The 134,511-nt window shown below is 44.8% G+C and overlaps 5 protein-coding genes across 10 annotated transcripts in view; 4 read left to right on the forward strand and 1 right to left on the reverse strand.

The window, feature by feature from the left end:
- Positions 1 to 11,734, forward strand: part of ttc39a (tetratricopeptide repeat domain 39A) — a 21,508-nt gene extending 9,774 nt beyond the window's left edge. For all 3 annotated transcript variants that reach the window (XM_076152946.1, XM_076152947.1, XM_076152948.1), the window contains 16 exons: positions 3,751 to 3,882; positions 4,532 to 4,575; positions 4,706 to 4,773; positions 4,866 to 4,930; positions 5,033 to 5,132; positions 5,319 to 5,384; positions 5,634 to 5,742; positions 5,899 to 5,966; positions 6,074 to 6,133; positions 6,266 to 6,427; positions 6,620 to 6,711; positions 6,956 to 7,076; positions 8,660 to 8,771; positions 8,991 to 9,105; positions 9,371 to 9,487; positions 9,763 to 11,734. In XM_076152946.1, coding sequence (XP_076009061.1) covers positions 3,751 to 3,882; positions 4,532 to 4,575; positions 4,706 to 4,773; positions 4,866 to 4,930; positions 5,033 to 5,132; positions 5,319 to 5,384; positions 5,634 to 5,742; positions 5,899 to 5,966; positions 6,074 to 6,133; positions 6,266 to 6,427; positions 6,620 to 6,711; positions 6,956 to 7,076; positions 8,660 to 8,771; positions 8,991 to 9,105; positions 9,371 to 9,487; positions 9,763 to 9,877 — 1,546 coding nt within the window. In that variant the 3' untranslated portion in view covers positions 9,878 to 11,734. The remainder of the gene's footprint in view (positions 1 to 3,750; positions 3,883 to 4,531; positions 4,576 to 4,705; positions 4,774 to 4,865; positions 4,931 to 5,032; positions 5,133 to 5,318; positions 5,385 to 5,633; positions 5,743 to 5,898; positions 5,967 to 6,073; positions 6,134 to 6,265; positions 6,428 to 6,619; positions 6,712 to 6,955; positions 7,077 to 8,659; positions 8,772 to 8,990; positions 9,106 to 9,370; positions 9,488 to 9,762) is intronic.
- A 501-nt stretch (positions 11,735 to 12,235) lies between these two features.
- On the forward strand, positions 12,236 to 21,754 carry rnf11b (ring finger protein 11b). 3 transcript variants are annotated; one of them, XR_012963813.1, is made up of 4 exons: positions 12,236 to 12,793; positions 18,655 to 18,824; positions 19,047 to 19,451; positions 19,515 to 21,754. XR_012963813.1 is itself a non-coding variant. In XM_076152949.1 (3 exons), the coding sequence occupies exons 1-3, from the start codon at positions 12,671 to 12,673 to the stop codon at positions 19,216 to 19,218; spliced, it is 465 nt and encodes a 154-aa protein (XP_076009064.1). In that variant the 5' UTR covers positions 12,236 to 12,670; the 3' UTR covers positions 19,219 to 21,754. The 3 variants fall into 3 exon arrangements, 1 of the variants encoding a protein (XP_076009064.1); XR_012963814.1 differs by having other exon boundaries at positions 19,527 to 21,754; XM_076152949.1 differs by having other exon boundaries at positions 19,047 to 21,754.
- Positions 21,755 to 26,536: 4,782 nt separating this feature from the next.
- On the reverse strand, positions 26,537 to 30,781 carry cdkn2c (cyclin-dependent kinase inhibitor 2C (p18, inhibits CDK4)). The gene is made up of 3 exons (XM_076153216.1): positions 30,441 to 30,781; positions 29,028 to 29,160; positions 26,537 to 27,574 (listed from the first exon to the last, which is right to left on the reverse strand). Exons 2-3 carry the CDS (start codon positions 29,157 to 29,159, stop codon positions 27,215 to 27,217), a joined length of 492 nt encoding a protein of 163 aa, XP_076009331.1. The 5' UTR covers position 29,160; positions 30,441 to 30,781; the 3' UTR covers positions 26,537 to 27,214.
- Positions 30,782 to 30,829: 48 nt separating this feature from the next.
- Positions 30,830 to 86,483, forward strand: faf1 (Fas (TNFRSF6) associated factor 1). 2 transcript variants are annotated; one of them, XM_076153215.1, is made up of 20 exons: positions 30,830 to 30,845; positions 32,351 to 32,474; positions 35,423 to 35,491; positions 37,799 to 37,845; positions 40,137 to 40,423; positions 40,537 to 40,628; positions 40,926 to 41,017; positions 47,150 to 47,255; positions 54,544 to 54,630; positions 61,021 to 61,116; positions 61,268 to 61,394; positions 61,486 to 61,549; positions 61,656 to 61,737; positions 67,432 to 67,586; positions 71,191 to 71,327; positions 71,566 to 71,654; positions 75,044 to 75,124; positions 75,455 to 75,532; positions 79,111 to 79,326; positions 85,403 to 86,483. In XM_076153215.1, the coding sequence occupies exons 2-20, from the start codon at positions 32,415 to 32,417 to the stop codon at positions 85,484 to 85,486; spliced, it is 2,049 nt and encodes a 682-aa protein (XP_076009330.1). In that variant the 5' UTR covers positions 30,830 to 30,845; positions 32,351 to 32,414; the 3' UTR covers positions 85,487 to 86,483. The 2 variants fall into 2 exon arrangements, with proteins under 2 accessions (XP_076009330.1, XP_076009329.1); XM_076153214.1 differs by lacking the exon at positions 30,830 to 30,845 and adding an exon at positions 32,174 to 32,262.
- An 8,213-nt stretch (positions 86,484 to 94,696) lies between these two features.
- dmrta2 (DMRT-like family A2) lies at positions 94,697 to 97,550 on the forward strand. Its single transcript, XM_076153375.1, has 2 exons — positions 94,697 to 95,503; positions 95,916 to 97,550. Exons 1-2 carry the CDS (start codon positions 95,053 to 95,055, stop codon positions 96,800 to 96,802), a joined length of 1,338 nt encoding a protein of 445 aa, XP_076009490.1. The 5' UTR covers positions 94,697 to 95,052; the 3' UTR covers positions 96,803 to 97,550.
- Positions 97,551 to 134,511: the final 36,961 nt, after the last annotated feature.

The raw sequence follows: 134,511 nt of genomic DNA on the forward strand, positions 1-134,511 counted from the left end.
TCAGGGTATGTGAAGAATGTGGCAGATAACTAAAAACAATTCCTATTTAGCACCGCTGCATGAGAGCAGGACAAAGCCACTGGCTGTTGCTAAGCAATGAGCAAACTTACCGCCTGCATGTCAGCGGTAACAATGTAACAAGCGCCATTCATTCATATTAACACACACAGTTAACTCATGAAGTTGTCGGAACAAATCAGGATTCATAATCCTCAACGGTGCTGCGGTCGGTTGGTTCAACGCCTAATCCAAACTGGATCAGGGCTCAGTGCAGCGCCCCCTGCAGGGACGAAGCTTCTCTGTGGCCAAACCACTTTGCGGTTAAATTTAGGAGATGCTTGTGTTATCGCTTTGGAAACAGTAGAATTAAGAGCGGTTGAGGTTGAATGTGCTCATAATAATCCAGGCTTCGCTGTGTTCCGAGTCGTGCCGGCATGTTTGTTGTATTTCCATGTTCCATGTTTTGCAGGCATCATCGTTTTTGTCCACGTGACCTTTCAACCCGTTCACTCCTCTGATAGCTCCTGTTTCCTTTGAAACAGTCTTCACAGTACACATGACATGAATGAATCATCTTAAAGTTGAAACCCGTCAACGTCGTCACATGGGAATCATGTGCGGCATCAATCAGGCTGGGACGCTCGCCGCTTTCAGAGCGAGAGGGCAAAGGCTGGGGCGTCCAAAAAGAGCAAACGCTGCTTTTTTTTTAAGGATCGATGCCCTCTAGGACATTTTGTTGCATTAAAGCTGCAGAGAAAAAAGGAAACAGTATCTGTGTGTTTCAGCTTTCAGTGGCACAGAAACAAAGATGTGTGTGTTTACAGGAGGGCAGCGGGGGGGTAATGATGCTTATTCTGCTCCGATGGTTTTCTATCCGTCGTTTTTACATGACTGACATGCTGCTTTGAGCTCCGTCCCCTCCCACGTCTCACGCCCTGTGTTAGATTCCAGCAGCAACATGTCATCGGGTTTCCTCATTGTTCGCTGCTTATTCTCTCCCTGACCCTCGTTATCGCCCCATCGTTGCGATCCTGAGCTCTGGATCCAGTCTCTAGGGTCCAGGTGCCACACCTTAGCCCCACTTTCTCACTCAGCCCCCTCTCTCTCTCTCTCTCTTTCCCTCTCTCTCTTTCCCTCTCTCTCTCTCTCTTGCCCTCATGTTCGCCGTATTCCGTCTTCTGAGAAAGTTTTGTTTGTTCCTCAGCTCAGACTCAATTATCCACATTTTATTGGCTGCAGAAGGAATGAAAGGCAGATAAGGAAACTCAGCGGTTGCCAAGTGACTGTGCTGGGTTTGTAAACACAATTAAAGATCAGATTTGTGAAATAGGAAATCAGGAGAAGAATCTGTCTGTGGGTGGATCCTGTTACCTGTCGACCTGTGTGTGTCCTCATTTCTGTCTCGTGGTCCTCTTGTGCACTTTCTCTTCCTCTCTCAGCTTCTGAAGTACTTGAACACAGACCAGCTTAGTTCTATGTGGTTGCTCTTCATGCAGTTAACGAGATGAGACACTGTGTAGCTCTGTCACGTTTCCTCCAACATCTCAGTAATGTTCCGAGGGGAGGATTGTTGAAGGAACACAGTGAAGTTTGAGCGTGTTGGACGTTTGCATGCAGCCCTCTAATGGACGGAGAGGCGGTTCAGCACAGGCACACGCCCCCGGGGTGCTCCAGTCCTCCGATACGTCATATTACGTAATGCATGATGACATCCACTGCACTGCGAGGAAGCGACACTGATGAAGTCATCTATGGGGAGCTGAGCTGAGGAGGCCAAACAGCAGCTCTCTCTCTCTCTCTCTCTCTCTCTCTCTCTCTCTCCAGCTCCCTCCTTCCTCTCTCCTTCCTCTCCCCTTCCTACCGCTGTACTCTGACGCGGTCAGGTGGGGCCGAGGCGTAAGAGGCTCTGCAGCAAAAACACACACACACACACACACACACACATTCTCACCGTCCCGCAAGGTACTGTGAGGTAAACTACGACAAAGCGTTCAGTACGTGAAGGTCAGCACTGAATCAACCGTCTGCCTCCTGGAGCCTATCCCAGCATGCATTGGGAGTGAGGATCACACACATAAACTTATGTAGGAGGACATTTAACAGCCTAAAATTGCGGCCTGGAAATGTTTGTTAAAAATACTATAGTCAGCCAACTTTCCTCTTATATGGATCATATAGATTGTTTATAGAGGCGGTTTAAAGCGGTTTAAACAAGCTCTCTGGGTTGGATTAAAGCTTTTTTTGGGCTGCTTGTCACTCCATCTTCAGCGGCGAGGTCGTGTCATGGTGTTATGATGGTGCTCAGCGCCGCTCGCCAGCTCTCTGTTCAAACACGCCACCGCTGCACGCTCCCGCTCCCACTCCCACGTCACGTCCTTCCCCATTCCTCTCTTGGTGGAAGCCGTCATCGTGCCGCACATGTGGAAATGTCCGCCTGTGGGTGGGTGGGTGTGTGTGTGTGTGTGTATGTACAGAGCAATGCGGCATCTCAGGGAGCGGCTCTGTTCTTTTATTGTGTTTACTTTAGCTGATTTTCTGCATTTGGAACTTAAGTCCCTCATGTTTGAGTCCTAATGTTCCAACTCCAACTCTTCCCTCTCATCATGGAATCATGGGCCTTCACATGATCCTGAAACTCTATGAAAGCTGTGAGATCCTTCAAATCCTCCTCCTCCTTCTATAAGCGGCTTCAGTTTACCTCAGAGGCTTTCTCTCTCTCTCTCTCTCACACACACACACACACACACTTGGCCCGCTGCTTATGTAACCCTGACACAATGGAAATGGTAGGCAGGCAAATCTTTCTGTTCCTCCGCATTCTCTGACTGGCTGTAGTTGCTTCCTGGTTGTTACTAAGTTAGTTTAGCTCGTTGTTGTTTTTAAGGCCGTTGCGTCATTAGATTTTATGACACTCATTTGTTTAGCAAGTATCAGCAAATCTATAACAAAAATAATTTCCCCCAGTCTCCTCTGGTGGCTTCAGGTCGCATGGATGACATCATTTCTTGTCCTATTCCCATCATACGATACTGTGCCTCATTCCCTCTTTACAGCCTCCCTGTAAGCTTTCAAAAGGAAGAAAACTAAAGAGAAATAAGTTTAAGATTTGCTGAAAATCTGTTTATGCAAAATCTGTCCGTCTGTGTGTGTGTGTATGTGTGTTTGTGTGTGGCCCTTGAGGACGACTCTGTACATCATGTGACTTGTCAGTAATGCAGACTCACAGGATTCCTCTCTGAGCGCTCTGCCACGTCATTACAGAGTGTGTCCTGTGTGTGTGTGTGTCCGTCGCTCTTGTCCCTTTATATCAACAAAGTGAGCAAAGATCAGTGAGAAGGTTTCACACAATGCCAAAAGAAGGTGATTTCCTTTACAGCAATAACGTTACTTTATACCTGGAATAACAGTTATTGCTGCAAACTGCAAACATTGGGACTCTTGTTTCCTGACCTGAGGACCTGTAGGAGCAACATTTTTCTACATCACAGGGTGTGACGTGACACGCTGGCAGTCATAAATAGAGGCGTTTGTTTGTGTAGGGGTGTGGCTCTGGTCCTCCCGTCTCATCCACTCACACTCAGCTGTCATCAGCATAGTATCAGACTGCAGCTCTCCTCTGTATCTCTACACTGCATCGCCTCTTTCTCTTTCCTCTCTTCTCTTACCACATGCAGCTCATTATTCAGCCCACATCTACCTTCCTTCCTCCTTCAGTCTCCTCACGTGGCCTGGTGTCTCTTCTCTTTGCAGGATCAAAGACAGCATGTATCACGCTCTGACATATGCCACCATCCTGGAGATGCAGGCCATGATGACCTTTGACCCACACCACATCCTGGCTGCGGGGAACACTATGAAGGACGCTCAGGCCATCTGTCAGAGGTCAGGCTCTCCTACACAGTGACAGCGCGCCCTGGTGGCCTGACAGTGATGATACAACGTGACACTTCTTATTTACTACACTGGGGTCTGCAGTTTACCTCTAATAATGCTCATTTGCATACAGTATGTCCTTGTTAAGCATACTGCACAGACACACCCACACATCCCATCTGTAACATCATATGGAATCTCAGAGACACACTCACACACTCATTGCTTTAAGGAATTTCACAACTGCCTGTCTGTGTTTGTCCTGCAGCCACAGTGAGAATCTCAGACATGGATAACAGCAGATTTCATTATCTAAGCCCCAGTACACACACACACACACACACACACACACACACACACACACACACACACACACACACACACTGGTATATTTGTGGCACTCTAACCAGCCACGCAGTGACCGAGCTGATGTCAGAGCTCAAGTTTCCCTTTTGGGATGTTTTGATAGTTGAGGGTAAAGTGATTCCTCCCTCAGCACCTTGTGGTAACTTCACCCTGCTGCAGCTCAGCATCCAGGCCTTGCAGCCAGCTCATTTGCATGGAAACCTACATAAACAAGGACACGGCAGGATGGTGCACCACTGTTGTGAAAGCCAACAAACCCACTGATGGAGAATGTTTGTGCTCTTTCCATCAGGTATCGTAAGAAGTCGAGCTTTTCCAACAAAAACTTCACAGAAGGTCAGTGTGGGCCTGTGTGTGTGTGTGTGTGTGTGTGTGTGCGTGCGTGCGTGCGTGCGTGCGTGCGTGGCTGCGTGCGTGCGTGCGTGAAGCAAAATTATAACTATGATGTAATGTTTTCTTACTTCAGAGGAGCTCCACGCTGAAGTGTGCTATGCCGAATGTCTCCTGCAGAGGGCAGCACTCACCTTCCTCCAGGTCAGGAACAGGACTTGAGTGAATCCTCCTCTTTAGCCTTGAGCTGCCATTGAACTTGACCATGTCTGTGTTGCTCCTCTTCCTCTCTGTAGGATGAAAACATGATCAGTTTCATCAAAGGGGGGATCAAAGTGAGGAATAGTTACCAGACATACAAGTGAGGATATAAACTTTTATGCATCGTTCCTTTAAAATTCTCCTTCTCCCAGTTTCCTTGGCAACCTCATCCTCATCCTCTGCCTGTACCTTTGCCTCACAGAGAGCTTCACACGGTCCTCCAGTCCACTGGATACACTCATGGGGACAACCACGGCCATTTTGAGGGCGGTGTTAAGCTGGGAGTGGGAGCCTTCAACCTGGTATGGAGTCTGGAGTACTTTGTGTTTGTGACTGAGATGACTAGCAATCAGGGGAATGTAAAAGTCAGAGGAAAATGAATAGACATTTCCAAAGGTTCTGCATGATTGATCACTGTTGGTCGGAACAAACCGTAGAAACATCCCAGTATTTATACAGTATCTTCTCTTCTTCTTTCCTTCTTCCAGATGATTTCCATGTTGCCCACACGGACACTCAAGCTGCTGGAGTTTGTGGGTTTCTCTGGTAACAAGGTGAGTCCCCCTGACAAGTGAGAGCGAGTTCAGTCTGACAGGAGACAGACTGTGGGTGTGACGGCTGGAGTTGGAGATGTTGCGCAGCAGATGGATGATGGTTGTGACGGCTGTGCAAGGGGCTGGGTGGGGCTGAGACTCAGACACTCAGCCGCCACTCCTGTCTCACTCTGAAAGCTGTTTCAGAATGGAGATTTTACTCATGAATTGCGTTTATGTGTTTGTTTGTGTGTGTGTGTGTGCATGCAGGAGTTTGGGCTCCAGCAGCTTCAGGAGGGTTCTGCAGAGAGCACCTTCAGATCCTTCCTATGTAACATGCTGCTGCTCTGTTATCACACCTTCATGAGCTTCATACTGGGTAAGGACGCACACACACACACACACACACACATACACACACACACACACACACACACACACACACACACACACATACACGCGCACACACACACACACACACACACACACGCACACATGCACACACACAGAGCTGTGACTCTTTATGTCTCTGCAGGCACTGGTGAGGGAGACGTTGCAGATGCAGAGAAACTTCTGCAGCCATATCTCAAAAAATATCCTAAGGTTTTGACCTCATTAAACAGCACATTTCTGTTAATCCAGCCGCACAATGTGGTGGGTGTGTATGTATGCTGATCCTAAACATGCTGTGGGTTGTGTGTCTCTCCCAGGGGTCCATCTTCTTGTTCTTCGCTGGTCGAATAGAGGTGATAAAAGGCAACCTGGATGCTGTGAGTGAATACACCGCTGTATAAAGATGATGGCGGATATGTTTCCATAAATCAACTGTCCTGCTGCAAACACCAGCATTCATGCAGGATACAGAAGGTCAGAGAGACTCACACCTTTCCGTTGTTTGTCAGGCTATCAAGCGTTTTGAGGAGTGCTGTGAGGCCCAGCAGCAGTGGAAGCAGTTTCACCACATGTGCTACTGGGAGCTCATGTGGTGCTTCACATACAAACAGCACTGGAAGATGGCCTACTTCTACGCCGACCTGCTCAGCAAGGAGAACTCCTGGTCTAAGGTGATTTCTAACAGGGAGTGCGAGGGAATGAAGAAAACGTCTATATTAAGTGTGTGTTTATCGGTGCAGTATGAATCTGTGTGTTGTAGTTAAAGTAAAGTAGAAAAACATAACTCGTCCATTGTCGGAGTCTCTGTCTCTGTCTCATAAGAACAGGAAAGGCAGTAGTTCATTTTTTGTCTCTTCCCTCAGGCGACCTATGCGTACATGAAAGCAGCCTACCTCAGCATGCTGACTAAGGATGAATGCTTAACCTTCGGGGAAACAGCGCTGGCTCTGTTCAGGTACAAGCTGCCAATGGAACAGCTGAGCAACCCGTCACAGAGAAACAGATGATTCACTGCCACAGCAATTACGCAATATCCTGGCCTTCAGCTGTGCCTGGAACACATCGGCTCACACTAGAACTCACTTTAATGACTATTTAAGACAGAATTTACAGTAAATACAAGAAACTTCCACAGTGTCTTATATTTCCCCCCATATTATTGGCATGCCCATGTATGAATGTCATCATATATGTTCCAGGCAAGTCCCAGGGCTGAAGCAGAAAATAGCTGGCAAGTCTTTGCCAACAGAGAAGTTTGCCATCAGGAAAGCTCGTCGCTACCTTGCAGAAAGCCCCATCCCTCTACCTGCTCCTCCACTGGTCAGTATAGAAGTCTGCTCTTCTTACTGCTGATGTATCATTCACACATCACACTATCCATCCATCTGTCCATCCATCAATCATCCAATCTCTATATCCACTTATTCTATAGAATCTTGGTCCCTAAGACAATAATGTTCCAGTAGTTATTGCAGTGTTAGCTACCAGCTTGTTGGCTTAGTTTGATCCAACTAGTTAGTCCGGTAAAGCTTACAGTGAAATTGATCTGCACAGGCCAATATCACATGAAACCTCTGAGGAACTAAAACTTGTGTAAGAGGAAAAAAAGGAAGAAGGTTGTAATGGCAGTAAAAGGAAATGGACAAGGAAAGATGATAAAGAGGTAACAATAGAAGAAGATACATAATACATCAAATGAGCCATGATCCAACAAGGGCATCTGAAGTCCACCATGTTGGAGTAAATCCAAAACCCTGACCGTCAGTGAGATGAAGGAGAAGGAGTCTGGTGATAGGCCGTGTTTCATTTCAGGGACGGGCACTTGGAAAGTCGCACACTTTGAAAAAAAACTATGTAGGCTGCGCCCTGTAGAGGGCAGAAGACTCAATCTAACTGCAGCAGACGTGACACCCTGCAAAGAGAGTCCAGCACCATCCCTGATCTCATGGGATCACACAGGACCTCACGCGAGACAACAAAAGAGGCGGGAAATCAAAATCAAATCTCAACTGAAAGATTTGTAACTCTGCTCTGTGTCCACACTCTTGTAGTTCCTGTCAGGCTCTGATTGCATATGAAAATTACACACAACAGTATTTAATGATTGTGATTTAGCTGTAACTCAGAACACACATCCATTAGCCTAAATAGGGTAATCACACAAATGTTGATGACGCTTAACATTTGATTTTTATTCACGTGATTATGTGCTGGCATCATCTTTTTGTGTATGAACTAAAATCAAAGCGGTGCAACAACAATCCACTGCAGATTACTCTTTTGATTTGGTCACAATTGTTGTTAGGGAAACACAATAGTTTGCATTTTGTCCAATAGATGGGCACGTGTCTCTGGAGCATTTCAAGGGTCCACGTAAATGGGACGCCCTTGTCTATGATGTCACACGGCCTTGGAATGCGTTCTACTCTGAAATGAGACACAGCCCAATCCCTAGAGGGGTCCAGGTCTTTCATTTCCTGGCATAGTGGAGCAGTGTATGAAGGCTGACACGAGCGAGAGAAGAAGCCAGCTGGGCTCGGAGCAGACGGGCCAGGACACTGACAAGGCAGGAAGCCATGTGGCACACTAGCGGTCTGGGCCTCTGGGTACAATCAGCGTCAAGGACCCCAAAGAGATGACAACACAATCTCTCATGATGACAAGTGACTCCTGCGGGTTTCACTACAATTTATTACTTTTGCTATCGTCATTACCTTAAAGTCACTTAAACTCTCTCACAATGCAGCATATTATTATTAGCTATTATTATTATTATTACTTGATTATATTATATTATTTTTTCAGTGAAATTTGCTGATTTGTAATATTTGCGATATTGTTGTATGTATCTGTGTTGTGTTCACATATGTGCTCCTGTGTGTGTATGGTTGTGTGTTGTCTAGGAGATGATGTACATCTGGAACGGCTACACAGTTATCGGCAAGCAGAAAGAATTGACAGAAGGCATGCTGAAAACACTGGAGGAGGCTCAGGCTTTACTTGACAGCAGCCCAAGTACACAAAATCAATTATTATATCCAAGAAACCTATTCACAAGTGATCATATACCCATTCAGTACTTTTGATATGAGTCTTTTTCATTCACAATGTTTAATTCAGTGTAATAAGATGAAGATTTTGTATTTAAATGTGGATATCCCTTCTGGTTTATGTGTATGTTTGTCTGTGTGAACTGCTTTATTATGTCCCAACGGTCCTGCTTTGTGTTTGTAGGGACTGAGTTCTCCATAGACGACCACTGTCTCCTGAGCCTGCTGAAGGGATTGTGTCTCAAACACCTGGGGCACGGCGAGGAGGCGGAACACTACTTTACTCTTGTCCTCTGCAAGTAAGTCACTTACTTAACAGCACTTCCCTATGCTGCAGTATCACTGCACCATCAGCATCTACTGTGGAGCCATCATACTACTTTTACAATGCAGTTTTAAGTGCACATTTTAATGGCACACACAGAAAAACACCATATACATGTCATGATCAATTAGCCTGATCAGATTCCCTGTGCATCCTGTTTTTATGAAAATCAAGATGAATATTTCTGTGCTGACTTCACCTCCACATATAACCATTGTTATGATTGACATTATCTGCAGTGAGACCCAGATTAAATATGACCACTACCTGGTTCCTAATGCGCTGCTGGAACACGGACTGCTGTGCCTGGAGCAAGGCAGAACCGATGAAGCTATCAAACTCCTAGAGGCAGCAAAGTGAGTGTTCCAACCAGCAGATCTCAGTTATGGAGGCACTCTTGCTTGTTATTGCAGTGTTTATTCTCTGTGGTCTTAAATCGCCTCCTGCTATTTAAATAAACACCCCTTGATGCACATACTGTTTAAGTACAAGTCGCTAATCTTTATACATTAGTTAAGTGAGTGCGGGAGTGAAAGTCTATGCTTTTCCTACAGGGCCTGTAAATCCAATCGGAATTTCACCTCTGTTTTGTGTGTCTTTGTGTGTTATGTCTCTCCTTGCTCTGTTTTAGGCAAAATTACAAAAACTACTCCATGGAATCACGGACTCACTTCCGTATCCAGGCTGCTCTGCACAAGGCCAAGGGCACAAAGGAAAATGGGATCCACGTTCCCTCTACCCCATAACAGCCAAAGGAGGGCACCCTAGAGCAGAGACAGATTCTGGGCCCTGCAGTCCCTCAACATACCACTCAGCCCAGCCCTGTCGGGTGCACAATATTTATTCCCTAGGAGAGTAGAGGATCTGCTGTTTTGTGCTGCACATATGGTCAATTGTGGCTCTGTGGGGCTCTGTGGATGTCTAAGGATTTGTTGTAATGTATTCCACTTGGTAGTGTGATTTGAAAATTAGACACGATGAGAAATGAATCTATATTCATGAGCAACTGCCTCAAGCAGACTTTCTCATCCAGCTCTGTAGCCACCCACAAGGTGCACACTGGAGTGGAAAACAAAGTCACCATTGTTTAGTATAATTCTATGGGTGACTTCTACTACTGTCCTAGGAAAAAACATTTTGCACCTAGTGCAGGATAGCGGGGCTGGACGTGCAAGAGCCAGTGTATCTACCATCCCTACTACTGAGTTACTAATACTAAATCCATTCAGCCAGCAGCACCATTCAACCACATCGCTATAAAGCTTAGATGCCAGATGACATGAAATACACGGTGACATAACATGACACCAATATAATGCAACTTAACACAGCCCAGTCTGTTTTGTATTCTGAGTCACAGGTTTGCTGGCTTCAGTTTGGAGATTTTGAGCAAAAGCTCTTTTTAGATATTGGATTCACCTGTTTTTCCCCACACTATGTAATCTTTGGTTCAGTGTATTTCTCCCAATGATTGACTGTTTGAATATTTTGAAAATTTCTCTCTTTCTTTGAATAATGTCGATACATGCAGAAGACGCAAATATAACAATGTGTAATTGTGTCATATTTTCTTTTACAGTCTCCCTGTGAAAAAGTCTACAATCATTTTGTATTTACACACATGCACTGGCTTCTGCATAGAGCTATGTAAATCAGCCAGCCTTGCAGCTCTCCAAAGTCATACAATTGTTTGACTCACTGTTTGACTTGACGTGAGAGGTATTCTATACATTTATATAGTGTAAATGGCACCTTTTACAAAATTGTCCTGTTGTAAGAGGACAGATGAACGTGTCTTTTAGAAAGGCAGACGCCCTCCTTTTTCCCTCTTGGTGTGTGGGATAAACTCCAACAGTACTTGAGTTTGAACAAAAAGGCCATTCACACCAAGCAGCGAAGGCCTGCGTGCTTGTCCGCTGTTGCATCTTTAGTGGGTGAAGAAGCTCTGAATGACAACCACCACAGTCTTCCTGCTTTGTGATAATCTTCTGCTGCTCCTGTATAAGCTATGCTTGACTTCTGCCACCTAAAGAAGGACGTGTACATCATAGTTTCCAGTGTTTAAAAACAAATCACATGTATATGAACAGTAATTGACATTGCACAACAGAATGGGGTCACCCCTCTTCCAGCTGGTGGTTCGGTTATTTGAAATTCTGCATCCCAGCAACAGAGTATCCAAATCCTTGGAACCCAGATGGTGTCTCAAGTGTTGGAATTAGAGCGCTGCTGATTTATTCATGTAGAGTAAGGTTTGGGATTCCAAAAATTGACCAGGAGTCAGTTTTAGTTTTTTCATGGTGGAGGAAATGTAAACTTAATATTGTTTTGTCAGCAGTCTCGCTCTGGAATATTCCAATAACAGTAGTCTATCCTAAAATTATATTTAAAATAGCTTTTGTCTTCATGTTTCCTTAGTTTTAATAATGTAGTCTAAAGAAAATTCTAACCAAATTGAGTGGCACTGTGATGTTTACAATCAGCAGATTTTACTGGGCACGGCTTCCTCTGAGCAGAATGACATTCCTGTACATACTGAATGTTTCTATATTGTAATTTAAGAAGAAATGATCAAATAAGTAACTAAAAGCTGTTTCACTTTATGTTGTGTTGTCTTTGTTATTAACATCATAATCAGGAGCACAAAAATACAATGTCTACAGTAGAACGTGGTATTTACAGAACAATGTGATCTTTGCACTTGGATCTCTTATATGTGTGTATTCTTATTTCAGATAAGGCTACAGTAATGTCATCTTGTTGTCAGGCAAACCATGGCAGACACGGATAAGAAAACAATGGGATTACGGGATATTTGAACGAAATTCACAAAAATGGCCTGATTTACTCAACGATAAAGTCCTAAAAGAATGGACACGTGTGATAGTTCGAGGCCCTTATCAAAAACATCAAACTGGCCTGAAATCGCACTTACAAAGACACATTTATCGGGTTTAGCTCCCTGTGTTTATGTTTTTAGAGAATGGCAACGTGATCGGGAATTTGATTGGCTGCGACTATCAGTTCCCTGAGAGCAGAAGGCTGCTCATTGGTCAGCTGGTTGACAGGGCGGGGCCTCGCGTTACTACATCACAACCTTTTGTCGTTCGGTAGCAGCAAAGTGGAAAGTCCCTGACTGTCAGGAAGGCTTCAGTCAAATGAGCCGCTGTTAGCTTTGTCATTTTTAATGGCAGATAGCAACATTTTCTCTGCTTCACTCTCTTAGTGGTGACATATTTCCGCGGGCTGGTTTCAGCCGTCGTTTTAACTAACGACTAGATGTTCCCCTGCGCGCGCTAGCTGATGTTAGCAGGCTAGCTCTTTGTGTGGCTAGCTGCTAGCTGGTGATGTTTTGTTGTTGTTGAGCCGCACAGCCTTCCTGCCGTCTGGGGGAGATTCAGCAGCTGTGCATGGACAGAGAGGACCGGCTGCCTTCACGCCGCACAGATTCACTGAACTATCGGTGAAAGTGGCCTCTGAAATTTACTGAGTGAATCGACACCGAGAGAGCGGAGAGTTTTTCCCCGAAAAGGAAAGAGATGGGAAACTGTCTGAAATCTCCGACCTCGGATGACATTTCTCTGCTACACGAGTCTCAGTCGGACCGGGCCAGCTATGGGGACGGCGCCGACCCGGACCAGGAGCCACCGCCTCCCTATCAGGTAACTTTGACCCACAACAGACCCGATTCACTTATTGATTATTGCTTAAGTGTAATCGGTGAACACCTGAAGTTGAGCCGCGTCGTCCATCTGGGCTCCGGCCCGGTTTAGCGCTCTAGAAAAGGAGTGGACACCAGAACAAGTGTGTCAAAGCACCAAAACGGGACCCGGCCTGTAGTCTACAGATCCCACACCACCCTCGGCCCGCAGCACAATCCCCTCACGGATTTGATACTAATCCGCTTTGTTCTATCCGAAGGTCCAGTTTGTGCTATTCTCCCAATGATAATCTCATTTATTCTGCACTGATGTGGTGTCAGCATGATGTCATTGTTCATACTAACACACAATGGAGATGAGATATGAATACACAGACATATGCAACTACATGGGAACAAAAACAAGGAAACAAAGTGAGAATGTAGTAGGAATAACTCTGCTGAGCTTCTGTATTTGATGTTGACTCCCACATTAATGACTTAGCTATGTTGTTATGTCTTTGTGAGGCCAACTTGGCATGAAGTTTGCCAGTTGCTGGGTCAAGCTCTTATCTGTAAATTTACGATTTAAGTGTTTTTAAATGATGGGAAAGCAAAGTCATTATCAGGTCATTACCACCGAACCACGTAACCAAAACTCTGACTCATTTCATTAAGTTATTCCCCTTCTTTCCTCTCAGACGGCCCTTTGGCTCTATTTTCAAACACTTTGCTACCCGACAAGATCAGAGTTGGTTGAATAAATAAGTATCAAGTAAATATGCACATCTAAGTGAAGTATAAATGTATGCAGGAGGAGATGTTAAAATGTCAAAACATGGATTAGTGGCGTACATTATGGCAAAAACACCAGAATCCCTTCAACCAGACATTACGCAGTATCTCATACATGTTCAGGCTCATTGTCCAGTTCAATTTAATATCTGACCTTTGACCAAGACTCCCTGTTAATGCGTTGATGTCCAGCCTGTTAAGAATTTGTCACGTCTCGCATAACAACAGAGTAATTAGGGCCGAGACAGACAGACCGATCAGCTGCTGTAGAGGAGAGCTGGAGTCATAAATCATGACTTAATCATCCTTAGTGCATGTTTCTTTGGAAGACCTCTGTGGGAGCTTAACGTTGTATTGACACAGTCGGGGCGGGGCGGTCCACAGAAAGCTTCTCGGGAGGCTTATCTAAGAGACAACACACAACATAACAGGCAGATCCAACAAGACTGCAGCCTGGAATGGAATGAAAGCTCATTCCAATAGTCTGGCCAACATGTCCACTCAGTAGGTAAGATCTGAGTAGACGGACAGTGTGTATGAAACACTTTAAGGGCACGACTCTTCACTTCACCCTGAGGCTTCTAACCGTCTGCTTCCCCCCGGGCTTTCCCGTCACGCCGACTCCAATCAGACTGTGTTTCCTGGGAATCCAGTCAGTGGCCGTATGAGAGGAGGTGGAGTGCCTGCATCTGGAGCTGAGGTCTGGCTCTGTATCATTTCCTGTTTGAGGAGCTGAGGTGGACAGACAGAAGTCAGAGTGGCGGACGGGTCATATGAGGACACCGCCTCTAAAAGCTCCACACAGAGGCCTCACAAGCGGTTGACTGCAATAATCTGAATATTTAGAAAGGAACCTGATTCATTCCTAATTCCATGTGGATCTTATGGATGATAGCTTGAAGAATGATTGACCTGAAGATGACCTCTGTATATTACAGCTCTATATCAGTTCTCTCCTCTACTCTATGTTCAAAATCTGCCCAGAGACCCGTGAGCGTGTGTGGGGGTGTGTGTGTGTGTCCTTCATTTGAACAGCTTTCATGACAGGAAATATAAAAATGATGCCTTCAAATTTTTTTTGTTTTTCTGATACAGCCTATGTTTTTGTGTGTATTCATTCAAATTTTGCTAATTGGAATAATGTTCTACTGATTGATTCTGGCGGTGGTTCAGCTGTACTTTGTTGTTGAGTGTGTGTGTGTGTGTGTGTGTTCATAAGCTTCATATCAGAGGACTGCAGAGCATAGAAACATCGTCACGCTTGGGTGGATGTTGACACACTCTGTGGATGAGCTCAGTGCTCTCAGCCAACCACTCAGACTAGGGGACCGGTTACTGTCTCAGAATGTGTGTGTGTGTGTCTGTGCGAGAGAGAGAGTGCAAACATGCTTCTTTATCATTTTTGGGCCACAAACTGCTGGAAGTGCAGTTTTATTTGTGTTTGAAATGTTGTGAAGGCTGTAGGTGTGAGTGTGAACATGTGCTTGTGTGTCCAGGCGCGCGTGTGTGTGTGTGTGTGTGTGTTGAGTGCGGTGGTTTAGAAAGCAGCTGGTGAGAAGAGCGCTGACTCATTGCTTTGGAGCAGGAGAGATAAGGCACCCCTGTGTGTTTGCATTTGAGAGGGTGAAGGAGAGAGAGAGTGTGTGTCTGTGTGTGTGTGTGTGTGTGTGCGTGCCTGGTATGACTAGTAATGTCCTGTATCCCTGGACTGGCTCAGAGAGACAGGAGTAGTGACAGGAGGGTTTTATTGATTTCATTCAGTCTGGTCACAAAGGCCTTTATGCTGCTGTCAGCTTGCTTTATGGCCTCAGGTCACAGGCCTGAACACCTTTAAAACATTCACTGTGTTCGGTGTGTGTGTGTGTGTGTGTGTGTGTTTATTTTCAACTGCACTTGTATCTCAGGTTAGGGGGACCTGAGGAGTAGAGGATTGTAAATGTGGCACAGCTGCTACTGTGCTGGAAGACCTGAGCTCTCCTCAGAGGGCTGAGCTCTCCTGAGAGTACACACACATTGACTGTACTACACACACACACATTGTGCAGCAGAGAGTATGCCAGTCAGTTTGCCATACTGTGCTGAAGATGAGAGAGCTCCCAGTCAGCAGTTTGAGCTCAGCCTCGGTCAGAAGAACTAAGGAAATAAAAGTTTACTCTCTAGGCGATTGCTAATTTACTGTCATGATGACTGTGATGGCAAGAGAAGGAAAGGAGGAAGGAAAGGAGGTACATTGTAAGAAGCCTATGAGTCATTTTCTGTGGGTTTGGGAGTGCAGCTTTGTTGTCTTAGCTGGCTGGTGAGTCTGTTGCTAAACATCTTAATAAGCCGTTTGTAATGTAACCATGAGCCAAACTACAGGCAGACAGCTCGCTCTTTGTACATGTATGTGCTGCTTTGTCCATTCCGAGCTGCAGCTGTAGTTGCTGGAAGACCGGAAAAGAGAGATAACTTCCTCATTTTGTCTAGATAAGCATTATCATATATGACCGAAGTTACTGCTGTCAGATTATGTCCATGTAAGGCAGCAGAGAGCCCCTGGTGACGGATTACCTGCTGTTCTGTGGGGACATGGTAACAGATCTGGTGGGGGGAGCTGAGCTGAGGCGCAAGACTGCTGTATGATTTGTATCAGTTAATGTAATCCTCTCTGCACCCGTCATGTGTTATGTGGAAACACTCGGACTCCTCACCAACACGCATGCAAGTTCCTGCTGCGACCGGTTAGATGAAGTAATGATAAACACAAACCGTAACCCTCTCTCTCTTATCACATCAGCAAGCACATCCTGCGACGCTCGTTTCCATCCTGCTCCTCCCGCCTTTGTTGCAGGCTTGCTCTTACAGCGTGCAGGTGTCTGTAGGTCAAGGGGTCGTCACCCATCAGCCCTCAGACGGAGGGCTACCATTTCAGAGTGTGCGAGGGCTTCAGGTTCCTGATGTTGCTGCTCTGTAGGTGCACAGTGAATCTGCAGGGATGTCATGCAGAATTCTGTAACATTTATTTGTAAACTGTCATCATAGCGCTGTGCTCAGTCACCACATTCCCCAGCTATGGCCTCTTTCCCGCAGGCTCTGTAACCCTTTAGATCTCTGTCTCTCTCTCTCTCTCTCTCTCTCTCTCTCTCTCTCACTCTCTCTCTCTCTCTCCCTCCCTCTGTCTGTCTCTCTCTCTCTGTCTCTGTTGTCGGTGTGGGGCCTGGCAGACTCGTACTCTGTGCTGCTATGTGCCTTGCTCAGCAGCCCACAGCATGCTTGACAGCCAGTGCTTTGGCTGAGCCGGGCCACTGTCACACTCGCCCACACTGGCCTGTTTCTCTCTCAGCCTGAGGTCGCGTAACCAACAGCTGTCATTGTCCAGCTGACATGCCATGTAGAAGAGGAGTTAGAGGCATATGGCAACAATTACCCTGCTGACCACACTAACGCACACACACACACACACACACACACACACACACACACACACACACACACACACACACACACACACACACACACACACACACACACACACACACACACACCCCACCCCCCCGGCCTGGGCAGAGGGCGTAGCTGTTAGCAGAGCAGCGGGAGCTCGGAGGCTCGGCCCGTCTAGGACAAAGCCTCAGCTGCTGAGGTTGTGCTGACTCATGGCTTTAAATGCTTGAGTGCTGAGAGGCTGTATGCTAGCTAGCTCGCACGGTCATCATTGTGCTTGAGCTTCAGGCCAGCAGGGACATCACAGACAGCTTTAGAACGACAGCTTTGCAAGAATCACAAGCCAAAATTGTGTGTAGACCTGTGTATAACCTGTTAAACCTCACCTCTCTGGGAACACAGTGTATGTCACTGTGGTTTCTGATAAAGAGTTGGTTCTCATCTCATTGCATCCCCCTCTCTCTCTCTCTCTCTCTCTCTCTCTCTCTCTCTCTCTCTCTCTTTCTTTTTCTTTCTCTTTCTCTTTCTCTTTCTCTCTCTCTCTCTCTCTCTCTCTCTCTCTCTCTCATGCCCTTGAGCAAGATGCATGCTTGATGAACTCAACAATGGAGTTATTTATCAGCCAACAATAGGAGGCTGGAGTTGCTTCAGGCCTGATGAAAGTGTGTGTGTGTGTGTCTTGCAGCACATTAAGAATTGGAGCAGTGACTAACTTTGTGTGTGTGTAGTGAAGGTTTATCAGTTTGGGTTAACTGAATGTGAGACGAGACACTACAACTACCCATATTTGAAACTACATGTAATGATTTGTCAGCGGACGTTCGCTCGTCTGTGTTAGTTTCGGCTTCCTGGACACAAAGGTGACAAACTGGTTACACTTAAAAACAGCTTTTCCTTGAGGGACTAAGCTTTGATGTCTGATTTTGAAATTTCCTCATAGTCAACTGAGTACTTTCATAATGAATCCACAGTGAAACCTGCCTTTCTTCAATCGCTGTATTGACGCACGTATTGAAAGAAAGACACTTCTAAGAGTGTCTCCGTTCACACACACTCGTCTGTGTCCGGATGAATTCAAAGTTTTGCCTCGTGTTACTATCGGGACTGCTGGTGTCGGCTGGAGTGTCGATCAAATAGGACTTCCGCCGAAAACGGCATCTTCCTCTTTTCTCACAGTCGTCATAAAGTTTGAAGAGAGGTTGAATATACAGAGCAGACATTTTGGAGTGGAACTCTAAACAATGATTCAAAGTCCTTTCTGCAGCTTTACAAACACACGGCTTTACACAATTCCAAACACAGTTGGTGTATAAGTTTGAGACTGTAAAGATATTGTGAAATAAATTACAGCGGTTTCAGATCATTCATGTTATTGTGTAAGTCCTACATGGACCACCTGTGTGTGTGTGTGTGTGTGTGTGTGTGTGTGTGTGTGTGTGTGTGTGTGTGTGTGTGTGTGTGTGTGTGTGTGTGTGTGTGTGTGTGTGTGTGTGTGTGTGTGTGTGTGTGTGTGTGTGTGTGTGTGTGTGTGTGTGTGTGTGTGTGTGTGTGTGTGTGTGTGTGTGTGTGTGCTATCACCATTTTCATGTGACAGAGCTTCCGGGCTACAGTCTGACTTGTACGTCTCCTCCTCCTCCTCCTCCTCCTCCTCCTTCTCACATTCTACAGGAGCAGATCTACGTTCCCGTCTACCACCCGACGCCCAGCCAGGCCCGGCTCGCCACCCAGCTGACGGAGGAGGAGCAGGTCCGCATCGCCCAGAGGATCGGCCTCATCCAGCACCTCCCCAGGGGCGTGTACGACCCGGGACGGGACGGCTCCGAGAAGAAGATCAGAGAGTGAGTACGGGCACTGCAGCGGTCACACTCGCGTGATGTTATTTTTATGCAGCATGTCACAACTGTGAGAAGCCAACGTCCATGTGTTGCAAATGTTGAAGCAATGGTGTTTGAGTTCTTCTTCTTTGGATTGAGAGTATTTACAGTTAGGGCCAAACTGTGATGATACTTTGCATCTACAGCACTGTGAGTGACTGAGATGATGCGTGTTCCCCTACACAGGTGTGTGATCTGTATGATGGACTTTGTTTACGGCGACCCCATCCGGTTCCTTCCCTGCATGCACATCTATCACATGGACTGTATAGACGACTGGCTGATGAGATCCTTCACCTGCCCCTCCTGCATGGAGCCTGTGGACGCCGCACTGCTGTCCTCCTACGAGACCAACTGACCTGCACATGGACACAACCACAGCTCTGGATACACACATGGGCACACACACACACACACACACACACACACACACACACACACACACACACACACACACACACACACACACACACACACACACACACAGGCACACAGGCACACAGGCACACAGGCACACCCTTCAGCTTACTAACCCGTATCCTAATGATGATGATGTAAAAGAAGTGTGATTAAGTGTGTGTGTGTGTGTGCGTGCACAAGCTCCCTGCTGGACAGGATAGCATCGGGGACAGATGTGGAGACGTGGACGGACAGAAGAGGAGGGAGGGAGCTGGAAGTGGGGGGATGTGAGCACAGACGTGTAAAGGGCATAAGGGGACAGGAATAGATTGACCGTTATGTTTCTGAAGAAGAGAAACATTTCCAACATCCGCTTTTCTGTGCACACCAGCACACTGGGCTCACACACACTTCCTTTATTGACTCCCTGACATTGAGATGACGTCAGGACATCCATTTGCCGTCGTCGTGGCCGTGGTGGACTGCTGAAGCCTGATTACTCGAGCTCGTCCCGCAAGAGCGCACAGGACAGACGGGCAGAGAAGGACAGAAGGAATTCCCTGGCAGAGGAATGCAGGAGCTGCCTGATGAGTTCATATCTGCTGCACACACTGCTGGACATGCAGGTGTTTGATTTGAAAGACGGATAAAGAGACAGACAGGTTTGTTGTACAGATGAACTGTTAGGCTCCATTCCTCATCCACACGCACACATGCACGCACACGCACACACACACACACACACACACACACAGAGGCCTCGAGCCGTCTGTCTGTACAGATTTCTCATGAGAACATTAAGAGTGATTTGTGGATGGGTTGTTCAGTGGCTTTTTTAAATCTGTCCAGTGTTTGTTGTGTTAGTCAGCATAAGGGCTCTGTTGAAACAATATTCACCAACAACACACACCTGACACAATGAAACGTGTGCTTCAGTCACTAATGGGAGGTTTAACCAGCAGAATATTGCTATCAAGTCATTCATTCTTCATAATCCAATCAGTTGCACTTTTTGTTGCCCATGTAAAGGAATGATGCCCATGCAGCAGAGTTCCTACAAATCAGAGATGTTTGCACTTCCTGTTCAGGTTGAGGGCCGGAGATAGGCATATGCATTTATGTGGAAGCGAAGTCGGTGTAGCGTCGCCATCATCAGCACGGCTTTCCTTACTGGTGACACAAGCAGAACTACTGACTTAATCCAGAGTTTGCTGAACTGTTTTCTCTTTCTGTTTCTAATCCTGTGACTCTGAGGAGGAAGTTGCATTTTCCATCACTGAATGAATTTTGAAACCAGACCTCAAGCTGACAGCGACAGGAGAAATGGCCAAGTCCACCGTGAGGATGATGTGCTGTGTGTGTGTGTGTGTGTGTGTGTGTGTGTGTGTGTGTGTGTGTGTGTGTGTGTGTGTGTGTGTGTGTGTGTGTGTGTGTGTGTGTGTGTGTGTGTGTGTGTGTGTGTGTGTGTGTGTGTGTGTGTGTGTGTGCGCGCAGACTACACCCCCTCGCTTAGAAAGGTTGTATTTCTTTCCTTTAATCTTGCTTTGAAAATTGTATTTGTGTGACTTCACACATCGAGCCGAGGCCTCAGTCTAACCTGTCTGTAACACAAGTCAGTTTACTATGAAAGCACAAAGACAGACAAATGTGGTTCTCCTATTGGCTGTGACATGAAGGTGTGTGTGTGTGTGTGTGTGTGTGTGTGTGTGTGTGTGTGTGTGTGTGTGTGTGTGTGTGTGTGTGTGTGTGTGTGTGTGTGTGTGTGTGTGTGTGTGTGTGTGTGTGTGTGTGTGTGTGTGTGTGTGTGTGTGAGAGAGAGAGAGAGAGCGGGGGTGACGGGCAGCACCTTAGTTTTTGCACAGTACTTTAATGGAACTCTTTAATGTTGTATACACTCTTTTCCATCTTGGCCTTAGCTTACCTGCGAGTACAGATTGGTATCAGCTGCTAAAATGTGGAGAAGAATCCATTAAAGAAGGAAGCGGAGGTACGACACACTGACGGTTTACTGGCAACGGCGCTCACAGGCTGGCAGTTTAAGTGTCACTACAATATGATGAAGAGATGTGTCGTGGAATTAATTCAAATATTCAGTCAGTATGCAAATGATCTGACTGTGGTGTTTGAACCACATTTCTGTCACATCCTTTGATGTCTCCCACGTAGTTGGATTGCAGTTCTAACCTGCATTCCAACGGTGTAACCAGTCTGGCATGTGTGGGTACTGAGGGACGGGTTAAGGATGTTTTTTGCAATGTGGGGAAAATCAAGTGAGCCTTTGTTCCCCTTAAACAGATCCTGTTCACCGTCACTCTCCCAAAGCTTCAATCTAGACCCTGAATTCATAGATGTTACAGTGTGTGGAGCCTCTGTTGACAGTTCAGCTCTGGTTGTTTTGATCTCCCAGCAGTTCTGCGTAAGACTCAATGCTGACAATTACCAAGAAAATGACTCATAACTCACTATGTTGGTCAGCCAGACACTGCAACAGGGAAGCAGCTGCACAAAGAGCTACGCAGTTAGATTTAAAAACAAAAAAGAAGTTATTTTAGGGTGGATTTTTGTCAATTACAGGTTTGAATAGCAAAGTTTGCTCATATGTATGTTTGTGTCTGTGTGTGGATGGACTTTACCTTGTTTGTAAGCATAAATATGCATATGCTATGTACTACAGGCAAATAATAAATAGACATCACAACAGAAAATAGTGTGATTTATTTACTACACATTGTGCCTTATTAGCTATGAAGTTGTTGCTGTATTGTTGCTAACCCTGATCAGAAAGCTCATGTTGCATGCAGTGATGACCTGATCTGACCTGACCCAGAGTTCTATCACTTCATCACACAGCTTCAGATAGTTCTGCTCTCAATGGAGTTTCCTATATGTTTGGGAGAGCGACCACCTTAAACCCCAGCCCTCTACCAAGTGCCTGTATGGAACCTCCTCTGTCTCTCACCCTCCTCCTGTCCTCTCCATCCTCCAGCCAACCGGGATCCAGACGTCATTATATAGTGTGTCCTTCTACGTCATCCTATTTCAATAAACTACATTCAGTTGAGATTCTTAAAGTCCCATCATATGTATTTTGTAAAGATCCTCACAAGGCAAAATCCTGCCTCTTTAAATCTGGGATGTAATCACGTTCACCTGACTTTGAGTCCGACTTTTCAGGACTTCACGCTGAGGTATGTTGCCATGGTGATTTACGCTCTGCTCCAAACCTGGTCCGAGTAGGTCAGTCTAGCTCATGCGGGGCTCCGTGTCTGCAGCGAGAGGGCGCCGGAACCCGCCTGCTCTCCCGGATCAGGTCCTCCGTGAACGAAAAGGGACTCGCACACCCACACTTTATAGTTGAGATATTGGAGTATATCTTTGTTCTTCATACGCGGACTTGCTGAAGCCCGTTTCCCGCCGCATGTGTGGACTCTGGAAGAGGAATAGTATTGAAGGTTGGTACCCCATTGAGCGTTTGCTTTTATTTCAACTGCGTTAAACAAAGTTAATGTGTCTTTTGTAGCCCGTTAAAAAACATCCAGAATGCACTTGAGTACAAAAGGGAAAATAAGAAAATGTTAAGGATGATTTAAAAAAAAAAAAATCTCATGTGAATTGACGTCTTTTCAAACGCGCTGCCGATAAACCAAGAACAGTGCTGCCTTCAGGGCCTTCGATTCTTGGTCACAAGGCCCAGAAACGGCTCCGTATTATTGCGTTCTGTGGCAGATAGATGGCACTAGCAAACAACACCAGGACGAAGAACTAAAGTCTGCAGTAGATGTTTACATCTGGGGGAAATGCTTTGAATATAATTTGCCCTTGATTATTGTTCATTTTGAAGTATTTATTTTTGCGTTATTTCAATGTTGTTTTACCACCTACTTTTTTTTAAATGAATAAATATTTCGTAAATAGAGGGAAACACATTTCAAGACTAATTAGACGGTGCGGTGCAGATAATTACAGACAACGCAGAACCAAATAATAGAAAATATCAGCGTTACAATGTTTCACACTGTCCCTTTTATTCCAAAATACATAACGAAGCAGCGAAAATCAAGCGGAGGAGCGGCAAAGGAAAATATAAAACTCACAAGTCAAAAAGAATAAATAAAATTTAGATTAAGTGTGGATTTAACTGTGGATTTTCATTTTCAAAGACAAATCGAGATCACGTAAAGACAACAGAATGCTTACTTCAGGTGTTTCACGTATGTGTGTGTGTGAACGTGCGCGCGCGCGCGCGCGTTCACCGGCCCGTGCCCGTGCCCGCTCCTCACACTCCTCCAGCCAATCCCCGTTCCTTTGTGTCCTCCTTTGCCTTATATAGGTACAACTCCTCGCGTATTGGAGGCCAGGCGATGTTGGACCAGCCCCCCCTTCAGATCCCCCCGCCCAGGAACACGACGCAGCTCCAGCCCACCCTGTCCAAGGCTGGACCACAACACAGGCCCACACGGGGGTCAGACACTGTAGACTGAGGGGTTCACCTGTATTCTCTATATAATCCTATATGTTGTATATTATATTCCTTTATTGTTCCACAGTGTGTTTTCCTCTACAGCTTGCATACAGGAAGATCACTAACATGCTGATTGAAGTGAACCTTTGCAGGTTATTCTGAATAATCCCATGTTCCTACAGATCCACACATGTTGTATTGGTTGCAGCCCGTGTACATCTGCCTCCCATGGTTTGATGATGATTTTTTTTTTTTACTTTTTTTGAACAATTGGCCCATTCATTCAGGACAGACAACAATTCCAGAAGAATGAACCACACACACTCAATTCAGGACCTGTGTGTGCGTGTGTGTGTGTGTGTGTGTGTCTGTCTGTCTGTCTGTCTGTCTGTCTGTCTGTCTGTCTGTGTGTCTGTCTGTCTGTCTGTCTGTCTGTCTGTCTGTCTGTCTGTGTGTGCGTGTGTGTGTGTGTGTGGGTGCTAAATGTTTTTTTTTTTTACACAAACTAAATGCTCATTGCTTGTCAAGTAAAATTTCTCCACGTCAGATAAACTGTTATGTCAAAGAAAAGGGTAAAGAAAAGGGTATCCAGATATAAAAGTAAACAGTATAATACATGTTTGTATGAAAGTATAAAGCCATGTCGAGCATTTAGCTCAGCATTAGCCTGGGTTACTTAGCTAGGCTGTTTTTCTAAAATGGAGGCTGTGGGGCAAGAAGGAGCTCGCAGATCAAATTAACTAACTGACTGACCAGAAATGAACTGAACTGGCGTTTGAATCGGTAGATAGGATCAACAACTGGAAAGAGAAGAGCTCAGCAGGTAGAGTGTTAAAGATCACATGCTTCAGTAGCTCAGCTAAATACAGTATCTCCATAGAATGAATGACATGTTGTCGTCTTTTTACAGGCACCACTTTCCTCCAAACATGATTCATCGATGAAACAGTTGTCACAACAGTGCGGAAGCTAAAGCAGGAAGTAACGTAGCAAAGAAAGGGAAGAGGTAATGTACGTGTTCTTCCTCCTAAGGCTGAGATACAAACACTTCATCACAGGAGCAGCTTCACTAGATCTGAGTGGATCAGTGAAAGCAGCTTTGGCCCACATTTCACTGAGAAACCATTCTGCCTCACATGTCCCATCAAAGACTGTTAATGGTCCATTGAGGATCTATTATAGCAACGCTCTGGATGCTGGGATAAGATTCCAACCCTGGGAAAACACCTAACATTCACCAGATTCCTGACTACGTGAATAAGCTTTCCCTGCGGATCTGAAACCAGAGGTGATGTTCTGAGCTTTACCACAGAAATATTTTCTGTGATGTGGAATTTGAGCCATCCATGTTGTCAGCCAGGCCGAACCCTGAGCTACAGTCTGCCACTGCAGATAAGTAACCAACTGCTTTATCCTGCATCAGTGCTCCATGCACGCTTGAACTTCATGCAAGATTTCTCAGAAAAATCCGGGGGAGTGCTGGCAATGGGAACCCCACCTGACACTGCAAGGAAAACAATGCGGCATTTTTCCCATTTTTCCCCTGGAGGAGCGATGTGCTGAAGAAGCTGGCAAAACCTTAACAGGCAGGAAGAACTGCAAGGATGTGGGGATGAATTTATGCGTACAATCGTCTGACTATATTGACGAGTCAAGTGAGTTTGGCAGGGCCGTGTTGAAGCCTGAAAGTATCAGACTCATCCACAAACAATTCACATATGTTTTGATACTCCCACAGTATGCTATGCCGTTGCTATGTGAAGAGAGGTGTGTGTGTGTGTGTGTGTGTGTGTGTGTGTGTGTGTGTGTGTGTGCCAATACCACTGACTCTTTAAAATTGAAATGTGCTCCCAGTCCCACCTTGTAAAAACCCACAGTCAAATCACTGTTGTTTTGAATTGAGTCACATGTTTTTCAAAAGATGGCTTACTAATCATGAAACTATATCACCTCATCTATCCCTGTAAGGCTTACAGGAGTATATAGTGATATAGCCCTATACATCACAAAGAGGGAGAGGACAGCCAGGACCATGCGGAGAATTAATAGCATTAAGAGAATTGATAGGGACAGACACTAAAATACACTGAAGCAGTCATGTTCTCTTGCTAGAGAATGGCATTAAAGATTAACAGGCGCAGCTGTGCGGCCTTCACGGAACGTCGGACTCCAGTTACGCCTGTAAGTGATTTCACAAGTCTTCTTTCTTCTTTTGAATGTAAACTAATACGCACTCACACATACCATATTCACACACTCACAGCGAATAAAATAAATGTTATTTATATCGAAGTAATATTCTTTGTACTTTTTTTTGTTCGTCTCCTTTTAACGGCAAACGAGATGAGCGTATATGACGAGAAATACACTTTGTCTGTTTTGCGGTCCCCCTTTCTCGCCCACACACTCTCACAACAGATTAGAAAAAAGGACGAAGGAAGGAGACATGTCTTACTTTTGTTCCATCAGAGGACACCACTGCACACACACACCTGCATGTATCTGAGCTCATTGCATTAAAAAAAATATTATTATTAAACTATTCCCAAAAATATTTAGAGAATGTTTAATATATTGAACATATATATGAACAATATTCATTACGAAGACGAATATGATCATGTTCATATATTTGTTTTTAAATCCACAAATTATATGAAGAGAACCAGCGCGTGCACGGCTAGTATGACGTCAATGTTGATATCTTGGGAGTAGATTAATATTTACTGATGTTATATTCCTGTTCGTTCTCCTGAACGATTGGATACAATTGTGTGAGCATTCCTCAAATTGTTTATCAATCAAAGACACGAGGGAATTGTGTTTGTTTATTTTCATTTGTGTAACCCCGCCCCCCATTCGCCACCAGTTAACCGTTTGTTATACAGTAGCTCTGATATGAACGAGTCGAACATTATAAGCTCAAATCAGACCTTCTTGTTTCTGATGTTGAATAGTTATACAACTGTTTGTTTGTTTCGTTTCTAGGCCTGACACACAACAATGTGGGCAATGCTTGGTTATCACAGAGTGGGAGAGAGAGACTAGAGAGCAGGGAGATTAAAAGGCGAATCACAGCAAAGCCAAAATTACATGAAATCAATCCAAATGACAGACGATAGATCGATTAACACATAGAAGCTTAAACATCTTACACCTGAAGCTCTGTTGCTCTGGGTAACCGTGACCTTAGTAGGCTCCTTACCCAGCATTCAGACACAGGGCCTTCAATTTTTGCCAATCTGGTTAGTTGCGCTTTTACAACTTTTGATTGAAACACATAAAAAAAATTACAAAATTACATAAATTTGCCGTCATTCTCAAAGTTTATATGCTCAATTCATTTCGATCATTTTGAGCATTTTGATCAAAATGATCGAAGCTAACAACACCACGCGCACAAACTATTTTATTTCGAAAACAAGTGCACTTAAAATGTTGTCAAGATAGAGCGCGAATAATTCAGTACTGTGTATAAAACCAATCACATCGATTATTGATTCAGATACTCAGTGATGTATGCGGCAGTGTCCAGCTTGTTGTAGGCGAGCGCGAGCTGGCAGGCCGTGTATCCGAGCCCGTTGGCCTTCCTGGGGTCCGCGGTGCTCCCGATCAGCAGTTTCACCGCCTCCAGGTGTCCCTCGCGGGCGGCCAGGTGCAGCGGCAGGTTCCCGCGCGTGTCTACGAGATTCACGTTGGCCCCGTACGCGAGCAGCACGAGCACCATGTCCGCGAAGCCTTCCCGCGCGGCGTCGTGCATCACGGTCAAACCGCAGACGGGGTCCCGCAGGTTGGGCCTTGCCCCAGCTTTGAGCAGGGCCTCGGCCACAGCGGGGGCCCCCAGCTTCACAACCTGCGCGGGGAGGAAGAGGAGGATGGAGGAGAGGAAGGCTACATATTAGGATATTAATATAAGGACGTGAGGCTGCGTGTTCATTCCAAACATGCTGCACCAGAGCAAATTCCTCTTGAGTGTTAACTGGCGAATAAAGCGATTCTGAATATTCTCACTTTATTATCCGAGATGAAAAATCCTCCTGCGTGTTACTCTACCCAAAACCGGAAACACACTCCAACTCCCCTCGCCAGGTAAAAGCTTTAACATGCTTCTCATAAGGTGCTTGACTGTGGTTTCATGGTTTCAGTTTGATGAATGTTGCATCCTGCATGAATATGTCTATTCACCTCTATTTTTTGCGGCTGCATTCATTACATTACATTACGTTACATTACATTACGGTCATTTAGCAGACGCTTTCTTTCACTCATCTTCCTCATTCTGTGTGTGTGTTTGGGGTTCATTTCTCTGACTAACCCTTCCCCCGCACCAGCACCATGCAGTATTACTTTTACTGCTGCTGCTACAACAACAACTTCTACTTCTACTCCTAATGATTATTATCAGGTAAAGAAAAAGAAAAGAAAAAGTATAGATACCTTATGTATAGATGACTTATTATTATTATTATTATTATTATTATTATTACTATTATTATTATTATAGCTGTTGTAAATGTAATGTGTCATGGAACTCACAGAAAAAGTCCAGCCACCATTTTCTCCATTTTGAGAAACTGTCCCATTGCTTCTCTTTTTCACGACTTATACATGCATCCTCCTTTAACACCAGGTTTTATATGCATTTACACACATTATATGTTGAAATATTTACATATAGAAACCACATATTGTCATTATTGCTGGACTGTGAAAGAAAGCTTTCTATGAATTATGAACTATTAATCAAAATAAAGCAATAATAACAAAATAAACTGTAAACTATACAGAGACACAATAAATCAACTTGAAAACACTTTTTTTTGTGTTAGTTTGCTTTCAGATTTATTTTTGTTTCCTGTTTCTTGTGTGAAAATAAGGTTTCAAGCTAATTTATCTGGACACAAGAAATTAGTGCTGTAAAGTTAACATATCATGGTTTTTTCTACTGGCATAATAATTCCCATTAAACTTGAGCTCAATAATACATACTGGTATTATTCTACACAGTTCTGATCAACTTTTTTTGGTAAGTTCAGTAAACTGCTCATTTAACTTATTTTATACCTGACAACAGGCTTCCTACTATTTGACTTCTTCATTATAAGGAAGTATAGTTAACAAAATAATGTAAAAATAAATTCTGATCATGACTTATACTCTCCCAAATACAACAAAAACAAACTAATATTACACAACAAATGAATCTGAGGGATCTTCTTAGCAATAAGATGATTCAGTATGAACAATTACCTTTATACTAATCCACATTGACACAAAGTCATTAGAAAGAGAAAGTTTAGACCAACCTGCAATGCAGTTCTGCCATATTTGTTATATCCATTGATATCCGCTCCATTTTCCAGCAAAAGCAATACTTGGGGTAGATCTCCTCTGGCAGAGGCATTGCAGAGATTGTCAGTTTGTGAGCCCTCAGCCATTCTTATGAACAAAGAAGAAACAATGGTGTGTTTAACAGGAAGAAGGGCATGGTGTTTTCCAGATATAAGGTCTACAAGCACCGCCTTTCCTATACCAGGCGTGACCTAAGAAAAAGGCCTCATCCAAACTTTCATTTATTGTAGGTGTCACATGTTGGCAACATGACGTCGGTTAGCATTTGTATTAGCATTTCTCTGCTAGCAAAAGTAGCATTTCAGATACACCTCAAGGATTTATGAGGAACTAAACTGGCTGATCTCACATAATCCAACTTCCACAGCTCTTTCTCATATGCCACATGGGCCTACCAACAAACCCCAGAAGGGCTGGGATGTGTTCACAACATTTGCTGTGAAGCCAAAAAGGTGGATTTAAGATTATGGAAAATGTTTTTATTTTCCATTTTGACTCTGCTCCACCCAGTGCAACAGAACAGTGCATTTTATAATAAGGAGAGGCCCTCTATTGACTTCATTGCCTGTGCAGCCACAGCGCGTTTTAGTTTGTGCTCATTCTGTGCACAGAGGGAGGAATACTGCTTTTGTAAAACTCTAAAATGAGTTTTAGTGGCAGCTTGTGAAGCAAAACGTCGAAAAGTATGAACACAAAACATCTGCAGGCTGTAAACACACACACATACTGCTGCCTGCATGAGACTGGAGTTTATTTATGATGTTGGTGACACTTGTTACCAGAAACAGCCATATTTAGTATATTTAGTCAGGGCACATTGACTCTGTGGCGCTCTTATTATCCTTACAGCTTACTGGCGATCCTGGAGCAGACGCTTATATTAGTTAAGGCTGCACAGACGCGTCAGAAATGACCTTAAAGGATATTGAAATGATAAGCAGCCAACATAAAGCTCATTTATGATCGCAGGCTATGAAATGAAATGTCATCGGCCGTGTGCGCGTCATTTGCTCCGGTCGACTCGAAGGCTGCGAATAGGCTGCAAATAAATAAACATGTGACAATTGTGCGCATGTGTCATTATCAAGAGATACGATGTCATCCATAGGCATTTCCCGCTCATTTTCACGATATTGCTCGTATGTAAATAGCATTAGACTATTTGTGTGTGTGTGTGTGTGTGTGTGTGTGTGTGTGTGTGTGTGTGTGTGTGTGTGTGTGTGTGTGTTTGAAGTAGAGGTATCTGCAGCGTAAAGCATCAGCGGCAGAAAGCCTCCTTCTTCCTGTTCGTATAAAGCGGATCGAAGCTGCGTATCGATCCCAATGTCAGCGAGGAGGCTTGTTTGTATTAGCATCAATAGTCTTACCGTGTCAACGATGGTCCCCCAGCATCAAACCATGGCTACAGCGATGTCCGATCCACTTTGTTTCAAACTCTAGTCCATATGTCCAAACATAGTTCATCGACTGCCTCCGGGATATCCTCATTAACATCGCAAGAGATGGATCATCTGAAGCTGCAACGTGGAATCTAGGAAGCGGGGTGTTTGTTTCAAAGCCCCGACTGTTTGGCTTTGGCGTATGATTTTGAAATTGTTACCAGAAACTGTGAGATGAGATGATTGGATAACAGAACGATAGGCGGGACTGGACAGCATGAAGGGAACTTTTTGGCAGAGAAGCCATTGGTGCAAAGCCTGATGCTGCTGCTGCGACGCGACGGTGATGCCTGCGTCACGTAGAGGTTTGAATTCAGCGACATTCCACCGTGGGTGAGTTTGTTTTATGATCTGACCGCTATGTCTTTATTTATATTCACAAATCTCAAAGCCCAGAAGAGACGACCGGGCTTCTCTTGTGTAAATCTGTTTCCCTTTACCATACCGCCCCCTAGCGATGGAAGTGCAGACATGCGGCCGTTCAACTGATGGCACTGTACACCGAGAAAAGCGAGTCACACCAAGAATGATGGGCACCTGCTTTCTCTCATAAGCGATATCCAGTCAAAATAAAGATGTTATATACAACATCCAGCCTGAATGAGTGTGAGAATACACATGAGACCAAAATATCTTGTCATCTCTCAGAGTGGGATTGGTTTGCAGCCAAGGGTCACAATGCCTTACATACAAAAATAGAAAATAAAATAATATATATATAATATGATGCAATAAAGCAGTTCAAAACTTCTAGTTCAACAGAAAAGTATTCATATCAAGTGCTATTTATCATTTAAGATAACAAATTCTGATCCGGGCATTAATGTCATGATTCCTAAAGGTGCTGGTAATCAGACATGTTTATTGAATCACACATGTGGGAGACTTTCAATGCAGAGCCAAGTTTGGAAAAGTTGATTTGACTTTGTGAGGTCAAAATACCAAGGAGCATCATATAGGCTGATGTCTCTCTCCTCCAGGCTGTAGGTAGAGATATCGTCACCTCCTGCCAGTGGAGGGAGAGCTGCTGCAAAGTAGAGAACCAATGTACTGTAGTATAGAAGGTCTAACAAATCTACTATGCACTTTAAGATTGTGATCTGCCGAGGTCAAACCAACTTCGCTCTAAGTTAAGACTCACTACATGGTGCGTTTAACGATTTGCGTTTTGTTGATGCAAGGCTGTATTTTAGCTAGATGAATATAGGCGGTGTATAGGATGCATCAATAGATTAACATTTAAATCTCCGATCGTTTGGCAAGAAAAACAACATTAACGATCACCCCACGTCCCCAGCGTGACAGGGCTAGCCGTAGTCATGGTTTCATTTATTAGAGGATTCCACAATATCTAAATGTAAATTCATAGATAACTACAGATTACACACGTCACTATCTATTCCTCACTCCAGTTTCAAAATACATACAAATAGAAGACTAAACGACACAAACTATACAATTAATGTCATATGTCGTGGTGTCCGAGTGTTGTAACTGTATGGAAACAATCCGAATATTAATGTGGGAGACGTAAATCTGATCTGTCGTCTGTTCACACGCGTCAGGCTGTAAGAGAAACCAGATAAAGACAAATGCCAGAAAAAAACACGCATCGCGTCCTCTAGCCGGGGATTCACGGCAGCTACAGTCACTTTACGTTAGCCGTAAAGCAATGGACTAGTAACAATAATGATAAGAGATAACTGAACACTGTAGGATTAGTTCACAGAATTGTAGTTATCTGAGCCCGGTAAAACCCGATAAAGTTCAATTCTTGTTGTTCGCCAACCTTTTACTCGGCGACAACCCTGACCAAAGTCTTTTTTATTTATATTTAGTGTCCCTGTTTGAGGCGTGAGAGCGACGCGAGCCAGTGGAAGAAGCTTTTAGCCAGTCATTGCCATGGCCTCCGACAGCGGTGATAGCAACATGGACAGAGAAATGATTCTGGCGGACTTTCAGGTGGGTTTCTGTTCGTGTCCGCACATTCCGCGAGTTAGACACCGAACCTGTGTGCTGCCTGTCGCATTGTCTCGCTGTCAGCAGCGCACAGAGCCGGGCTGAGCTTCGCTGCCTGTGGTTAGCACGCCGAGCTAACAAACTGGCAACTTGCTAACTGAAACACTGAGCTGTTATTAGCGGCGAGCTCACTAACGGGGACATACCGGCCACGGGATGCCGGTAATCCCGCTAGACAGTGTAGTGGAAGTCAATTATGGCCAGTTTGTACGTTTAGTAACCGGACCGATGAGGTTAATGTAACTGTTATGAGCCCTAGAAGCTTAACTGTCAGCTTGTTTACACATTGGTAGTAGAGAAATGGAGTCACCGAGCAGGGAGATGCACTGAGATTACTGTCCACGTTAAAAAGTACATTATGTATTATTATGTCAGGGGGTTTATGGAAGGGAATGCTTCTCTAGTACAGGTTAGTCAACTGAAATTCACATTCAACACATTTAGGGGTTAATGAATTGTGTATGTGGGCACAAAATGGGGCTCAGTGTCCTCACGTTAGTCTCCTGTTATCTTGGTACCTAGAACAGAATCTCATTTCATTCCATTCTCATTGGTTTGTTTAAATCAATAAGTGCAGTTTCAGATATAAGGCTCTTTGGATGAGTGCATGTGTCACTCTTAACTAAACAAAACATCTGCCAGAGCAAATGTTTGATGTGCAGGTGACTCAACATCTGATACTTGTACCATTAATTTGGGAATATAAGAGGAGTTAACACTTGAGAGTAAAGACGATCCACTGCTGCTATAATACCACAGTAAAACTCATTGTTGGTTGACATTAATGTTGGTGAGTGACCTTTATCTAAGCACAGCTCTAAACTAAAAGGCCACATGTGTGCTGATTCAACAAAAGCATGATTCACATGAACAAAAGCTGAAGTCACCATGGCTCAAATGTGATCTTAGGAAATCAAATGTTTTTTTCCCCCTGTGTCATATGTAGGCCAGAACAATCCCTCCAGGTTTTTGAGTTCAATGGGAATTTAAACAAACACAGCTTTTTTTTTTAGTGCTGCTGCATAATTCTTCATTTTACCACACTTTTACATCAAAATCATTTTACTGTATACATTTCCTTAAAAAAAAAAAAAAGCAAAGATCAAAATCGTGTGTGATGAAGCAGGGAAAAATCTAAGTCAAGTCTAAGTGGTAATGTGTATCAGAAGGTGATTGAAAAATGAATAAAAGATGTTGAAGGCAAAGGAGTGGGAAATGACCAGTTCACCTTTAGTTTCTCTTTATTTCCAGTTAGTATCCTGTACTAGAATGTTTCAATTCAGCTGCCATTCAATGAAGACAATGGTATTTGGGCCTCTTCAGCCTGTAAGGTGAACGTAGCCTCAGTCTCCCTCTTTCATACGGGATAGCAATAAATATCCCACCTCATTTTGTTTGCAGCCATATCAACTGGAATCTTATTTAGGTTACTTATTTAGATCCTTGACAACTCACTCCTATCTCCTACTTGTCACGCCACACATCCATGATCAAACCCAGCTACAAACGTTCACATACTGTAGTTCCTCTCATAGCTGTCCTATCCTCTGAAGAAAATACACCAGTTTGTGCAGTCAAGATCCAACACTGAGCTCCTATTGTTTTAGGGTAGATTTTGGTGGGAATTCATAACAATCAAGTGTAACTATACAGAGCCCAGTGCATCACAGAGAGCCAGAGCGAGGACGCTAATGCTCGAGGAAGGGCATCTCCACTCAAATGCTCCAGAGATCAAATCAAGTCTCACAATCTTATCTTCTTGTATCTTTCTCATATATATTATTTTATACTACTATTGGAGAGAGTGTGTACACGTGTTGATGTTTGTATGTCAATACAGCGAGTTCCATTCCCTTAGCGCCTCCAAACCTGACATTAACATTGTTCAGGGCTCCAGCATTTGTATAAGGTGTCTGATTTAATCTACATTTTTTATTTTTTTTTAAATTTGCATTACCAAAGAAGTGGCGACTTGATTGAAACCACTTTAGCCCCCCCATAATGACATTATGTTACTGAGATCAGGAATGATGTCACTGTTGTCAATGTCATAAATGATGCAGCAGTTGTTAATGACATCATGAATGAAGTCACAGTTGACACTGAAGGTGAACTTGAATGGAGGCATCCTAGCACCCTCCTATCATGACAGCCTGATGTCACAGTTGACGCATGCAGAGACATGATGGTGGAGGGATGTGCTTCCCTTCTGCTCTGTCAGGCTGCAGTTCCCTGTCAGGCTGCCTTCTTTATTTTTGCTTGACACATGTTTCTTTTATAGCTAACACAACCTGCAGATGGTCATTTACAGGCATTCATGAAGGAGGGAACTTGGTTACATGTTAAATCTGCCTCTGTGCTTTATGAATTCCCCTCCTCCTGTGTTTAAACTTCTAGGGGTAACATTTAGAATCTCCTTCTCCTAAAAAGTTATGTCAAAGATCACAGAACAGAGGCAGTGAGCCTTATGATGCATCAGTTGAGTATCAGGCTGGACTGCAGGTATGATAGGGGGAGGGTCGGTTCCTTAACCCAGCATTTAGTCATGGCCAGGTTGTGTTGGTTGTGCTAACTTGTTAGATGTGTTCAGGCTCCTCACAGTAAAAGGTGCTTGTTGAATCCATACTAACCTGTAGACACACTGGTTCAACATAAGACAGTCCCTGGTTTGGTGTTTATTTATTTTGCTTCGTTCCATCAGCGAATGCTCAGCGGCTCTATAGAGCAGTATGCATTGTGACGTGAAAGATTGTTGGTAATTACATGTTGGAGGTATTTCTGAAAGCAGTCACCGATTCCACTATTGTTGTTGTAGGTGTGTGTGTGAACAGCTCACACAAACAATGCCCCATTCTGTCCTCATTTGTTCTTCTCCTTGTTTCCTCTTACAGGCCTGCACCGGGATTGACAACATAGCAGAAGCGATCACTCTGCTGGAGCTTAATAACTGGGATTTAGTGGTAAGTTCATTAGCTCCCCGCTTTGGTCAATGCCCTTTTGACAGACTCAGGCTCAGGCTCAGTCTTCACAGTCCAGGGTGCCGCTAACGTCCAGCCACTCACTCTGCCACATTACCTCCTCATTCACCCTGCATATGTCATTCATCAGACACTGGCTTTGACACCAGCACCCGGGGCGGCTTTGACAGAGGGTGTATCCTGAGGGAGGTGTGTGAGAGTGAGTCAAGTGTTAACACTAAGGTGCACAGAGATCCTGCCAGGTTTTTGTGTTAACTCATGATGAGTCAGAGAAGCAAGGAGCCCTTTAAAGAGAAATGCATATTAGAAGGTGGGGGGGGTCGATCTATATTTAGTGTGGCACTGGCAGAATCTCAAAGCAGAGGCAGGACAGATACTGGAGCCTGGACTCACTGCACCTGGAAAGCTGATGACTTGCACTTCCTCTGCATGAGCTGGTTGTGGTTTTTGTAATATGGAGAGGAAAGTAATAAGAACAGATGAAAGACAGGGGGAAAAATGATTAAACTGAAAGTATTAGGACAAAATAAGTGTGTGTTATGTAACCCTGACACTCCCAGTAAGAAAAGACAGAAAAGCAGGACACATGTCTAGTGTCTCATTATGCGAGCCCATATTTGTTGTTCCTGTTTTAGTGTTTTATCCTCTCTGCAGTTTAAAACCCTTTAATGACCTTTAACCAATGCAGCTTGACGAGACCTTCAGACTTGCTGGCTGTGATGGAGTCGAGTATATTCAGTGATGAGACGTGTTAGTTATTTTTGTCACCAGATTTCTGGAAGGAAGGGAAAACGTCATCTTGCGCTCCAGAGCTACCAAACTCCCTGCTAACCTACCGTATACAATCACCCACCCATGGAATGATGCACCCAAAGTCTTCATTCTTTAATTCAAACCGTAACCTATGTTTTCAAGAGAACACAATAAAGGAAAATGAAATAATTTGAAAATGCTGTTGACCATGAATCAACCGCAGACTAACATAGATGAAATTCAAGACAAAAACTCTATTATACATAAATGATTCGTGATTAGAGACAGAACTAGCTTCAGCTTTCATATTGTGCTCATTCTAGTGCAGCCAGGGTTCAAGAGAGATCCATGCAGCCGCCGGTGATTCAAACAAAAGCTCAGAACATGCTGGTGGTGGTGGAAATCCTCATGCGTTTGTCTTCCCTTTGTTCCCTCCATGAATGATCGCTCCATCCTGAACGTGTGTGAACGTGTCAACCTAAGATCAACTAGACACAAATATTTCATCACACAAACAGCTTTTAGGATTTACAACATTTCAATGGCATTTAACTAGTTAAGTCATGATTGGTTGATGTTTGGCCTGATTGTACTCCATAATTGTGTCTACCTTTCCTTTCAGAAACACTAGGATATGATTCTGTATGTCAAATGCAAACATGAGCATCTGAAATGGAAGATCCCAAACACACTCTAGCTTTTGTTTCCATATCAAATTAAAGCTGTTTAATACATGACAAGAAAATACCTGAAGTGCCCCATGTATCCATGTCGGCATGTTGATAAATTCATCTAAGGACATCCTCATCCTCATCATCCTCATCATCCTCATCATCTTATTCACTGCCACGGTCGACCCGCGGTGCTGCTGCGGCTGCGGGACCTTCAGGGTCCGTCCTGTGGTCTCCTCCACAGCTTGTTTATACTCTCCGTCGTCTCATTTCCAAATGTGCAGACCGTTGAATAACTGGCTTGTCCCGACGCTTACAGTAGGTTTAACATTACCACCACCACTTTTTGATTTGTGAAAGAGTTGTTTGTTCTTTGTTATGATCTTTTGACTGCCGGCCTCAGGACGTTCTGTTCCCTTTTTCCTCAGTAAAGAGCAGGTTCATGTCCTGGGCTCACCATCAGAGCCAGACAATGTGTAACTAGGTAATGCCGTGTCAGCTGTGTTTTATCAGTCAGTCATTGATTTGGATTCATTTTGATTAGGAGTTGATTCATAACAGGTTATGTCTTTAATGTAATTTGAAGATGTACAAACCCGTGGCGGTGTTGCTCTTTGTTCCAGCTCATTTCCTACTGTGCGTCTTCATTCCCAACTTGGCTGGAAAATCTGAGCTGCACTGCTGATGTGTTATGAGGATGATGTCATGCTGTGTTAACTGTGTCAAACATGTTCCACTTTGATGCTTGCTGCTGTACAGTGATGACGTGAAAATGTTTGTTTTTGCAGTAGGTAAGATTTGACTAGTGATAATATAATGTGACCCAAAGGTGTGTGTCTGACATTTACTCTCACTGTCATCACAGGCAGCCATCAATGGAGTGATACCACAGGAGAATGGGATCTTGCAGAGGTAATACCACACACACACACACACACACACACACACACACACACACACACACACACACACACACACACACACACACACACACACACACACACACACACACACACACACACACACACACACACACACACACACACACTGTGAATTACAGACAAAAGTGTAAGATAAACACTCGGCATTAGTGAATGCTGCTTGAAGTAAGCAACAAAAAGCCCAGATCAGCTAGAAACACAGATGAATAAGTCATCTGTGAGTGTTATTTACAAATGCATGAGCACTTGTACATCTTGTTATTATAGCCTATGTTTTGGTGAGCTTGACTTCTGTACTAGGGTGTGATCAGCATTTAGTGAAGAGATAGAGGGTCAAGAGTGTGTCTTTCCTGCTATCGTCCTGACCACAGACACAATCTCACAGTCACGTGCTGTGTGTCTGAATGCTGCATGTTTTATCCGTATACAAACTGCTTGAGTTAAGAGCCACTGTGCTCTGATATGAATACTGTTTTGGTGCTGTTTTGGTGTAATGATCGTGCACAAGGAAAGATGCTGCTCTGCATGACTTTGACTTTAACCTAAGAATGTCCAGGCTGAAGGAGACGCATGCATGAAGGCACATGCATCTTACTGCGCTGACACTGTGGTGACACATGGGTTGTATACTTTTTGATTTGTGCAGAATGGTTAGGAGTCATATGTCCATATGTCCTGGCCTGTCTGTCTGCCTGTACATAACACCAGATCAGACCCACATACACACTACACGTTGGTGTGGAGGTCCTGCTATGTTTCCTATTCAGTTGTGCTGCTGGATGGAGGAATAATAAGATACTGGAACTGCAGGGAACTTCTGTGCCAAGAGTGAAGTTGTACACAGTTTCTAAATTGAAAAGGTTTGTGTAAGAGGCTTTGTGGCTTCACTCTGATTCAACCGTTAGTTGACACTCATGAATGCACAGAGCTGACGTGAACCCACTCGAGCTGGAAGTGTTCCGCGAAACCGTTTTATTTTGTGTACACACTTGTGTACATGTGTGCACATACATGCATGTGCTCGAGCGTGCTGAAGGCCTTTGGGCCATGAGAAGATCGCCGGCCTTTCTTAAGGGCACACATTGCTGTGAATGGAGGCCGGCTGGCAGTGTGACCAGCCACCAATACATTTACTAAGTGGCTGGCACTGGCCTGAGTAAGCTGGCCTTGCCCAGTAAACAGACCCCAGTGACGTGGCCTGAGCTGGAGCCAGATGGGGGCCACGCCAACGTTCAGTCTAAAATGGCCCCCCCCCTGCCCCCCAAAAGTCCTTTTTTTAGTTAGCGAGTTGAGAATCTTAAGAGGCTGGTCTTGTTGATCAGTAACCTGCCTCCTCTCCTCAGGGCATCTTTCTTCCTGGCAGAACTTAATAAACACGTTGAATCCCCTGTGAACCTGCCCTGGTATTGAGTGAAGTGTTTAGTGCTTGGGAACACCTTCTGCACTGCACAGGGCCACAGTGCCATCTAGATGTAGGGCAGCAGGGAACTATGCCCAAACAGTAACAACAGACGATTTAACGGCCTCCAGAGTTACTGTGCCAACTTCGGTGAGAGTTCATTCAGTGTCTGCTCTGCTTACTGAGCGCTCACACCAGACTCAAGGGAAGGTTTGAGGATTGTGTTCTTTTTGGAATAATGTCTTTTGCATTTTTGTGTTGTGCTGAGTACGTTTTTTTTTTTTTTGCCTTGAGTGGGTGATGCATTTCAAAATATCCAACATAGGAAATCAAAGGCAAACATCAAAGGTTACCTGCAGAACAGACAGACATTACTTTGGGTTCATCCCCCATCTTGTTGTCCTAGCCTGCTTGTGGAGACTTGAGGCTGTCGATGGTCAATCAACATTGTAGAGTCTTTGCTTCTCTAATGTGTGGGACAAATGAAATGCAGGCTTTGTGAAAGCCAGTGAGAGTGGAATTCTGCTCTCTCCTCCTCTGTTATGTTTGGTGGAACAAAGACCGGCCATTGTTTGGGGTCAGGGTTCGAAAAATGCTTTTCCTATGGCATGGGGACGCTGCGTCCTACACTTGGCATGGAGCAAAGACAAAGAAACAGAAAGAATAACGGCTGTGTGGTCTAAAGGGAAGAGGGGAAAGCATTCTGTCCTTTGCTTTTCCAGTGATTGAAAAGACATAAACTGGATCTATTGCTGTCTGGATGTTGCTTCTCTTCTCTATGTGTGTGTGTGTGTTACTGTGTGTGTTAGTCCTTTGTGTTCTTCAGTTTCCAGATCATCTCTAACTTTGTCACATCTGTGCAGTTCCTTTTCCAGTGAGGCCAGTCAGGCCAGTCAGGCCAGTCAGGCCAACGTCGTCGGACCTCTCAACCAATCAGAAGCAGCCGACGCGGCAGCGGGAGGCGTAGCTCCTCCTCTGCCCTCCTCTTCATCTTCGTCCTCCTCCCCTCCGTCGTCCTCGACTTCAGCCTTCTGCCCCGTCGTCCCTCCCTCCAGACTCATTGTAGAGCGTCAGCCTCGGATGCTCAACTTCAGGGTGGAGTACAGACAACGCTCTATAGAGCTGGTGTTGGAGGAGGGCAGCACAGTCGGTGAGCCCCCCCTCCCCCTCACAAATACTGACGTGCACAATCTGCCATCTTGTGGTCGAAGCTGTAAAGCCCATTTTTATTTTGTATCCCTTGTTTCTGTTTGCTATTCACAGGAGAAATTAAACAAATCCTGGAGACAGAGCTCGCTGTTCCAGTGTCCAAAATGCAGCTCAAGGGGTGGAAGAGTGGCGACGTATCCGATAGTGTGAGTGAATAGCCTTATTATAAATGTTATGTTATAAATAGAAGCTGATCACAGTGCATCTCCTGGATGATCCTGCGTTAACACCAACATTTAGAGTTCTATGCCATCTGTAAAGTTCATACAAAGGCATCTTACTGTGCTGATATTGTGTGTTTGTATTTGTGTCGCCTTCATGGTAAAATGGGGTTTGCTGGGATCTTAAATCTCTCCATTACCAGTGCATCTATTCGTCTTTGTTTCCACTGACACATCCCTGTGTCTGTGTGTGTGTGTGTGTGTATGTGTGTGCATGATCAGACGGTGCTGAGAAGTTTGCACCTGCCCAAGAACAACAGCCTGTACGTCCTGACCCCCGACATTGCCCCTACTGCCAGTACCAGCAAAAACAGGTATGATCACCTATCATCACCTATAATCCAGCAAGTCTTAAGTCTGTGTCTGAACTCCTGATAAATATTTCCTTTCTCCCTGTCATCTTTTAACACGAATACTAAGATTTACCAGCTCGGGTGTAGTTCTTACCAGTAAACACAAGGTGGCAGTGTATGTTCATTTATGGAGCTGTTGCTTCAAGAATCCGGCCTCCAAATGACATTTTCATTGGTATATTAAGAGACATTTGACCTGCCTGCGCACATTCATCTCCTCACATCCATTGTGACATTTTGAAAGGAAAGCCTCCGGCCTCCTCCGCCCACTGTTGTGTAAATACTCATTTTCTCTCCCTTGTTTGTATCTTTCCTCCGAACATAGTTGCTCGCCAAAGGTTGTTTTATATCATATTCTTCAGAGACTGTGTGTGTGTGTGTGTGTGTGTGTGTGTGTGTGTGTGTGTGTGTGTGTGTGTGTGTGTGTGTGTGTGTGTGTGTGTGTGTGTGTGTGTGTGTGTGTGTGTGTGTGTGTGTGTGTGTGTGTGTGTGTGAAATCCACCCACACTATATATTTATCACGTTGTCCTTCTCCCCTCCCGTGCCGGTCTGTCACATTAGTGATAGAACCCGGTGACGAGGGAGATTGGGTGACAAAGGTCCATTAAGCCTGTTCTCCATCCACAGGTTGGGCTGCTCGTCTTAGTGAAAGCGCGGCGGTATTAGCAACCTTTCCTTCCGAAATGTCAGGCTGCTCAGAGTAAAGGCGTCGCGGTAATACAATCACAGGTGGCAGATGAATGCGGATCTTCATTTCATCATGGCGGGGTAAACATCATCTTGAGGAGGATATCTCCCATAATGGGCTTATTCCTCACCTCATTGCACCTGCATGTACAGATAACAAAGACCGTATTTAGTTTGATTTGGCGATAAAAGCGCCGGACTAGACATTTGTGTGAGAGTGTGTGTGTGCGTGTGTTTGTAACATACTGTGTGTGCAGACATGTTTTTGTATTTTTTTACTTGTTTTATTTTGTATTATGTGTGTAGCTGGAGCGGTTTATGTACAGATATGCTCATCCTGCGTCTGTATGCGTGTATGCCGGGTGTCGGCGTATGTGAGGATTAGAGACGGCGCTCGGCTCGCTGAGGAAGGTAAAGGCATGAACACAGTCTCTCTCCTAAGTATCTACGCACGATTGTTCAGAAACCTGTCCGTCTGATAATTACGCAGCAACGACGGAAACATTTTTCGTAATGTCACAGATGAGCGTTTAATAACAGAGGGAGATTTAAATAAAAATAAAACTCGGGAACCTATTTGGGACCGTTGTTCTTCAAGCAAATCACAACTATAAATGTTCATTAATCCTTTTAATCCTAATCCTAATTATGCAAACTAGAGGCCATCAATAGTAGTTTATCCGTCATGTCACAAATTTCCGCCATCATTTGAATATTTTATTCATATCTACACCTTAATCCTTATCGGTGCAGCATTCTGTGATAGCGTTTGAATTAGTTTAATTCAGTAACATTCCTCTCTGAGTTGTTTATCGTCTCTCTTGTAGCAGCCAGGGTTTGTCCCAGGCCCCGGTTTGTTTTGGGCTGTTGACATTGGATTCAAAATTAAAATGACTTTGCTTTCCCACCGTTTCCTCATGTTAGCAGCCAAGCGAGCGGCCGCATCTCAGCAGAACCCCTCGCAAAAAAGAAGTCATTTGGCAGTTTGCCGCTTTGCCTGCTAGTTAGGCTAAGTTGTAGTGATATTGTGTGGGCAGCTAATGGCCCTCATCTCACTAGACCTCCCTCCCTCGCTCTCTTCTCTCCTTCTCTTCATCTTCTCACTCCCCCGGTAGCTGCTGTGTCTTTTTTAGCAGCGCCGTTGCCATTTCTCCAAGTGTTATCGATATTATTTTGGGTGTCAGGAGCTCATTATCCTGTGTCAGCTATTTTGGTGGCGGACAGGGCTGAATGGCGCGGGGAGGGCTTGTGTGTGTGTGTGTGTGTGTGTGTGTGTGTGTGTGTGTGTGTGTGTGTGTGTGTGTGTGTGTGTGTGTGTGTGTGTGTGTGTGTGTGTGTGTGTGTGTGTGTGTGTGTGTGTGTGTGTGTGTGTGTGTGTGTGTGTGTGTGTGTGTGTGTGTGTGTGTGTGTGTGTGTGTGTGTGTGTTCACGGTGACCCTGCTGTCACGCTGGGAGACGATAGGTGACAGTTCACGGAGTAGGTGGGACCGTGGGAGCCGTCTCCTGTAGTGCGTCCAGACGAGCTGTTGGCCTGCATTAAAGATAAACTGTGGTCACACACTACTTATCCACAGTACACACACCATTTGTGTGCAAATTTGTTGCAGTAGGCAGAGCTCAGTGCAAGGCCTCCAGATCCACTAGGCGTGCAGAGAGGGAAGATTTTCACTACAGCACCAACTGAAGGCACAATGCTTTAAGAGAACTGAGCTCATCTGAACTTTATACTTTTTAATGCATATGTGTGGTTTGGCCTCTAAGTTAACGGATCCAAGGATGTTATTGGTCACTCACTGTCATGTGAACCTAAATGTCGTACCTCTTTGTAGGATTATATCCTGGTATTTGTAACCTGACCCCCCCCCCCCCCCCCCCCCCCACGTAACCATAACCCTAAAGACATATGAACAGGGGGCAAAGAAATTCTGTTCTGTTCACTCGTGTGAGCAGATTGTCTGTCAGAGTGATATTTGAAACGAAATGCGAATACAAATTTAATATAAATTCTACATTTTAATACTAATTCAAAATAGCCATAGAGCTCAATCAACATGACTTGGACAGTGGAAAGTGATGATTTTAGCCTACAAAGGTAAACTAGAAGAGAGCAAGGCTCTTGTATTGGATTGTATGGAATTTAACATTTCTCCCCATATTTCTTGTAAATCATCGTTTCAAAGATGGTCATCTCTCATCTCCAGGTAAATATGATGAGAAATAAACATTTGATTCTTTGGGAAATTCTCCACCGAGCCATGAGTTTCTCCCCCGTTAGTTATTGAGTTGTGAGTGTGATCAGAGCTGAATGCTGCAGTGTTAAAGCTTGACTTAAAGAAGCGTCTTTGTGCTTGTGAATACAGGAGGGTGTTGAGGAGGAGCTAATCTCTTGCATTAGTGATGAAGGCCTAATGAATATTTTACTGTACTCTGTTTTCTTCTTCATTTATGCTGCCCTCCTTCCCTTCAGGAAGCGTGCACGGCCGACCAAAAGCTATTTTGATCTCAACTCTCAAAAAGAAATTTGAAATTGCAAAAAAAAAACGAGGATCCCTTCGGCGCGGTGCGTTCGCCTCGCGGCTTCCCGTCCATCCCCTCTCCGCCACGGTGTGTCAGTTTGCCCGTCGCAGTGAAACAGATGCTTTAGGGAGTTAGCTTGCCGGCTGGTTAAGGCGGCCCTGATGGAAAGTGTCTAATGGTGAAACATGCTGATTAACTTTGGGACAAGATGGCAGAGCAAAACAGAGCAGAGCCCGAACTGTTTCGCATCCTGCTGCTCTGCTGTCGGTGCAAAATGTGGAGGAGGTAAGAAGAACCGGGTGTGCCCTTGGACCTCCTCTGTTTTAGACGCAAGACAGTCTGCATGTATTCTGTGTGTGTGTGAGTGTTTTGAGGTGGTTGAATCTCACACACACAGGTTGTGAGTCATGTGTGAGAGGCTGGGGAGCTTGTGCATGTGGGAGTCTGTGTGTATGGGTATTTGTGTTTTGCAGGCGTATATCACATTGAGTGTGTGTGTGTGTCTGGCAGTGCTAGTTTAATAAGGTCTAGAGTCTGCTCTGTGCCGTGGGGACTCACAGCGGAGGCGATGGGCTTACCTCAGAATGAAACCAATCTGTTTAGCCCGCTCCTCTCCCCTACAAAATGCTCCATTTTCTCTGTCCATAAAGTTAAATGACATTTTCCTCCCCTGCACCCTTATGCCATGTCAAGTGCTTCCAGAGATGTTGCGCGCCGACCTAGATGTCACAGAGCGTGTGTGTTGAGAGAGAGAAAGAGAGCTCTGAAGGCAGAAGCAAACACCGAGACATCCGCACTCCGACGCTTTGAGGGGCCCGCTGCTCTCAGAGAGACAGCTCCTTAGAAAACATGGAGTCGAGACGCAGCAGCGATATTACACCTAAAACAAGGCTGTATCTGCTGTGTTTATATGTGCACTAGCAGACCTCCTCAGACAGATGGTTAGTGACAGGGAGCGCGGCGGTGACTCATTATGACTGGCAGCTTTCTCCCTTTCCAACGCGTTCATTTGCTATATTTATACTTTTTTCCGAGCGCTCCAGTTTTTCAAAGTAAATCTTGAACAGAACTCCCCACCCACACAGCCACCAAATGGCTCGTCGTCCTGCCATGAATGACTGCTAAGACGTTCCTTCTTTGCTTGGAAGGACAGAGTAACACTTCCACTCAGTTTACCCTCTATCTCTGTCTGTTTAGGAGTCGAGTTGCCTGCCAGCAGCAGCCTGGGATTGTGTCCAAACAAAATCATAATGATATTAGCTAGAGCCGTATTTATGAGTCCTGAGTCCTGAGTTCTCTCTCTCTCTCTCTCTCTCTCTCTCTCTCTCTCTCTCTCTTGCTCTCTCTCTCTCTCTTGCTCTCTCATTCACACACACACACTCTCATTCTCTCTCTCTCTCACCCCTTCTGCTCAGCCCTATTACATATGCATCCATCCTTCCCACCCCACACATTTCCAATCTTCCCCAGTTAGCTACAACAAACATTACATTTACATATTGATTTCGTAGTTTTAGTCAATGTAAATATGCTGTCATTACAGTAAATTTGAGCTTCTGTTAACATAAGCTCGTCCAGATCTGCACAGATTAAGGCTGTGATTGCATAATTAATGTGTGTGCTACATATTAATTCCCCCATCCCTCTCTTTCTCTCAACTCTTCCTCCTCTCCTTGGGTTCTGAGCCCTGATTAAGTGCCTGCCTTGGCCCTTAAGCCTCCCATTGATATTCAGTCTCACAGACCCGGCGTTTGCTCAAAACGCTACTTAACCTCACAGCTTATTGTAAATGAAGCTTCCAAAAGTTGATTCCTCCCTCCTCCTCCTCTGTCCTCTCGACGTGCAGGAGACAAAGTGTCTGCTTTTACGTGGCTCATGTCCTCTGTTGTTGCACCAAAGTGAGACGGATACAGAACCGGACCGGACCAGACGTTCTGCTCCGTCAGGGTCACCTGTCTCAGTGATGTCATGCCTGACCTTCACTGTGAGGCTTTGATGGACCAAACCAGTGTGACCTCTTCAGTTGTACCTGCCTTTTCTGTCCCACTCACATTTGATGGTCATCTTGTATTTTCTGATGCAAGTCACAAAAACTTCTCCTTCCTCTTAAACTCTTAAGAGGAATCTAAAAAATTTTGATCGAAATGTGCCGTCGTCAAATGCTGCGAGTGAATTTTCTTTTTTAATTAAAAGTGATTTAGATAGTTAATACCTTCTCAATTTATGGTTGGTATTGAAAAATCCCAATGAATTTGAATGTGTCAATAATAATAATAGTGCCATATTTCAGTAAAGTAGCTAAATATTGCCGTAATCCAGCAGCATCTGCTTAAGAGGTAGCGCCTCACAGTTGCAATTCTTTATATTTTTTTGGCTTGAAGATGAAATTGGTTGCGTGTGCTGCTACCTCACTCACCGCGTCGCACATCACCACATCATCCCCGCAGCGCTGGAGACCTCGGGTGGGGTCGGAGCCGAGGAAGCGCAGCGTTTACCTGTCTTTGTTTAAACCATTACCACCTGGCTTGTTTGCAATAAGAGCAGATTGAAAGGGACCCCGTGCTGTTCCTGTGCAGGTGGCCTCAGCGACCGCCTCCTGCTGTGCTGAGCGGCGCTCCGGCCAGGCTTGTTAAGGCACAGCCGGGGAAGTGGGTGACTGGCCCCCGAGAGGAGGCACAGCAGCGGGCTGCCTCCCTCCGGCTCTGCAGTCTACCACTCGCCGACAAGTTCCTGCTTGCCCTGTGTTTGACTCACGCTGCTCTTGGCAATAGTGTTTGTTTTTCTTTCGCCCCTCTTCTCCTTCTGTGTCGCTTTTTTCCCCCATATGTTACATTACATTACATTTTTTGCTCACCTTTCTCTCATTTATTTCTCTTTTTCTGTGTTTAGTGCTCTCCAGGATTCGCTAAACCAGACCTTCCTGCTTGTAATCAGTCACCGTGAGGCCCAGAAGGACTACAACCTCCATTTCCCTGGCTCAAGAACTATACAGGAGGTCAGACACACACACACACACACACACACACACACACACACACACACACACACACACACACACACACACACACACACACACACACACACACCAAATTACAATCTACTGCATCAAAAAAGGTCCCTGGATATTATAATGATGTAGTGTTGCAGTTGTATTATTATCAAGTGCCACACACACACACTATGTTTACATTACATGCACTCAATATTCTGGTTATTTGTCTGTACTGATTAAAGCACAATTCAGGCCCTACACATTCACTCTGATAGGATCCTGTGAGTCACAGAATATACAGGACACCTTACCTACTCCAAATATAATGTTTACCCTCTGGCAGAATAAATAAATTAGCAGTCATGTGATCAGGCTCTGTAGCTCTGTAAGCGTATTTATTTAACCTATTTATTTATTGCCTTAATTGAAGTTTGTTTGCATTTAATTTAATCCAACTTTATTTATCCCTGAAGTGCAATTGTTTTAGAGCCCAAAGCCTCACACACCATGGAAACATAAACACAAGGGGAAAGAAGAAAAAGACATATATTTTGCATCTATGTTTTTTTCCTTGCGTATTTTCCGTAGACTGGCAGCAGATTGGATATTTGAGTACGAGGACATATCCTTTCCTTACAGTTCAGCAATGAAGTCCAGGGAAACAGGAGTCGAGGGTGGTTTCAGAATGACTTTTTAAAAGCATCACTTGATTAAAATAAGTGGGTTCCAGCTGAAGCCCCATTTTAGCTTTGGTTACATTTTTTGCACAGTAAGAAGCCTGGAATTTGGCTGGGGTTTGTAACAGTGTGGTCACAGAGAAAAGGAACTCCTCACGGCCAGTACTGAATGGAAGAAGGATTATTGCGACTAATATCTCATTCAGTGTGCATATGGACAGTGAGTATTAATTCAGAATAGACTTAAAAAAATCCCAATCTATCCTTTAAGTCTCTAAGTCTCCCACACTGGACTCACATAGGAGGGGCTTATTGTACCTAATTCTGCTCTCCCACAATGCATGCTTTTATGCAGGTTGCCAAACATTGCTAGTCTATCTCAGCCATCGATTCATTATTCATTACAAATGATCACATTTCTGAGCACATAATTACTCTCACAGCTGCGGTCTGATACACCCCTCTCTCTCTCTCTTCTCCTCCCCAATCCCCCAACCCTGCGTCTCTCTCCGTGCGTCTCTCTCTACACTCTCTGCAGTCTAGGAGGAAACCTAAGTGACTGAACATTGTTTGATTTAGGCATGTGGACTGCAAGTCCATTTATTTCCTTCATCTGAAACTAAACAGTGGATTTGGTAGCATATCAAATATTCATAGTTAGTCATAGTGGACCTAGTGTGGCGACAGTCCCCCCTCTCTGTCCATTGTATTACTGTCACAGCTGCATCTAGATTACAAGGTTAAAGAGTATGAATTTGCATGTCACTGTATACACAAACACAAAGAAAGAAGGAGACCTGAGCTCTCGTCATTTATTATTCACAGTGGGTAGCCGGCTGTCACAGGTGAGAGAAACCCAGCATTCTAAACACGGGAATGCAGGAAATGAAGGGACTAGTCTTGGCTTTAGATGTGCCTGACTAGAAGCCTCAGTCTTAAATCTGAACGCTCTCCTGCAAGTCACCTAATGACATGTTGCTATTTTCCAGACCTTGATTTGCACTTTGCCTGTCTGTTTGGTATTTTCATGCCAGCGCAGCATGCACGGTGCAAAGGAGGGAGGAGAAGCACAAACAGATGGGCGTTCCATTCAAATTAGGCAAGCTGTTGGTATTTTTGTGAAAACTGAGCCTCTGATGTTGTGCTCAGAATACACATCTCCTACCTGCTCTCAGCACAGCATCAATCATCTGTTTATTTAGCAATTTAATTGAAAAAGTACAAATAAATACTCTGTGGACAAACACAGCAATTAAAAGGTAATGCAGAATAATGGAAAATCTGAAAGGCAGCAAGATGGCTCTGTGTGTGTGTGTGCGTGTGTGTGCGCTCCATCCTCAGCCTCTTATGTGTGAAGCACAGCATCAGAAGGCTGCTGTCACACACACCATTCTCCATGAAGGCTATCGTGGTTAAAACACGGAGTGCTGCAAAATAACACACACACACATCTATGCCGCTGCACACATTTGCCTGTTCTGCGATTAAAGGGAGAAATGTGATTAAGCTCTGTACATGCATGGAATTAATAGGATTCCGCCGCTCTCTGAGTACACATGATGCGTGTGTAATCGCAGTATGTCGCTAGTCTGCCCATCGAGGAGGCGATTAATCCAATTAAGACGTCTACATGCCTTAATAAATGGATTTACAATCGTATAATCTTGGTCGTTTACTCGGCGTGAGCAGACTTCAGTTTGTGCCTGTTTAAGTCACATTAAAGTGAATATATGCCGTTTATTGCCTTACTGGCAGAAGAATCCACGTTTTAAAGTGCATGTTAACGCACTTAAAGAGTTGCAAAATAAAGCCAAGGCACATTCCTCATGTAGAACACAATATCAGTGCCTCAGCAAAAATTAATCTAAATTTTAAAAGTCTCATTATCTGCGTTTGGCTGCAGATTTGTTGTGCTTTCATTTAGGAGTTGGCACTTCTTAGACAACAATATTATTTCTTGCGTGGAGAAGCTGCCTGCACTCTGCTCTCCATGTGGGGAGGGATTTTCATCATGCGTCACTGTGATCACAAAGGTCAGAGGTTTAGACAGGAAGAATGTGACAGGCTGGACAGATAAGGATAAAGGTTTACACATCATGGGGAGCACTATTAAGCATTATGGCCTCGATGTATGAAGTGAGAGAGGCTGCTGTTTAAGATCTGATGAGGGTGATTTTGTGTTTGAAAGTTTTTTTAAATATTTTTTCTTTACTTGAACACCAACAGTAACCCTTGTGATGTCATAAGAGTCCGTTTCCCCGGCACACCTCCCTTTAATGCCACAAAAGCCTCTATACGGTTGTTTTCACATGCCAGATAATGCTCCACATCACCTGTAAGCTGTATTTGAGGTGTAAGAACAGTGGGGATCTCCCTTCAATCACCACAGCCCTTTATCCTTTACACATACAGTAGCACCATGTGTCTGAATGAACACAAATATCCTGAATACATGGGCGTCATTAAAGCCCAGCCTGTATTGTTCTCTGCGGTGGTTTGATATCATCTTAATTCCCTTATTTTTCACCACGGTCTCTCCTCTCATGGTCCCTCTATGTTACATCTCCACTAATTATTTCCTTTGTCACTTAACAGCATTTTGATTGCTCTCAGTGAAATGGTTTCCAAGTTCTCTGCTCACTGCAGCTGCTGCAGCTTGGGCCGGGACTATTACACACTAATAATAATCAGACTACTAGCAGGGCTTGTAATGGTGCTAATTGAACAGATTAGTAGAACCGACGACAGAGCTGGAGGAGGCAGCCTTCCTCCCTGCTTTTCTCTCTGTGTCTTCACGCTTTCCCTTTCTTCCTCCCTCCCTTTCTCCAGCTCTCCCTCTCTCCTTCTCTCCTCTCAGGCAGATGGTTTTGATGAGCACCCACTGTGAACCTTAAGTGTTTCTGCTGGGATTACAAACACTGGGGAGGAGTCCCTGTGGCGTGGAGGTGGGGGGGACCAGGGACACAGAAAGGAGGCAAAGGACTGTTGGCTTGGTGGGGGGGCTGTAAGAAGCCATAGGGGATGTAGAAGGGACAATGTGGGCTCAAACAGGCCTCCATGTTGCGGTCTTTTCCTTACGCATGCTTGTCTTTAGGCATCCGAAAGCCTCCTGCGGTGAAAATGAGGCCCAGAACTTTAACCTGCTTAGATCTGGACTCTGTTTGCCCCATGTTGACCATACTCTTTATATATTTACTCTTTCGCCAGGGAACGGGGCTTCTTTCCCTTTTTTTTTTAATAATGTAATGTGTTAGGAAATGGTCCATCATTAAACCATGTGTGCACACAATGTTAAGGCCTTTGAAAAGGTCCAAGAAAAGGTATGAAGGCCTACAGGTGCAGATACAAAGAGGAGAGGAGAGGAGAGGAGAGGAGGACACACTGTGTTGAAGTTGAGGGAGATCTCAGGGACGCTGTTTTGCAATAATTTGTTGTGCACATAAAGCAGAGGAGGAGTCGGGGTGTGGAATTTTGAAATTAACACACAAGTCAAAGACAAAAACCCAGTGGGTGTATTTCTTGTATTCTAAGAAGCAACAAAGAAGTAACACCATATTCAGCCGGCCTGACTCCCCTCTTTACTCCTACTGTGTCCACTCACAGACACATATGGACTCCACCACAGAGCATCTTTCTTTCTGCCTCTTTTCTTTTGTCTTAGTTGAAGACAAGCTGATGGTCCCTGCTTGCGCATATCAATAGGGATAGAGTCCCGTCTTCTTGTTTGTCTTTGCCAAAAGCTCTGGCTTTGCCTTGTGGCTCTCAGGAACTGCCCCTGCCCCTCCCTTTCTATTTATTCATTCTCCATCTCTCTCTCCCAGTGTCCCCCTCTACCCGCTTTCTTCTCCATCTCCAGAGCACAGGGCTGTGTAGACTCTGATTGGCATTACCAGACAAGAGTGTGGGGGTTAGTTGCTGGCTAGCATGTGGGCTAAGCTGGAGAGTAAATGTTTGCCAGGGAAGTAGAGGGTAGAATAGGGGTGGCCGCTGGGTCCTCGGTTGTCCGTGACCAGACCAGTTGTCCTGGGGATTTCCCTTCTCCCCTGCAACCTGGGGCTGGGCCCCGTCCCCGTCCCCGCTCCGCAGCTGGGAGACATATAGGGACCAAATTCAGATAAGACGACACAGCTGAAAAAAGGATAGATTGAAAAATAGGTATGAAAGAGAGGCATCTGGTGTCTAAAGAAGCCGAAGAAAGAGAGCGAGTGAGCGAGCGAGCGAGAGCTTGTGACTGTTTAACAGCAACCTTTCCCACTCTTTGATTTGCTTCCAGCCAGGGATTACAGGCACTTGGCATTTACAGTGAATAGATCATTAATTTTGCTGTGAGGCATATTGCCCAGCAGTTCAGCACCACTGCCAGTCTAATGTTGTGTATAAGTGGCTCATCACAGCCGGAGGAGCATCAGACCAGACAGCAGCATTTATTTATTAGGACCTTTTATTTAAATGATCTTATTAAAATGCTTGTCATGTGATTTGCATCCTGCATGTGCACATACATGTATATAGAGCCATTCAAACACTGAGCGTACAAATTAATTTAATAGCATTTTTCAGTTTATAACACTGGCGTCTTTGACTGCTGAGGCCTGCAGTGATGTTCAGAGAGTGCTCCTTTATTATGGCTCAAACTAATGTGACTCTGTAATCGTTTGTTTGGAAATTGCCGTTTTAGTTTTAGTCAACGTCATCAAAGAAATATAATGTATTAATTTATTTAGTTGTGGCCTTCTCTCCTTGTCCAGAGTGCTGTGGTGGCAGACAGGGGGCAGCATTATACAGTATTGCTTCATGCATGAGGCAGCTTTGGCCCGAGCACCAGAGCTACCAGGCTTTGTGTCACCGTTTGTGTCACATTTACACCGAAAACTCGGGCCGCTTGTAAACACACAGGGCAGGGAGATGTGTGATGCTTTTGCCAAGCTGTTGTTTATTCTAAAGCTTCTTATATTTAAATACTGTTGCGTCAGAGGGATAATAGTCTTGTACTGTGCATCGGGTCTGAGAACACATGAGTGTAGATTCGGTGCTGTTTAGCTTCAGGTGGGCCTGCCGGCTGTGTTTTCTTTCTGTGCTGAGGTCAGATTCTCCTTTGCCAGGTGGGCCTCTCACCACTCCTCTCCTCTCCTCCCGGTCCTCCTCCTTCTCCGTCTCCTTCTCCACCTCTCACCTTCTCTCTCCCTCTATTGCACGGCGTTAGTTTGTTGTTTCTCTGATGCTTCTTTAACCTCTGACTGCAGCCTCTTCATTACTCGTGTTTATGCCTCTACTCTCCTCTCTTTCCCCTCTATTCATCGTCTGGCCCGCCGGTCAGTCAAATCCCTGTAGTCCGGCTGGTCAAACACAGATATTACACTCTGTAATAACACTGGCCACCCGCTCTGACCCCCAGCCTGCTATCCTGGCCGTAGCATCTCTTCATAAGGAGAGGCGGCAAGCGACGTGGCGTGGGATTTAGGACAGAAAAGCAAAGAATGGACTGCAGCACTCATTTATTATTGTTCTTTTATTTTATTTTTTCAGCTTGTTTGCACTGTGAATTGCTTCGCTGTGCCAGCACAAATAAAATGCAATTTCTTTTGAGAGAGTGATAACTTTAGAGCATAGTTTCTGTTGGCTTGACAGATGAATAAATACAGATTTTTAATATACTTGTGTGCAAGCGAGGCATGACGACGACTTTACAGACACTTAACTTGCACGCACACACACACACAAAGACACACACACAGATGCTAAATGCAGTAATATCGGCATCTTAAGCAGCAAATCCCCCAAGCAAACTCTGCACCTGTAGCCCTGTAGTTCAGTGTTTCACAGCCACGTTCTGGCTTTACCCGTCGTCGGCCCTGACTTTGTGTTTGTAGCGTTCTTTAATTTTCCACCCCCATGACCCGCGGGCGCTGCTTTTGCTGGAGGATCCCTCTTCACCAGTGTGTGCAGGGATCTTAGCGCCACAATAGAAAGTTTTTGTAGCATCAGTGTCCAGCCCTGTGCGCCTAAAGGTCTGCATTCTATGAAATAAAGGTCCTAGAATCCACAGCGGCCGGCACTCAGACGCCGACGGGGCTTTGATCACCTTCAGTTGCACATCAGGCTGGCGTTGGGGCTTTAAACCGACAACCCGCCGCACCGTACAGCCCGGCGCTCGGCTCACCGCTAACTGTTTAAAAGCTCAGAGTGTTATTAAATGATGCAGATGCGGCGTCTGCGCATGAATGGAAGAAGAGAAATACTGTTCATTTCAGAGTGTGGTGCTGTTGTCGTTGGGCATTAGCTGTGGCATCTGAGGAATGCTGATAACACTGCTGCTCTTTTTCTTTTCTCTCTCTCTCTCTCTCTCTCTCTCTCTCTCCCTCCTTCCTATTTGACTCTTCCTCCATTCTCTTTCCCATCCTAGTTCTCCTTGTTGAAAGCTTTTTCTATTATTTTCTGTTTGTTTCTTCGCTTCAATTTCAGTCGGTCCTGCCTGTGGAAACGTAGTCGGCTTCATTCAATTTCTAATAATTCCTGTTAATAACCATCATTAGATCGTTAATCGCTCCTAATGTACAGATTAATGTCTGTATTTTAAACATTCATTCATGATTTCCCCTCTTTCCTCCGTTCAGGTGAAGAGGAACGTTTCAGACTTGACCAACATCCCAGTGCGACACCAACAGTGGGAGGGCTGGCCGGCGTCGGCGACTGACGACTCGGTAAGATACACACAAATGTTTAATGAATTAGTTTTTAGCCGCATACACGATAACAAGCCGTAGCCCACACAACTGTCTCTAGGATCCAGGACGGATGATTACAATTTCAGCACAGACGAAAGCTAATGGCAGCCTATTGACATTGTTTTAATAACAGTAAAGTGGAGGAGAAACAGTAATCCATGACAGAAACATCAGTCCGCGGCGTGAGAGTGAGACGTCCAAGCTAATTAAGATGTCAAAGATGGCTCCCGTCCCATGTCCTGTGTGTGTGGACATTAAAGCTCACATCATTGAGTCTTGGTGACCTCTTCTGTCCCGGGGTCGCTCCTCTCAGCCATTCTCCCCGATTCACGCCGCACACAGTCAAGCTGATCAGAAGCTGTCCTCATACAGAACCTTGAGGAACCCTTGACCCCCTTTGTCTCAGGCCTTCTTTGACTGCATATGTGTTCCCATGCTAATTGTATGGGACGGTTTGCCGTGCTACATTGTGGAGCTGTTGTGCACACATTCTTGCACTAACCCCGAGCTAACTTTCTCTCTCTGTTCGATCTGTGTGATTGTTGTTTGCTTTGAAGTATTGGTATTCAATGTATTCCTCTTCTTCCCTGCTGTTGGCAGCAGAGCAGCGGCAGCAGCAGCGTGCATCTGTTCTGTGGTCACTAGTGAAACATATATTTGATATACTGTGTTCTGATGGCTACAGTCTGTTCCATTATTAACCTGTCAAAGAGTCGGAGTGAGGGAACAATATCTGCACCTGTTTAACGATTTAAAGTAAAGCTTTTAAGATTTAGCACTGAAAGCAAATACATTGTACCTATTTCTGTGCATGAAAGAGCAAAGGGACAAAAGGTTATGCATCCTTTCATGGCAGCAGATTGTTTGCTTTATTTTGTTCCGTCAGAGCTCTTGACCACCAAACAAACCCGATTGATCATTGTTAGTGTAATCTGTGTGGCTGCCCGGTTAAGTGATCAGCAACAACCTGGATTGCAACAGATATTCAATTCATAGAGAGAGTCTGAAAGCTCTCTGTGGGCGTGCGGTGCAGCGTCTGACCTCAGATTGGAATGAAAGCGCTCTCATATTAAACCACTACATGAGTTTCTTGCCGGCACAGCAGCTCTGACTGATCTGTTTCCTGTTCACACCAATACAGGAAGAGAGCTACCCACACCCGTCTGCTTACAACTATGTATGTGTATTTGTAATGTGATCATTACAGATCATTTAGTTGAGAGTTTTTACAATATAAGTAACATTATTAACATCATTATTATGAGCGTTTTTATGCATAATTCAATCTTTTGTGAAAGATTAAAAGCCCAACAGTATAGCAACAAAGGAAAAGTACACTGGGACACTCGGTGAGTTTTAGACATAAACAAAGTCTGCCACTCTCAGTTCAATAGTGAAAGTAAAAGAATTTATTTTATTTTTTAACCTCTGTACTGATTCTCATTGAGTCTCAGCTCGCCCTCCTCTGCAGCTGTGATGGGTTCTGTTGGGCTCATGAATAGACTACAGCTCATTGTGGCATCATTGCTCTGTCTCGGCCAACACACATCTGCAGTCTGTATGGGGAGATATTAAAAAGCACAGAGACAGAAGCATAATAATGTCCTTTGCTCTTGCCACAGCCCTCTTATTGAAACGGCTGAAGGTATTAACCGAGAAAGCCCAGGGCTTGGCGGGCAGGGAGGCATTTTTAGAGCCTTGCTCATTTGCCCACTCTCATCTCTTGGGGTTTGGGCCAATAAACATGGCAGGCAGAGGCCCCATATTACGCTCAACTCTACACATTAGCCGGCTCACAGTCTGAATAGATTACCGCTTAACTCTGCGTCTCATCCTCAGCTTCCCTGCTTAATCAATGCTTGGATCTGTGTGCATGTTTGCAAATTTCTTTTAACATTTTAGGCCCAAGGTACAGACACATTTTTGAATTCTACTGAACCTAGATTACTTCTGGGTTGCTCTTGTGTTCAGAGGGAGAGATATCTGAATGGTGGCGTTGTCGGCTGGGATTACATCATGTATTGTTGAGGCACAGTAAATTAGTTTGTTGGAAAAGAAAATCTCAGCTTTCAGAGAAACCAGTATTTATGTTTTCCGTCAGCCTTCCTGATACTGTGCCCCCGCTGTGTGTAATTGTTCATTGTGCCCTGGACTGTTAGAGGCCTTATAGCCAGCTGAAATTGGATCGGGTTGGATAATTCTCAAGTAACACCGAACAACACATCAGTTTATTCAGTGCACTGTGTTATTGTATGAGGTGTAAGAGGAAGTGTAGTCCAGTGTGAGGTGATGCTCATTTCTATCAGGCATGGAACAAACATTAAGAATACTGTGATGATTGATCCGTGGTATACCTTCTTTTTATAACAGGCCATGAGCACAGAGGACAACAGGAAGTGAACTCCTTGTGTTGTTAGAAATAGCAGATTGGGCCTCTTCACCCGTCTCCTCCATCTCCTTCTCCATGCTTACACAGTCACGGACACAGCCTGGAGCTTTTCCAGACGGGCCTCTCCTCTCATTGGAGCTGTTATGATTGGCTGTCTTTCATCCACACCTGGTGGAGTGATTGACAGGCAGTGGGCCATCCTTATTACTTCCCCCCAACCCTTCCATCTAGCCAGTAATTGCTGACATTTATGCAGTGTTTCATGGTGTTTGCTAATGTATTAATGCTGCAGAGCCTCAGAGGTGCCTTGCCTTGTAGGCCAGTGCCTCCCTCCATTCCCCAGTTTGCATTAATGGAATCCTCCTCTACCTGATAAGGCCCAATGAAACCAAGGGCTTATTGAGGGGGCCTAGTGGTTTCCATAGCAACAGGAATCAGCAGTAAGCTCAGACGGAGCTTCTCCTCCATGTGTGATTGGCTGCCTCCAGGTGACATTCAGTACCGAGTTTGTCTCATTTGCTTTCTCTTGTGTTCTCTCTGCGGCGCTCTCGTAGTGAGGTGGTGTTTGTGTCTTTATTTGAGTAGGCATGCCCCGTCCACCCCCACCTCACCCCCTCATTAGCTTGATCACCTTTTCGGCCCCTTATTGCCTATAAGCCTAGAGGCACAACGCGTTGCCGGTTAGAAGACGTAGCAACACAACACCAGCTGTTAGGCATCCCACTGATCTCACCGTCATGCCTAACTTAGCCTCTGTGTGAGGGTGTGTATGCAACACGTGTAGGAGCGTAGATGTTAATCAGGAGTGACGTCTCCTCCACCAGGCACAGACGAGCCTGAAACTAGGAAACCAACAGGTGTTAAGGGCGGGGCGCACTCATCTGTTTTCATTTCTTTTATTTCTTTGTCTCCTCAAGTCTTTATTTTCCAATCGGTCAGCTTGTGTCTCACTGTCCCATCTTCTTCCCCCCTCTTTGTCACACTTTCTGCCCTGCTCCCCCCCCTCCCTCTTCCTCCCTCTCCTCCTTCAAAGAGAAAGTGAAGTAAGGTAGTGGTGTGATTGTAGTTGCTGTCAGTGCAGCTGTCATTAGTAATTATCTCACACTCATAGCCAGACACCTAATCCAAACACTGCCTTCACTAGAAAAGAAAAAAATGAAACACGGCAAGAATGAAGGGAGAGAAAGAAGGGGAGAGAAGGGAAGAAAGGGTTGGAGGGGAAAGGGGAAAGAGGAGGGGGGTGAGGTAGAGAGAGAGAAAATTCTTTCCCTGTATCGGCCCCTGAATGCTTAAAGCCTCAATGCAAGTGTTAATTAAAAGAATCCAAAAAAGAGGAGCCTGTTCCTTTGTGTGGAGATGTGGGACAGGGTCACTTGGGGGAGTTAACATCGTCCCCCCCACCCCCCGTGCCCTGCGGTGCTTCGGCCTTGTTTCCACGTTTTACCACTGAGCCGCCAAGTTGCACTTGTATACCTCAACATGAGGAGAAGCCGTCAGGTCAAAGCGAAGAAGAGGATTGAGAGGCACTCCAACTCATTTTTTGTTCCCTTTTCACCTCCCCTCCTTGCGTCCTTGTTAGCCCAAACCCTCCAGGCTGCCATTGACAGGGGAAGTGATCAACTTTATTTATACACTTATTAGGCCCTCAGAGGAAAGCCTCTCATTGTGAGCGGTGGGGTTGAAGGGTTTATGAGGATCCTCTCCAACGGCAGCCGCTGTTGAGATTCTCACGTTTGATTGCCACTTGATTGGAGAATTGGCAGAATAGAGTCCGGGCCATTCCTTTACATGCCTAACATTCAGACCCTTCATGTCTTTGTCTGGCTCAATACCTACAACTCTCTTCAACGCAAGTCAACTACAGGCCCGGCACTCATCAGGTCTCAGACTATCTGTGGTAAAGACAATCAATGTATATCAATATAACAAAAAGCCTTTCAAGCTCTGTTATCTTGCACCGTCAGAGGAATGAATGTTCTGCTTGTTTCAGGTGCATGACTTTGTGAAGTTCTCTGTACAGATATGAATAACACAGTGATCTAGTAGTCGGCGCCCCACGAATAATTAACTTGTGAGAGTTAAGTTACATGATTAAGGGCATAGCAATTCCGTTAAGTGTTCTTCGTAGGTGTTCCAGGGCTGCTCAACTGTCCTTGCTGTGACACTTGCAGACTTCTCATTGTAAAGAGTACCCTTGCTACTAATGCTAATACACAAGAAACACAATCTATTTTCTTTCTGTTATGTGTGCTCCCACGTCAGTCTCTGTGTCGAGGCCCATTAGCTGCTTGGGCTCTTATAGGAATGGTTTTAATTTAGTAAGATGGAAGTGGGGAACAAAAGTCACTGTGTTCATTTTTATTTCAAACACATTTGATCTTGACAGTGAAATCCAAGGAGCTTTCCCATGATGTGTCCCTGTAGCTCTGATGTCATCTCTGCTTTGTGCAGTTCGCATCTCGGGATGTTATTCATTCTTCATCTATCAGGGGAGAGGCTGTGTTTCACAGATCCACTGCTCCATTTACCGATGGTGTGGGAATTTAAAACCCAGCGGTCAATATTATAGTCAATGTCAGTGTGCCCTGCTCCGCTTTTTAGCAGGCTGCATAAATGGTAGAGTTATTATTCCTCTGCTCATGAACAGGGAGGTGTAGTTAAGGAAAAGCTCTACGTAAGCACTTATACTTTAAAATCACAAGTGCATGTATTAACCCCCTTATGTCAGGGACAAAGAACACAGTTGGACTCAGTCATGCGTTCAGCTCTGTTTGCGTTTGTACAAATATTGTGATCTGTGTCGGTTGGTTGGCGCTGATTTGCTGTCTTACACTGCATAGATAAGGCAATGACTGTGAAGAGATGGAACATGATAGACAGTGTGGAACCTGTGGCTCTTATCTGTAGCAGGTACAGAACAAGTACTCACTAGTAAGTCTATGTTGCTGACAAGGTCTAGTGGTTACACTGTTCTCTCCTGCTATAGAAGCTGAGGCCAGCAGGAGAAAGCACTCTATTTTAAGAGTGAGACAGAGAAACTCCCAGAAGTCTGTGTAGCCCTTTTCAGGCTCAATTGGCGTTGCATGTAATCGTCTCTTGATTCAACCATGTCCAGCTGCTCTTTGTATGTGCTCATACGTGACAATGGAGCAGATCACAGGACCCCTGCAGGGGACGCACAGCTTCTCTGCTCCCGATCACGCCCTTGCCTGCACTGCCTCAGTCCTGTTGTTTAGAGATTCACTCTCCCATAAAAGTATTTGCATCTGGGTTTTCTGCGCAGCTCCTCACAATGAACATGGATATACTGTTGCGTTACAAAGTGTCAGAACATTCAGGTTAGAATGAATGTTTAATTGCTTACCAGTCCTGTTTAAATCATCATTATGGACACAAATTCAAAATACACAAAAAGTGTCTATGCCTTCATATTGCATCCTGCAGCAACCCTGTCTGTATCGTTGCCGTCCCTCGGGTCTGAACCTGGAGACACTGGCTGTAATGAGTCCCTGATGAACGCTGACAACTCCAGTCTTAGCTTTGGGTTTGGGAGCTCATTAATCATGTGTTCTCTTACTGCAAACCACCACCACACTCACTGCTACTGCAGGTGGAGAGAAACCTCACAAATCCACTGATTAGAGAGACGGCCGAGCCTTTGTTTGAAAGTCATCTCATAATACAGACTGTGCTTTTGCACGCTCGGGTCCCAGTCCTAAATATACTAAGTGAACAATCTGGTGAGCTACTTTAATGGAAATGATAATGAGTCAGATGTGAGGACAGTTGTGTTCCGATATGAGTAAGAAGCAGTGTGTTATCCTTTACTCCATCTGAATGCAAACTCATCTAACTTCATGTAAAGCTTTTAAAGTGTAATAAGATTGGTTTAGTATGTGTGTGTGGTCCAACTTCACCTCCTGTCCTAACCTGGTTGACCTGACAAACAATCTTCTATTACACCTCTTGTTTTCAAGATGACGCTAGCTGTCTCTGGGATCACCTATCCCTGCCATCACCTCAGTGTGTGTAGAAGGTCCTCACCAGCCAATGCCCAGGAGCCCACAGAAGAGGTACACACACACACACACACATACGCACGCACGCACGCACGCACGCACGCACGCACGCACGCACGCACGCACGCACGCACGCACGCACGCACACACGCACACACACTCTGTTAAAATAATATTGGGATTATGATGTGTTTGTTTTCTCCAGTGTGCAGATGTTCATATGATCAGTGACAGTGAGGGGGATGATTTTGAAGATGCATCAGAGTTTGGCGTGGACGATTCAGAGATGTTTGGAATGGGCTCTTCTTCAACCTGTCGGAAAGCACCTATGAGTATGTGTTCATTTATGAGTTCTGTAGCTCTTTGTATTGTATTGAATGATTGTGTCCTCAGTTTGACCTTGGTGTGTTTATTCCCTTGCAGTGCCAGAGAATAGTGAGAATGAAAGCGACGCCTTACTGCACTTTACTGCCGAATTTTCTTCAAGGTAAGCTGAGCATCAGGCGCTCAAAAGGCCGTCATGCCATTAAAGGTTTGTATGTGATAATGTGTTTCTGATTTCTCACTCTGTTTTGTGTGTGTGTGTCTTGTAGGTATGGTGAAGTCCACCCAATGTTCTTCATTGGGACTTTGGAGGCAGCATCTCAAGAGGCCTTCTATGGCAAAGCCAGAGATGTAAGTTGGCTGACTGTGACTGCTTGGCTTTGGTTTATGGGTTTAATTTACTTTGATACAATCATGGGAAACAAGGTCATGTTTCTATCCGTTTTACTTCTGAAGTACTGTATTTAATTTTGACAATTTGTGAGGCTTCCAGTATCGACACTACAATGGAAATAAATCATACGCAAGTATATAGCATAATGCATCCTGAAATAAAGTCACAGATATACTTTATGCAGTGGTAAATTGCATAAAATATATTGGCATTTAAATTTTAAAATATTAAGATTTGGATTTGTTGTTTGGAAGATTTGTTTTACATTTACAATACAGAACACCAAGATCAAATTCATATGATTGCCATTTCCAACATATTTTAAAGGGTGGAAGTTTATTAACATGCAAACTAATTTGACCCATATTGGTGTGTTTGGTGTGATGACTTTATTACTTCAAATTGTCTTTCAGTTGTCATTCATTAGTTAGGTCCTTGTGTCTTTTACTGTGTGGAGGCGGCGTAACCGACAGCATTTGATAGAATTTCATTTAAAGTTTTCACCCTAGCAGCTGAAGCTTTATCTGAGTCATCCACTGCCCCCCCCCCCCCCCCCCCCCCCCCTTGTTTTGCGGCTTTTGTCCTTTTAGGGATGTTTGTATCAACTGACAGCTTGTGTGGATTACAACCTTATTAGACTGTGAGGACACTGCAAGATGTTAGGGGGGTTCAGTTCACGAGGAGCAGAGACGGATGAGACAGGAGACAGAAAGAGCAGAATACTGAGAATGTGGTCGTAGTGTGAGAAGGAGGGTGTGAAAAAAAAAGGAGAGGAAGAGATGCAGTGAAAAGAACAGGAAAAATAAGAGCAAAGGATAAACAGATGGAAAAACCTAAAGTGAGGCTTGGCTTCTCGCCTGCTTCCCAGCTGATCTCCTCTCCAAAGCCACTACAATATGGCTGATGTCTCCCTGGTGTTCACACACTCTGTACTGTACAACTCTACACAGCAGAGGGGAGGGGGGTAATTGTATTCATTTTCACTGCATTTTGTTTTATTCTGAGCTTGATTCAGCCTGTCTGAGACAAACATTAGATCTTTTAAGTTTTGCTGTGCCATTATATCCTGGCTCACTGGCCAAAACAGCTGCTGTGGTTGCTTTTAATACACAGTTGCACGGGAAGACATACATTCAATTCTTCCATCCCTCCAGCCACCCCATCCACTGCTCATCTGTCCCCTTTGAAAAATAATCTAGTCTTGTGTCCTTATCATAGAAAGAGCCTACTTCATTAAGGGGGTATTGGAATAGGGCAGATTTGACTGAAGGGGTTGTTCTGAGTGGGTTTCTAAACAGAGGAATCAGTCTCACTCTCTCCAAGCTGGAGAGAGGCTAATCACTAAGCAAAACACTACATTTGATGAAGTGTTTCTGAAGGTGTGTGTTGAGGGGCTGTTGAGATAGACTCAATCCATCCTTAATGAAAATGCTTTGGGCTGCAGAGCTGAGCTGAGCTCAGCTGAACCCTCTTGGGGATCAGTGGTTAGTCAGAGCGTACAGAGAGATAGGCCACCCATCACTAGCCACGATCCTCACTAAATCCCCATCAACGCAGCGGTTAATCACTCTAACCCCACTTTCCTCCGCCCTCCACTGCTCTCTTCTGCCTGCCACACACAAAGACACATCAAAATTCATAGCCTTGCTCGAGAGGAGTTCAGGGATTTATCATTGCCAAGTATCTGCTTTAAAACCCGGCGAAAGCCTTGCAGAGTAGAGAGGAAAGAGCATTGGCCAACAGGATGCCATATGGCTTATAGATCTATATCTCCTAAACCTCATGAGCAACACTCCATTTATTGGCTGCACCTGTAAGTTTACCTCAATACACATTCATTGATAATCGAATAAAATTAATAAATCATGTCTTGCAAATTGTTAAGGTAACCTGATCTGAAAGCATGTCCTTTATAGCTGACACGGAATGAAGTTAATCTAATCAAGCATAGGAAGGAAGGAAGGAAGCAAAGAGAGACGGAGGAAAGTTGATCATGTCTGTATTTCTGTTCTAAAGTGATAATGTGTTTTCAGCAGGCGGTTGCAAGCCACATGTGTGGTTGGTCATCGATCTGAATGTGTTTTCCCACTGTATGTGAAAGGTCATGAGATCAGTCATTTGAGCTCTTCATTTTGAAGTGTTTGCTTTTCCAGACTGAGCCTGCCATCTGTTGAACAATCACTTTTTCTCTCTCTCTTTCCTCCATCTGTACCTTTTGCCTTTTTCTGTACCTCTTTCATTGGTGGCCTCTGGTCCTCTTAAACATACCTATGATTAAAAGCCTCTGCTCAATGGGACACAGCATTCACACTGCATTCAGAATAGTGTGATTGTGCCTTTATTTGAACTACAACTGTCTGTAACTCAGTCCCATGTGAACTCTGCTGTCGCTTTAAGTTTCTATTTGTATTTTATGACATTTATCCTCTTTTAAAAACTAAATATTGGAGAGAGAGGCCACGATGTAATGGGATGTTAAATATGGCTTTGGATTGGAAATGGTTCAAATCTGATAGTTTTGATTAAAAAACATTTTTCAGATATTTTTGTTTTCAAAATTTGATATGACAAAAAAGATAAGATGTGAAGTTCCAGAGAGCAGTGAGCTGGAGCCTGGTTGGTTGTCATTGGTTCATGTGACACAGACGAGTCTGACCTGCTTGTCCTAATGACCCACAGTACAGAGAGTCATTAGCTTCAACCAAACACATGATTGTTTTACAGGTGTCATGTTTCTTAAGCAAAACAACCCAGCCATACTGCATCAAAAGCAAACTAAGTGTGTGTGTGGCAGATGGTTATAGGGAAACGCTGTGGCTTATTGTTTGTGATTTTTATTTAAGACCCAAGACCTGCTTGTGACTTGGACATGTGTGTGTGTGAGACTTACTCCCACCTCTGATCTTTTGTCCACACATATTTACAGTACACAGGAGCCATCCATCCATTCATCAACTTCCCTCCTCTTATTCAGGTCTGAGGCACAAAGGCAGCGCGCTAACTTCTCTAATCCTTCTTGTCAGCCACATCCTTCATCTCTTCCTGGAGATCCCAGGCTGTAAAGGATACATGATGTCTCCAAGGCCAAGTTCCTCACATGAATACCACGAGGTGGACCCAGACTAACAGTGAAGAAAACTCAACCTTCAACCTTTCAACCCCCTGTATTCACAATCCCTCTCTTTTGGTCACCGCCAGAAACTGAACTGCAGTTCTGAGCTTACCCATCCAATCCGCTTGGTTGCTCCTTGAGGTTGTATCCCCCCGAAAATGGCACACACGGCCTGTCATAAGTTGCAGCCTGATGTAGAATTTGCTGCTGAGATTACAGATGCAGCTCTGGTCACACAACAACCAGATGGCTCCTAACAATGGCCCCACCATCCCCTATTTCTACAGCAACCCCCCTTCAAGACAACCCTGGGGACTTGGTCATAGGCCTTTTCCAAATGAACAAAAAATGTAAATTTGGCTCGAGCTCTTCCAGCACCTTGGTCTCAGCCTCACCACAGAAGCTGAGCAGTGTGATTCCCTTTAATTGGTGCAAATCTTGTGGTCCTTTTGTTTTAATGAGCAGCACCACCCTTATCTGCCAGTCTATTAGCACTGTCCAGCACTTCCACTAAACATTGAAGGGACATGGCAGATATGACATCATCAGTCATGATGGGGCTTGCTTGTAAATACACTGACTGTAAACCTGCTAACTACCACAGTGACCTCCACCAAAGAGGTCTGCAAGCCTTCCCTTTCATCATCACACTCTAACACTCACACATTATATTCAGAAGTTCCTCAACGTTTCATTTACCACCAACAGGTATCCCCTTATTGAAATCAGCCTGGACAATCCTGGCCTGTCAATATCTCTGCTGTTTCCCTCATTTCCTGGACTTGCAGAGCCTAAGAGGCCTTCTTTCTCAGCTTGATGCCTTCCTTTCCCGCTGATATCATTTCACAGATTTGTGGATTGATGCCAAAACTGGCATCAATGACCTTCTGGTCCTATTTAGAAAGATTCAGAAACTGTGATGACTACTGAAATCCAGAATAAGGCAGTGTTTATACAATCTAAGGCCCAACGCTGATTCAATGCTTACATTGTTCTGCCACACACACACACACACACACACACACACACACACACACACACACACACACACACACACACACACACACACACACACACACACACACACACACACAGAGCAAGCGTATATTTAGGTGAACAGGTGTGAGGAAGGGCTATGGGGTCACTATCTAGCGCAGGTTAGACCTAGTAATTTAGCCGAACTGAGGATTTGCTCCTCCCCGCCAAGACAGGCAGTACAATAGATCAGACTTGAAAGAGGAGAGGGATCAGAGGGGTACAGACAGTTTAACCAAGATGAAGGAGTTGATGTTATTTGAACCTTCAGTTGGCAAAAATGCCCACTTTGATTAGTCTTTACACTTGCTCTAATTGAGCATGCATGTGAGTGTCGGTGCACATGTGGCCAGCGCGCATGAAGGTTTGTGTATCCGTGCATGTGTGTGTTGGTGTGTCAGTGTTTGAGTGTGTGTGTATCGGGGTCTTTTTTTTTCTTCCTCCTCTCTTTTTTTTTGCGCTAAAACACTCCCTCCCCTCTTTCGCTCTCTCATTCCTCTCTCAAGACTGAATTTGCTTGTCTTCTCAGCATGAGTGTTTAATCTTTTCAGGCGGTTGAATCAGTCTAGTGAATGAGTCCCCAGCTCCTTCTCTCTAGGAGCCCAGGAGATTATTCTAAAGCACTAATCGTTGAGCAAACACAGCAGTCCTCTCCCATTCCCATTCTACACAAGCCACAGTATAGCACAACTTCTTTCATTTTCCCTCACTTTTTATGCCCTGCGTGGATTTTTTTTTCTTTTGCTTTTTGGTGTATGTAGCCTTGTTTACTGCTCCTGAGAAACGGACCCTTTGCCCCCCCCCCCCTTCTCCCTTCACAGCCATGGTTAAAAAACAAACTAAGCAGCGACTGAGAGTTTTTCTTATTTGTTTTTTTTTATAGCAAGAGTGGAAAAGTGACATGTAATTTAGAGAGCATTATTTCCTACATCGTCCGCTGGAACCTTTTATGTTTGTGGGTGTGTTTGTTTTTTAATTAGATTGTCAGCAGGGAGAATCTGCCAGGCTTATATGATGGTGTCAATATCCTTGGATTTGGAGCTTCGTCAATATTGTCTGGCCCTGCCGCTACTAACCTGAGCAGGCCGCTGGCATTTGGTGTAAAATAAATAGAGTGATTTGTCTGTTTTGTTTTCTCCATATCTTCTTCGCCTCCAAGAGAAGTTTTATTTACACCGCACTCCATTTGATTTTGCGTGGTATTTGTTTTTTTCTAGTTGTGCCCTCGCTTTGGTCTGCAGAAGTCACGCTGCCTTTGCACCCAGTGGTCTCTTCATGTCATTTTGTGCTTATGTAATGTGGAAATGTCTCTCCAGTCACAAGAACCAAACATGCTTCAGAGATCTCATACTAAAGGGGCATAGTTGGGGACAGACTCAAGCTTATGAGAATTAGAATTTCCCATTAATCTCCTTGTTCCAGGCTTTTGAGTGTTAGATATTCCTTATGACTGGTAATGAAATCTAATCTCCTCATTCTCTTTCTTCTCTGTTCTCTACCACAGAGGAAGCTGCTGGCCATCTACCTCCACAATGATGACAGTGTCCTTAGCAACGTGTTCTGCTCCCAGATGATGTGTGCTGACTCGATTGTTTCCTACCTGAGCCAGAACTTCATAACATGGGCCTGGGACGTCACTAAAGAAGCTAACAAAGCCAGGTACCAGAGTCGGCCTGCAGTGCGTAGAGCTGCAGGATTTATCAGTAAAGCCATGTTATATTGTATTCACTTATCTAGCTGCGTCTCACTGTCTGTGCTGAATATTGCAGTTGTGGCTTGATCGGTACATTTCTTGTGTTATTTATCTGAATTTGCTTTTTATCCAAAACATTTTGGTGCAATATGATGAAATAATAATAACACTTGTTCATGTAGGGGCCTGCAGTGTAGAAAGCTGCAACTGGATTGGCTCAGAGCTTTAGTCAGTTTGCATTTTATTAGGTCCACACACAGGAATGTCTGTACAATATAATGCAACCCAGTACAACAAGTGTATTACTTTGATCCTTTGAGACGCTTGTTCATCCGAATTGCATTTTTGCAGACTCATTTATCTCAAGTATTCACTCACCCGTACACAATAAACACTACTATACATCCCACAGTGCATCCTACACAAGTGATCAGAACAACACCAGGTCACACCAATGATCTAAATTAACGATTTGATGAGACGATGTCTATCCAGTCTGTCTGGCCAGCCAAAAGTACAAGAGGAGAATGTATCTGCCTCTGCCTCTGCGTGGACACAGGCTTATTTGTTGGTCATTCAACTCACTCCATTGCCCGCAGCCTTTATCTCTGTGTTCTGTCCTCAGCTTCAGTCTCTTTTTGAAGCTGGGAGGTGGCATGCTAACAAAAGGCATTATGTTTGCATGGTGAGGCCCCTGATGGGCCGGTCTAGATGAAGATGAGGGGGTGAATAGAGAGTCAGTGAGAGATGAAGTCCAACCATCTCTATCATTCTACTTGCGCTCAAAGTTCTTTTCCAGCTCCAAAAGTGTGTGTTGGTAACTGAGGGGTGTGTATAACTCCTGTTCACACCCCAGGTCCACATATTAACATGGCTGTTTTTCACTGGATGGATTGTTTTATTGTGTGTTGTGGCAGACAGATTTGACTTATTAAGCCCTGAAGTGATGAAGATGAAGGGTCTCATGGTGAGAGCTGGTCGTGTTGGATCATTCCCCTCGTGCTCAGGCTCAGCACTCATCTTATAGCCCTCATTTTAAAAGTACACATTTCCTCCTCCTCCTCAAGCCCTTCCTGTTCTTTCTATCTTTTTTCATTTCTTTCAGTCGGTCCCACTGCCTCCCTCCCTTTTCCCTCCAGAGTTAAGCCTGACCTCTGCTAGGAGCCATTTAAGAAGGAATCACACCCTGACCTCGCCCCTCCATTATTTCTTTTAAGGAAATTCTCTCCTTCCTTCATTCTGATCTCCTTTCTCTTTCCCTCCCGTTCGCCTCCTTTGCTTTTTGCCCCAGCTGAGCCTTTTTATTCCACATTAAAAGGCTGGCAACATCTGGAGCTTTTCATCACACACAGCTAGTCACAGCTTTGCTGCTAACGCATGCATGCACATGTGCACACTCAGTGGCATTGCTTCCCTGCATTCTCACGCTCTCTGGCTGATCCAAAGTGACTGGTGATTGACGTCAATCACACAGACTGTTAAATAGGTGTCCTGATTGTGTGTGTGTGCGTGTAATGAACCTGCTGCTCTTGGTATGTGTCTGTTGCATAGCTCTCTGAATTCTCACAGAGTTCCAGTGAAGTGATTAATTATGCATGAATGTAGTTCTGCTGATTGAATGTTGTACTCTCGTGACACATTGCAAATATTGAAACTATCAGTAGATAAACCAATGGGATTCTTAGCTGAAGTGTCTGGACTCATACGTGGGCGGATCTGTTCCATGCGCTTGGCTTCTCCTTTTGACGCACGCTGAGCTGAAAACATGATTAATGTTTGACAGGAGAAAAAGTCATTTTCAAATCACAACATGTCCGTGTCTGCTCTGAAACAAAGTGTGTCTGACACAGTGAGCCAGTGGAGCATCCGGTTCCCATACAGGTAGCTGGCACAAACATTCCCTGCAGTGCTACTGTACTAGTCTGACTCATCAGCTGCTCAGTGGAGCAACTGTCAGTTCTATGCTGATTTAATGGTGTTCACAAACATGTCTGATGTGAAGACATCCAGTGTGACAGTCCAGAGAAACATTAACTGTTTTAGATGCCATGATAGATGGAGATGAGGTGAGTGACAAATTAGATTCTGACACTCCCATCTCAAATCTATCAAACTAAAGCCTTAAGCTTGTTGTAGTTGAATGTTTGTTCGGTTCAAGCAACATTTAGTTTCCCTGAAGGTTTCTTAAAGGCCACTTCTCTTGTTCAGACTTGGCTACATTCTTCTCTGTGTTATATTCTGGCTGGATAGACCTGTGCTGAACTCTTCCCCTCAGCTCTTTGACTAGCTTAACTTCCTCCTGCTGTCTGTCTGCTGTGCCACACTTGTTCTGAATGTGTGTTTTTATTAAGTTCTTTATCGTCGTCTTCATCATTTATCTCTTCCATCGGGATTGAGGCAACAGGCTGAATTTAGCTCCAACCGTTTGTGTGTGTCTCTAATGACAATTTTCACTCTGGACTGACTCTTTTACATTTGAAATAGAAAGCAAAGCAGGTTGGCTTGCACTTGATGGGAGATTTAAGATTGGGTTACCCTTCAAGTTAGTGCCCATTGTTCCCCAGCCTTTCATTACAGGTTAGAGTTTCCCTGTGAGCTATTGTTATGGACTGGCTGGGTCGGGGTTTGAACAGGGATGGGTGTCGGGGACAGAATGACCTCTGGGATTTTGGGTACCCAACGTCTTCCTGGGAAGACATAGGTCACTCAAAGATCAACATTTGGACACGTTTCATTTAAGTAAGTCCTCAATCATATTACAATCCATGCTGCTTCAGGTCAATTGTTTTTATCCTTCTGGTATCTGTTATCTAAAAAGTCCAACGACGAACTGAAGTGCTTTATTTTCAGTTGTGAAACTCTGCAAGTTCGCTGGGTGTTGGTTTGCTGTTTTAATGAGTTACACCCCCCTCTCAGACCCCGTGCCTGCCATCCATCTTCCTCCTCTGACCTGCCGTACCGCCATCCATTCCATTACTTCTCCATTTTACCAGCCAGTTATTAAAGTAGATCTAGGTCTGAGAAAAAGCTAATCTATATTTGCATTCAGTCTATAGCAATTCATTAATATTATGACATTTACCGCAAGCTCGACAGGGCCCCGGCTGCCTGCTACCCTTTTTCCCTCCCTGAAATGTTAATTTAAAAAGTTCTGTCTTTGTAATGGAATAAGAAATCCTCTCAATGCCCTATCAATTCTGAGCATCTGGTGAGGAATACTAATTCATCTGCAGCTCCGATTGCGATAGCATGTCACTCTGATGGAATACCAAAAAGCAGGAATGGGTTTCAAGTCCCTAACGCCATCAGATGTATGTATTTCTCTTGCATCCTGCTGTGCATCTGAAAGGATGTTGTTTATTCATCCCTGTCCACATTTTTAAACGTGTCAGTCTTTGTGTGTTTGTGCTTTGTGTGTTCACATGCCTCTAAGTATTTTTTTGTTTGTTTTGTTTTTAATTTGTGAAATTCTAGGCTGGGCAAAATGCATTCAGTGACACTAACAATGATTAAGGGAATTAAATAGAAAGGAAAATGAGTTTGAATGGGATTGATTTCTCTGTCTTTCAGACTACTAACCATGTGTACGAGACACTTTGGCAGCGTGGTGGCACAGACTATACGGACGTACAAGACAGATCAGTTCCCTCTGCTCCTTATAGTCATGGGGAAACGAACGTCCAATGAAGTTTTAAATGTTATTCAAGGTAATTATCAATCTAAGTTCTTTTGATCATGATGTCATTTACTGTATAACTATGTGTGTATCTAACACCTCACGCTGCACTGTGTCGTATCTGGAGGCCCCCAGCATGTGTTAGTGTTAAATGCATACATTCAGTTACAAATGCTGGGAGGCTTTAAATAACAAGCTTGCATATAAGTTTGTGCTTTAAAAATGATAAATGTTCGTATTGCTTGTTTTTAATTTTTCTTTTTTGCCAGGCAATTCAACAGTGGATGAGTTGATGATGAGGTTAATGGGCGCAATGGAGATCTTCACAGCACAGCAACAAGAGGACATCAAAGACGAGGTGAGGTTTCTGCTAAACTGTTCCCTTGATTACTATTTGTGTTGCCTTTCAGCAGAGGTATGCTTCTGGACATGCATGATTCAACCTAGGGCTCAAATCAGAGTTACAAACTTAAGTGGACCATGTTATTTGGACCACTTCATCGAAAGATTTGAGGGGAAAGTTGAACTCTTGCCCCGTGTTGATTGTTAACATCCATGTGATGTCCTCCCCCTATTTTTAAGAAAATAAAAATCCATATGAGGTTAGGAAATGGCCTTGTTGTGCCATTAAAGAAAACAACCTTTGGTCAGCTGTGCCCTGGTCTGCCTCAGAGATAAAGAGCAACATGCTGGGACGTATCAGGCTTAGATAAACTGCCGCCTATTTGAAATGACAAGCAGAGAATACTGAACAGTGTGTGCAGAGACGAGGGACAACACAACTCACCCCGGTCCTATTTAGTTCTAGTGTACTGTGCCAACTCCAGCCTTTGGTCTTTGAATAGTTACGGGACGCACACCCGTTTCCCATTTACGTCAGTGTGTAGGCAGCACTGTGCAACTCTGTGTCTGTCGACTACCTCTTTTAATCCAATACAAAGTGGACAAACATCAGTGAGGGGCTACACTCCTCAGAATAAAGCCAGGGAACAATGGTGTCGCTCTTTCATGTCTGAAACGGGAATGTGGAACATGAAAGTGCGATCCCCTCACTGTCAGACAGTCACCTGACCCACTTTGCTGCATCTTTGTCACTGTTGGAGTTTGCTCTTCCTTTAACAATATGTTTACTCAGTGACATCAAACAAGAAATAGAATGACACACTATGTTTTTAACCAGACAGACAGTTCTATAGAACTCTGTAATCTTTCTGCACTCTGGGTCTGTTTCTTAACTTAAGGTCCTTTGGGGAATGACTGTGTTTTAACTTATTTTTGATTATTTTTTTGAGGCAATTGTGTGTTTTCTGTTTTCATTTTAACGGTAGCAACACTCTCAGCCACCTCTGTATATTGTATTAGAAGTTGCATTGTTTTGGAATAGTTGTTTATAGTCAAGCAAGCACAGATTGAATTAGAAAACTCCATAATGCAAAGGTTCATGTCGTTAACCAAGACTTGTGATCGAATGCAGCAGTTCATACTTCACATATTACTCATACTTGCTCATAAAACACTTTGTCCTAACCTCCCTGTTCACACACCTTTCGCTTTTTTGACTACTGTATCTACAGAAAGCCTGTCACACCGCGTTAGGATGTTACCACTCAGTCAGCCGACCAGCAAGTCAAAATCATACGCTGTCTGTGTGAGAGTGATCACGTCTGAGTCATGGGAACTATGCTTAAGGAGTGTTGTCGCACGAAGCCTCGTGCTCAGACTGCAAGGGTTATTATGATTGAGTGACAGCTATTCTCTCTTTTGTCATTGCTAGTCATCCAGATTAACCATGCAGTAACCGTTCTCATCATACTTCAGATATATGAAATTATTAATAACAAAGAGCAAGTATGCAAATGTATCGGCTCAGGTTGCATGAGTCATGATGTGTTGGTTCACCTCCTTCCTCTGCATGCTGCTCTAAAGTCATTTCAGTGATTGCTTGAGAGTTTATAATTTTAAAAAGTGTCCTTCAGGTGCTTTCCTCACCTTCAATGAAACTACACACTGCTGGCTCTCTTCCCCTTTACCATCTTCACCCACGACCCCTAACCCCACCCTCATGATGTATATGAAGTAGCAATAACTTTAGGTAATTATTACCTGATTGATTCATGACGTCATTACCAACTCATGATGTCATTCACAGCTGTGGCAGGGGTGGCTTTCCATTCAACCGCTACTATCATTTGGTAATGTAAATAAAGTAATATAAATGAAATGAAAGCCCCCCTATGCACATACAAGGCCGCTGAGCAATGTTCCAGGCAGGTTTGATGCTTTGGTTACTTGTTTTTGTGTGTTCAGGAAGAAGCAGACACATTGTATTAGTTGTGGTCCAGGTTCATTTGTGGTCTTCAAAATGTTTTCAAAATGTATTCTTCACTGCAGCCATTCTCAGACACACACACACACCTTTTGTCATCTTTCTGCTCTCGTCCTTTTCTGTCTGTTAACCCCCCACCCCACACACACACACACCCAGACATTCCACTCCGACAGTCACCTCTTTCTGTCTGTTTGGAAATGGAGCAGCTGGTCAACCACGTCCTGACTTAAACCAACCGGCCTGGCTGCTTCATCATTCCTATGGCCGTCTGTGTTTTAGTTTAGTGAAGCATAAGTGACTAACTATCTGCGTCTGTCTGTGCCAGGTCATCATACAGGCTTTTAGTGTGAAGAGTCGCCGCAGACATTTTAAAGAAATTAGAATAATTCATAATCAAATACATAAAAATGTAAGTATTTGGCCCCAGCTGTATTTGAAACAGCATTACCCTAACCTGTGACTCCCAAAATGGGATGTTTTGACCCTTTGACCGAGAATCAAATGCTCACCAAGGAAGGTTTTTGTTTTGACAACAAAAATATTTTCAGCAGTTTCTTTTTCCCTTCAGACATAAAGGTTAAAGGCTGTGCACTTCCTCTGCTGTGTGTGAGTGGCGATGTCATGCCATATTATTCTTTGGCTTTGTGTCCGGTGCACAAGGCATTCAAAGCAGTTGTTACGCATTTGAAAACACATGACAATGGCTTAAAATGACTATCAAACATGAATTGCTATGTGAATCTGTTGCGTGTTTGGGTCCAGTGCATTGAAGACGGCCACTTTTGATGCCATTGTGCCACCGGACCATTCTTTTACAGTTTCCTTTCAACGCGCACCATTATGCAGACCAACAGCACAAATGTATCCTTTGCATTTTCAGATTCTATACAACAGCACAAACTATCTCTTTTCTTAGCCTCGGCCTGGCTGCACATTAGCCCTCTGATCATTACAATAAGCTTACTATGCCACATCCGGGCTGGCACACAGCATGGGCCTTCAGAAAATGGAAAACTAATGGCTGTGTGCTGTTAGCACAATGGACACACGTATTTAGTCCCTGTCTTTGTGGCCACAGCAGGTAGGTAGAGAAAGGCCGCCTGTCCCCCTCTCCTCTTCAAACAGGAAAAGAGGGAGAGTGAATAATAGAGAAAGGGACGGTGAAACTGAGATGGAGAAACATAAAAGAAGCTCAGGCTCTGTTAAATGACAGCCAGGTCAGGATGAATTCCTCTTTGGTGCTACTCTTTCATACCTATGTTTGTACATAACCACACTTGACGTGAAGCATTTTCTTTTGCTCTGCTCTATTCTGGGTCCCACGCCCGGCGCTTTGGCCTAGATGTTTTGTCCTTGTATATGTTGTATTATGTCGTCAGCTAATGGGCCCCTCGTTCTTACCCCCTGTTTCTACGCAGGATGAGCGTGAAGCAAGGGAGATGGTGAAGAGAGAACAGGACGAGGCCTACCGTATCTCCCTAGAGGCGGACCGGAAGAAGGTATACCCAAAATATATTTGAATACTCTTCCATTAAAGCAGCGTCAACAAATTCAATGGATAAATGAAGTGGCATCTTTCCTCTACATTGTGAATAAAGCAGAATTTATAGATGATGTGTGTTGTAGCCTTTATCATTGGCTGGGCATTCTAGAGTTAAATCAGGATGCAACACTGGATTAGGTTCACTAATTAAAGTTCAATAAGAAGTGGTCAAAGCAAACTGCCGACCTGTGAGAAACTCAAACACAGAATTCAGCATTGATTTCCACCAGGCTAACGTTGCTTTTACACGGGATGAAGTTTGAGGGTAATTTTCATTCTGTTTCAGAGAGAAGCCCAAGAGAGAGAAGAGGCCGAGCAGGTTCGCCTGCAACAGATGAAGAAGGAACAGGAAGACGAGAAGGAGGTGAGGAGGCCAGACAATGCAAACCACTCAAAACTATTATTCCAACCTTTTCCATGGAAGGCATCACAGTAACTTTTGTCCACACAGCATGTAGTCTACTTTACAGAAACATCAAGACTCCAAGGAATGAATTTCAGGAGTGGTTGGAAAAATGAATTAACTTTTTTTTTGTTGCCTGACTTCTATTATTGTATACTAGTAAAGTAGTGACCTCACACAAACCGTCAGTCTGTTTTAGGCTTACAGTCAATAATGATGTAATTAGATTGTGGTATTGGTAAAGCCTGTGAGTTGCTTGTGTAGGTGAACAAGCATACAGCTGCACAGTAGGCTAAAATATCATAATTACAGTCGGGGCCCATCCCTGTAAATGTCACCTTTCATACACACATTGTTCTATTTAACTGCTGTAAATTGGTACAGCACACAGCCTCGTATTGAAATCCAAGTGAACAATAGAGCAGGGCAATTCATATGCACAGGCGTGTGCACAAACACACACAACCTAAGCAAACACATACATTCACTGAAAAACAATTATAGTATGTGGAGAGGGCCCACAAACACACACAGGCAGACACACTGTCACGCATACAGGAAAACAATAATTGTCTGTGAGGATGGCACCAATGTTGTAAAACAGTCTATAGTAATACAGTGTAGTCGGCGTGGATTGTTGTTTACTCAGCAGCAGTGCGCCTCAGGGCACTGAGAGGTATCAGGTGACCCGGCTCACTCAGGTGATTTGTCACTTAAGTTAAACAGACCGACAGACAAAAGACCCCGGGCCAGGCCGCCTTAATTATATCACTGTAGTTCACTAACCAAACTGTGTATGCACGATTGTGTGTTTTAAATAACAATGGCCCACCGTGACCCCGAGCTACCCAAGTCTATCACTGCTCTCTACCTGAGGTCAGGGTTTCCATGGTTTCTCCTGTGCCTACAGACTAGCGTGGTGCTTGTGCTACAGTTGAGATAATCACACACACACACACACATGTGGGCCAGCAGCAGCTGCTGGACCTGGACAGAGCTGACTGGACAGTAAATGACTGAACTGCTAGTCAGAGAGTCAGACGATCCTGTAACCATGAAACTGAAGTCATTTGGTGTCAAATGTAACCTGATCCTTCTTTATATGGATCAGATATCATAACACTATGAGGGAAGTCGTCTCCATGCTTATCCTCACTAAACATTCTGAGTTTGTTACTTTAAATCCAATCCAAGATTTTCCAATCTTTGAAGCCAAAATTATTGCAATTCCTTACAGTAATACTTTACAGTGAAAATAACGCCATGATCTCAATCAAGCACAGCACGGAGTCCCTTATTGACTAAACATTTCTTAGTGGAAAGATAATTGCTTCTAAAGTCGACCTTTGACCCAGCAGATATTAGTTTTGTTGGTATAATTTAAATATTCTAATTAGTTTCCATTCTTTTTCTTCTTCTGAATCCAAATCATCAGGGCAGTGAGCCATTTCCTCCAAAAATGTTCTGTCTTTTGTTTTCTATTATTTATTAAGTATTTGCAGCCTTATATTAAAGGATGCGTGTGTGCCAGATGCATATCTTCTGCATTTTAATCAGCAAATAACAAAATACCTCAAAATTGACATCTTTCAGGGCTCCAGCTCCGTTTGAGTGCTGAACTAGGAGACGTACTTTCTTCTTTAATCCTCCAGTGTTATAGGACTAAACATATCTTTATTTTATATAATTCTACATAATCTTCACTCAGGTAATCCCCAACATATTATAGTAAAATCACAGTGGCGTTTATAGAATTATATTAAATGATTTATATTATTTATCTCTCATTTTCACCTTGCAGAGAGCTTAAGTGGATAATTCTGCATTGTAACACTCAGCAGCTATTCGATACCAACCCTTTGAGTTGAGACGGTAAAAAAACAAAACAATAACAACACAACAATTGCATCTTTGAGCTCACGTTCGCTTTTTGTTTTCAGTTTTCCACAGTTTTCAGCTGAGCCTTGCAAAGCTGTAACCTAGTATGAGACAGAAACTGCAGACACAAACAAAAACACCGGCAGCCCTCAGAGAACGGACAATGCTAGTGGGAACACTTTCTCTGTGATTTTGTGCCTTTGTGCAAAGAAGAGGCAGATGAAAGGAGGAGAGTGAACCGAGGGAGGGAGCATTGTGCATGTGTGTTTCATGTGCCTTTGTGGGCTGACATTACTATTTACCACCTTCGGGGGGTCTTAGCATACAGTTGTGTGGCTGTCAGGTGCACCTCTCCCTTCCCCCAGTCGTCTGTTTGCTTTCTGTGGTTAGCGAGCGGAGCAGGAGAGGCGGGTAAATGGACGGATAGATGCCTCTGATTATTTGTGCGGAGCAGCCTGGGGCCCCGGGCTCGGCCAGACGTGTGTCCTGTGGTTTCTTTAGGGACGCTGCCTCTCACTTGTGTGGGTGTTTATGCTTGTGTGTGCGGTTGACTGTCTCTCTGTGCCCACCACCACACGCACACTCTGTCTGTTATTTGTGTGTGTGTGTTAGTTTGTCCCCGGGGGCCCTTTTAACTCAGTCAGCATCAGCTCTTATACCTGAGGGAGCTGATAGCGGAGCGGCACGCGCCCTACCCTGCCCACCCAACACCAGAAGCTGCTAATGAGCTACTGTTGTACACTCTTATGAAATATAATTGCATTATGGTGTGTAAATAAAGCCAGGGCATGTTGTCACAGCATATGCTCCCCGGCTGGCCAAACAGGAACAACAAGCCGGGGAGGGAATGAGGTGAGGGGCAGGAGCAGAGAGAAGAGGAGGACTCCAGGGAGAGGCTGGAGCTCTGAACACAGGAAGGGTGATTAGCCCTGCAGGTGAACACGACAGTTGATGGCTGCCTGTTGTACCAACAAATACCGCACTCACTGTGGACAATCGGCCCTAATGTAGTGTGAGAGTAAAGGATATGAGAGGGGTCGATGTCCTCCAGAAGTCCACAGACTCGGCCTCAGATCTGACTGAATGAGTGGAAAGAGGCAGCAGCAGCACACTTGGCTGTTTTTAGCATGCTGACATGCTACTTGGCAACCTTTTGAGCTATGCCAGGCATCAGGGAGCCGGGTGAGAAACAGGGCAGCTAATTTAATAACATTCTCGGGACAACAAGAAGGTCCTTTAATTAATGTGAGGTAACAGTGCTGCAATCACAACGGAGAAACAACTTTCCATCTCGTCTGTCGTAGTGTGTCTGTCTTCATCGTCAGCAGTGTCACTGCTGAATTATGGGTTTTAACTGAGTCTAAACTCAAAGAGGAAGTGTTCAGTTATTAAGGAAACATTTTGCCATTTGAAATCAGTTGCGCCAAATTTACTCACAAGTAAAATTGATCACTTATTTTCTATAATTTGTTTTTGTTATTGTCTAAAATAGCTGAACTTGTCCCACTCCTACTGTAAAACCCTGCCCTGATGCTGTCCTTAATTCCAGTATATTCCATTCTCAGTGGTTACTGAAGGAGTCCCCAACATGTTTGCACAGCTCTGGACACACTTTGTGAGGTCGCTCTGTAGTGATGTCTTTGTGCCAACCTTTCTTCCAGGCGATCCGCTTGTCGTTGGAGCAGGCCCTACCACCAGAGCCCGAAGAGGAGGCGGGGGAACAAATCAGCAAACTGCGCATCCGCACACCGAGCGGCCAGTTTGTGGAGCGGCGTTTCCTTGGCAGCTGTAAGCTTCAGGTCCTCTTTGACTTTGTGGCCTCCAAGGGATTCCCCTTCGACGAGTTCAAGCTCCTAACCACCTTCCCTCGTAGAAATGTGAGTGGCAAACACACACACACACACACACACACACACATGCACGCACAAAACAACTGGCGGCGTTTGCAGATATGATACCTATGATAAGTGCAAGAAGACAAGCGAAGCCATTTTCACCTAAACAGGAGTTGGATCCTCTTGACCCCCCTCTGTCGGCGTGATAAATGTGTTCCTACACAGACAATCAGCAGTAACTCCCCCCCCCCACCCTCTCTCTCTCTCTCTGCGGGAGAGATCCACAGCTGTAATTGGCGTTTCCATCTGGGCCTGAACTCTGCTGTGTGTGACCTCAGGCCACAGCTGTGAGTGTAAGAGGACAGGAGAGGACTGATGATGATGATGATGATGATGTTTGTTTCTCTTATTGTTTTGCTCTTTTAATTTGGTATCTGTTTGGGCGGCGCAGGTGTGTGGGTGCCTTTGTTTACTTGTACCTGTGACGGGGCGAGTTAAGCCAACAGTAAATCCCTGCACCTGCGCACATGTTTAATTCAGTGGTGAATATTAATTAGTATCGGCCCGTAGTGAATCAGTACACTATGGCTGTTAGGATACAGTTGTCAGCACTAACAGTAGTATTCTCTATGGCTCTTGCGCGGAACCTTCTGCAGCACCCAGCCAGCTCCAATCCGTCATTAGAGGGCTCGGCGGCTGCGTCCTGTGGTAGCTAGCTAATGAGCACTGTTTTAACCACCGGCTTAATTAGCCATGCTGCTGGAAACAAAACGGGATTTCCATTAATCAAGAGAGGAGTGCATGCAGAGGGGTGGGCGGTAGTGGTTACATGGAGGTGTGTGTCGTATGTGTGTGTGTGCGCGGGTAGGCTTGCCCAGGCAGTGTGCCGCCGTAGTCTGTAGAGACCGCTGGGGCGCAAACACCTCAAACTAACACACACATTAACGCGTTGCTCACACTCCTCATTCGTCACAATCACACATCAACACATGCACAAATATTTTCAAGCAAACACATGCCCCACTCACAACTTTGTCACTTAAAGGATTCACAGTTGTCTCTTTATAATCAAGAGTAAACATGTGTTTGAGACAGAGATAAAGATGTGTCTGCATCGCAGATGAAATTCCGGCAGAAACAGGATGGGAGGATTAGGGGGCTAGAGAAGAGAGGAGAGGATGGTGACTGCAGAACGGCAAGGAGGGGAACAGAGAAGACAAAAGCTTAAACAAAGAAGATTTAATCAGAGAAACAGTCTGAGAGAGGAGGATAGAGACGACAAGTGATGGGAGATATTAAAAAAAAGAAGATGGGAGATAATTCCAAAAAACAAAAAGGCAGGAGATTTGGGGCGAGCGAGGCGGGAAGCAGAGGAGTGGCGGTGCCAGTATGAGGCTGTGAACACAGGCCCCTGTCTAATCCTGCAGCTCTGTGTTGTAATTAAATGAGAGGGAGCATAGAGAGGCTCCATCCCGTCCAGACGCTCTCGCTGTTGCTCTGCCAGGATCAGAGGATAGAGGATAGACCACTATTGCATTTGTAATACAGCACAACTGTTGAAACCTTCTTTCCCTTTTTTTACTGGTTTTCCCGCGGCTTAATGTGGTGTCACTCTTTCTCTTGTTCTCTCCCTCGCCGTCGCCTCACTTCTCTCCGGGCGCCGTCGCCTCACCGGGAACCGCGAGGTAACGAGTTCGCAGAGGAGCGCCGGTCAGGGACGATCGGCTCCTTTTGACCCTTTGAGATGAAACGGCCGAGCCCAGTCAGACGTCCGTCTCTCCTTTTCCTCCGCCACCTTCCCCCCCGCTCTGCCAATAAGTGTCTATTAGTCTCCAGTTTTGGATTGAGTCTCTTCCTCAACATTTGGTATCAGTGGCTTATCTCTTCAGCACTACAGCAGGCCTTACACTGGCATCATTTGTACTAGGCTTAGCCGTGCTCAGGGAACTAACCCTTCCTCCGTCTCCATGACTGTCAGTGAGTTTGAGAAAGGGGGGAGGTGTGTGTGTGTGTGTGTCTGTTGGGGGACTTTTAGTGTTTCAGTTTTCCGCTTTCTGTTGAAGAATGTCCTCTCCTGCCTGTGATTGTGGTGGAGCACATGTGGAGGCCCGGTGATACTGGACCCCCTCTGGCCGTCCCCTTAATCCATCTCGCAGCTCCTTGGCCGATTCGGCGGCGGCGATTCTTAGACAAAACCTAAGATGCAGGGAAAATAAACAAAGCGGCCCAAATTGGTTTTACATCTGTGAGACTGCTGTGTTTTATTTTTGATGCCCTATCTGAAAGAGTCCTAAACGCAGGAAGCAGCAGAGGCCTTTATTTTGGCGGTGGCTTCATTCATGGACGCGTTCTTATCACCGTCGCGCTGCTACATGCACCTGCGTATCACACACACACGCACACACACACACACACACACACACACACACACACACACACACACACACACACACACACACACACACACACACACACACACACACACACACACACACACACACACACTCTGACCGGTATCCTCCTGATCTCTGCGTTAAAAAGCTGCCGTCTTTGTGATCGTCCCCCAAGGGAACGCCGCCCCCCCCCCCTTCCTCTCTTCCCTCCACTTTTCCCTCCTTCCCTCTCCCTTTTCCCTCCTCTTTCCTCTCCCCCTCTCCCCCTCCTCTCCATCTCTCAGAATTTCACTTTTCCTTGTAGCATCTCCATGTGACTTTTCTCTCTCTCTCTTCCAACTCTTTCTCCTTTTTCCAGCCCAGTTTGGATTTTCTCTCCACGCTCGCTCTCCCCCTTTCTCTCTCCCTTTCTCTCTCCTTCTTTATTCCCCATTTTTCCTCCTCTGCTTCCCTCTCCCTCCCCCCCCTCCCCTCCCCTGGTCCAGTCTGTGCACATTTCCCTTTGAAGTGCCGTATTGGGCTCTGTTCTTTTCTGTTCACGCCCCGGCGCTATGTGTTGTCATCGCTCCTGGCAGCAGATAATGATCTCCCACTGCTTTTGTAATTGGCCAAATAAACACTTGACAACACTAGTTTAAAACAGACAAGTTATTTGGTTTTAATTAACATAGTGGAGCCTGTAATGGCTTCATTAAAAATGCGTTATTTCAGCTGCACGTTTGATTATGTTGGAAGCAAGCATCTTGATGGCCCGTGTTTATTTTCCCTTTCTTCTCTTTCACCGCTCCGTGTCGATCCGTGTGTTTCATTCATTTGAAGCGAGTGACTTTAACTTCTGCTATTTATTTTAAACTTCACTCTGAGAGCAAATTAGTGAACCGTTTGATAATAATTACACAGGTTGACATTAGCTAATTATTTTATTTACGATTTTTTTTTTCCCAGGGAAAGAAAAGATAAAATATCAAAAAGGCAAAGAGACGCCATCTGTCTTTTTATTTGTTTCCAGCTTTTAAAAATTTGGCTTTGTGGTGTTGAGCTCCTTCATCATCATATTTTAATTCAGGCACGCCGAATTGAATTCCGCTCTCATGCAGTCAATGATGCACTTTTTAATTAACGGATGAGGCCGCGCCGATGCATCGAGACCAGTTCCATTTTTTAATTAGCAGCCCGGCAACTCGCTAATTCAACAAGTAACCGATTGATTTGATCTAAATTGGTCGATTGAAGCGTATTGACTCAAGGTTAAGGAGAAACGGCACAGCAGAGAGGGAGATTGTGTCAGTCTTGTGTATGGATGTATGTATGTATGTATGCATGGCTGTGTGTGGGCACAGGAGGAGCGGCGGCGGCTTAGGCAGAGCAGAGGAAAAACAACAGCTTTGTTTGTTGACAGATGCCTCCGTGCTTATGGTCTGTTAATTGGATAACAATGTAAACAATCACCGATGGCGCTCGTCTCCTGTGTCAGTGTGGCATCTTGTTTCCCTACTTTCTTTCTCAGAGTCAGATGCTGCTCCTCTCCGTTGTTCCTCCCCGGTGCGCCCTCCGTGCACAGCGAGCGCCACCCCGCATCCAAATTCGCACACGCACACACACTCGCTCACACGCTACACCACACCCCAAAGCTTCATTTACTCCTACCTGATGCTGTGGTGTCATAACAGCCTGTCGGGTTCATTAGCATGGCAGCCATTTGCGACGCGGCGCTCCTGAGGTGGCAAAGAGAACTAAGCTCGTCGCCCCTCACCGTTGGGATGGGATATGTTTTGCAGAAAACACATACACACACACTCACACATACACACACACCCCCACACACCATTTTTACCTCTCAATCGTGGCATATCGGCCCCCCTGCGGTGTCACTCAGCAGTTGAGGAGGTGAGGGCCATACGGTTGCTGTAGCAGCCCCTCCCCGCCCGCACCAGCCTCCACGGGCCCCCGCTGACAAGTCAAGAGTCTAAATGACACGTGGAAATGAGGACAAGGAGATGAAAGACGTGGAGTCAAAAGAGGCCAGGGTGCACATGGTGTGACATTTCCAAACACCCTTGGGAGTTGCATAGGTTGTCTGATGGCGCTCTGTCCTCTTAATGTCTCTGCCCTTCTTATCTCAGCTCCTCTCTCCCACCTCCTCCTCTCAAAGCCCCAGCAGCCCCCAGCTTTAGCAGGTTCACATGGTTCATAAAGTTTGTCTGGTTACACTTTTCATCATGTGGAGTGTTTGTTTCTACAGATGCGTGCCACTGTTTTAGAGCCAAGTTCGCTGATTCAGATTTGTTCTCACCGCCGTGTAAATATAAAGTAACACTCCTCATAACACCCTCATAAGCCCCAGCATTTTAACCTTATTTGACATTAACACTTACCAGGTACACGTGCCTGCAATGGAACACATGCCTCTAAAAGCTTCTTTTCATATTTAGAGATTTAGTTAGATATAAATAAGGTCACTCAGGGTCCATTCAAAGGTCCACAGACCGAGTTTGGACATCATTTACCCAAAGACATCATCACATTTTGTAAAATTGCTGGAGTAACAATTGTTAAAGCTTTAGTGACAGTATCAGGTCTAACCTACGTTACTCCTATTTTTTACATGTTTGCCCCTTACAGCGAGCAGAATGCCTCTAGTGTAAATGATTATAATGTAATCAACCGTTCTGAACAAATGTGTGAATTGAATCAATTAACATGTATGATTGATGGATAGAATTATGAAACGCTGACAAAATGATGGCGGTGGTGTGGGAGTTAAAAGAAAGCTTTTATATGAGAATGATAAATCAGTGAATCAGTGTATTGTGAGTGTGTGTCCTTCACATTCAGAGAGCAGGCGGGGTTGTCGGTCAGTTCATGGTCAGGGTTCACATTTCATGCCCAACAATAAAGAGGAAGGTCGACCTTCACTTTGCTAGGCTCGCCCTTTGACCTTCTCCGCCAGGTACGAGGGAGGGGGGGCAGGCGGGGGGAGCTTGGTTGGTTATCTGACCTCGGAGCGTTAATCAGAGGGGCGCGCACACAACAGCCCTCAGATAAGCCCCCGGACACACCTCGGTGTCTCACCACCTCGCAGCCCCAATCAGCCCAGGTGTTAGGTCGGCCCGCTGTAACACAACCCCGCCGGTGATTAGCTCACATAAGCTAAGAGGCCCACCGGGGGGGGGGGCAGAAAGAGAGCGAGTCAGTTTATCCTGTTGGACAAAGTGCAGGTCAGACCCCCCTCATGTCCACACACAGATCCTGATCAGCTGCATTGTGGGTGGCATTACATCATGCCTGTGTTTCAGCTGAAGTATTACATTTGCCCTTATTAGCCATTAATATACAAACACACACACACTTACACACACACATTTAAAGCGCTTTTCCAGCTCATACACACTCTCCCTCTCTCTCTCTCAGCTTCAGCAGCTCGTTCTGCTGCGGAGTCTTTTTAAGAAAACAAACTGATGGTCCTGGTCGGGGAAACTGAGATCTGGTTGCTCACATTACTGCCCCGACTTCTTTTAAACATTATGTTAGAATAATACACATACAGTCTCACACACACATTTAAGCTGCTTAAGTGTCCCGGAAGGCAGGACACAAGCGTCCAACCAGACAGTATTATTGTGTCCTAGTACCTCTCCAACTACTTGTGGTTTGAAGTATTTCCTTTCTGAATCGTCCTTTTCTGTGTCATTAATCTAACTGTGTGTGTGTCCGTCCCTTCACAGATCACCCAGTTGGATCCAGGGTCCACTCTGCTGGAGGCCAAGTTGTTCCCACAGGAGACGCTCTTCCTGGAAGCGAGAGAATAGGAAGCGGCCGAGGGGGGACTGACTGACTGATGAACTGGCTGGGCACACACTAGTCAACAAGCATGAGCCTAGTCTGGGCCTACTCACACACACACACACACACACACACACACACACACACACACACACACACACACACACACACACACACACACATAAAAACACGCACACACACACACACGCGCACACAAACAGGAACACACACACACACACACCACCGTCTCAAACACACTGGCATGGACATCCAGTGACACACAAGTGCAAGTAAGCTTCACTGCTCTCGGCCTGGTCGTGGTACATGAATGCGTTAAGTGTACACGTATTGCACAGAGGAGCAAAGACAGTATCACAAGCACACAGCCAATCACCCTCCCTCCCTCCCTCCCTCCCTCCCTCCCCCCCCCCCCAGTCACCCACTTTACCACAAAACCCTGACTGCTGTGTCTGGGTTCCCTCTTCCCCTCGACACAGAACACAACACAGTAGGATAAAACATTGTTGTTACAGAAAAAATGGCGGACTCATCCCCTCCCACCTTCAACCCACCAAGGCTGCTTTTTTTAGAACATGTTTTTTTGTGTTTGAAATAAAGAAATGCTAAAAAAAAATAGAAAAAAGAATTGATAAGTAAAATGAACAACAGGAAGAGGCGTCGCCCTGAGAAGATCGTCTCTGCCCGTGTTTGCCCCTCCCCCTTCTACCTGCCACCCAGCACCCAGTGACTCCACCTGTGCACCCACCAACACCCCCACCCCCCTGCCCTCCCTCCCTCCCTCCCTCCATCCATCCGTTCTTCAGGGGGACAGGGCAAGCGTCCCTCATCCTCCTCCTTTCCCCCCATCACTGGTTTTAAACATCGACTGATCCACAAGCCAACCGACTGCTCAGTTGTTCAGTTTCTTTTTTTTCTTTTTTTTTTCTTGATCCTTTTTAAGTTTGATGCTGTATTAGTTTTAGTTTGATATACATTATATAAAATATATGAATATGAACATCAGTTTGTCTCGGCCAGCAAATCTGTTACACGCACACACACACACACACAATTTCATTATGAATATCAATCTTCACTTTAATGGGTTGTCTCATTTGTCATAATGCTATTTAAGGTGGAATGGGAGGATTTGGGGTCTTAAAGATTGTCATTTTTGCACAACATGGCTCATTAAAGTTTTCCAAAAGTTTCAACCAAAAGACACAAATTTAATTTTTTTTTAAGTTTAAATCTGCTGACAGCGCGCTCTGTCTTCCTCTGTCTTCATAAACACTAAAAAGATTTAAACGGCGCCACCTTAAACCAAACCTCCCTTCACGTTAAACTTCCCTGTATGAACGTCATCAAAACGATTACCGGCAAACATTACCTCACACAAACCTGTTAGTAAACTTGCGCTAAACTAGCGTTTGTCATATTGCCCCTCACACACACACCACCTGGTTATATCGGCTCACACCGCAGCTAATTTCCTGCCGGCGGTGAGGAGAGATCACACAGGCTTAGCCTCCATCTGCAGCGGGGCCAAGTTAGAGAACCAGCAGGGCGAAGCACTGAGCGCCTTCCTCATCGATACACACACTCAACACACTGTGTTGTGACTTAGTATTTGCCCTTCACACTAGTGATGAATCATGGAGGAGCGACGCTGTAGCATGGGACTGCAGTTGTTTACGTTACTAAGCTCGGTACATCGCTGAGGAGAGGAGGCTTCCTTCATGTTCATCACTTTTAATGTAATATAAGTAAAAATTATTTTTTAAATAGTTCCAGATTCAAATTTTAACCGTAATTATTTATGACCAGGGGCTATTAAGTGTGAGTGTGTGTGTCTGTGTGTCAGCTTTCTCACGCGATGGTAAGTAACAGCTCAGTCAGCCTCACTTCCAATTCGGTTATGCATGGCTCAAAGGCACAGAGTCACATCCTCGTTGTGTTTATTCAGAATAAGTCGAAACCACCTGATGGACTCTGTGTTCATTTATTTGCAGCTTTCTGTTAAGAAATGATTTAACCACACGGTCATTCTGAATCCTTAAATGGGACTTATGACAGATCAGGAGGCTTCTGCTGCTGCTGAGGTGCGTGTGTGTGTGCAAGCAGAGAGAGAGAGAGAGAGAGAGAGAGAGAGCTCAGGGCGAGGGCGAGGTAAGAGCCGAGTGTGTGTTTATGCGTGAGACAGGTGCATCATGGCTCATCTGTCAGTGTGTGTCTCCATCAGGGACACAGCAGTGTGAGCTGACACTTCCTCCCATGCAGCCGCGTGACCGTGATGCGTTCAGGCACTCTGAATCCTCCGTCAGGCCCGATGATCCTCCGCTCGCACCTGAGCAGACTTGTTTTGTTTCGGTGCTGACAGTCAGCTGGGCTCTTACCTGTGTGAGCACCGTGACAGATTGTGGAACAGATTCTGCTCTCAAACTCATTTGTGTTCTTGTTTAACTTTAACAATTAAGAGATTGAAGTCAAGAGTAGAACGATGAAGAGAAGTAAAGAAGAGGGTTTTAAAGGAGGATTCCATCAGTTTACACATCAGATTCAGTGTGACGTCATAGAGGTCTGACTTTACACATCTCTGTAATTTCACTAAAGCCTCTCTGTCCTTGTCACATGCCAAATAGTGCTCCCATATGACTAACACACTGGATTTGAGGCTTGAAATTGGTGGAGTGCACCTTTAATGGAGCTCAGCACACTTCTACTGTGACACATCTGCTGTTTTCATGTTTGACTTCATGTGAGATGGACGCAGACACAAAGCATTCAGACATAAAGGCTGTGGACACTTTATTAGTTTGATTGTGTACTTTTAAAATTTGTATTGTGTGTGCGTTTGTGTGTTTGTGTGTTTGTGTAACATAAGCACCAGCTGTTCTTTGACATATCAGTCAAACTTAAGTTGGATGTCTTAATCACACAAGGGTGTCTGACACAAGGGTGCATGTGAGTGTGTGTGCACGTGTGTGTGCGTGCGTGCCTGTGTGTCTGTGTGTGTATGGTAATGAGCTTACTCTGTGCATTTCCCTGACAGAGAGTCGGCGGTGGAAACATCAGGTTGCTGTCTTGATTCTGTGGTGACAAAAGAGGAAAGCGTCCATGATGTTTAACCGGCTCAGCCGAGGTCAAGAATGTAGCCCGCTGGCAAGGAAACAAAATTCCTGACACAAGTGATCTCTCCTCCCTCCTTTTGAAGTGGGACCCATTGGGATCCGTGAGGAGAGAGGCTCCCTGAATCGCTGGATCCCTGCTCGTATCCCAGACTGGCCTAACCTGGAGGGTCAAGCAAAGTTTACTTTCTCAGAGACGCCGGCCGGGTCCCAAAGAAACAGAATCTATGCAGCTTAAACTGTTGGGTAGGCACAAAGGGGGGAGGGGGGTCATCCCTCTGTCTCTCTCTCTCTCCCCCCTCCCTCTCCCTCTCTCTCTCTCCCTCTCCCTCTCTCTCTCTCTGGCCTATAATAGTTCTGTATACTATTATTGACAACATCAACTCTGATTGGAATGAAGACACTTAATAATTCAAGCCTAGCAAAAACTTCAATTTTTATTCTTCCTCTTTCTTGTTGTTGTCATTATTTAGACTTTTCTCCTGGGAGTGCTGTGAGTGTGCAGGGAGTCACAGTGGGTTCACCTGCTGCCTGTGAGCGGTGTGACAGGTCAGTGCAGCTTATCAGCCACTTTCACAGGGATTACAGCCAATATGGAGCTACACAGAGTCCAGCTCAGTGACACGGCCACCATGAGGACTGAGGTGTGTTAGTGTCATCACACTAACACACAGCAGTCAGGTCATTACAATTCTATCCTATTTTACTGTTGTTTTGTTATATTTATATGAAAGTAAGCCGCACATTCTCTCTGTATTTAGCTCTGATTTATGCGTTAAAATTTAAATAATGTGTTTAAATGACTTATTGTTGAAATCCTGCCCTGAATCCCCTTTTCCACTTTGACAAACAGCAGCACAAATTTCCCCTGAGATCTCATGTGAACTCTGAATATGAAGGAGGAACAATAAGTACAGTAACTCAACCCCACACACACTCATGCTGCGCTGTCAGGTTATAATAGAATCATTAAGAATTTTCACCATTCATATGACTTTATACTATATTACTCTGATAATGAGTTAACGTCAATATTCATCTTAACTAAGCCCTTAACTTTTTTAATTAATTTGTGTTTCACTCCAAATAAAAATAAATCATAGAATGAAGAATTAAAGCTCATTGTTTCTGATTTAAAGAACAAACAAGCTGTTGGAGAAACTAATAAGAATATTTCAGCTTTTATATTTGATTTAATCATAATATATAAATTAAAGCCAACTACTTTTACTCCATTTGTCATTCTCCTAAATTAATTTAAGACATTTAGAGAATTTATATCAAATGTTATATAGAACTTTTTGCAATTAGAGTAATCCATTACATATTAATCTTTAAAATCATATTCTTACTGTGTATTTATAAACTCAATAATTAAAAAAAAACATTTAAATGTAACCTTTAATAATTTTGATTGATATTATGCACAATATAACAACCAATAATAATTATATGGCATTTTATTAATATGACATAATAATGCATAATAAATCAATAAAAGCCAAGGAGATTTTGATTGATAGAAGCCCATCAGCTTCCTCTCTGTTTGTTCTCTTGTGATGTGAGTAAAGACACTCAGAGGTGTGAGCCCGTTGCCTCTCACTCCTCATATCAACTTGAGGCATTCGGATTATGGGCAGCATGGGAGAAAGCAATAAATGGGCCAGTGAGCTCCTGAATGGCTGCATGCGTGAAGGGGAGTAATTACAGCTTCATATTAATTGTGTTTTCTCTCTCTCTCTCTCTGGGCACACACACACACACACACACACACACACACACACACACACACACACACACACACACACACACACACACACACACACACACACACACACACACACACACTGGCCCGGGGAGGTGGTGACATCTAGGAGGGCCACGTCTTTGTGCTCAACACTTCAAGTTTCAAAAACAAGGCCAATTGAAGCGGCGCAGCTCAAAGCCGCCACCATTGTAGGCCAACACATTGAGTTTTGATTGGGGACAATGGTGTTTCTCAAATTTCTCCCAGGAAGAAAGACATACTCCATCTGTGATCTCAATGAGCGCCTATTCACCAGCTTCCTTCTTTTCTGCGCCATTCGCTGCTTGAGAAAGGAGGCAGATGTGGAGGGATAGAGCAGGGGAGAGTGTGCTTTAATTGGCTGTAGGTCTGTCACACACACACACACACACACACACACACACACACTGGAGTTATATGCCACTATAGGTTTAGCAGAGTGAGGGAGTCCAATAATCTCGCCGTGTTGATGAATACTTGTAGCCCATTCATTAAACAAAGATAATCCCTACCAACCTACCTCGGGGGCAGTGTGTGTGTGTGTGTGTGTGTGTGTGTGTGTGTGTGTGTGTGTGTGTGTGTGTGTGTGTGTGTGTGTGTGTGTGTGTGTGTGTGTGTGTGTGTGTGTGTGTGTGTGTGAGAGAGGGGGGGTCTGAGTGTTGGCCAAAAGCTTTGGCAGAGAGCAGCCCTTCAAATCTTTGAAATATTCATACGCCATGACAGAGTTATCCCCATTTACAGATAAGTGTTATTCTAGCGGGTGAGGAGTGATTCTCTCTCTCTCTCTCTCTCTCTCTCTCTCTCTCTCTCTCTCTCTCTCTCTCTCTCCCTCCCCCCTCCTCCCTATTCCCCCCCTATTCCCCCCTCTCTCTGTCTCCCCCTGTGTGTGTGTGTGTGTGTGAACGATTCCGCAGCTTTAAAGTAAACTTCATTAGTGTATATAACCTTAGTGGTTCTCAAGCTGTGGCGTGTGCACCACCGGTGGTACACGGTGCGCCCCCTATAGTGAAATGGCTGCTACTGAAAAAAACAATTGAAATCTATGGGAATGTTATTATTATTGTTTAACTTTAATTAAGCAATAATCTCTTTTAATTAGGAATTGCAGCTGTTGTGTCAGGGTCAGTTTCAACAACACACACACACACACACACACACACACACACACACACACACACACACACACACACACACACACACACACACACACACACACACACACAGGAGCTTGTTCTTGCTGGTGATGTCACATTTATGTTCATGTTGTACTAAGCGGTGATTTGGTGGCATGTGGTGCGTTCAGGGGGCCTTCAGAGGAATGCGTGTCCGGTCCGGTGTGGGTGTGAAGCAGCAGGTTAACAGCCTCCGTGTCGGTGAGGCCCATCAAAGCGCTGGAGCCTCTGTTCTCTCTCTCCAGCGGCCCTCTTGTCTCTTAACTGCTACTCTAACCTCTGCCTCTGCGGGACGGAGCCTCGCTGCGGCGGCGGCGGCAGCAGCGGGGAGAGCGCGGGAGGGGATCCGGGCCCAGCAGCGCTCCGAGGCGGGGCGGCGGCAGCGGGAGAGGCCGCCTCGAATAGCCGCGCCGGGGTGCGGGGCGGCGGAAACATGCTGCTACATATGTTGGGTCAAGCATGGCCTTTGTTGGGCTCTTTAAAGGCGTTAAAAACCCACTCGGCTGTAGCGTTTCTCAAAGAACAGAAAGCGCGGCGAAGTTTTCCTTTTTTTTGAAGCATCGGCCTAATGAAGCGCTTTAAAGAGAATGTTGGATTTTCTAAGTGCTCACAGTCACTTTTAATTGCGTGGGGGGCATTTTTAATTGGTCCAGACGGGACAATGGTCAACTTAATCCTGTGATCATAAAGCATATTTAAGAAAAAACAACAACGACTCACAGCAACTCAACTTCAAGTTCGTTTAAATTAATTATTATTAATAATAAATAAATTATTAAAAATGTGCACCTTCAGTTCACTTAAGGAGGCGAAGGCAGCGAGGGAGCATCTCTCTCTCTCTCTCTCTCTCTCTCTCTCTCTCTCTCTCTCTCTCTCTCTCTCTCAACCCTCAACCCTCAACCCTCCGTGTTTTTTGTGGCCCTCTCCTCAGACTGTCAGGTGCTTTAATTCTTTAAACTTCAAACTTCTTCCTCATCTTTCCAATAAGCGCCATGCAGGCTTTTTCTTCTTCTTCTTCTTCTGCTGCTGCAGCTTCTCCTGTTTCTTCTTCTTCTTCTCCGCGGTTTGTAACTATCGCAGGCCGGCGGCTGGTTCCGTTGGAGTGAAGCAGATATAATTACTTTGAATGTCAAAAAGATGTAGTTTTAATATCGTCTCTATTAGCCTGTTGGCTAGGTAATTAAGGTGCAGATGACAGCGGCGGGGGAAACAGATGGCATTTGCTTACAGTGATTCAGAAAGTAAACAAAGAGGCTGGGAGGGGAGCTGCACCATCACTGTGCACACCGAGCTGCAGCAGCGTCTCCCTTCTTCCTCTCTCTTCCTCCTCCTCCTCCTCTTCTTCTTCTCCTTCTTCAACTTCTCATCTCAATACAAACTAGACGCATCCATCAGCCGCTCGATGCAGCTGCGGTGTTTGCTGAGCGTCACATTTATTATTATTATTATTATTATTATTATTGCTCCGTTTATAATTATTAAAGCGAACCGCTTTATTTATTATTTGAAATTTATCTGAAAAACACTGAGCAGATTTTCTTATTTTACACACAATATATGTAATATTTAATGTTATCGTTAATATAAAAATAAATATAAGAAGCCTGGACCAAACAAACAAAAACAAAATTTCGAGTTTTCCGTTAGTAACAAACCATAAGACAATTTAAAAAAAATATGATATAATATATAATCATATAATATTATTCTAACGATATTATGTCACCCATTTACAAATAAAACATCTATAGTTTTGGCTTTCAGGCGTAACTGCAAAATACGAAAATTTTTTATTTATTTTATTTTAAATATTATAATTACAGACGGTGGCCTTTTTGATTCAGTTTTTTCTCTTTATTATGCTACATAAATCAAGTATCTTAATGTTCTCACTTGCTATGTTTATACTGCAGTGTAATTGTCACGATAAATTATTCAATCGCTCACACAACAACAAATGCAAGGAATTATAGTTTAGATTTAATTCTTTGGCTAAATGAAATGAATAATTCAACACCTGCACATAAAAAAGGCGGACAGAATCTTGTTTAATGTTGTTTTTCGCGGCACCAAATGTCGGACTGGCTTGAAGAAAATGTAATTAAACAAAAGAGTGATAAGACAATAACAACGGTGAAACTTATCTGAACATAATATTATTTTAGTCGAAAAATAATAATAATGAAAATAATAATATTCATAATGACAGACTTCTAATCTATAAAAGGAAATTTAGGAACTTTTGCACGATTTTTAATCATTTTTAAATTAGTAAATAAAGCTTAAATAGAAGAAATTAATGATTTTTAAATCTGTATAATTTTCTGTGCAGTGAACCGAAAAACCAAAAGAGCTGAAACACAAACGCGATGCTACATTTAGAGCACTGAGGGCGACACATGATGTCACACCTTCATCTCTATAGGTTAAACCACTGATACACACACAGCCGCTAACATTCACACACCGTGCAACACAATATGCAGTCCATTTAAAATCATCGATAACTCCACTTTCTGTGATCGATAACTGCTGTAAACAAACTTATTTCGATAGAGCAAATTTTATTTTCAAATAAATCAAATAAATCATACTTACCTTTGTAGTTGACGGGATTACAATGAGGCTGGATGTCTTTTTCACACTGAAATTCAAAGCATATATGAATGTGATCAATCGTACAAATACATCTAGACGTAAACGTTGCGCCGTGGTGTCATAATAATAACAGATAAAGTATTTGTTAATGTTTTAGAAGGAGTAAACTCTTTCTTTGGTTGTTCAGTTTAGACGTGTGTCGGTATCATGATGTCAGAATGAAGCTCCGGCCCGCTGCTTTACCTCCATACATCAGACTGAACATATCATCTCAAATCTATATATTCTTTTTAGAAATCGAGGGCATCGATTGGAGCTTTCCTGGATCTCCCTTCACATTCTTAACACTTCATATTTGGAAAAAGAACTCAGGTGGACACAGTTGAAAAAAGAGGCGAGCCAATCAGATCGCTGCTTCCCCCTTTGGCCAATGACAGACGCCACATTGTTGTCAATTTTGTCTAATGAAAACGTAGAGCAACAATAGAGAGGGAGAGAGAGATCTGTATCCACTCACGATCTCTGGAGGAAGTTAGTGTCTCCAACCTCAGCTCCTTCTGGACACTTTGCTCTTCATCACGGGGAGGAATGAACGCTCCTCTCCGCTCCTCGGACTTCCATCTCGCCTGCACAGCGCCTTCATCTCCTCTTCTCCTCCTCCTCCTCAGATCTTAAATTATCGGACGCTTTCCCATATCAGAGTTTCGCTTATAGATTGTTTTTGAACTTCTTCTTGCTCATATATCGGTGACTTCACCTGTTGCTCTGAGATGTTGAGCTCCTTAGAGCAGATGTGAACATCTCGCACAGGTCCACAGCTAAAGCAGATCGGTCAAACAACAACAGCGACAACAACCAGGTTTATTATCGCTGTTTGTACTTTAGTTAGGCTTCATCGGTGAGACATCATGGATCTGAGACCGGAGCTTCCCACAGTCTCTTCCGCCTCTCAAATCCACCCGACTGCCTCCATCCCGGTGTCCATGGCCGCCGGCCTGCTGCGCGGCCCTCCGCTGCTCCTGCGCGCCGCGGACAAGTACCCGCGCACCCCGAAGTGTGCCCGCTGCAGGAACCACGGCGTCGTGTCCGCGCTCAAGGGCCACAAGCGCTACTGCCGCTGGAAGGACTGCATGTGCGCCAAGTGCACCCTGATCGCCGAGAGGCAGCGTGTGATGGCGGCTCAGGTGGCGCTCAGGCGGCAGCAGGCGCAGGAGGAGAACGAAGCCCGGGAGCTGCAGCTGCTCTACGGCACCGCGGAGGGACTCGCGCTGGCGGCCGCCAACGGCATCATTCCCCCCCGGCCCAACTACGAGGTGTTCGGCTCCGTCAACGGCGACAGCAACTCAGGTGAGCGGGGATGTGTGTGTGACATTACGCCCGGGAGGAAGAGGCGGAAACATGGAGATAGAACTGAGAAAGAGCGAGTTAGTAATGTTTGATATGGGATGAAGGAAATTGATCTGAATTGAATTTGGGATACATATTGGATTTGCCTGTTTCCGGTCTGTTGAGTCTGTTGAACTGCACTATAGATGAACTTAACTAATGCGGCTGTCAAGTGACACACTCACACACATCTGGTGCCTTAATATTTACAATTACGCTGCAATCACAGTTTACATGTGAGAATGTTCCGTAAGTCTTTAGTCCTTAAGTCTTCGTTGTTCCTCTGAGTTGCTTGTAAACGGAAGTCCCTCTTAGAGGCTCAGACCCGTTCAGCTCTCTGCTCTGGTCGCTCTGTCTGACTCCTCTGTCCCTGTTGTGTCCTCAGATTCCAGCATTCAGAAGTACGAGTTGTTCCCAAAGGCCCAGCTGTCCGTCTGCGCCACCCCACAGCAGAGTGCGGGGAAAGCGGCGTCCAGCGAAAGCGAGCCTGTCCCGGGCATCTCGTCCCCGGACGGTCGCCACGGAGGCTCGGGCTCAGAGAACGGAGACAGCGAGTCTTTCATCAGCTCACCGGTGTCCAAGCCGCTGAAAGACGGCGCGGAGACACCGGGCTCCATCAGCTCCCTCGGCTCCGATTCCGGATCCGAGACCGACAAGGACGAGCAGGAGCCCTCCCCCTCCTCTGCCGCCTCCAGACACATGAACGCCATCGACATCCTGACCCGGGTCTTCCCCAGCCACAAGCGCAGCGTCCTGGAGCTGGTCCTGCAGGGCTGCGGCAAAGACGTGGTCCAGGCCATCGAGCAGATCCTCAACAACAGCGGCGCCCAGGGTGCCAACAAGGCCGGGCCGGATGAGACGTGGACCGCGGAGAGGATGCTCCAGAACGCGCAGCTGCCTCCGCTCTCCTCCGCGTCCAGCACCGCCCCGACCAGGTCCATGTTACCGGGGGCCATGACGCTGAGTAACCGCTCCGCGTTCTCCCCTCTGCAGCCCAACGCCCCGCACTTCGGCGCGGACCCCGGCAGCTACCCGCTCGGCACCCACCTGGGACTCAACCCGCTGCGCCTGGCCTACTCCGCGCACAGCCGGGGACTGGCTTTCATGACGCCCTACTCCACCACCGGCCTGATGCCCACCCTGAGCTTCAGACCCCCGATGGACTACGCCTTTAGCGACCTGATAAGGGACAGGACGATGTTGCACAAGGAGCAGGGCTACGCCAGCGGCCTGTACGGGCCTTTGGTCAACAACACGCCGGACAAACAGTGAGGCGCCCCTGAACTCATCACACAGACACATTCCATTGTATTTGTAGCCACAAGTGTTGAATGATGTGGAGAAAAAAAACCCTGTGATTCTGTAAATAATAGGATTATCTGACTTGTAGTCAAACTCACTTATGTGTAATTTCCAAAAATAATTTTATATGTTGTCCTACAAGTTTGGCGACATTCCCTTGACCTGCTTATGAACATAATTGTAAGTTATGTCTCTAGTAAAATAACATTAAACTTAAAGATATTTATAGATTCCATAATAGGATCAAAGCAGCCACAGCACAAAGTACTAAAACAGCAAACCATCACTAAACTTTATATCACTTATATTTGACAAGTAGGCGCCTTTTTATTTTGCCTGATCAAAATCCTACATTAGATTGTGATCAGGTTGAATGTGTGAACAGATCCAAATCCAACTTTAAACACTCTCTTCTCTCATCAGACACACACTCTGTCGGGTGTCCAGGCTTTGGATGTTCAAGGAGCTGAAGTTAAATTATTATAAGAAGTAGCTTACAGATGTTAACCCATGAGATTTCCTGTTGTAAACGTTGAAACTAATGATGTGTATTTGCCACCCATTTGTTATGTTTTAGTCCACTTATCTCATCTATTTTTTAGTTTCTTTTCAACTGCCTGTATTATATATATTGCATTTGGTAAGATGGAATACTATGCTCTCTACTTTCATTTATCTCTTATTAGTCAGCCGCAATATTTTGTGACAAAGTGCTGAATGAACTCTTCCGATGTTACGAGCTGTGCTGTCATGTTGTATGACCATGCTGGAAATAAATGTTATTTTAAAGAAAGTGGAGGGCGTCTCGCTGTTATTGCCCCCTTTGAACAAAGGCCTTGATGCAGAGGAGCCAAATGTCACACACACACACACACACACACACACACACACACACACACACACACACACACACACACACACACACACACACACACACACACACACACACACACACACACACACACACGTGGGCCTCTGGCAGGTGATTCTCCTGTTTCTGCACCTGAACTGAAACAAACACACCCAAATCTGTCTTCATGGCTTCCAGACTGACCGAGGTTCAATTTCACTTTCAATTAATAATGCTTTTCCTCAGCTTTGATTCACCTTGGACACCAGAGCTTTCCCCACTCAGCAACACACACACACACACACACACACACACACACACACACACACACACACACACACACACACACACACACACACACACACACACACACACACACACACACACACACACACAGGCCTACAGACAGCATGAGGGAGTGTAGAGCTGTGTGCTTCAGAGAGGGACACTCATGATACCATGTCAAATAAAGTACTTTGATTAAAAATGCTTAAATAATAAATTAGCGTTAAGGATATAAAGATAGCTCGTACCAGAGACTTCAACACACAAACGAATATTATAAATGGGTCTATTTGAATGTGAAACCAAACAAATAAAATCTTCATGAAGGAATAAAATCACAGACACACACACACACACACACACACACACAAAAATGAAGCACACATGGTGTTTGTCTGTTTTCTTTTTCCTAAAACTGTTCATGTCCCCCACGTGGGGTTTTAACATTTTTTCTTTCTCATCTTTCTATCCATTATATTTCTTTCTTTTTTTTGGGGAAAATAAGAAATATAATATATTTGAGGACATGATACAAATATCAAAAACACACAAAATAAGTATTTATGCAAAAGATAATTATAAAGATTGTAAATAAGGTAAAATAACCTAAATTTAAATAAAAGAGTTGTTATTTTATGATCCTTTTTGTGAAGGCTCAGTCACTGTGACGATGACATCACCTGTAAGGTCACGGGTGTAGCGGGCTGGTTCACGCGCCTTTTAGTTTGTAGTTGACCCACGCGTGATTTTGTCCCGGTAGATAAATCAAACCAACATGCAGGCCGAAGGCACCGTGAGGCCTGAAGTGATCAAAATGAGGTAAGCGGTCTAAGCAGTGGACGTTTGAGAGAGAAATAACGTCTAATCTTTAACCTTATCCCCTCATTTATAATAAGAAGAACGCATTACTGCACACATCATCGATCGCCGGTGTAATCGATATTATTCTCCTGTGTGTTTACTCAGACTGCAGCACTGAGCCGCTGCCTCCTCACCGCGTTCATGCTGCTGAAGACGCAGCGACATTCAAAGAGTAATGGCACCACCTGCAGGTCATCCAGTGTAACTGACACGCATCTGTTTCCCCTCTTTTCCAGTCTTCCATTCTCTCGCCACTCATCTGCTGGTGTGTGTGTGTGTTTGATCACCAATTGAACTGTAAAACATGCTTCTGCTTCTACTGATGCCCTCCCACCACACACACATTAATTTTTCCAAGATGTTCCCATCTCACCACCACCCACAACAGCTCCTCCATTTTTGTAGAGGTAGAGTCCACTGACAGAACATGAAGGAATCACTGAGTGTTCTTGACTTGACACACTCCTTACCCACTCAGAGTAACGATGTAGTATCAAAGCATGTATCTGACACTAAATTGTGTGTCTTTGTCAGCACCACTAGATGACACCCTCGCCTTACAAATAGCATTTCTGTAGGGAAACAGATTTTTATTTAAGTATAAGTGGGACCCATAGTAAGGTTGGATGTGTCAATGTTGGTCATATTAATGGATACTGCCCCCCCCCCCCCATGATCAGATGCTATATTATTTTTTTGTTCATTCATAAAATGATGTATATTAATATGCCAGAGAGCTCTGATATGTCCATAGGTTCATTTATAGTCTCAGTGGTTGAAGCTCACTCAGGCACTTTGGGGTCTTTTTGGTCAAATGCAGGAGTGCACATGTGTCATTTAATTACCCCAGTTTACCTCCAGCATGTTGCCCCCTTAAGCTGATGTGCTCGTGTGTCCGCGTTTCCATACTGAAAGGAATTAAAGGACTATTATTATATATTGATGCTTAAATATATGCAGTATAATAAGACCCCTCAAAAAGACCACAGTGGAGTAGATGGATGGAGGCCTCTTGTATTTTTCACAGTGTGTGAGCGCCCTCTGCTGGCAGCTAGAGCGCAACACACAGAGTTAAAGACTGATAGTCTCTGCACCTTGTGACCCCGCTGACCGAGAGTGAAAATGCAACGGAAACCAAACCGGCGGAGGAGCCGAGTGTGAGAGAGATAAGATGGAGGAAAGGAGGTAGGAAGTCTGGAGAGGAGCGGGAACGCCGGTGTGCTCCAGTGAATACACACGGCACCGCTTCCACACTCCTGTCTCTGCGTTCACTAATGAATAATTAGACACAGGCAGATAAATAGCCACAGGCTCCCAGAGCGATGCAGAGAGAGAGAGAGAGAGAGAGAGAGAGAGAGAGAGAGAGAGAGAGAGAGAGAGAGAGAAATCCATTTAGGTTATTACTTCATACATAAAACTCATTTTCATTTTCCGAGCCTCTGTTTGCTTTACTGTCAGAATAACAAATAGATAACAGCAAAACAAATCAACACAGAGAAGAGAACAGTTGTGCACATTATGGACTGAATTTAGAGTCTTAACTCTTCAGTGAACCCAGAGAAGAAGAAGAGGAAGAAGAAGGAGAAGGAGAAGGAGAAGAAGAAGAATAAAAAGAAGAAGAAGAAGAAGAAGAAGACGAAGAAGAAGACGAAGAAGAAGAAGAAGAAGAAGAAGAATCCACTGTTCCACCTCATGAGGGGAAACATGAATAAAAGGACCAGATGTGATGAATTTATAACTCAACAAATCATCATCTTCATCATCACATAGGTTATTTAGAGGGACCATCAAGAAATACTGGAATATCTACAGTAAATATACCAATAACCCATTAGGATGTCAGTGTTTGATCATGAGGCTTGAGTAACTTGGAGGTCTGGGACTCTTCGTCGTGTTCTCTTCCTCTTCCTCTTCCTCAACCAAACCTGCCTTCTTTACCATTCTGTCTCATCTTTGCACAGATCTTAAGACGCTGCCTCCCACTGTTAAATAAAGCACAAAAGGTGTGACATGAAGGGAAGGAGAAGTGTGTGTGTGTGTGTGTGTGTGTGTGTGTGTGAGGTGTCCTGTGGCTGAGCATTCAGCTGAGGAATATCCAACACAGGCTTGCGTTAATAACAAACACCCTTGGTTGGTATTGATTCGGGAATCTCATTCCCATCTGTCCTTTGAAGGCTCCCTTCATCATTCGGCTCTGGGAGTGCCTTCATCAGCCTGCACCCCCCCACCCGCTCCTCCTCCTCCTCCTCCTCTCTCAAAACCTTCCTCCTGTCTTCCCTTTGTCCCCTCTGCTCCTGTTGCATACCTTTCATATCTTTGCCTCCGTAGCCATCAGCAGCCTGTGTTTGCTGCTGGCGTGAATGGATCAATACTGTGTGTGTGTGTGTGTGTGTGTGTGTTACCTGACCTGGGACGCCAACGCCGCTCCCGGTCTTCAATACTCTTCATTGTGCATTGGCAGTGATGATGAAGGTGTTGGTGTTTGTCACTTTTCTTTCTTAAAGGGTGAAACTTGATTTGAGAAGACGAAACCATCAAAGCGTCCCCCGTCTGTCACACTCTGATCCGTCCCAGAACAGAAGAACAACTGTAAAATAGTTCAGGCGAGTCCCGTTTAGACTGCAGGTGGCGTTGTTGTCCACAGAACTATTCAATCAGTCCCTCTGAGTGCTTTTAGTGGCTCCTGGTAAATGCTTTGGATGCTTTGATCTGATGTTTCTCTGGACAAAGAGCTCAGAGCTCATCAGGGCACACAAAGGGACACAGAGGCTCAGAGAGTCAGCTGAGGTGAGACTTATACTCCAGGTTTGTGTCCATCAGGAGAGAGATTGCTCCAGTTTGAGCCAGAGGAGGACACCAATAGAGAGTCTGAATGAGTATAACTGAGGAGTAGTGCTGAGATTTAAGGTATAATCATATCTGAGGGCTGCGAGTTGGACAATCACAGCGATAACACAAGGACAGGAGGCAAAGTGTGTGACTGTGCAGGAGCTTTGAGGTAACCAATCAGCGATCAATACAAGATTCACTCATTCTAAAGACATTACATTGTGCATTGATCCAGTTTGTATATAATCTAAGCCGGTTGCCGAGGGCTGCGACTGTAGCTCACCTCAGAACGACATCATCACAACCAGAGGCCCCTGTGTTACACCGACAAACACAACAACAAATTGGCCTTAACGACCGTCTGAGGAGTGTGAGGCGGCACAGAAATGATCATTTTGTAACGTTAACGGGCATAAAGGGAACTGTGCAGCGCTGCCAGCACCCAGATGGCCCGTGTGTGTTTACGGCGCCGCGGTTAAATCTGCTGCTTGCGCGCGTCTCTACCGAAACAATGTAACGCTGAGGCCACACCAGTGCAGCGAGTGTGTGTGTGTGTGTGTGTGTGAAGACCTCAGAGCGCCATTGAAGACGGTGATATTTAATTAAAGCAGGAGGAAGAGGTATTAAAATGACAGTTAATAATGTGAGAGTGAGTTAGATTTGACTGTCTCCCCTCACAGCAGGAGGGCCGGCGTGCAGAGTGAAGTGGAGCGGCGAGCACGCGGTGAGTCGCCAGCGTGCTCGTGGAGACGCACGCAGCTCGCCGGGACGCTGGGACGAGTGTGAGAAGGAGCCGACGTCAAGCTGTGCACACGTAGCGTGAATACACTTAATGTGCTCAAGAGGAGTGTGTCAGTCAACACGGCTGGGACAGGTAAGGTGTGTGAGTGTGTGTATGTGCTTTCTGTTCACTGTTGTTTTCTACAGGAATAAATTCTTTCAAGCATCCCCAGTTCACAGCCGAGCTTACACACACACACACACTTGCATTCAAATATTAGTGGAGCACACACACACACACACACACACACACACACACACACACACACACACACACACGTCTCCACACAAATTTTTAATGACATTTGTCAGACTGACAGAAGCAGGTCTGTCTTCCTGGTGAGATCTTCTCCATCATCTTCCTCTTCCTCACAATCACAGAGACATTCTCTCTCTCTCTCTCTCTCTCTCCCTCCCTCCTTCCCTCCCCCTCTCTCCTCCCCCCTCTCCCCTCTTCTCATCTCGTCTCTTCCCATTACTCTCTCTCCCTCCATCTCCCCTGCATGTTTTGCTTCGATGTGTTCTTCTTCCTCTTTCTCTCTCTGACTGAGAGTCGTCAAATGAAGATAAAAGACACTCTTGTTTCCTCTGACAAGCAACGCCACTGCTGACTCTCTCTCCCACACACACACACACACACACACACACACACACACACACACACATGCAGGGCGCAGAAGCATGCAAAAGTACAATTTGCAAAACCAGCACGGATACACACAACCATACATGCACAACAGCTAAGTAGCACATGTACACACACACACACACGCACACACACACACACACCCCTCGGGAAACCTTACACAATTACGGCTAGAATGGGATTCATTGTCAGTCTTCAACAACTCATTAACTGCATATTGCAAATCGTAGGTTTCAGCAGAAAGCATTGATGAGGAACAGCGAGAGAGGAGCTTTGGGAGGCGCAGCTTCATTTTAATGTGTGTTCAGAATTTATTAGCATATAACATATGCTGCTCTGTATGTATATCATAAATATGTATATAGAGGGAGAGGTAAAGAGTGATAAACTGCCTTCTAAAGGCAATTATACAATAAGACCGGGAAGTCAAATACTATTTGCAAGCAATTTTTTTGGCCTTTTTAATCTGCAGCAGGTTCATGAGACAGCAGGTATTTATATATTTCCATATTTCAATCATTCAGAGAGACGCACTAATAATCACAGCACACAGGAAATCATCTTTTAATCGCTCTAAATTGTCCTCACTTCGTGTGGCGGTGGTGTAGGAAAGACACACTCACAGACACACACAGACACACACACACACACACACACACACACACACACACACACACACACACTTTAACTTCTCCGGTTTTAAAAATCTGAATGGAACACAGATTCTCTTTGGTGCGTTTGTTGTTATATGAGGAAGTGTAGCAATGACTCCTCCAGTCCACTAGGTGGCAGCGTTTACATTTAATGTGCTACACTGCGACCACAAATTATGTTTTGATAGAAGAAGAAGAGAAAGTTTGGGGACATCAAACATTCAAAGACAATGAAACAAGAGTTATTTACACAGTTTCGAATAAGAAACGGACACAAATGTAACACATTACCTGGTAAGTTTGTATTTTGTATTTTTATTTAGACGGTTGGTTGGTTGGTTGGTTGGTTGCTTCAACACTCTGTAGCTACAGAACAGAACCTTTGATTAGAATGTTGATTGCGTTTCGCATCGTGAGTGGTTGTCATTACCACCTACAACCGCTAGATGGCAGCGGCGAGACGAAAACAACCCTGCAAAACAAAGTATTATGTTAAGTAGGTTACAGTAAACCACAAAACCTTTAGCAAACTATTTGGTCCAGTTTTGCGTGCTGAGTGTGTGTCTGAGTGTGTGTCCTGTTTGCAGTAAATATTTTCTAAAGTATACATTATCATTCAGATGTCCTTTAGCCCGTAAGCACAGAGCCTCTGGAGAGCAGTTACAGGAGGAGACAGGAGACAAGTGGGAGAAGTGAGTGTTTGCTCTTTCACAGGAACACTCTGATCCACATTCACACAGAGACACACACACACACATCTACACACCACCGCGCTCATCTGTTTCTGGGATGAGATACCTTGCTCAAGGGCACCGCAGCAGTCGAGTCAAGGTGAGGAGGTGGTTGCTGCTCTTTCACTTCACCAATCCACCTACATGTCACCATCTATAAGTCATGAATGACTGAAGAGTTTGTAGATGGATGGGAGTGAAGTTTGTGTTTTGATAAAGAACACAGAGCTTCAGCTGATAGGTGACCGGCTCATTAAAGTTTCTGCTTTGGTTTATCCTTCACACACCACTTACTCTCACTCACAGGAGCTCAGTCAGCGCCTCTGTGTGTGTGTGTGGGTGTATGTGTGCGTGTGCGTGCACTGGGAATACGCGTTTGACTCTCGCAACACACCCTCCTCAACTGAGCTGTGACAAAGAGCAGAAATGTTCTTTTCCCATGAGCTCTGCTGACTCTTTCTCCTTCTCTCTCTCTCTCTCTCTCTCTCTCTCTCTCTCTCTCTCTCCCCTCCACCTACACACACACACACATACACACATACATACACACGTCAGCTTAAATAGCCTGTGTATACGTGTCACTATATGCAGCAGTGGAAAAAGAGCGTAAATGTCTTCTCCTTCTCTGCATTATGGGACACACACACACACACTCTCTCTTCCTCTCTCTCTCACACACACAAACGCACACACAATGAGTCACTAAGTCTCAAATTACATCAGCCCATCCTTTCTGGCTGTGTTTTAATTGTGAAGGAAAGTTGTAAAAGGTTAACGGTGTTGTTAGCACAGCTTGGGGGAGCGGGTGTGTGTGTGTGTGTGTGTGGAGGAGGGGGGCTCCATATTCTTAGAGGAAAACTCTTACCTGTAACATCCTGTCAGCGTCAGACCCCACCAAAGCTTCAGCATCACACACAGGATTTAAATCAGTGCGTGGCAGAATGGACGGATCTCTTGTTGATGCCAGTGTGTGACACATCTGTGGTTGTAAATGAGTCATGGCTGATTGTAAAGGAAGATAATGTGGTAAACACGTCCCTCAAGTGGGCAGAAGTTGGAACTACATAAACATCTCTGATCTAATCAAAGGACAGTCCAACTCTGTACGGCCGTCAGAGACACTTTCATCACAAAGTGAAGGAGGATTCTGCTGTGAGGCCGAATGTTTACTTATGTTTATACTTTATACACCTGAGAGACTCAAACCTGTGATATAAATTAGGTCAATAATCTGTCTTTCTGAAGTCATAATTCTAGGATTTATTTATTCTCAAATTCTACGTGTCCTTCCTGTCATTCCTCTCCTGTCCTCTAGGCGTCACCCTTGAGCTCCCCAAAGCCTTCTTTCATCCCCTGACTCTCACCTCTTCCCTCCCTCAGGTCCTCAGTCAGTTTCCTCACAGATCGTCCTCCAGCGATGCACTAATCCTGTGAGTTGGACGATTTTACAACATTTTCATGAATTTGCGGTCATTTCCATGGTAACTAGGTCACTTAGGTTGTTGTTTTTGGGGAGGTTGGAACCTTCTGGAGCTGTTTGGTTCACTTATCACCTCTGTAGGCCTTAAAATGAACCCGTATGGATCCATAACTCCATTGACTCCAGTTTATAGCCTGATCCCAACTGAACAACGTTGCCTATCCTGCATTGTGTGTGTGTGTGTGTGTGTGTGTGTGTGTGTGTGTGTGTGTGTGTGTTTGATTTGGGCTTTGACAAACATTTGATCCTGTTTGCCTGTTGTTGCCGTTACAATAATAGAAACATAAATACATAAGAAGCCCCTGAGGGAGCTGAAGCAGTGAGTTCTTTAATCAAAATAGAAACAGATACGCCTTAATAATTCCCACGGGGATCAAACAAAAACAAAAAAAGCACCACGCACAAACTCGATAACGCTGTTGTATAGACAGCGATCAAATTAGGGCACCGGAAAATCTCCTCAGGCAAAGAAGCAATATTCTCCAGAGTATTTTACAATTAATTTATCGAGCGGCGTTGTTTTTCCGAGGCAGGTGTGAGGTAGATCGTTATTATAGAGGCAACATCCTCTGCTGACACACAGCACAGACGTTCCAGGAAGGTGTTGCTGCCATTGGTTCACAAGGATTAGTGGAAAGACACACACACACACACACACACACACACACACACACACACACACACACACACACACACACACACACACACACACACACACACACACACACACACACACACACACACACACGCACACACGCACAGACACACACACAAACACACGGCAGAGGAGTGATAAATTATGTTGTTTTGGTGTGTGTGGATCTTTGTAAATTGAATCGAGGAAAGTGAAGATAGGAGAAGTGCGGAGAAGACAGAGATGGAGAGAGAAAGAGAGAAAGAGGAGGGAAACTAGGTCAGGCAGGAGAGTGTGAAGGTGGAGCAGAGAGGGAGACTGGACTGTGGAAACATTATTGACACCCCCGCCTTCTCCCTGCATCCACCCACAGTCTCTGACCAGCAATTACACCCCTCCAAATTATGATCTATACCGGTAGAGTGGACCTGACCAGAGATGGAGATAGATGGAGATCTCGCTCTCACTCTCTCACCTTCTCTCTCTCTCTCTCTCTCTCTCTCTCTCTCTCTCTCTCTCTCTCTCTCTCTCTCTCTCTCTCCCTCTCCCTCTCTCTCGCCGGTTTGCCGATGGAGACAGATGGCACGAGGCCCCTGGCCTTGGCCCCTGCAGATTGATTATTGATCAGGAGGACAGAGATGGATGGAGGGGTGGAGAGGAGGCAGAGGGGGCTGGAGAGAAGTGGGAGGATTTTAAGGAATTTATGTTTTAAGAGCGGAGCTAAAGGATGGCAGGGTGGAGAGAGGAGGAGCAGAGGGGGAGGAAGGTGTGTGAGGATGTGTGTTCTGTAGTCCAGCCGTCACCTTGAGAGGGAGCTGTGGACTAAGCACCAGAGTTAGAGCCAAAAACCCCAAATGTGCTGTGGATTCTGTTCAGGAGTTTAAGGTTCCAGCTCCTTCTTTTTCTTAACCTTCCTCACTTTAATCAGCTGTAAGTCAACAGGGCCACTTTTCATTTGTGAAGAATAATAAGTGAACAGATGGGCCATTATTTAACGCCTTTATGCTGAAGTCAGTGGAAATGTGCTGCATTCTACCTAAAGAAAAGTGGGAAAATGTAAATCAATGTGAAGAATAGTTCAGATGACAAAACACAGTAAATGAGAGAAACTAATTTTAGATTCTTTTTAATAATGTACATAATATGAAAGAGATAAATAAGGGTAAATAGAAAGAATAACAGTTTTAGTCTAAATTTCCTCTTCGTGCAAAAAACAGCATGGAGTGAAAACAAGGTTGACAAACAAAATCAATACCCACAACTTTAAAATGAACATTTCAGCTGTAAATGTTGCTGTCAGGTAAATGTAGCACAGCAGAAAGTGAATTATTCCCCTCTGAGATTTAATGCATTGAACATCTGCCAACACGGGAAGCTGCACTCAGCCTCAGCACCTACTCAGCCTCAGCACCTGAGCAGATGTACTGAGTTGTATTGTGGCTCAGCCTGGGCCCACACAGTCTGACTCCAGGCCCACAAACACACACATCCCTTTGATTCACAATTGTTGTTGTTTGATTTCAGCTTGATCTGTTCAAAAAAACACCCTAAGTAAAGGTGTGGCAGATAATGAAAATGTATTTTCTGCGTGTGTGTGTGAGTGTGTGAGTGTGTGAGTGTGTGTTTGTGAGGAGGTGAGGCTGTCTCTCCTTGCCAGACAGATGGCTATCAGCGAGGCTCCAGAGAGTAAGTGCTGCTTTAGAGAGGAGCCAAGAGGTTAAGCTGCAATCTCCACTGTCTCTCTCTTATTCTCCCCTCAGTCTCCATACCTTTCATCTTGCCTCTGTGTGTGTGTGTGTGTGTGTGTGTGTGTGTGTGTGTGTGTATGCTCATTTACTTCCTTGCACTGCTGTGTGTGAATATCAGTGTGTGTGTGATAAAGGAACAGAAGGAGGCTGTTGGCTGGTACATGTGAGCGTGCTGGAAGCAGATACAGGAGGAAGTGAGCGGCGTGGTGCAGGCAGCTGCCCGGCCCAGCGTTTACAGCGGTGCCATCACCAATGGCAACGCACGGCTGCACCAGTTGTTATTTAACTTTAAACTCTTCATTACACACCTCGCTGTAATGCTCAACTCTGATTGGTTCATTGCAGGTCAATTATTTTCTGAGAATGGAGCGTAGAAGTTGCTAACAGACTGTTTTGCTACGAAGCTAACCGCCGCCATTTTGGGACATGAAGCAGCCATGTCACATGTTCAAACTTTACTAAAGCCTACAGCCCGGAGTCAGAGCAGCCGTGGACAGAACAAGACTCACTGAGAACGAGGCAATGAGATATGACAAATACAACAATATTTATTTTGACAATGCAAATGGATAATAGCTTAAAATGCTTATTCATTGCTCTTGGGCCACACTTGGGGAATTGTCGCCCCGTGGAGGCAAAGAAACAACACAGCACACTATGTCACTCTGCTGCACCTTCACTACACCCTCGTTACAGCGACGCTCAAGGGGACAGACGGGAGGACGACTCAGTGGGACGTCACAGCAACATAACAGTGAACTATAATGTCCTCCTTTTTTTTTTAAAGCACTCAAAGATGCACTTTGCCACGTTACAGCTGTGCTACATGAACCCTTTCACCGTGTTGTGTTCATGCCTCTAAGCAACCACAACAACCATCCCATGGACGGTTTGTTGTGCTCGATTTCTTCCACTTTTCTAACATCAGGCATTGGACCGTTCAATAACAGCTTGAGGAAGACTGGAGCGTCCTGGCAGCGCTCGGCGGTGGAAGGAACTGCTTTGGAACGCTAAATAAATCAGGAGCCAGTGCAAGTCTTCGCAGTCTTGGACGCCATTGCCGTCAGATCGAATGGTCTGTTTTTACAGATTTCCAAACACTTTTCCTTGTTTATGGACAGTTTCTCCCAGCAGAAGCCGAAGACTGTGAACACAAACATGAAACGTGACGGCTAAATTTAGTAAGCATCACGTTTCTTGTGTCTGTTGTATTTGTTATCTGATGTTTGAGGTCCTTGGATAAATGAGGCTGATTTAGCTGAGTTTGCGTTGTAGCATTGTTTGCTAACAGAAGTTGCAGGGCTCTTTTCGCTTAGCTTGAATGCAAAACAAAACCACTTCCCTCCTACAACTGCGCTGGTCCACGGGGTTTCCATCTTTCCATGCTAAGCTACAAGCTAAGCTATGAGCTAAGCTAGTGAACCCTTTCTCTCTTCTTTCACAGCTGACACACAGCCTTTAGCAAACAAAGGGAGTATTTTAGTCAGTGGAAGTTTGAAATTACTGATGAAGTCATTTAGAATTAAGACACTGTGTGAAATTCTTTGTCTTTTTGGTGAGCAGCCACATAATGAGCTGATGATGTGTTAGAGTCAGGGGCTGAAAAAGCCTTCAAGGGGAAACTGGAGACTGTAGCATCCTGTAGCATCACTCAGGAATAAATACTACAGATATATACAGGAAATATATCATAAATACACCGGGCAGAGGCCTCTCCTCCTCTTCTCTTCTACTCCTCTCCTGTTTTCTCTACTCTCCTCTCTTCTCCATCACCTCCATATGTATTTGGGCCTGCAGGCAGCGTGGGCGTCGTGTCTCAGGTGGAGGCGTCTTCAGTGGGCCACAGGTATGAGGAGCCCATGTGTCTCCATTCGGCCCTGGAGGGTTTATTTAGCAGCTTCTGTGCCGGTCTACTTTGTGTTACATCACACAAAGACACAGTGAGGCCGCTCTTTCAACAGAGATGCTTTATATCATATCAAGAGTTTCGACATTAAAATGTTTGGTGAGTCGTTTTGTGCGTTCATTTAATATTTATCATTACATCATCTCTGTAGCTATCGTTAGCCCAGGAGACAGAAGCTGGTGGACCTGCTCTTTAGAAGTTAGCTGAAGTGTGTAATACATCCTGATGTTCAGCAAGTTAGTGTTTACAGCGCTAACAGGCTGCTTTCAGCCACATTACACATGCGCTTCTCCAGGATCGGCTGTGTGGCAGTGGGGTTAATGAAGTTTCCCTCCGCTACGCCACAGAGGAGAATTAGCGAGCGGAGCGGGAAGACGGCTGGCCTCGTTTTCTGTGTGTCAACAAACAGCACGAGAGTCCTCCATAAACCGCAAAACATGGCAGCCCCTCAGTGTCTGGAGAAAATGTAATTATGTTCGCTAAACACGCACACGGCTGCAGAGGGGGAGAGGGAGCGTGTGCAGGATCGCACATGGAGAGATAAACATCCCCACGTTCAAACACGCAAATACATCCAGACAAATAACTTAGCTGGTCGGCTTATATGAAAAGTTTTCCATCCGTCAGATCACAGCTGGACGTGCATACATTCAGCTTCAACCACCACAGTCAATGAAGGATGGAGGGAAATTGTGCAAATTAGGTGGAGGAATATCCTGCAGGCCTGCTGGTGTATCAAAGAGCAGGGCTGGCTGTGTGTTAGCGGCTTCCCAACAACAACACACACGCACACACATACACACACACATACACATATAAAGCATCTGGATAATCGCTGTCTCTGCTGTCATTCGTTTGAAATGGATACAATTTCTGTTGCTTTCAATGTAAGTGGAGGTTGAATAGAAAGTAAATGCAGGAATACATGGAGAATATCGATATGGTGTGTGTGTGTGAATGTGTGAATGTGTGTGTGTGTGTGTGTGTGTGTGTGTGTGTGTGCATGCGCCCGCCTGCATGACTCCAGCTGCCAGGGGATGTGTGTGTGTACATCTGAAGTGACACAAAGCTAGGTTGTAGCATATTCACAGATTTTGCTGCACTGATTTCATGAATTTTGCAGGAAAAGTTTGGTACTACAAATTAAGGCAATGTTTTTTGATTGGGATGACATTTTTGAGTAATCTTTGCATTTTTTGTGTGAAATTTGTGCAGTAAAATGTGAAATTATATAGCATCGCAAGTAATTTGGTGTTTTGTTGAACACGCATTGATTGCGTCATTGAAGAGATGTGGTGTGTGTGTGTGTGTGTGTGTGTGTGTGTGTGTGTGTGTGTGTGTGTGTCCAGGCAGAGCGTAGACTCATTTCTCACCTGTGTTCCGGTGTGTTGCCTTATATATGACCTGCTGTTGTAATAGCTGGCAGAAAAAAGACAAACACACACACCAACACACACGTTCAGTCATACAAACTGTGATTCACAAATAATTCCGAGTCCTAATGTAAAACACTGCAAAGCCAAGAACCATTTCCACCCTGACGTCCATCGTTCACCCTCTGAGGAATACAGACGAGCCTGTCTGCAGCAGCGAGCTCACTTTGTCAGCCAAGGACTTTGCTCCGTGTTTCTGCTCCCACAGCCATTTGTGAGCCAGCAGCTGTAGTTTGTCAGCAGTAAACAACAAACATGGCCACTCACATTAAGCTGGTATATATTGTCAGCCAAGAGTCACATTTTTGACATTTGATTTTAGAGCGGTATTCTATGTTTTTGTAATTGAATAAATCCTTTCCCACTCATGCCAATCAGCCCTATATTGGTGGAGAGGTATTAGTGTAAAGGTACATCCAATGTCAATACGGCTAATCCTCACCGCTACCTGTGCTGCACGAGGCATTACAGGCTCTGGAGCCCCGGGAAACAGGCAGGTGGAGCTCATTCTGCTCCAGAGTGTGCTGATATATTGAGAATTACTTACTTATCCAAATATAAAAGACGAGAATCTGTCCTCTAAAAAGTCAGCTTATGTTTTTGTATTCTGCTCCGTCAAACTCTAAAAAGTTGATGAATGACCTTGAGGGAGATTTGTGTCTTTCGCTCACAGCAAGCGGCATCCATCCTGACACACGGCATGACAAGACTGAGCATCTCTCTCCCTCTCCCTCTCTCTCTCTCTCTCTCTCTCTCCCTCTCTCTCTCTCTCTCATGCCGTGGAGGGATGGACGGGGGGAGACATGGGGGAGTTCAGATCCTCCCCTGAATGGGAATTTAGGAGGTGTTCAATATTGTGTGTGAGCTCGGTGAAAGGACGGAGAAGAAAGCAGCGTGGGTGAATGACTGAACAGAATGTAGAGAAAGTAAATAGTGAATAATGTATACCTCTGGCCTGCTAATGCTTTGCTGTTTACCGCCGGCCTAAATCCCTCAACTTCTCGTAAAAACTTCAACAATTTCGCAGTCGAGTAATCTTCCGATTTAATAACCTTAAGCTTCCCTAGCTCCATAAATCTGACGTTCTTACGCCTTCCCTCCACAACCTCTCCCACCCCTCATCATCATCTCCCCCCCCCACTCCCGCCTCCCCCTCCCTCATTCCAAGCCTCTGTGCATTTTATCTCCATAATAGCACAAAGCGGCGCGAGCTGCCTCGGCGGGGGAGATAAGGGAAATTCCTGCCCGTATTTTAATAGCTTCGCTCAGCTATCTCTTCCCACCAACTCCTCAGGAGCTGCCAGCAAGCACGCTCACCTTGGACGCCGCACCCAGAGGAGAATCCTACAGAAAGGCACGGCTGCTGGAGGCATGGCGCTCGCGTGTGTGTGTGTGTGTGTGTGTGTGTGTGTGTGTGTGTGCGTGTCTGTGAAATAGAGAGAGAGAAAGAGAGAGGGAGAGTTTGGGTGTATATGGACATTTGTGTGCTTGTGTGTAGTTATGAATGTGTGTATGCATGTAAGAGTGTGTGTATGTGTGTGTGCTGATAAGTAGTTACAGCCTCTCTGTCCTGGCAGTTATTTCCCTTTTTCCCCAGTCTTCTTCTGCGTATCTCTGTGTGTGTAGGTGTTGTGGGCGTGGCCTCCAGCCTGCCCCTGCCTGATTACTGATCAATCACCTCACCTGCTCATTTTGCACACCTGCCACCCAACAACCCAGCAAGTCAACAGTCCATAAGATAAGTTCTATATACCACCGGTCCTCCATCCGCTCAGGTGCGTTTTCTTTCCCTAGATGTTTTCTTTCAAACTCAAGTAAATGTAAACAAACCCCTGCAGAATCAGCTGGTAATGACATCGGTGCCTTCAGGGACCACTTACAGTTACACCAGCACCTGTTTGGGTTTCCAGCAAACTCTTTAATTCCTCTATTAAGCTAAAAAGCAAGAGCGACATTATTCTGCTTTCATTTGGTGGCTCATAAGCTGTAAACCCACATTCCCACGGTACCAAAAAGATTAAAAACGCTCCCTCGATCGGCGCCCAAACGCAATTAGTGGTGAAATGTCAGCGGTCAGGCCGGACGACCAGGGCTCATAAAATTAGAATATGTCTTAATCAAGCTTTAAAGAATGATTTCTTGAAGTTTATCAAGGACAACAAAACACTGTCTTAAATAAAGCAATGAAACAGCTGATTTGAGCCAACGTTCCTTCATAAGAACCATCAAAATTTACTACCTTGAAGTTTAAAGCAGCTTGAAACTTGATTCTTTGTCTTCATGCAGCTGCTTTCAGGAGTTAAGCCTCTGAACCGTTGAAGTGTTTTTGTTCTTTATCGTAAGAAAACCTGTAAAATTGCAATTTGAATGGAAACTGGTTGGAAATTGGACTGTTAACCTTATGAGTCAAATCCAAATTTGAAACAATAAATAAAAAAGATACACATGGGGCTGGATAAGATTATAAATAAAGATTGAATCCCTTTCAAACGGGAGATTGAGGCTTTGATGAGTGGCTTGTGCTGTGAAACTACAACTGACACTTAAGACCACAGAACAAACAAACAATGAAACAATGATGAAACCGGCAACCAGCTGATCAACATCAAACAACAACATTCACACCGACTGACACAAACAAACATGGACTGAGGGGCTAAAATAAGAAACTCCTCACTGGATGTTGAGTAACGGCGTGTGTGAGGGTTCAGATGTGATACAGCACTTACAGCAGATATGGCTTCTTTTCACTAATTACTAATTAACACTTCAAAGAGGAAATATTTTAAATGTGTATTTCACTGCGAGGAAATCCTGTTAGGTTGTTTTGATGCGAGCCTGCCAGACACCGGCTCAGCACACAAAAGCCCACATGCTGTAATGACTTTTAATCCACCTGAGTCAATAACCACCAAGGTGTTGAGGAATATTAGCGTCTTGTGTCAGAAAGATTCCTGACAGGAACGTTTGAGACTGCCACTGCCGGATGTTTTGGAATTAAAAAAAGGAGTCACAGGCTCAATTCCACCGCACAAGCTGGCTGCTGCCTTTTGATAGGCTGGTTGCCAGAGAGGAAGAGTCGCGGAATGAGGCACTCACACACTGTGATGACACTGTAGCAGAGCCAGAGATACTGTGGGAGCACTGACACAGGGGAGGGTGTGTGTGTGTGTGTGTGTGTGTGTGTGTGTGTGTATTTGCTGCGATCTGGCCGTGTTCCTAATTTGTTTTTCTTTCTGTGTTACCGCATTTCATGTCATTAACATTTTTATACTTGCAAATTTGACTGTTCTTATTCCAATATAATTCCTCCAACACAGGCAGAGAGGCACTCTCACACACACACACAGACACACACACACACACACACACACACACACACACACACACACACACACAGACAGACACACACTCTTCAAACCCTTACATCCTTAAGTGTGCCGCTCTCTCAGCTGTTTAGCACAGGTGAGAACTGAAGAGAGATGCAGAGAAAAACAAGCTGAAGCAAAAACACATTTGCTGTCTGTTGGGAAGGCAGATTTTGGTGCAAATTGCCACTGAACAACATCAACACACACACACACACACGGTTACAGGCTCTTAAAACACTAACTGGCTCAGATAGACCCCAGCATGAGGCTGCAGTAACAAACCTGCACACATCATCTGCTTGAGTCAGAGAAAGAATCTAATTAAACCATTTGTTTCTGTTGTGTTGTGTTTTATTGACCACCTGTATTTGTTTCATCTCACTCAATGAGGCTCTCTGCATGTTACAAGACATCAATGAAATTTGAGATTTGTCAGTTAAACACCAATAAATAATCAAGCGCACTAAATGTTCTGACACATTCATGGTTTATGCTTCAAATAGCTTTTTCATAGATGGCAACTTTTATCACCAGAACAGAAAGATACTTCCATTGTTGAATGTGATTTAGCAGAGGCACACACACATTAATACAGTGTGTTACCTATATTGTTATGTATTCAGTAAAATAACAACATAATAATGTAAATGTTTGTTTCTGGAATGACTCAATATTCCAAAATTCCCTGGTCAGATTGACATAATTGAAGAGTAAACCAATCAGCATCAAGACCCAAACTAGACCAGGTACACAAGAGAAACAGACATGAAGCCCCCTGCTGGTTACTTCTGGAATTACAACTATACATCCACACACCCATCTGATACTGTGTGTATATGACAGCAGAGGTGAAATGTTACAACACAATAACTGTGGGAATTTCCTGATATTAGGAAACAGCTAGTGAGTATATTTCCACATATTTGGGGCGATTAAAGCGAGGTAATTAAGATAAAAAGTCAAACATAACAGGGGGGATAAACAAAGTGCAGATGTCACTAATCGCCCCCTGCTGGAGCTCGAGGCGTCGTCAAACAACCACTGATTCACTCTAATGATCAAAGAAAGATGGTGAAATAACGTCCATAAGCACAAATAAAGCTTGAATCAGGAGCAGATACTGGAGTGGGACCACATCAGAGTGGTGTGTGTCCTTCCTGCATGACAACACACCACACTGGTCATGCTTTGTTAAGACAATGTTGAATTGAAATGCATTTGATTGAATGATTGTTTACTTGTTTCCATATGAATCTCTGTCCTTCAGAAGGCATCACTGAGGAGGAGGACGCCATGGCCTTCGTCTTCATAATGGATCCTCAGAAAAGACTCACGCTTGAAGAGTTCTCTGAGGCTTCTGCTCCTCACCGTGGAGCTTCTGAGCAGCTTCACAGGCAGCAGCACTCTGTCACCGTCGATACGTCTGCATTGTACCAGAACATACGTAACTATATTTACTATCTCTGAGTTTAATCTTACTTATATTTATTCTCTTTTTTGCGAGAGCAGATCTATCAGAAGAGACAGGAAGTTCTGCTCTCATGCCATCAAGAAGCTGTTTTGCTGCTGGAGCCACAATCACCACACTGAGAGACAAACTCATCCAACTCTTGAGGTAGCAGGAACAGGAACAGGAACAGAAACTCCTCCGGATCGTCCTGAGATCCGTCCTCTTCCTCCACTTGAGGGGGTGGACACAGGAAGTGGCGTCTCACAGCAGCTTCATTAGAGTTAACACTTGTTTTATGCTGCTGCAGAGATCTTCAATTATTGAAACCAAAAGATGTGTGGATAACTCTCTCTCTCTCACACACACACACACACACACACACACACACACACACACACACACACACACACACTCACCTGTACTAACTAGAGAGAGAGAGTACAGCGCGGGTAAATTGAAGCTGCAGTAAAAGGGCTGAGGAGTGAAGAAGAGCGAAATAGAAAGAAGGAAAGAAGGAAATGGCTTGCCGGGGAGGGATTAAATGCTGACAATGTGCAGTTCTCAGCACCCAAAAATACTCTCCCTCTCTCTCTCTCCCCCCCTCTCCCCCCCCCTCTCCCTCCCCCTCTCTCCCCCCCTCTCTCCCGCTCTCTCCCCCTCTCTGAGGCTTGGCGATGCGCTCTGGCAGTTAGGGGTAGAGAGGATTTGCCTGTAAGTCACTCAGCTTTTATGTAATAGCCGTATGCTGTGTTCCAGGAAGACATCTGTGGGGATGCGACTGAATCTTGATGCGGGCCGGTCTGCTCCGTCGACTGATTGTGTGTGTGTGTGTGTGTGGGAGAAGATCCCACAGAGAGGGAGAGAGATGGAGAGAGCGAGAGAAGCGGAAAATCACAAAGTCTTAGGAGTGGTTGTTGGGGGTTCACCCCGTGGCTCCAGGCCCACTCTGTAGCCTTAATGAGCTGGAGATTGAGGTCTGCTAATCTGTGTTGCCTCGTGTCCTCAACAGTGCTGATAAAACCACATATATAAGTAGGTAATGAGATATAAGCCTATGCGAGAGTGTGTGTGTGTGTGTGTGTGTGTTTAAATGCCACTGTGTGCTGTAAGGCTTTGCCAGTTTATGAGAGAAATGCTTGAGTGTGCTAAGTTTGGGCCGACAGCGTGAGCCAAGTGACTGATCAGTGCACATTTTCTTTGTTATCCTGCGAGTAAATGCCAGCACAGAAGTAGAAGCGAGTCTCCCATGAGTCCTTTCACCAACTCAACACAACACGGCACGACACAACGCAGAGTAATCACGTTACTTAACCAGGGTAACACCTAGCAGCTCCTTTATACAAACTATTGTAGAGGGGATTGTAATCCGGGGCTCATTTCGATACAGCCGGACCCTCGCCAGGATGTTTACTGGTGTTATTTATAGACGCTCCCTCATAGGCAGGCCACAGACGCTGGCAGCCATGTTTTCCTAAAGCGGGACCTTTACTTTAGTTATCGTCCCAATTTACTCTTTTTGCTCGCAGTCTTCTCTCTGGAGCTGAGGAAGGGCGGGTGAGAGCAGATTGTCTTACATGTTTCTGGAAACCTGCAGAGCTCAGCAGAAAGGTTAATGACAAAGGCTCTGAGAGAGACGCTGCAGCTGAACACACTACCGCCTCACTTCCTGTTTGGAATCTTCGCCACCTGCTTTGCTTACGTGAACAACACATGGTGGTGAGAAGCCTGCGACACCAAGTTCTTTACCTGTCCAGTAGGTGGCAGTGTCACAAAGCTCAGAGCCTTTTTTTGAGTACTTGTTTCGTTTGCCATCTTCATACTCAAATTTGACAAATACATGGTGAGTTTTGAAAAGGCCTCAGTGCAGCACCATCTAGTGGCCATTAGTGACACTGACACGGTTTTGGCCTCACAGGTAAGGTCAGGTAAGGTCACACATAGCTACTTGTTAAACTGTTTTGTTCTTAGTATGGAGATTAAGGAGGATCGATCAATTTGTTTGTAAAAACACTGTAAAAAATATTGAATAAACTGGTAGATGCATTATTTGTGTGTCAGATAGCTTTGGTTGCAGTTTTATGTGGGAACAGGAATCACTCGGGCACCAACACGCTCCTTGTGCCCCCTGCAGATGTTCCACAGTGCAGCTCCATGATGAAATTACAGCTCGTACGCTTTGTTGAATGACATTGTCCAAAGTGAGAAGAACGACCTTTTAGTTTCCACATCAGATGGCTGACGTACGCAGGTGTATTTATAGAGCTGATTCATGTGAGCATTCCTCTGCAAACTGATCCTTATCCACTCACTCTACACACTCTGCTCATTCCTCCAGCAGATCAGTGTATTACGCGTTTAAATACTGTATATATGCAAATAAATAATTCAGGGATTGAAATGAAAAATAGTGAAGATTGGTTGAGAAAATGTGGTTGAACATTAGATCAAGATACAGCATTTGCATATTTAATGTTCTCTTCCCTTATATACATATATTTAATGTTGCAGTTGCTCTTTAATGGCTGTAAGCTGCTGGATGATGTGAATGTTCTCCTCTGGTGCCAGCAAACACTCTGAAGTTTGGCTACATGAGAAAGTCAAATCCAAAAGAGGGATTTTAAAGACATTTGTTTGAGGAGAAAGTGCTACATGTAATTTCCATTCTGACCCAAAGAGCCAATATATTCAGGCTGAACTGCAGAAATCCTCTGACTTGTGTAAACCCAACATGAACTTAATCAGGAGGGATTCTGACATGGCGTCTGGATAATTACATGTTCATCACACCCACAGACTCGGGTCACAGTCGGGGTCTGGGCCTCATATTAACGTAACATCATCCCTCCTGACAGAAACTCAACCGGCACTCTTTTGTTGTCACTGAAGGAGTTTGAGTCGAGTCGTGTCAAGAGTCGGAGCTATAATATACGGCTGCATTTGTCCGTGTACATCAGAGACGTTACACTTCCCCTCCTAAAATGGGTGAGTGGAGGAATGGAAGAAGGGATGAGTGGGTAAATGGAGAGCTTATGGGCGCTGCTTAGGATGATGGGGTTTTATACTTCAGCTGTTCCTTCAGTGTGTCCAAAAAGGTTCAAGCTGGTTTACTTTAAACTGAGGATGAAAAGTCCAGATAGATTTATTGATAGTAGCAGAGGTGAGGGACTCGAGTCAGACTGGAGACGCAAATCTGAAGACTTGAAACTTGCTTGAGTAACATTGTTAAAGACTGAACTTGAACGTGACTTGAGACTTAATATTTATCAAATATTACTGGGGCTCCTGGCCAATCGCAGCGCTCGAATGTTGCGGAGGGCGGGGCTTACCAAACATTTACCTGGTCAAGTTTGTCAAGTGTTGCATGTTTCAAAAGTTTAGCCTTGCCCATTGTCAGTCAAGATAACTAACTCAAGCAACAATATTATAGCCGATATTTCCCCAAATATTCAAACACACACACACACACCGCCGTCCTGGACAAGAAGGGTTAACCTCAGAGTTTAACAGTAAGATGCTGTTTACTTTATTCACTGATGGAGGCCACATGTTGTATTTGCATTGATGGGATTGTTTGTTGTCTTCGCCGAAAGACTTTGAAGCAGTGGAGGTATTTTGTTGAGCATGTTCGACATTTTCCTGATGAAATTAATATGTAAATAGCCTGATTTCAGGGATAGATCGTCAAATGTCCGTGTGATTTGACTTGTGACTTGCTTGACCTGAGCAGAGACTCGATCTGTTTTGCTTTTAAACTTGAAGGAAGGTAGAGAAAGACCAGAGACTTGTTTGTGACTTGGCGATGAGTCAACAGGTGTTTGTGATCACAGCTGATTGCTGGAGAGGCTGGTGACTAATGATGCGTTCAGGTGGTGTGGGGAATTAAGCAAATGCCATATTTCCAATTACAGCCGGATTTACAATTCATAAACTCAGATTTCTAACACGCAACACCAGTTTACGAGATGTGACCTTTCAAAACTTTTAGTCTGGGAGAAAACTGGTGAAGGTATCAGAGGAAATAAACAACCTGGTGCGTTTTTATTACTGTTAAAAACAGACGATACCCGAAACATTTTTATGTATTTCTGTACAAAACAGAGCAAAAGCGTCATTACGATCTACTGCAACTCTACGTTTATATTTCCGCGTTTCTTCCAAAAAGCGCCCCAACGCACTGAACTTGTATCATTCACTTTTACTACCTTCTGAAGAGCGCATGAATGCAGCATGAAAAACTGGGTTTGACAACTAGTGATAAACCCTGAACGCCCCTCTGCACCCAGACTGGGCTAAGAGGGCCACTAAAGCCCGCAGTTTGTTTCCACTCAGTGTGCTATATAGACCAATGTGATTTGTTTCTCCATTGGCTCAAAGTCATATTTAATAATGCCGCTGTGTTCTGTGCTTTGACATTGTTTTTGTTTTGTTTTGTTTAGTCACGAACTGGCTCTCGGTTCAGACAAAAGAAAGTGATTTATTAAAGATTTGACAAACATAAACAGATTATGCAATCAGTATAATCAGTAGTGTGGGCGTGTGTGTGTGTGTGTGTGTGTGTGTGTGTGTGTGTGTGTGTGTGTGTGTGTGTGTGTGTGTGTGTTTGTGTTTGTGTGTGTGTGCGCGTTGATGTGTGAAGAGTGTAAATGTCTGAACCCAACCACAATGTCAACAGGCGGGCAGAGACAGAGAGGGACTATCAGGACGCTGATGTCCTTGATATAAGTACGCTGTTATTTATTTCCAGGCAAAATCAGTGGATATTGCTAACTTGACTTAATGAAGTGGAGAGGACAGAGGACAAACATTTAGTCGGCCAGACGTCCCCCTGTTTACTGGACTGGGTCCTTGTCCCCAACTGTGACTGTGATTGGTTCATGGGCAGGAAATGGCTGCCAGTCGGGGAATCATCAACGATGCGATTTTGGTGTCAGTTGGCTCAGTCTGGGTTCGCCACATACACTCCCGCCGCATTTGTGTGATCCCGAGGAATGGAATGGGAGGACGGGGAAGTGGACAACCAACTATTATTGTCTCATCGTCTTTTGTCTATTTGTTTGGCGTAGTTTTATAGAAGAAAACAGAACATATTAGGATATTAGAGCGTCCATCTGAGCAGCCAGTGTCCACTAAAGAGAAACCAGCAGAATGGATGAGCCTAAACTTTCACAGGAGATTCTGCTGAAGCGTTTAAAAACATATTTGATGTCAGTGACTCTTTCTTTTCCACATGCATAAGGGAGGAGAGATTCACTTTGATGCGAGAGGCCACGAGCAGTGAAGGGAATCGATTTTTAGAATCTAACTCACTCACTCATGTGTCATGTGTTTCCTCTGCCTGGCTGCCTGTGTTGTAATTCATATTGTCTTATTCAAATGGCTGCAGCCCAATTCAACCAAAAGCTGAAGTGAAGTGAACTGAAGGGTCAGAAAGGTTGCACATGTTTTCATCCATCTGCTTCTCTCTAAGCTCACCGATGAAGGTACAGACTGTGATGTCATGGTTCTGTGTGTGTGTGTGCTCCAGCTTCATTGTTTTAGAGTCAAGACCATTAGTGTATTGTTGTTTGCTGATACGTTAGTGAGATATTATAGTTTGTCAGTGATTAGAAAGCTAGAATTCAACATTTCACAAGCACAGTTGGTTGTACTTCAAACCCAGGCCTGTTTTGCTGCTGCTGTGTTTACAGAAATGACTAATAAACAAACCTTTAACGGCACCAGTAAGTATTAATAACTTAGATTTAATTGTTGGTAATGTTTGCCTCCAAACATCCTGAGCGACAGCAGCTTCTAATCGGCCATTACAGTTTTGTTGGGGGGCATTTAGATCACAGATTGTAGCTTTAATGGGTTCGAGCTCACTGGATCAGACTGAGAACAGAACACCATGACCTGCACCAGGAATATAAACAAAATAGCGAATAAGAGAGAAAATGATGTTTTGGTTTGCTCAAGAACTGTTAAAGATGAATAAATGTCACATCGGATTAGTTTGATTTAGAAAATCCAACATGAATCCAGTTTAATAACTGTGAGTGCAGACGGAGCAGCTGGAGACGAAGACGTGCAGCTTTGTGTCGTCACGTGAAGGACACAGTCCAGGCGTCATGACAGTCACGTTAGCGCGGCCCGCAGCCTGTCAGTGTAAATAAGATGGATGGCCCGAGGAGAATCGGGAAAAGAATACATATGAAAGCTTATTGTGCACATATGGTCCATTAAGCACTTTCCTGCTTGTTTTTATGGCTGGTTTAATCTTTTTTAATCTGTCAGAAAATCAATTTGTTCACGTCGCTGCCAAGTTGCTGAGCAGAGCACTCCATCATGCATCCATAGACCTCCACTGCCTGAGCGCAGCATTGTGCCGCCTGCTAGACATCACACACACACATATACAGAGATAAATGAATAGGGTGATGGATAGATTGGGTGGGGGGGCGGAATAAAAGGGACGGAGAAAGAAAAAGTTTATGTGAGAGAGGAATGGACAGATAGGCAGACAGACAGATAAACATTTGGGGAGAAAATAACAATAATATCAAACCTGGAATGCATCAGAAGGGAAAGTGAAGTGCAGAAAAGAAAATATATACATTAAACTGTGAAGAAAGTCCCAGTGAATAACAAGTTTGAGTGAAAGAATTTTTTGCCTTAAGGTTTGAAATCCAGTTATATCAAATCAGTTAAACGACTAAATACCTCAAAACACAGCACAGCTCTGATATGTAAGCAGTCTAAGACATACTTTAACATATATGATGGCATTTATAACAACAGCAATCCCACAGTCTAGCACATACAAGTAAATAAGTTGTTGTAATGAGGCTGATGTCACCTTTTAGTCTGTAATCAGCCAATGAATGAAGCTCCTTTAACAGGTTCCTCTCCAAACGATCTCATTAAATCTCCTGTAGTCTTCATCGGTGGAGACTTCAAAGAGACGACTTAACGTTGAGCGAGATGGGAAGCCGGAGATAGATCGACCTTCATGTCTAATTCCCCCAAATCTAAAGCTCCCACAGTGCACCAGCGATTATCCTGCATTCAGCAGAAACCAAGTAAGTCCTGTAATTCCTCCAAAAGGCCAGAACGCTAAAAGAGCTAATTTGACAGAACAAGTATAAGTAAGAAAAAGTGTTTTCTGCAATAATCTGTGGATTTAATAGGGGAAAGGGAGGATACATGGGATGAAGCAGAGTTAGGCTGAATCTATTACAGCGGTGCGGTGGGATTATGAACACAGGAGGCAGGAGTGAGTGTGGCTGATAAACACCCACATGAAGACGTGGCCGGGGCAGTGAAATGTGTCATTTCCCCTCCCGACACACTGCGCCGCTTTGGAAAGGAAGAAAACCATTAAAATTGCATGCAATTTATTTGTCAGCTTAGGAGGGAGAAAAAACCCCATCTGTATCTGGTGAAAGTCGCTTTTTTTCCCCCCAAAGTGAGGCTATTTTCTCCTTCAGCTGTTCAGAAAAGGGAATACGGCTTATTAGCCTCCGCGACACACCGAGCGTTATTTGGTTATGCAGTGAGGCCTAAAACAGAGTCCGCGCTCAAAGCGGCTCCGTCCCTCCATCTCGCTGAGTGATTACCTCTGTCAGGCCTTCAACAGACCACGGGAGAGGAACACACTCACACACAAACAAGCCACACACACACACACACACACACACACACACACACACACACACACACACACACACACACACACACACACACACACACACACACACACACACACACACACACACACACACACACACACAGAAAGAGACGATAAAACACCTGTCCCCTAAAACGCCCGAGAGCTTGCATCCCCCATCTCCGCCACACCTCAATGTGCAGTAATTCTGGGGGAAAAAAAAATGGGGGGGGCCTCTTTAAGATCGGTGGCCATAAACGGCAGGCAGGGACTTGAACCGTTAAATGGCCGCTGTGGGCGCCGGGGAAGCATCTGCAGCTCTGAGCGAGGAGACACGGCTCCACCATTAGTCTAACACTCAGATCTTTAGCCAACAGGAAACCAGCCGCCTATGAAAATGTGTTTTATTCTTTGTGATGCAAATGCAATAAAGGAGGCGGCGTAGGTGTGAGATACTCCACTGAAGCCATTTCCGGGATGAATAGAGACGAAACGAAATGAAACAACTAACTCAGCATACTTAATGAGTTTGGTTCAGATGTAGGCAGCACTTGGCTTCCAGTCGCTCTCTCTCTCTCCCTCTCTCTCCCTCGCTCTCTCGCCGCTCTGCTCTTTGCACTCTCTCCTCCAAACCAAAACTCTGAAGGAGCGACGGCGGCTGGAACCAGAGCGGTCGGACCCTCGCATTCTGTTAAATCTCTCTTAATTAACAAACATGAAGAGGAGGCGAGGATGTGATGGTTTTAGTTTCTCCCTCGGCCCCTTTCTTCCAAGTGCTCTCACTAAATGTTTAATTTGAGCTCAGACAGTGACATTTATCAGCCAGGACCCAGAGGGGAGGCTCATAAACAGCCCCGCTCCCTGGGACAGAGCGGCTTTGGCCCGCAGGCGGAGACCGTGAGAGACACACAACAACTTTGGACTTATAACAGACGGACACAAACCACTAAAGAGAGAGGTTGTGTTGTTGTAAAGGTCTGATTTCTGTACCATTCCTTTGCCAGATTCTGCTGTAGTTGAGCGTCTCGGGACGTCTCACATGTTCAACATCTCATAAAATGTGTTAAATGTTGGTCTTTAAGGACGTAAGTGAAGGAAACCAGATTTCTCTGCTTGTTCCCACCGACTGAGAATCTAAATCTATGTATTTGTTGTTGCAGCAGAATCATTTCTTTACACATTTAGCAGTTGGAACAAGCGACTAAAGCGTAGAAACATCTAAACACACTTATGTCACACGCATGAAAAGCGTTTGATCGATTCTCCTCCCTTATTGATACATTTATCGTCTGATCTTGCATTAATGCCAGAGCGATTTCCACTGAAGTGAACACGGGAACGAGGGGGAAATCAAAGGCGTGGAAGGGAATCTAACCGCAGCAGCGTCGTGCTGCAAGCCACAGCTTCATTAGCTGTCAGCTAGAAAGGATGAAACAGGGAAGGATCCTCCAGACGACTAGAAACTGCTTGTTTGTCTCTCTCTCTGTCTCTCTCTCTCTCCCTCTCTTCCTCCTCCAGGCGTTTCTCTCCCTCCTCTCCTCTCCATTCACTTGTCACTTTCTCCCTCCACTCTCCTCCCTCTGCAGATGTATTAAGGAATATGAAATGAAATCCCCTGACTTGTATTAAACTCCTTCTCTCTAAGATGAGGCCCGGCCCAGATGACTTTCACTTACCGGGGCGACGGAGCGTCGAGTCTGCCGACACGCAAACTACACACTCCACTTAGCTTTACCTGTGAGATGGGGCGGTAAACAGAATGAGGGGGGGTCACAGACTAAAGAGACTTATTATTCATCCTCATGCAGCCTTGACGACAACAACAAGAGGGCAGGTTAAGACATTAAAACAGCATCAGTTAGATTTTGAGTGATCTGCTGTAATTAACAAGGTTCCTGTCATTTCTTTTGAAGATAAAACATTAAATTAAGCACGCATCTAAAACAAAAACACACCAAATCAGCACCAAATCAGCACCTAAAGTGTTTAATATCTTCACTTTTAACCTTGGAAGTATCGTGCAGAACAATAAGAACCTAAGCCTGTTATTGAAATCTATAAACAAATGTCACAATAAATGTGAGCTGAGGGGAGAGGCAGTTTGATGTGGTGATTCCATGGAGACCCAGGAGGCGTGTGAGGCTATTAGGATCCTGCAGAGCGCTGTGGGACGTGATCCCATCATGGAGAAGCTGCTACTTTTTACCTGGACGCTGCATTTATATCACAGCTCCCGTGCGCACCCGTCACCTCCGCTCACCGCAAACTTTGAGCAAGTTTTATATTTAATGAGAGCCGAGGCGTTAAAATGAAATCTCTGCAAGTTTCCCCCCCCTCCTGCTGAGCGACCTGCGTCAGGCTGCGTGTCCTTCAGAGTCGTCATAGACCAGCGTGTGGTTTCAGAGCCAAGTCGCCATTAAAGCTGCAGTCTCACGCATCACACAAACGCCACAGCTTCCCTTTTCCCATTTCCCTCTATTGGTTCCAGCGTTCTGTAGGATTCCTGTGGCAGCGCCTGTGCGGTCTGACTCACGCTGAACCAAACTCTGCCCTCTGTCGATATTTTAAACAGCTGACTGCGACTTTAAGACGAGGTGTATTTATGAGACTGATGAATCAGCGTAGCATTCAGCAGCCAAACAGATGTTGTTCCCCTCCTGTTAGCAGAGAAATGCCTACTGTGTCCTGCACGGGACATTTGGCACCCTGATGTCTGTCATTATTCATCGTGAGAGGGTTTCCAATAACAAGGACAGACAGGGGGCATTTCTTGAGCACATTATCCACAGAGAGATGCATACATTATGCATGGTGCTGCCATGGGCACACGAGGCAGAGAGTGCCCCCCCGCTCAGCGTGAGCCAGCCTGCATGGCTCTGCTGAAGTTTGGGGAAGGAGAGAGAGATTTAGAATCCTCAGAGGAGAACTCTTCATCAGGCGTGAGGGTGTATGAGACTGGATAAGGGAGGTTGACATTATTGCGCCTTGCAGAAAGATGAAGAAGGATGTGAAAGAAAGCGACAAAACCTTCTTGAATCTGTGTTTGGTACTCTGGCTGCGTAGATGCTTCGTCCCGTGGCCGCTGCTTCCTCCAGAGCTGAAGCAGCAGGAGCAGCAGCATTTCAGCGTGAAGAGAGCAAGAGAACATTCACTTCATAGCCTCTCTGCTAGGATGTCAACCAGAGCTGCTCTAATGGCCTAAAATGGAGCAATGGACAAAAGTAGCGAGGAGGAGAGAGCGAGAGACGGAATGAAAGTATCAGCTCTTTAACAGAGTTCTGCTCCTGTGGGAATATGTAAATAGTTTCACTTTAAGTGCTCCAAGTAAAAGAGACGAGAATGAATGAGGCCATTAAGTAGCGAGTAGGTGCACGGCCATAAAAACTGTGCACCTAAGCAAAGATTTTCTCCATCAAACTCACCTGGCATTTAATGATTTGAGAAGCCATCTGTTATGAAAGACGGACAGAATAAACACGACTTCTTAAAAGCTTTAAAACGTCTTCATTTAAGGAGACGCCGGCTATAAAAAGCCTCACTCAGTAGCTGTCAGCACGTAAAGTCTTTAACGTGACAGCAGTGTTCCTGCAGTGCCACTTAGAAGATGCAGACTGGTTTCTTTTGTTGTTTGTACTTGTTAATATCTGTTACAATGAAGAATCTCAACCTCACAGTCTGTCAGAGTTTCATCATCGTCTGTTTCACTGCGATTAGAGCAGATTAAAACACCGGCAGGTATTTCTGTGTTGTTTAAGTTCAGGCACCAAACTCCCATCAGTCACTCTGCGTCTCATATTTCATCGTCTTCGTCCTCGTGTCTCCGTGTCTTCCACCTCAGCATCCGTCTTCATTTGCAGCGTTTCTCCTGCTGTTTTCTAGATGATCCGTGACTCTGTGAGCGCCTGTCTGTCTCCACGTTTGGTCTGTAGATGGCGCTGTCTTTCATTTTTCTCTTGAAGGTCTCAGCTTAAGCTCTTTTCAGCCGTCTACTCTTAAAGCTGAGACAGGTGGAAGCGTCCTCCAGCAGTCCTCTCAGCGTTAGGAGGACGTCTTCTGGAGGTTCTTGTCCTCCTGTTGTGACTGTAGTCTGCTTTCCTTCAACCTAACGCTGTAGCTGATGGATGGCTGCCTGGTGTTTAAAGTGTTTAAAGGACCATATGGCTCTGTGGGCTTTAGCTTTTTAATTATAAACATCACATATTTTATATTTCTTGAGTATAGATCTGTGTGTAGATAGATACTGTCCCCCCTTAATAAAACAAAGCAACGCCAACTCTCCCATTACTTACATTTTGAAGGTAGGAAGAATGAAAAATGAAAATGTCCAAACAACACACACACACACACACACACACACACACACACACATTCACACACACACACACACACACACACACACACACACACACACACACACACCTGTGTTTAGTTTGCCTGCCAAATTCTGGACATTAGCATAAAATATTGCCCTGTCTAGAACACTAGCTTGGTAATATTTTGGTCTGATTCTCTCGGCTGACCTCTGTCCCTGTGCACCACACACACACACACACACTCACACACTCACACACGCACACGCACGTCACCTATAATTGAAGTCATCATTGGGAGCTGGGAAGGTCATCATCATCGTAGCTTATTAGCTTTCACGCCGCGACTCTGTGTCCAGCTGCCTTTAATGTTATGCATGCAAAGCTAAATGTAGCATTAGCGGCGCCCCAGAGAACTGGGTTTGACATTGATGACTTTGTTAAGGGGAACATATGTTTGAACAGATCGCCCCCTCTATAAATATAGGCTATATTCACTCCCCACGGCCTGAAGCCTGCCGGCGCTGTGTGTCTGCGTGACATTAGACACAGAAACGTGATTTAGAAAGAGAGAGAGAGAGAGACGGAGGGCCAATGCTTCACTGGTTAGCATTTTAGCTACACGCCATAATGCTACAGCTCAATTTGTTCATTACACAAAGCTTCATATGCAAGGAACACACACACACACACACACACACACACACACACACACACACACATCCTGCCTCCCTCTCCTCCTCACGCTCACTTTATGACCATAAAGCTCTTTAGATGATGCAGCTTGATTCAAAGCAATAATAATATTTTATAAAACCATGATACTCCTCTTTGCTTTGCTTTGCTCTGCTTTGCTTTGCCGTGTGTGTGTGTGTGTGTGTGTGTGTGTGTGTGTGTGTTGTTGGTGGTTAAATGAACACTGTTTGCTGTGTGAGCAGATGGTGAGCGTTGACAGGTAGCCTATAGCTTGTGCACTAAGCTGGCAACACACACACACACACACACACACACACACACACACACACACACACACACACACACACACACACACACACACACACAGCAGCATTGAGGCCTAATTGAGAGAGTGAGCGACTGGAATTGAACATGAAGACACAGAGCAGCTGGTTGAACCAAACATACAGGAAAGCATTTACCTGTTTAATGCAGAACGTCAGCGTCACTAAATAGAAACGGACAAAAAAAATTGTTATTGAAGCAGTAAAGCATCATAAATCACTTGTTTGTAGTTTTTGGCCTGGAGATATAAAAGTCCCTGCAGACTCCCACACAGATATTTTCCCTCACTCTCCAGATTAGACCTGTGTGGGCGTTTACAGACCATATTTCATATTTTGGCTGACATCTGCTTGACTGATGTTTGTTTGACACGATTCTTGACTAACTGGAAGTGGCAGCAGAAACACTTCAACTCATGCCAGCTATGGGCCGTTTGCAGACCGGCGGACTCAACGCGAGTCAGCAGCACCTGATGGTCCTCAGTGGAGGATCGGGACCAGAAGTGTGTGTGTGTGTGAGCGTAGGATGCAGACAGTCGGAAGGAACGCCAGCAAGTTGCAGACTTTGTAGACGAGATGCATCAAGGTGTTACTTGGTTTGTAAATAATGTCATTGTTACATCTGCTGCCCATAAGGACTTCACCTATACAGCCATACACGCACAGTAATATAAGAAAGCAGGAGGAAATCTCACTCACTCTGTTGTGTTGTGAGGCGTTCAGGGAGTTCAGGGAGTTCAGTCAACTTTTCTGGGGCGAAGCAGGTAGAAGTTTGTTTCTGTAATAATTTACTGGAAAGAACATTGCAGTACTTAGGAATATCTTGCTTTCAACCGGAAGCACGGCATGTCTGAAATGTAAAGCAGAGGCTACAGGTTCTGGCCCCTCGGGTTCAGACTATACATCCTCCGGCGTGACCTCCACTGCTGCTTCCTCCGTCTGAATGAGACCTGCATCTCTGTGACCTTATTACAGCCAGAGAGGAGGAACAGTTTGTGTTTGTTTTCTGACCATATGGCACCATTAGTAGGGTAACGACCCCGCAGTCCCTCCAGGACTCACACACACACACGCACACATGCATACACTCATTTCTGCATTCTGTGTGTGTGTGGAGGTGGCAGGGTAATGACCTTGGAGACCCTCCAGGACACTTAACCCCGCCCCCAGTGGCCACTTACGCAGATGAAGCTTCTCCGTGCTTCATTTGGCTCGAAAACCACCGCTTGGATCTCCACACACACACACACACACACACACACACACACACACACACACACACACACACACACACACACACACACACACACGCACACACACACCGTCCACTTTTACATCTCAAACACACTCAAACGTCCATTACGTCTCAGAAAAAGCCACACAGTAATTTTCAGCATGTTTAAAAACTGTAACGCTCTGTCAGCAAATCAGAAACCCTCCATGGAGATGTGGAGACTTTATTAGTTTCCTGATGAGTCACAGTGAGCTGAGTCAGAGGTCGAGCCGTCACTAACACCAAACGCTGTTTATACCACAGTCGGGCACGTGTGAAACTTTTGAGAACCGCCGTCTACTAATTGACTTTGGGCCCTGCTGTGTTTGCTGGATGTCCGGCTTTGTGACAGATGAATGCTGATAAGTGTGAGGTGTGTGTATGTGTGTGTGTAAAATGTAAGCACCTGGCAAAGCAAAAGGCGCATTCAAAGACAATTAGTGATGAAATAAAGGGCATTTATAAAAGTGATTATTTAGTAACAAGAATGAATTGCTGTTTTTGTACAGACAGATTTTAGTTTAATTTCCTGTGTAATGAAGGTAAACTTCTGGAAGTGTATTTCAGTTTGAGCCTCTTTGTCTGTGCTCTGATGCTGCTCATGGCTACATTCCTTTCACAGGAAAAGGTCACCCGTGTGTCAGCGTACACACAATACACATGTCCAGGCTTTAAGAGTAGAAATAGTAGAAAAACTCTGATCTGATTGGATCCTGGTGTGAACAAAACACAGAAATTCAAGGAAATCTATCTGCAGGCGTAAATCTGACTCACTTCAAATCCTGATTTATGACTCTAATGACCATGCTTTTCCATGGTGTCATGTATATAAGGAAACGTATCCAGTAATCCTCTTTTCCTCCAGCATGTTGCCGTGTGGTGCAGATGGTTCTGCCTTTAAGATGGCACAGTTGGATCCTGCAGTTTTGAGACTGTAAATCACTTGTAGCCATGTTCGCTCAGAGACATTATACACATACGCGCCTCAATCTGTCAGCAGTGTAGATTCCCTGTAAGATGAATATCCAAAGATAGTACGTGACAAAATATAAGTGAAGAAGAATAACCCACTGAATGAATAATTAATGAAAACCCATCAAACTCCATTACTCTTCCTCGGGGAAGATGACAGAGATTATCAGGAATGGGATCCTGGTAAAATTGTACTTCTTCCCCTGGAGGCCGAGGGATGTAGTGTGCTGTTGTTACACCCGTAGGCTAGTTCATAAACTTGTAAAATATGTTTCTATGGTCTTTTGATATATAGTCTTAAATAACACAAATCAGATTATTATTTATAACTTACCTGACCACAAATACAGAAAGTTTTGGTGGCAAAAAAATAGAAATAAGTCCCAGAAACAAGTTGAAGTAATGAGCAGCCACCACTCTTTCTTCCATATTTAATAGAACTGACACTTAAATAATGAAACAAATTAAAATGGCCTGGACAAAATTATTGATATCCCTTCCCTGATTGTTGTGATACCTCAGAGTATTCTCTTTAATTAGTGTCACAGGTGTCTTCCATCTTATTATCGGTTTTTCAGCCTGTTTAGATGCTGTTTGGTTCCATTATGTGCATCTCACTGAACACGGGGCCGAACATGGTCAAGGTAAAGGCTACAAAAGCAGCTTCAAGCAGCTTCACCTTCCTGTGACCATGGTGCTTCATATTATCAGGACATTTCAGGTCCATCTGACTGAACCTCCCTTGAACAGAAGCGAGGAAAACATCAAAACAGATACAAGCTGACCTTGGAGATCAAGGTACACAGTGTCTGGTCGCACAATCGGGCACTTTGTGTATGAAAGTGGGCTCCATGGAAAGAGAGGAACATAATAAAGCCTGACTGGAGTTTGTTTCAAATGCATGTTGACAAACCACAAAGCTTCTGATAGAATGAAACAAAATTAGCTTTTGGGTGAGTCACATCAGCTGTGACAAACATGCTGCTCAGTGTCAGAATGCTCTGCCTCAGTCGCAGGTCAGGGCTCCTGCAGCCGCACACAGAGACTGGAACAAACGTCCAGCTGGGACATGCTGGAGTCTCATTCTGAGCTTGATTGACTGAAAAAGTGCCGCAAAATATTAAATTCATGCTCCCCATCTTTTCATTTACTTCATTAGGTAGAATATCTTACCTCACACATCAAAAGCAAAGAGTTAGTTCTGTTAAATATGGAATAAAAACGGTTTGAACTCATTTCATAGATAATTGTATTTTATAAAATCCTCCCTATAGTAACAGTGAGACGCCCGCTCAGCCCTCAGCGCCTCAGGAGCCGCACACGTATCATCATTTCAGATGGTGATCCATCAATACCAGCTATTGACCTTCTGAATGAGAACAGAGGACTTCTGTCTGCCTTCTGCTGCCTGGCGCGTATTGGTGATCAATAACAGATATGAATGGTTGCTGATTGGCCTGTGGAGTAAATGAGGCATGAGGAGCCGTTTGGCGATGACACACCTGACCACTTGGTGGGGTTGTTAGTCCAGCAATCCTCTGGCAGGTGAAAGGGCAAACATGGTGGGTTTAGATGCAGAGAGAGAGAGAGAGAGACACACACACACACACACACACACACACACACACACACACACACACACACACACACACACACTACTTTTGGGTTTGTTACATGTCACACAAACAGCTTCAGCTCACGTACATTAGACTTTTCCTTCACACACACGGCGGCGGCGGCGGCGGCGTCCTCACGGGAGTAATTATATAACGACACTCAGCGGCATCTGTCCACCAAAAACAAGGAGAGTGTCCAAAAAAGGGTGCGCAAATACGTTTAATATTACAGTGGCAGGGATTAGAGGTGATTAATGTGTGGTGACAGTAGATAATCATGTCAATATTTCTCTATTCATATTCAGAGTTTCTACTGTTCCGGCGCAGGAAAAACAAAGTGACTAATCATAATAATGTCATAGGCATAGACTTTAATAGATGCATTAGGATTGATGTGCCCCTGGGGAGAATGGGTTATCGCTCATAAAGCACAATCATCTGCACCGGCAATTAAATCAGATTCAGGTTCATTTAAAAGACTCATAGATAATGCAGGCAGCCAGAAAATGGTCAAATCGCTGGTAATTGCAATAAATTCAAGAGTTGGACCGAGAATACATTAGAGAGATTCTCCTGTGTGGCGTCTGTCTGGAGCCGCAGGAGGACGGAGGAGGATGGAAGGACGAGCCTGCAACCTCTGTGACATTTCATCCAACCTGATTACATTTGTTTTGTTCACACACAAGCTGAAGGCAGGAGGACGGACATTTACATGTTTATGCTGCTGTGTGTGTAGGTTTGGTAATATAGATGTGTGCCGTTTGAGTTTAATCTTAATCACACACACACACACACACACACACACACACACACACACACACACACACACACACCCCTGGAAGAGAAGTTAGACCCGTGTGTGTGTGTGTGTGTTATAGAGAAATGGAGAAGATGGCAGACTGACAAAGGGTGAGAACCTGTACTTTAACGTGTGTGTGTATTTGTCAAAGGGAGACAGTAGTAAATGTTCAATTATGGTACTGCAGGCATAGCTGTGTGTGTGTGTGTGTGTGTGTGTGTGTGTGTGTGTGTGTGTGTGTGTGTGTGTGTGTGTGTGTGTGTGTGTGTGTGTGTGTGTGTGTGTGTGTGTGTGTGTGTGTGTGTGTGTGTGTGTGTGTGTGTGTGTGTGTGTGTGTGTGTGTGTGTGCCAGCTGCTGTTTCACGGCAGATTAAAGCCTCCTGTGGTC

This window comes from Genypterus blacodes, unplaced genomic scaffold, assembly GCF_046128005.1.
Source record: "Genypterus blacodes isolate CSIRO-AG114 ecotype Tasmania unplaced genomic scaffold, CSIRO-AGI_Gbla_v1 ptg000058l_1, whole genome shotgun sequence".
Lineage (NCBI taxonomy): Eukaryota > Metazoa > Chordata > Actinopteri > Ophidiiformes > Ophidiidae > Genypterus > Genypterus blacodes.

What these genes read in the sequence shown, in the direction of transcription:
- rnf11b (XM_076152949.1), top strand. Translation starts at nt 12,671, where the DNA reads ATGGGAAACTGTCTGAAATCTCCGACCTCGGATGACATTTCTCTGCTA. An exon ending in AGCCACCGCCTCCCTATCAG is followed by an intron (nt 12,794 to 18,654) that starts GTAACTTTGACC and finishes CACATTCTACAG; the next exon opens with GAGCAGATCTACGTTCCCGT. An exon ending in TCCGAGAAGAAGATCAGAGA is followed by an intron (nt 18,825 to 19,046) that starts GTGAGTACGGGC and finishes TCCCCTACACAG; the next exon opens with GTGTGTGATCTGTATGATGG.
- cdkn2c (XM_076153216.1), bottom strand. Translation starts at nt 29,159, where the DNA reads ATGGCTGAGGGCTCACAAACTGACAATCTCTGCAATGCCTCTGCCAGA. An exon ending in ATGGCAGAACTGCATTGCAG is followed by an intron (nt 27,575 to 29,027) that starts GTTGGTCTAAAC and finishes CTCCCCGCGCAG; the next exon opens with GTTGTGAAGCTGGGGGCCCC.
- faf1 (XM_076153215.1), top strand. Translation starts at nt 32,415, where the DNA reads ATGGCCTCCGACAGCGGTGATAGCAACATGGACAGAGAAATGATTCTG. An exon ending in AAAGAAGCTAACAAAGCCAG is followed by an intron (nt 67,587 to 71,190) that starts GTACCAGAGTCG and finishes TCTGTCTTTCAG; the next exon opens with ACTACTAACCATGTGTACGA. An exon ending in TAGAGGCGGACCGGAAGAAG is followed by an intron (nt 75,125 to 75,454) that starts GTATACCCAAAA and finishes ATTCTGTTTCAG; the next exon opens with AGAGAAGCCCAAGAGAGAGA.
- dmrta2 (XM_076153375.1), top strand. Translation starts at nt 95,053, where the DNA reads ATGGATCTGAGACCGGAGCTTCCCACAGTCTCTTCCGCCTCTCAAATC. An exon ending in CAACTCAGGTGAGCGGGGAT is followed by an intron (nt 95,504 to 95,915) that starts GTGTGTGTGACA and finishes TTGTGTCCTCAG; the next exon opens with ATTCCAGCATTCAGAAGTAC.